The sequence below is a fragment of the Salmo salar genome, chromosome ssa20 (assembly GCF_905237065.1).
Source record: "Salmo salar chromosome ssa20, Ssal_v3.1, whole genome shotgun sequence".
In the NCBI taxonomy this organism is placed as follows: domain Eukaryota; kingdom Metazoa; phylum Chordata; class Actinopteri; order Salmoniformes; family Salmonidae; genus Salmo; species Salmo salar.
Window position 1 is genome coordinate 51982961 of NC_059461.1, and position 118144 is coordinate 52101104.

At 43.3% G+C, this 118144-nt stretch overlaps 6 protein-coding genes, 1 long non-coding RNA gene and 1 other non-coding gene across 11 annotated transcripts; 7 read left to right on the forward strand and 1 right to left on the reverse strand.

Annotated features, from left to right (window-relative positions):
• The first annotated feature begins 6300 nt into the window (after positions 1-6300).
• Positions 6301-11610, forward strand: LOC106580760 (calpain small subunit 1). Of its 2 annotated transcripts, none has more exons than XM_045703581.1 (11): positions 6301-6458; positions 6809-6893; positions 7098-7134; positions 7340-7432; positions 8569-8626; positions 8779-8843; positions 8950-9018; positions 9292-9370; positions 10726-10842; positions 10950-11008; positions 11153-11610. In XM_045703581.1, exons 2-11 carry the CDS (start codon positions 6847-6849, stop codon positions 11177-11179), a joined length of 651 nt encoding a protein of 216 aa, XP_045559537.1. In that variant the 5' UTR covers positions 6301-6458; positions 6809-6846; the 3' UTR covers positions 11180-11610. The 2 variants fall into 2 exon arrangements, with proteins under 2 accessions (XP_045559537.1, XP_045559538.1); XM_045703582.1 differs by lacking the exon at positions 6301-6458 and adding an exon at positions 6490-6627.
• A 328-nt stretch (positions 11611-11938) lies between these two features.
• Positions 11939-20884, forward strand: LOC106580895 (synaptosomal-associated protein 25). Of its 2 annotated transcripts, none has more exons than XM_045703583.1 (8): positions 11939-12143; positions 16634-16817; positions 17296-17337; positions 17575-17623; positions 18490-18601; positions 18912-19049; positions 19958-20102; positions 20198-20884. In XM_045703583.1, exons 2-8 carry the CDS (start codon positions 16734-16736, stop codon positions 20261-20263), a joined length of 636 nt encoding a protein of 211 aa, XP_045559539.1. In that variant the 5' UTR covers positions 11939-12143; positions 16634-16733; the 3' UTR covers positions 20264-20884. The 2 variants fall into 2 exon arrangements, with proteins under 2 accessions (XP_045559539.1, XP_014017902.1); XM_014162427.2 differs by having other exon boundaries at positions 11941-12154; positions 20198-20883.
• A 5146-nt stretch (positions 20885-26030) lies between these two features.
• On the reverse strand, positions 26031-29717 carry LOC123729269 (uncharacterized). Its single transcript, XR_006760964.1, has 2 exons — positions 29626-29717; positions 26031-29257 (listed from the first exon to the last, which is right to left on the reverse strand). It is a non-coding gene; the product is annotated as an uncharacterized lncRNA (long non-coding RNA).
• On the forward strand, positions 28724-28796 carry trnar-ucg (transfer RNA arginine (anticodon UCG)). Its single transcript has one exon. It is a non-coding gene; the product is annotated as a tRNA-Arg (tRNA).
• Positions 29038-32982, forward strand: LOC106580761 (uncharacterized). Its single transcript, XM_014162146.2, has 5 exons — positions 29038-29295; positions 30322-30553; positions 30767-31231; positions 31369-31422; positions 31539-32982. Exons 2-5 carry the CDS (start codon positions 30415-30417, stop codon positions 32015-32017), a joined length of 1137 nt encoding a protein of 378 aa, XP_014017621.1. The 5' UTR covers positions 29038-29295; positions 30322-30414; the 3' UTR covers positions 32018-32982.
• Positions 32983-33141: 159 nt separating this feature from the next.
• On the forward strand, positions 33142-35299 carry LOC106580762 (ras-related protein Rab-1A). The gene is made up of 6 exons (XM_014162147.2): positions 33142-33282; positions 33584-33656; positions 33867-33962; positions 34075-34170; positions 34281-34412; positions 34593-35299. Exons 1-6 carry the CDS (start codon positions 33269-33271, stop codon positions 34815-34817), a joined length of 636 nt encoding a protein of 211 aa, XP_014017622.1. The 5' UTR covers positions 33142-33268; the 3' UTR covers positions 34818-35299.
• Positions 35300-35971: 672 nt separating this feature from the next.
• LOC106580763 (mitochondrial import inner membrane translocase subunit TIM50) lies at positions 35972-66285 on the forward strand. Its single transcript, XM_014162148.2, has 11 exons — positions 35972-36265; positions 37431-37590; positions 38269-38300; positions 46892-46913; positions 55841-55899; positions 56786-56905; positions 57860-57964; positions 59078-59176; positions 64723-64879; positions 64962-65068; positions 65306-66285. Exons 1-11 carry the CDS (start codon positions 36026-36028, stop codon positions 65402-65404), a joined length of 1200 nt encoding a protein of 399 aa, XP_014017623.2. The 5' UTR covers positions 35972-36025; the 3' UTR covers positions 65405-66285.
• A 7229-nt stretch (positions 66286-73514) lies between these two features.
• LOC106580764 (delta-like protein C) lies at positions 73515-82731 on the forward strand. 2 transcript variants are annotated; one of them, XM_014162151.2, is made up of 10 exons: positions 73515-73826; positions 73923-74162; positions 74735-74795; positions 75026-75283; positions 75841-76202; positions 76378-76594; positions 77758-77802; positions 80209-80911; positions 81208-81328; positions 81440-82731. In XM_014162151.2, the coding sequence occupies exons 1-10, from the start codon at positions 73776-73778 to the stop codon at positions 81443-81445; spliced, it is 2064 nt and encodes a 687-aa protein (XP_014017626.1). In that variant the 5' UTR covers positions 73515-73775; the 3' UTR covers positions 81446-82731. The 2 variants fall into 2 exon arrangements, with proteins under 2 accessions (XP_014017626.1, XP_045559540.1); XM_045703584.1 differs by lacking the exon at positions 77758-77802.
• The last annotated feature ends 35413 nt before the right edge of the window (positions 82732-118144 follow it).

Sequence of the window (118144 nt, forward strand, 5' to 3'; positions counted from 1 at the left end):
GCTGTGTGCACTCAAATGGCAGGGTACTGATAAAACACATAGAACCCACTGCCTCCTTCCTGTTTCACAGCTGTCGTTCTGAAGTAGCTCCCTGCCTTCAGAGGCTGCAAATCAAACAGGTATGATTAAGTTAATAAGTATTTGCACAAACCACACTGTCTATACAGTCATAAAACATGAATCCTTATCGAGACCCTAAATCTTGCATTTCCTGTTGTTAAATTGAGAACAAGGAACAAGCTGAAAAAAGGAAAAGCTGGAGAGTTTATGGAATACAACAGCCTGAATGAGCCCAATCAGAGTGCAGTTAGTTTCTAAATGAGAGAGAGGAACTTACGTCGAGACCGAATACCTCATCAAAGCAGCGGGAGCTCCTTAGGTACGAGGAGATGTTGAGTTTTACCGGAGGTTCACAGTGTTCCGTCAACCCTGAAACAGCAGACATCTTATGAAAACAACTTAGTCATAGAGCTCTCTCCAGATCTGTTCCTGTCTGAGGGCCAGAGTCAGGGCTAGAGGCTACTACTTCCTCCCCCATTAACTTCCTCCCCATGCTCTTACTATATACATAATAAAGTAGCTTATTGTATACAGTAAATTATATCATTGCCACGTTGTCTAATGATTGGAGACAGGCGCAGGAATACGTAATAGTTTTTTTTATTTTCTACACCCAAACAAGAGAGCGAGGTGTAAACTTCTAAATAATACACGGGACAAGACCCATAAAACAAGTGCACAAATACACGTAGCATGGAAGCAACAGCACAGGTACTCACAGGACCAACGGACATGGTAACAATAACCGACAAGGACAATGGGGAACCAGAGGGCACATATATAACTTACTAATGAGGGGGAATCGGAACTAGGTGTGCATAATGAGACAAGACAGTCCGGGGTTGGTGGTATTGAGTCCAGTTCAGTGACGCCTAGAAGGCCGGTGACGTAGACCTCCGGAGCTAGTGAACGGAATGAGCAGCAGTACCGGGGGATCCGTGACAATCATATAAATATCCTGCATTGACAGTATACCATCCTACAATTCTAGTCGTAGGAAGGGGCAATCATGTTCTTGCTATATGATATTCTACAAGGTTCAGTAAATAACTGAGTTTTATCCTAACTTGCAGAAACATAAGAGAGGTTATAGCCTGCTGTCGTGGAATTATTCTAATCAAAAGGAGAGACTTTTAGATTTCTTCAAAACAATCAAACTTTATTATTTAATTACTGCAGTAATGGAGCTTGTCAATGACCCACCAATAGGTGATTTGTTGAGAGCCCAACGAGCGGATTTGAGCCACAGTATTTTATAGCAAAGTACATCCTCCTGAATGTTCATGACAAACAACAGATGTATGGAATGGGTCACAAGGTTAGGATTTGTATGAAATATACTAATAATTCACAGCAGACAGTATCTGCTGTTAAGACTGTTCTCATTGTGTAGAAACCAGGGTCTGGCCCCCAAAACAAAGTTCCTCTCATCATTATCCATACCAGAGCCATCTCCACCCTGCTACCTCCCGGGACACAAACACTAACTCATTCTATGGAATGCGGGCTCCGAGAGACAACAAGACGATCATAAATCAGTTGCTAGAGTTCAATCTCAGAAGCTCCTCTCAGTTCACACAGACACAATAGAGTTCTAAGAACCCTATATTGTTGCATAAAACAACCATTTGATTAAATAACAGTATTATTAACATAATCTTGTAATTTCTTCAAGATAGTAATTGCATTTCAGCTGAATGACATTATTGTTAATCATTGTCTTGGTGAAGAGGAAAAAGCTCTGCTTCTTCAAAGTTTCCTGTAACACAAGCGGTGACAAAATGTCAAAGGTGTTAGTACTACGCCAGATTTGGATAACATTTTGGTGGATTAAAATATTCTGGTTAAAAAAACCTGTTTCAAATGATCTGAACAAAATAGCTGAATAGCTAGTAAGGAATGTAGCTAGACGCGAGGGTGAGGGCGGGTAGTCTATGAATGAATGGATCAGATTATTTGTAGTGAGTAGTCTTGAAACACAACTCCATTTCCTAACCCTGATAGGGTATAAGAATAAGGATACTTTGGCAGGTCTAATGAAGACAGAATGATACAGTGTTACATTGTTTATAATATAGTGGAAGCTGTTTCAATGTTACATTGTTGTTGTTACATTGTAGCAGGATTTACAGTGCAACCTTCCCAGAAAGTAAAACTAAAGCAAGGCAAGTGTTGTCTCAAGGCCTCCTTCTGTAGATTGCGACTGTATATCAACTATTGAAATAGATTAATCTGGCTAAATAGAGAATGTTCTAAACAAGCTCCAAGTGTCTACCGATTATGTTTTGGTAGGACATGGTGCTGCGCACAAGAAGACAAGGCAACTACACTGTTGACATTTAAATCAAATCAAATAAAATGTTATTGGTGTAACGTTCGTCGTCGGGTGATGAGGAAGCGGACCAAAACGCAGCTGGGAGCGAACACATGTTTATTCTTTACACTGAACTAAACACAATCACAAAATCAAAAAAATGCTGATACGTTAACTGCTCTAAAACAAAGAGACAACACCCCACCAAAATACCCGAGTTCACCTGGTCAGGGCGTGACAGTACACCCCCCCCCCCCAACGGTGCGTACTCCCGGCGCACCAAACTTAAGTCTATTGGGGGGGGACCCGGGTGGGCGCCTCACCCTCGGTGGAGGCTCTGGCCCCGGGCGTGTTCTTTCCCCCGCCTCCACCTTAGCCCTACCCCTCTGGCCCGGACTGGACCACTGTGGAGCGGCATGCTCAGGCTCCGGAGCGGAGCCGTCGACCGGAACAGGATTGGGCAGGACACGGGCCGTGCCGGACTGGGAACACGCACCACTGGCTTGGTGCGGGCAGCAGGAACGGGCCGGGCCGGACTGGGAACACGCACCACTGGCTTGGTGCGGGGAGCAGGAACGGGCCGGGCCGGACTGGGAACACGCACCACTGGCTTGGTGCGGGGAGCAGGGACGGGCCGGGCCGGACTGGGAACACGCACCACTGGCTTGGTGCGGGGAGCAGGAACGGGCCGGGCCGGACTGGGGACACGCACCACTGACTTGGTGCGGGGAGCAGGGACGGGCCGGACAGGACTGTGGACACGCACCGTGGGCTTGGTGCGGGGAGCAGGGACGGGCCGGACAGGACTGTGGACACGCACTGTGGGCTTGGTGCGGGGAACAGGAACGGGCCGGACAGTACTGTGGACATGCACCGTGGGCTTGGTGCGGGGAACAGGAACGGGCCGGACAGGACTGGGGACACGCACCACTGACCTGGTGCGGGGAGCAGGGACGGGCCGGGCCGGACTGGGAACACGCACCACTGGCTTGGTGCGGGGAGCAGGAACGGGCCGGGCCGGACTGGGGACACGCACCACTGACTTGGTGCGGGGAGAAGGGACGGGCCGGACAGGACTGTGGACACGCACCGTGGGCTTGGTGCGGGGAGCAGGGACGGGCCGGACAAGACTGTGGACACGCACCGCGGGCTTGGTGCGGGGAACAGGAACGGGCCGGACAGTACTGTGGACATGCACCGTGGGCTTGGTGCAGGGAGCAGGGACGGGCCGGACAGGACTGTGGACACGCACCGTGGGCTTGGTGCGGGGAGCAGGGACGGGCCGGACAGGACTGTGGACACGCACCGCGGGCTTGGTGCGGGGAACAGGAACGGGCCAGACAGGACTGTGAACACGCACTGGTGAACTGAAGCGTGGAGCCGGTTTAGCCACTCGTCCTGGCTGGATGCCCATCCTAGCACGGCATGTGCTGGGCATGTCCACCGGACGCACCGGGCTGTGCGGGCACACTGGCGACACAGCGCGCAACTCCGCTTCCCATGGCTTGGTGCGGGGAGCAGGAACGGGCCGGACAGGGCTGTGGACACGCACCGTGGGGTTGGTGCGGGGAACAGGAACGGGCCGGACAGGGCTGTGGACACGCACCGCGGGCTTGGTGCGGGGAACAGGAACGGGCCAGACAGGACTGTGAACACACACTGGTGAACTGAAGCTTGGAGCCGGTTTAGCCACTCGTCCTGGCTGGATGCCCATCCTAGCACGGCATGTGCTGGGCATGTCCACCGGACGCACCAGGCTGTGCGGGCGCACTGGCGACACAGCGCGCAACTCCGCATCCCATGGCTCCTCCTCCAGATCTTCCCTCAGCAGGTCCTCAATCAACCGCCTCATCTCCGTCTCCTCCTCCGCCGTCATCCCCCATGAGAGCAGTGGTCTGGGCTCTTCCTCTGCCCTTCCGGACCACCCCATTAGCCCCCCCCAAGAAAATTCTTGGGGGTGTCTTCCGGGCCTCCTCGACCGCCGCCTGCGACTCTGTCCACCGGCTGGCATTACCTCCTCGACCTGGGAATCCTTTCGCCAGGGTCCTTTCCCCGACATGATCTCCTCCCAGGTCCAGAACTCCTTCCCCTCGCGAGCCCATCTCTCGCGCTACTTATCCTCCCGCTGCTTGGTCCTGGTTTGGTGGGGTGTTCTGTAACGTTCGTCGTCGGGTGTTGAGGAAGCGGACCAAAACGCAGCTGGGAGCGAACACATGTTTATTCTTTACACTGAACTAAACACATACACAAAATCAAAAAAATGCCGATACGTTAACTGCTCTAAAACAAAGAGACAACACCCCACCAAAATACCCGAGTTCACCTGGTCAGGGCGTGACAATTGGTCACATACACGTGTTTAGCAGATCTTATTGCGGGTGTAGTGAAATGCTTGTGTTTCTAGCTCTGACAGTGCAGTAATATCTAACAAGTAATATCTAACAATTTCACAACATATGCCCAATACACACAAATCTCTGTAAAGGAATGGAATTAAGAATATACAATATATGGACGAGTAATGTCAGAGCGGCATAGACTAAGACACAGTAGAATAGTATAGAATACAGTATATACTGTACTTAGGAGATGAGTAATGCAAAATATGTAAACATTATTCAAGTGACTAGTGTCCCATTTGTTAAAGTGGCCAGTGATTTCAAGTCTATGTATATAGGCAGCAGCCTCTATATGCTAGTGATGGCTATTTAACAGTCTGATGGCCTTGAGATACAAAAAAAACTGCATGAAATGGTATGAAATGTATGTATTCACTACTGTAAGTCGCTCTGGATAAGAGCGTCTGCTAAATGACTAAAATGTCAAATGTAAAATGTAGATAGAAGCTGTTTTTCAGTCTCTCGGTCCCAGCTTAAAATCCATTTACCCAGCCCTGACACTGCATTTACCCGGCCCGGACACTTTACACGGGCGTGTAAAGTGAATAAAAATGTATACAAATAACACTTCTGTCAAGTTCCCCGTCAATAACCCTGTTTTCATGGCGCTCGCCACTTGTACCAAGCGCTCCTGCTTGGTTGTCACTAGTTACCACAGACACAAAGTCAAAATTAGCTATATTATAAAAATGTATGAAAATAAAAATGTATGTTTTGTCTTAATGTAAGATTAGGGTTAGGCATAATGTTAGCAGTGTGGTTAAGGCTAAGGTTAGGTTTCAAATCAGATTAAGATAAATTGTAGTAATAGGCGGGGTTTAGCCATAATTATTACTTTGTGGATGTGGTAACTAGAGACTACCCTCCTGGTTGCGTCCTTGGCCTGACATCACCATCTCGGCGGTCTTCCGTGGACACCAAACGGTAGAAAATATTTTAACTGGCGAACGACAATGAACGTTCTTATTGTACAAATTCACGCAGTGTAGCTTCTTCTTTTTCGAACGTTTTCATCAGTTTCAGACATCAACATTCCATGCACTTTGTAGGTTAGGCAAATAGGTCTATATTCCAAATGAAAAAATGCCATTCTAACTAATATTTATTAGGGCATGAAATGGCATAATTTTTTTTTGTTAAACAGGATCAGTAAATCACTGAACATTAGGCCTGTCGTGTAGGTTACTTTATGAAGACACGGACTACTGTGCGTTTATACTGTTTAACATTAAGTTATAAAAAGGCTTTATTGAACACACGCTTGCTAAAACATTCCTGTAGACTTCCGCCTTCACCCCGTGACCTCCTTGCCCCTCACGTCACTGCTCAACATTAACATTACACCATAAGGTCGATGTACCCTCATTACGTTAAATCAATGTGAATCATTCATAATAAAAGTGTAGTAAATGTGTAATTAAAAGGTTTTTAAAAAGTCTCATCATCCGTAATATAATTATTAGGGAAATATCAGTCCTTCTGATCATAGCACTAGAGATTATAGGACCCAGAGTCATTGACAACCTGTCTTGGTGCTCCCTAGGCAGGGGTGTGAAGCGCTGATCACCGAGGTAGAACACGAACATCTCTGATGCGTTGAAAACTAACTTGTAAAGCTGGTTTTTGTACCTAGTAGGAGTGTCAGCACATCAGTCTTTGTCGACTTCAGCAACGCATTGGTCGCTGTAAGTATTTCCTTAACAAGTTTATCTGACTGTTTCACGTTTGTTTTGCCTTCTTCGTCACTTAAAATCTTTTAAAATCTGCTGCAGAGGTTACTATTTGTGCTGCTTACCAATACAGGCGAGGTTGCAGTTTTCTGAGGGAGCCCCACCAATAACACATTTATTACAGGTGGACAAATTGTATATATATTTTATTACAGGTGGACACAATGTATATATATTTTATTACAGGTGGACAAAAAGTATATATCTTGCTTTCTCTCTGTTGTCGCCTTTTTGTTTAAGGTGGACAAATAGATTTTCATCAGATGTTGAATGATCAAACTCTTATTCTCTTTTTTATCTCTAAGCTTATTTTGTAGATTTTCACCTGTAGTTCCTCTTCAAGATGTTTCTGGCCAAAAAACTAATTGGTGGCATCCTAGATGTTGTGAGGTAGGCCCGGCTCCTTTTGACAGACACACACACACACACACACACACACACACACACACACACACACACACACACACACACACACACACACACACACACACACACACACCCTGTCAGGTTACTGACTTAATTCATTCATGATGTTGCACACTCAGTAGTTATTATATAGTAATAGACAATGGTCCTTCTGGTTTTCTCCAACAGCAATGTTGACCCCGGTCAATTTGTGCCCTCAGAGCCTGTGAGTTAACCCTTTAACAACCTTTATAACATCTCAGAACACTAGTCTTATGAATACTGTGGATTGGAAAGTTTTAGAAGTAAACTCTACTCTTTTGAGCAAATGAGCCACAACTGTTGCTGTGTGTTGGCCTGCATGCCAGACTGCAGTGAAGAGGGCTGTAAGTGTTAGTGTTAACAGAACCTGGTCTGTGTTTGTGTCCTAGCCCCCACCACGCAGACCTCTGGCCTACGCTAATCCGAAGGAGAATGACGAGGAGACACAGTTCCGCAAGGTGTTCCAGCAACTCGCTGGGGATGTAAGTACTTATTGTTTTCAACTTATGCACTCCTACTACTCTCATATCTTATCCTATTCACCTCCATTACCCAACCGTTAGTGGTTTATTGTAATAGAGAGCAAACCAACGACCAGTGTTAATTAAGTTACAGTATTGTTTGTGGTGTATTGTCTTTTGAAGTAGGTGCAGCCAACTATCCATGGCATGGATGTTATTTCATTTTTGGGCTGATTTTACACTGGTACAATAAGTGAAGCCCTGTTGTCGCCTCTTGTATCCAAGTTAAGCCTAGTTTGGATTCTAAACCCCTCCCTCCACTCATTCACCCTGCTTCATCTGGAGCCAGACCTCAGAATGTGGTTCATCCAGCCACCCAAAGATGTTGGAAATGACGCTTCTAATGTGCTGTCTGTCATTCGCTGCTGCCAACCGATAGAAGCCTTTTAGTAGAGTATAGTAAAGACTTTCTGTTGGTTTAAATCATTGATTCCGCCCCCTTTGGTTCTGGCCATGTGTAGTAGCCCAGGGCTCCACAGATGTTTCCCTTCTCAACAGCTACTGTAGGCTCATATGACTGCTATTGGATCAGGCAGTGGTGGAGTAAGAAGCTCAGGGTGTGGTTGTTGACAACCCAAACCCCTGGTTTATTCCACAGACAGCAAGAAGAGAGACTGGTTCCTCCTCTCTCTCTATACCTACCATTGTCTGACTCCTGGCTGGTTAGTTTTGTGTGGGTGGGGGTGGAGGCTGTGTGAGTCATATACTGTTGCTGGGAGTGGATACATGTATTACATGTTTTTCTGGGCACTCGTCTGGCAGTGGTTGACTTTAAACTGATGACTGGACAGCCTTATTAAGGCCTTACTCATAAGTGGAGGGAACACAATATGCATATGGAATGAATCCTAAAGATATACCTGTTGCAAATGTACCTGCTTAAAGTTGTGAAGTTGTTACCATAATTTTGGTTATAATATGTCACGCACAAATACAGAGAGAACTATGTATTTGGTCCATGATTGTACTCCTAAAACATCTGTTCATTAAAGTAGTCTCAGTGTCCTTATCCTTTTGTGAGCTGAGTTGTCACCCAGATACATGTAGGCATTTACAGCGTATGAGGATTTACTTGTGTATCTATCTGTGTATTATAGGACATGGAGGTGAGCCCCACTGAACTGATGAACATCCTCAACAGGATCATTGGAAAACGTGAGTCCTATTCTTACACAAACACTATGCTTATGTCTATATTTGTCTTTGTACACTTCTTGCACACATAATGGAGTCTAAGCGCAAGACTGGTTCCATGGAATGGTTTTCTGTGTTGTAGTGAAGGAGTGGTCTGTCTGTGTTCATTTCAGGTAGTGACCTGAAGACTGATGGCTTTAGCATCGAGTCATGTAGGAGCATGGTGGCTGTCATGGATGTATCCTTCCACATCAGTGTCTGTATTAGGATGGAGGACTATACTATACTATTCTATACTATCAGAGTAGTTGATATTAAGTTTTACCTTAACCCTGAGCACACAGAGCGACAGCACAGGAAAGCTAGGTTTCCATGAGTTCAAGTTTTTATGGAACAACATCAAGAAATGGCAGGTGAGTTCAGTCCTCTTGTCACATTTTTGACAATCGGCACTGTATGAACAATTGTGTGAAATGATGGACATTTCCGTGAAACGTTTGCCTTGAGTTAGAAATGATTTACATGTATTTGCAAGAAATTCATATAACACCCCGTACAACTTCCAACTGTCCTCTTACTCCATTAATGTAAGAATGTTGTTTTATAAATGTTATGTTAATACACTCTTAATAAAAGGTGCTGTGAACTTTGACCTCTTGTGTAACCTTATTTCCGTTCTGATTCAGTGCATCTACATATCAAATGACGCAGACCGCTCAGGGCTCATCTCCTCACAAGAGCTTCCCGCTGCCTTCAAAGCTGCAGGTGAGCTCAGAGATCATGAGATCCGAAACATGGGAATGCATATTTCTTTGTCATCATAAGGCCTTTATAACAGTGTCATAACAGTGACAACAGACAGCCATGATAACTGATGAAAGCTAGCTTGTTCCTGCATATACATTACCGTTCAAAAGTTTCGAGTCACTTACAAATTTCCTTGTTTTTGAAAGAAAAGCAATCTTTTGGTTCATTAAAAAACATCAAATTGATTAGAAATACAGTGTAGACATTGTTCATGTTGTAAATGACTATTGTAGCTGGAAACAGCTGATTTCTAATGAAATATCTACATAGGTGTACAGAGGCCCTTTATCAGCAACCATTACTCCTGTGTTCCAATGGCACGTTGTGTTAGCTAATCCAAGTTTGTCATTTTAAAAGGCTAATTGATCATTAGAAAACCCTCTTGCAATTATGTTAGCACAGCTGAAAACTCTTGTTCTGATTAAAGAAGCAATAAAACTGGCCTTCTTTAGACTAGTTGAGGATCTGGAGCATCAGCATTTGTGGGTTGGATTACAGGCTCAAAATGGCCAGAAACAAAGCACTTTCTTCTGAAACTCGTCAGTCTATTCTTGTTCTGATACATGAAGGCTATTCCATGCGAGAAATTGCCAAGAAACTGAAGATCTCGTACAACGCTGTGTACTACTCCCTTCACAGAACAGCGCAAACTGGCTCTTACCAGAATATAAAGAGAAGTGGGAGGCCCCGGTGCACAACTGAGCAAGAGGACAAGTACCTTAGAGTGTCTAGTTTGAGAAACAGACGCCTCAGAAGTTCTCAACTGGCTGCTTCATTAAATAGTACCCGCAAAACACCAGTTTCAACGTCAACAGTGAAGAGGCGAGTCCGGGATGCTGGCCTTCTAGGCAGAGTTCCTCTGTTCAGTGTCTGTGTTCTTTTGCCCATCTTAATCTTTTATTTTATTGGCCAGTCTAAGATATGGCTTTTTCTTTGCAACTCTGCCGAGAAGGCCAGCATCCCGGAGTCGCCTCTTCACTGTTGACGTTGAGACTGGTGTTTTGCGGGTACTATTTAATGAAGCTGCCAGTTGAGAACTTCTGAGGCGTCTGTTTCTCAAACTAGACACTCTAAGGTACTTGTCCTCTTGCTCAGTTGTGCACCGGGGCCTCCCACTCCTCTTTATATTCTGGTTAGAGCCAGTTTACGCTGTTCTGTGAAGGGAGTAGTACACAGCGTATCTTTGTCATCATAAGGCCCTTGTAACAGTGACAACAAACAGTCATGACTGATGAACTGATGAAAGCCAGCTTGTTCCTGCATATATGTGTTTGGTCTCATTGGTGTCTCTCTCCTGTTCTGTCCGTGTGCAGGCTTCCCTCTCAACGACCAGCTCTTCCAGTTGATGGTCCGCAGGTACAGTGATGAACAGGGCAACATGGACTTTGACAACTACATTGGGTGCCTGGTCAGACTGGACGCCATGTGTCGTAAGTGACTGATCCTCAATGATCCCCTGCTCAGTCCGATTATGTTCTTGATTTCAGACTATTTCCTTTTCATTACCCTTCAGTAATAGTGTTTTGTGCATTTTCAGGAGCTTTCAAGACTCTGGACAAAGACGATGATGGAATCATCAAAGTCAACATCCAGGAGGTAAATTAGTTTTCACTATTTGCTCTTTGAATTTAAATGTTGTGTTTAGGGTTAGGGACTTTTTTAAAGATTAATGACTGGATATAGGAACTGAAATTAGACCTCAATAACCACACCTCTTATTGTGTTCTGCTTTCTCCGCAGTGGCTTCAGTTGACCATGTACTCATAAAACATCAAGGAAAGCCTACAAAAATTCTACATTAATCTCTTCATTTAGCTCTCTCTCTCTCTTATTTAAGATTTTTATTTCATATTACCATTGTTATTATTGTTTACAGACGTTCATACGTCATTTAGTCATGAATGTTCAGTCAATTCATCACTAGATGGCAGCATTGCAGCAACACCAGGAAAGCACAAATCCGCTTTCTGTCGAAAAAGGCCAAACTCAATTACCTTTCTATTTTCAAAATATTTTTAAGTTTTCTGTTTTCCTTTTTTCCAGCAACACACTTGGTCAAACATTCCATACTGCTATGTAATGTAATATATAAATTCTAGTGCTCAATAAAGGGGCAATATTAGCTAGTACTTGCAGCTATCTCATTTATTACAATTTCTAAATGTTCTGCTTTTGCTCATTAAAGAAATGTTCTCTCATGTGTTTGTAGATAACTTTAATATTTTTGTTTTATTGTCGTTTTTTTGACTGACTTTTACAAACCAAGTCAATAATAAAGTAGACTGTTATTCAGTTATTCATCACTCTTAACTTCCACCTCTGCCGACTAATAGCCGAATCTTTGCTGCCTATTCACTTTATTTACACACTGCATGGCAAAAGGAGAAGCACACAGAACAGCGGCTGATGACGTGCACAGGTACACGGGCCGTTTCCAGAGCAACGAGAGAGCGGCTGTTCAAGGGGGCGTGATCTCGGAGGATGGACTAGAGCCAATAAAATGAGAGACCACTCGTCAGGGCGTAAGATCGAAGTCAGCCACCAATTGGGTGAGCGGGTGGTAATCCGGGCGTGTCATCGGACTTACCTGGGGGCAGAGCGGTTCTGGAAGGATGGAACAAAAACCTTCGAGATGATGCTGAGGGACCGGGTAGATCAATGAACAAACAGGTGACGGATGTTCCAGTGGATTGTTGGGCAAAGTCGAGGCAAACACGACCACTCATATACAGTAAGTTAAAGGTAAGTTTAGAAGCGATTTAACTGTGTTTATCACTTTATAGACGTAAGTGCATTTTATATTATAATATAGGCTATGTGGAGGCTAAGCTTTACCCATCACATCAACACTGTTTATCTATTTATTTACGGCCTAAAAGAGTTACAACAAAGACTGGCTAAATCCACTGTTTGATACGTTTCTGAAAGTTATATACAAAATCAAAAATATAAGTATCTAGTCTTGATGTAAACAAACGTGCATGTTACTTGATACTATGTAAACATTGCAATAATAGGTCTCATGAAACACAATGTGCTGAATCCTCCCATTTCTTGTAGCAGCCCAGTCCTTGATGAGGTTATCAATGCTCTTCTTGAAAACATGTTTTTATAACATCATATTGTCTTATTAGTGTTTTAGTGTAGGGGGTAGATTAGTATTCTAATAGGGGTGTAGAATTAATGGTATTTACTCATCAGTGGTAATTACTGTGGTGGCAGTCCTCTTCAGTGGGTAGCCATGATCCATGATGTCAGAAAACATGTCAAGCTGTGGACACTCATCTCTGCCCTTTTCAGGGGCAATGCAGGTTGACATTTACAGCAGGTTAACATTAGACAAATATATAGCTCTGAGCGTGTTGGCAAACACACATGTTGTCAAACAAACACACACGTTGTGTTCAGAATCAGATACTGTATGATACTTTTACAAGTTTGTCATCTGTTGAATTTGAGGAAAATCAAATATTCAAATATGTCCCTTCAGATAGGTTAGGCATTGGTTATGTAATGTACATAGGCTATTCATCCATAGTGGTCAGTCAATTTATAGAGCATGGCCAGGGGTCTCCTTTAGTGTAGGTTACAGGGGGGTTGGTGGGTGGCATGACAGCTTGCACTTCATCAAGCAACTGCGGACTCATGGAAGATAATAATACACCCTAAAACACCACTTAATCAGCCTTTTAAAAGGCATCAAAAAACGCACCAAAAAGGTGCCAATTTTCCCCATGGCTAAGATATGAATCAGCATGCTTGTCTCATTTCAATGCTTCTGTTTTATTCATTCCTCAAACGTGTTATGAGAACACCCTAACCAACTACCTCTGCTTGTCCTATAACTGTGTTGATTGGGACTGTGACTTTCTTTTATATTTGTTCTGTTCTTCTATTTAAGCATACGAAATCAGGCACGTGTCGCACACAATACTTCACAGCTTTTTTTAATAGAGTAAGTTCTGCGTCTGAAAGATAGGCAACCCTGTTATATGTCTCCCTCATGAGTTGTCAAAATGGCTGTCATGACCATCAACGATGTGATGCGTAGGTGGGTCAGTGGGAGTGCAACAGGAAGCTTTTGGTTGAGATGTATTGTCTGTCTTATTCTGATCTGTCTATCTGGTACAGCAGATACAGTGCTCATTGAATCAAGAGCAGGAGACAGGAAATCTGCACTGGGATAAAACAGCTCTGGTTCAAAGTTCTCAAAGTCTCATTCCAGGTGTGACTCCACAGAAAACCAATTTTTCATGTGGGCATCCTTTTATTTATTTATAGTTTTTTAAATGTCATCTTTATTTAACCTGTCAAGGTATAGGGGGCAGTATTTTTGATTTCGGATGAAAAGCGTGCCCAGAGTAAACGGCCTAATACTCGGGCCCAGAGTCAAATATTTGCATATTATTAGTAGATTTGGATAAAAAACACTCTGAAGTTTCTAAAACTGTTTAAATGGTGTCTGTGAGTATAACAGAACTCATATGGCAGGCAAAAACCTGAGAAAATTGCAAGCAGGAAGTGGCCTGTCTGCGAATTTGAAGTTCTTCTTTTGGTTCTCTATCAAAACTACAGTATCCGTGGGGTTATGTTGCACTTTCTAAGGCTTCCATTGGCTCTCAGAAATCTGATTGAGGTGTCTCCTGTCTCTGGGCAGAGTATAGTAGCACAGTTTGTCAGTGGACTGCCTGGTGACAAAGAGATTGGAGATGCACGTTCACGAGACCAAATCGGACAATGTGGTTAGATTAACGAGAGTCTTATCTTTCAAATGGTGTAAAATAGTCATATGTTTGAACAATTGAAATTATTGCATTTTTGAGGTTTTGTATTTCGCGCCACGCGGTTCCACTGGCTGTTGAATAGAGTGGGACGGTGACGTCCCACCTAGCCCGTAGAGGTTAACCAGGTAGTTCAGTTGAGAACAAGTTTTCATTTACAACGACGACCTGGCCAAGATAAAGCAAAGCAGTGTGACACAAACAACACAGTTACACATGGGATAAACAAACGAACAGTCAATAACACAATAGAAACATCTATATACAGTGTGTGCAAATGTAGTAAGATTAGGGAGGTAAGGCAATAAATAGGCCATAGTGGCGAAATAATTACAATTTTACAATTAAACACTGGAGTGATAGATGTGCAGAAGATGAATGTGCAAGTAGAGATACTGGGGTGCAAAGGAGCAAAAAAAAAGTAACAATATGGGGATGAGGTAGTTGGGTGGGCTATTTACAGATGGGCTGTGTACAGGTGCAATAATCGGTAAACTGCTCTGACAGCTGATGCTTAAAGTTAGTGAGGGAGATATAAGACTCCGGCTTCAGTGATTTGTGCAATTTGTTCCAGTCATTGGCAGCAGAGAACTGGAAGGAAAGGCGGCCAAAGGAGGAGTTGGCTTTGGGGAATAACCAGTGAAATATACCTGCTGGAGCGCGTGCTATGGGTGGGTGCTGCTATGGTGACCAGTGAGCTGAGATAAGGCGGGGCTTTACCCAGCAAAGACTTATAGATGACCTGGAGCCAGTGGGTTTGGCAACGAATTTGAAGCGAGGGCCAGCCAACGAGAGCATACAGGTTGCAGTGGTGGGTACTATATGGGGCTTTGGTGACAAAACAGATGGCACTGTGATAGACTACATCCAATTTGCTGAGTAGAGTGTTGGAGGCTATTTTGTAAATGACATCGCCGAAGTCAAGGATTGGTAGGATAGTCCGTTTTACGAGGGTATGTTTGGCAGCATGAGTGAAGGATGCTTTGTTGCGAAATAGGAAGCCGATTCTAGATTTAATTTTGGATTGGAGATTCTTAATGTGAGTCTGGAAGGAGAGTTTAGTCTAACCAGACACCTAGGTATTTGTTGGTGTCCACATATTCTAAGTCAGAGCCGTCCAGAGTAGTGATGCTAGAAAGGCGGGCGGGTGCAGTCAGCGATCGGTTGAAGAGCATGCATTTAGTTTTACTTGTATTTAAGAGCAGTTGGAGGCCACGGAAGGAGTGTTGTACGGCATTGAAGCTCGTCTGGAGGTTTGATAACACAGTGTCCAAAGAAGGACCAGAAGTATACAGAATGGTGTTGTCTGCGTAGAGGTGTATCAGAGAATCACCAGCAGCAAGAGCCACATCATTGATGTATACAGAGAAAAGAGTCGGCCCGAGAATTGAACCCTGTGGCACCCCCATAGAGACTGCCAGAGGTCCGGACAACAGGCCCTCCGATTTGACACACTGAAATCTATCTGAGAAGTAGTTGGTGAACCAGGCGAGGCAGTCATTTGAGAAACCAAGGCTTTTGAGTCTGCCGATAAGAATGCGGTGATTGACAGAGTCGAAAGCCTTGGCCAGGTCGATGAAGACGGCTGCACAGTATTGTCTTTTATCGATGGCGGTTATGATATCGTTTAGAACCTTGAGCGTGGCTGAGGTGCACCCATCCTTACACAACAACTTCTAACCGTCATCATATATACAGTACGTGTCACAATCTTTGCAGCCCTTCATTCCCAGACAAAACATACTGTTGTTAGTTCTGGTTGTCTCTTTTCTTTCCTTCTGTCTTCCTCCCTCCTCCACCTCTCCCTCTTTTTCTCTCTCCATTTCTTTCTCTCCCTCTCCTCTTGTCTCTCAGCGTGTTGCCTGGGTGAGGCAGGTGGTGATTAATGGTAATTATAAGGATGCTGCTGCATGGTGCACTGTCACCTCGACTCCCTCACAACAGAATGGAAGGAGTGTAGGTGAGATGCATGTACTGTAGGTGTAAGAGTCTGAGGAACAAGAGAGGTTTTGTGAAATGGGCACTAATTATGTTAAGCAATGAATGGAATATGATCTGAAAGGATAGGCAGTAGAGGCACAGAGTCGAGTGGGGATGGAGAGGGGTGAGGATAAAACAAGCAGGGTATAAAATTCAGTAATCAAACTGACATGCCAATTGCAAATATTCAGGTTTTCAGAACTATGGGGCTGCAATGGCGCCTGAGAGAAAGGCTGTGTAGCCACAGAGTTCAACCACCAGATCATGTTGAAATCATGACTGATCCCATGTATCCTTAATAGTATTGTTCCATGTCCTCAAGCTCACTCAAAGTGCAATGGGTAATTAGAGGGGACATTTTCTGGGTGATATTGCCTAGATATTCTAATTACTGTACTCTGTACAAAAACTGCCCATAAAGAGCTCTGCACTGTTGCACTGTTTTCATTGTCTTTACCAGGACTGGTGTCAAAGCCACCTGATGCACTAGCCTTGCTTCTTGGGAAAGAGGCTCCTGAGCAAACCAGACAGACTGTGCTGTCCTTCCGCGGCTTCTGCAGATGTCAGGCAAGATGGCTGCCGACATGCCTGTGAGGACAGAGCAAGAGGAGCTGCAAAGGAGGGCCAACCAGGTGACAGATGAGGTAATGTCACATATCATCTCAAGAGCACTAACTTCTTTAACTTTGAAATATCAACAACAGAAGGTTCAGTTGCACTTTTTAAGATCAATACACAATTTCCCCATAGCCGTTGGCTGTTGACCATTGGCCCCCACGATAAAAGGTAAATCATGCCAGGAGCTATAGAAAAGGTTACCTGCCATACCCGGGCATTATTTTCAGAGTTGCAATATTGAGAGATTACACAGTGACATCACCCTAAGCCGCTCTCCCAGAGGGTTTTCCCCTTGGGTAAAGGTTACTTACTGCACATCACAGCCAATTCCCAGTCCAATTACTTCAGCATCAGGAAATTCCCTGGAGAAAGGCCCCAGCATTCTGTACAAACACATTCTTGGCACACAGACCACTGAAATGAGTCTGTTTATGTTTCTAGTACTGTATCTAAGGTAACTAAATCCTCTAATTGTGTCCTGTCTCTCTGACCTTCCTCATCCAGTCCCTGGAGAGTACCCGTCGTATGATGCAGCTAGTAGAGGAGGTATGGGAGACTCTGCACCTGTCACTCACTCTGCCTCTGTTGACCAAGCCCTAATAATGACACATCATCGTCATTATAATCACAGTATCTCTAGTTGATTTCTTTTGGCAGCCTACTGATAATGAACTTCATTCAGTCCTTCAACTGAAGATTCTTCATTTTATTCAATGCAAAAATCATGAACATTAAAGCAACATTATGGTGAATCTAATCTAATGCCATTTGTGATCTCAACAGAGCAAAGATTCAGGAATCCGGGCCCTGGTCATGCTGGACGAACAAGGAGGTAATGAAATGGACGTTATATAATCATTTTCTCCCATTGGAAGATGTGGACACATCAATGTCAATCTTACAACAGAAACCTTAGAGGGTCCTTGTTCTTGTATGTATATACATGAGTGGGTGCTCGTGTTTTTGTCAGTATACTAGATGTGTGTAGGCTATGTGTGTGTCTGCTTTTGTGTGTATGTACTGTATGTGTGTTTTCCCTCCTGTGTCTCTCCTATCCACCCTACTCATGCTCCCCACCTGCCCCATATGGGCAGAGCAACTGGACCGCATCGATGAGGGGATGGATCAAATCAACAAGGATATGAAAGAGGCTGAGAAAAACCTCACTGACATGGCCAAGTGTTGTGGCCTGTGCATCTGGCCCCGCATCAAGTAGGTCTGCCCTGCTCTGAGGACACCTGTCATCTGTGTGTCACCTGAGTGCCCGTCAGGCCAACCGGCAACCAGACAGTCTGTCTGTCTATCCATCCGGCCTCTGCTCCAGTCCATGATTCATTTTGTGTCTGTTTTTGTTTTGTTCCATTATGAGATTGGGTGACTAGAAGTCTGCAGCAAAGTTAACTACAAGAAAATGATGGTCATGTCCCAAAACATTTATATTTCTTCTACTCACACAATACCAGGCATTTTATGGACTTGTGTGTATCATTATTAAATCATTTGTGTCCTGTTCTCAGTTTTGGGGTTTGCACATACCATATTTGCGCAATTGCATTATGCTTGACCGCTGGCTTTCCTTTGTCAGTTGGGGGCTTTGGTGATAGAACAGTTTTGTGTTATATTACGTTCTCCCTCATTCTCCCCACTTTCCTCCACCTCTCCCATTCCTACCCTTCCCTCACGTTTTACGTTGTCCAGAGCAACTGGAGCGGATTGAGGAGGGCCTGGACCAGATCAACTCGGATATGAAGGAGGCTGAGAAGAACCTCACAGACCTGGGCAAATGCTGCGGTCTGTGTTCCTGTGATAAGTAGGTGGTGGGAGGGGACATGAGCGTCAGGAGCAGATGGGGAAAACATGGTTCCTTCCTCAAGTATTAATGTGCATGTCTGTGTGCCGGTCTTTACAGTTTGTTTGCCAGTTGCTGCGCATAAGACTCCTTCTTGCTTGGCTTGTCTCTTACTTCCTTCTTCAACATGTCAGGGCTTAGATCAGGAGTTTTGTTTATTTCATGCAGGTGACCCTTTGGTGTACTCTTGAGTTAACACAATGTACTGTGATATGAAAATTTGTGTGTATGGCTGTGTGATGTGCTCTGTCCTGTCTGTGCCTCTGCATAGGCTGAAGGACTTTGAGGAGAGTGGGGCCTATAAGAAGGTGTGGGGGAACAACCAGGATGGGGTGGTGTCCGGCCAGCCGTCCTCACGCGTGGTGGATGAGAGAGAGCAGATGATCATGAGTGGAGGCTACATAAGCAAGTAATAATGGTCAATGGCATGACAACCCCAATAGCAAGGCAACAAATCCCAATACTCAAAGACGTGCACATGCCCTCACTATTTCTAAGAGAACGATAGCTTATTATTGTTGTACACACATACAGTAGGCCTATATCACACTATTATGGATATGGGCTAATAATTAAAACAATTTCTCCATAGAAAAGTATTGGGCCACTAATTCCAAACAGTGTAAAAAAAAATCAAAATCAAAACAAATTTTTTATTAATTACTTTTAATAGACAAAAATGATGAATTCAGGAGTTTAGATTTCATTGTAATGTTTGAGCATAAGAACACACAAATTAGCTTTAAAACTGCTAAATGTTCAATCAGCTTCATAGCAGAATGTATAGAATTGCAGGAAATTATCTTTGAAACTGCAACATTTCTCTCAGGTCGATGGAAAAATGTGTAAAATTGCTAGAAATTGCCATTAAAACACAAAGATCCTTTCCGACACAACAACCACCTAAGCCTTTTTTTGATCCAGAAAAAGACCTTGAACTCTCTGATGCAGCCTGCACATATTTTTTGGTTTACAAGTATTTTCTGATGAATTTGGCCATTGCAAATACTTGCTCATTTATAGCTCCAAGGACTGTGTACCTAACAGAGGCTGTGTGTGGCAGCCGGGGATATTTACTCTTGTCTATAACACATTGACATATAGAACCAGTCACCTGTCATGTGTGGTAGGAGCACCTGGCCAAACAGAGGACATTTATACAAACCTATGCCCCTCCCTGCATGCAGAGAGAACACGCCTTCCAAAAACAATGATGTACTGAAACTTTTGTTAAATGTACAAACTGACATCTGCAAATTCTACATTCTGTCGGTGTGTTTTCTCTTTATCTGTATTTCTCTCTTGTCTTTCTGTCAGGGTGACAAATGATGCACGTGAAGATGAGATGGAGGAGAATCTGGGACATGTAGGCAGCATTATAGGCAACCTGAAGAGCATGGCACTGGACATGGGCAATGAGATCGACACGCAGAATGTCCAGATTGACCGCATTCAGGGCAAGGTCAGTCCTATAGTACCTGCCATACAGCTATTTATTCAATAACAATAGATGACCAATTCTGTATTGAACATTAATCTAATGTGTTGTTTCTACAGGCCATTCTCAATGTATCCCGCATCGATGCTGCCAATCAGAAAGCTAACAATCTAATGAAGAGATAAAGAGGAAGATTGTCCATTTCTTGCTGTGTGATCTAATCAACTCCCTGTCGTTCTGTGCCAATATGCGTTCAGTGACCGTTCACCCACATAGAAAATCTGCCAAATGATCGTGTATGCCTTATCCTAAAGCCTGAGCAGCAGGGTACACATCATTATTCATACCTGGCTATACATTAACCCTAGCCTGTTTACCAGTCTCTGTTCAGCTATTACATTCCACTCTTTGTACTCCATGTCATATGCCACATGACAAAAAAAGAGTACAAGTGGAACGCTACAGAGAGTGGTACCCAGATACCCAGCCTGTACCACACTACTGCCATCTGTTGGCTAGATTATTTTCTAGAAACTAGATACACATCCCCTTCGCTCTTTCACCATCCTCCCTCTGGTCCTCTTTCAATGCCCATCCTCTATGGAGCCAGATACCTGCCATAAGATTGAACGTACAGTACCAGTGAAAAGTTTGGACACACCTACTCATTCAAGGGCTTTTCTTTATTTTTACTATTTTCTACATTGTAGAATAATAGTGAAGACATCAATACTATTGGAATCATGTAGTAACCAGATATTCTTCAAAGTAGCCACCCTTTGCCGTGATGACAGCTTTGCACACTCTTGGCATTCTCTTAACCAGTTTCATGAGGAAAATGCTTTTCCAACAGTCTTGAAGGAGTTCCCACATATGCTGAGCACTTGTTGGCTGCTTTTCCTTCAGTCGGTCCAACTCATCCCAAACCATCTCAATTGGGTTGAGGTCAGGTGATTGTGGAGGCCAGATCATGTGATGTAGCACTCCATCACTCTCCTTCTTGGTCAAATAGCCCTTACACAGCCTGGAGGTGTGTTGGGTCATTGTCCTGTTGAAAAACAAATGATAGTCCCACGAAGCGCAAACCAGATGGGATGGCGTATAACTGCAGAATGCTGTGGTAGCCATGCTGGTTAACTGTGCCTAGAATTCTAAATAAATCACCTACAGTGTCACCAGCAAAGCACCATCACACCTCCTCCTCCATGCTTCATGGTGGGAACCACACATGTAGAGATCATCCGCTCACCTACTCCGCGTCTCACAAAGACACTGCGGTTGGAACCAAAAATCTCACATTTGGACTCATCAGACCAAAGAACAGATTTCCACCAGTCTAATGTCCATTGCTCGTGTTTCTTGGCCCAAGCAAGTCTCTTCTTCTTATTGGTGTAGTGGCTTTAGTAGTGGTTTCTTTGCAGCAATTTGACCATGAAGGCCTGATTCACAGTCTCCTCTGAACAGTTGATATGTTGATATGTGTCTGTTACTTGAACTCTGTGAAGCATTTATTTGGGCTGCAATTTCTGAGGCTGGTGACTCTAATGAACTTATTCTCTGCAGCAGAGGTAATTCTGGGTCTTCCTTTCCTGTGGCGGTCCTCATGAGAGCCAGTTTCGTCATAGCGCTTGATGTTTTTTGCAACCGCACTTGAAGAAACTTTCAAAGTTCTTGAAATGTTCTGTATTGACTGACTTTCATGTCTTAATTAAAGCAATGATGGACTGTTGTTTCTCTTTGCTTATTTGAGCCATCCTTGCCATAATATGGACTTGGTCTTTTACCAAATAGGGTTTTCTTCTGTATACCACCCCTACCTTGTCACAACACAACTGATTGCCTCAAACGCATTAAGGAAAGAAATTCCACAAATTGACTTTTAGCAAGGCACACTTATTCATTGAAATGCATTCCAGGTGACTACCTCATGAACTTGGTTGACAGAATGCCAAGAGTGTGCAAAGCTGTCATCAAGGCAAAGGATGGCTACTTTGAAGAATCCAAAATATATTTTGATTTGTTTAACACTTTTTTGGTTACTACATGATTCCATGTGTTATTTCATAGTTTTGATTTCTTCACTATTATTCTACAATGTATAAAATAGTACAAATATGAGTAGGTGTGTCTAAACTTTTGACTGGTACTGCACGTATCGTTACAATCGTAAGAAAAATCCATATGTAAATTGTTAGAAAAGCCATGCGTGAAACAAATGTTAACATGTTACGATTACGGGCTAACATTTTAGGCTTGAACAAATCTTGTGTTGCAATTCTGACATACAATAATACCTTTCAGAGTTTTGGCAGTTTCATCTCACCAACAAAAAAACGTACAGCAAACGTCCTGTGAGGAGTGTTACCCGAACAAGCACAACACAGTATAAAAAAAAACAGAAGTCAGGGAAACCGGAAAGGGGTATCCTGCACGTTTTCAATTTAAGTCTCCATTTTCTATTACTCCTCAGTTTAATTTACTTCACATTTAGGTAGCTAATGTAATGGATGTGTTTGCCAGTGCAAGTCTAGATAGCACTAGCTGAAATATGCCTACAACAGTGAAGTTTCAGCTCACTAGGTGCATCTCAACAGCATGGACATATCTCTGGGTGACGTGGACATCCCCATGCATTCAACTTATCAAAATATGACTAATTCAATAATGCACCATTCCATTCTCTGGGCTCTGTCTGCAATCATAATCAGTAATATATACCAGTGGTGTAAAGTACTTAAGTAAAAATACTTTAAGGTACTACTTAAGTAGTTTTGGGTGGTATCTGTACTTCACTTTATTATTTATATTTTTGAGAACTTTTACTTCACTACATTCCTAAAGAAAATTATGTACTTTTTACTCCATACATTTTCCCTGACAGCCAAAAGTACTCGTTACACTTATCAAGAGAACATCCCTGGTCACCTCTACTGCTTCTGATCTGGCGGACTCACTAAACACAAATGCTCTGTTTTTGAATGATGTCTGAGTGTTGGAGTGTGCCCCTGGCTATCCGTAAATTTAAAAAACACGAACAATTGTGCCATATGGTTTGCTTAATATAAGGAATGTGAAATTATGTATTATTTTACTTTTGATACATAAGTACATTTTTGCAATTACATTTACTTTTGACACTTAAGTGTATTTCAAACCAAATACTTTTAGACTTTTACTCAAGTTGTATTGTACTGGGTGACTCACTTTTACTTGAGTCATTTTCTATTCAGGTATCTTTACTTTTACTCAAGGATGACAATTGGGTACTTTTTCCACCACTGGTATCTACCAGGAATAAGGAAACATAGATTAATATTAGATGTTTGGTGAATCTATGAGTTATGTATGACCACTGGAGTCTTTTCCACTCAAAAAATGTTTTTATAGAATATTTAATCACTCAATATCTTGCCAAAGTATATTCTGTGGAATAACATGATTTATTTGAATCGGGTCATGAACATATGGACTTTGAAATGAACAAGTGAGAAGTTAAATGTAGGCTAAGTCTGGCATAAGCTTATTCCCACACTTTACAATAACTCTGTTGCAGTGGTCTTAGGTAGTCTCAGTTTTAAGCTATTCCCTCCATCGCGACACTGCTGCCCAGTTGAAGAGATTGTGATCTCCATGCAGCACTACAGCACCATGCGCCTTCGGTAAAGCACCCCTCAGCCTCAGAAGATGCCCTTCTAGAGGCATGCAACCATTGTCATTATACTCTAATGTAGGCCTTTTTGTCTACTAGCTAAATAGTGCAGAGCATGCATGATAGGTGCAACTCGTCATTCCAACATATTTGAACATTTAATTCATCCTTCTTTCAGTTCAGTCAGTCATTTGTCTGAGCTGCAATAGGAACTAAATCAAAGAGAATAGAACAGTCTTATCCATTTGTTTATTGAAATCCATGTGTATTCAAAATTATCCAATGTTCTTTAGCCTGTCACTATAATAATTATATGTTTAATTTAGGCCAATCCAAATAAAAAAATAGGCCTTCAACTTGTAGGCATTGCAATTTAGGCTATAATTTTGGGTACTGGTGCCTTGCAGAATAATTTTAAAGGGGGAGATCAAGCTGATCCTAACTGTTATAGGCCAATTTCTATTTGGCCCTGTTTATCAAGTGTTGGAAAAACTTGTCAATAATCAACTGATTGGCTTTCTTGATGTTTATAGTATTCTCTCAGGTATGCAATCTGGTTTCCACTCAGGCTATGGATGTGTCACTGCAACCTTAAAGGTCCTAAATTATGTCACCATTGCCCTTGATTCTAAGCAATGGTGTGCTGCTTTTTTTATTGACTTGGCAAAAAGCTTTTGATACGGTAGACCATTACATTCTTGTGGGCCGGCTAAGGAGTATTGGTGTCTCTGAGGGGTCTTTGGCCTGGTTTTCTAACAACCTCTCTCAAAGAGTGCAGTGTATAAAATCAGAACATCTGTTGTCTCAGCCACTGCCTGTCACCAAGGGAGTACCCCAAGGCTTGATCCTAGTCCCCACGCTCTTCTCAATTTACATCAACAACATTGCTTAGGCAGTAGGAAGCTCTCTCATCCATTTATATGCAGATGATACAGTCTTATACTTTGCTGCCCCCCGGATTTTGGGTTAAATGCTCTACAACAAAGCTATCTCAGTGTCCAACAAGCGTTCTCTACCCTTAACCTTGTTCTGAACAAAGGTAATGTGATTCAGAAAGAAGAATGCCCCTCTCCCCACAAGTGTGGTTACTACCTCTAAGGGTTTAGAGCTTGATGTAGTCACCTCATACAAGTACTTGGGAGTATGGCTAGACTGTACAGTGTCATTCTCTCAGCACATATCAAAGCTGCAGGCTAAGGTTAAATCTAGACTTGGTTACCAAACTAACTCTGATTCAGATGACCATCCTACCCATGCTAGATTATGGAGATGTCATTAATAGATAGGGTGCTCTCTAGCAGGCTAAATGTTCTTTATCAATAGGCCGTCAGATTTGCCACCAATGCTCCTTATAGGACACATCACTGCACTCTATACTCCTCTGTAAACTGGTCATCTCTGTATACTTGTCGCAAGACCCACTGGTTGATGCTTATTTATAAAACCCTCTCAGGCCTCACTCCCCCCTATCTGAGATACCTACTGCAGCCCTCATCCTCCACATACAACACCCGTTCTGCCAGTCACATTCTGGTAAAGGTCTCCAAAGCACACACATCCCTGGGTCGCTCCTATTTTCAGTTCGCTGCAGCTAGTGACCGGAACGAGCTGCAAAAATCATTCAAACTGGACAGTTTTATCTCAATCTCTTCATTCAAAGACTCAATCATGGACACTCTTACTGACAGTCGTGGCTGCTTCGCGTGATGTATTGTTGTCTACCTTCTTGCCCTTTGTGCTGTTGTTTTTGTCCAATAGTGTTAATACCATGTTTTGTGCTGCTACCATGTTTTGTGCTGCTGCCATGTTGTGTTGCTACCATGTTGTTGTCATGTTGTATTGCTACTATGCTGTGTTGTCATGTGTAGCTGCCATGCTATGTTGTCTTACTGTAGGTCTCTTTATGTAGTGTTGCTGTGTCTCTCTTGTCATGATGTGTGTTTTGTCCAAAATGTTTATTTAATAAAAAATTGTTTATCTCAGCCCCGCCTCTGCAGGAGGCCTTTTGGTAGGCCGTCATTGTAAATAAGAATTTGTTCTTAACTGACTTGCCTAGTTAAATAAAGATTAAATTCAATTAAAATAAAAACTTGCATTTTATAACTGTTTTTAGTATAGGGCTCCCCTTAATAAAAAGAAACCCTAGCTCGCAGGCCTCTAAATACATTTTAAAATAGTTGAAGGAGCACATGCAGTGGCTGATAGGGAAAACAGATCTGTCAATAAGAATAGGCTTTAGATAGTCTTGACCATTTGGGACCCCTTGGCTATTTCAATCAGGACAGGTTATAGCCAAGACTTAATCAATATTTCGTTTTCTCATTTATTGATATGGATATAGCCTCTGCGTGATGGGGTTGTGCAATGCAAATGGCTATAACAAGCCTAAATACAGAGTGAATTCACTAATACAACAGCCTAATATAAGACCTACAGTCAGTGCTCCCAAATACTGGAAAAAGTTTGATTCATTAGGTTACATGACCACCACAATAGCCCGACACAGCTATAAAAATAAATTATGCAATTATATGGCCATTAAATAACACACAACATGGCATATTTAGATAGCGGAATAGGCCTAAATCACATTTACTTTCTATTTTGCAGCTCAGGTGGTTATTCTAGACAAGGCTCTTCTGTGTCTATCATTCTCACACAAGTCATTTCCTGGAAGCCCAAGCCTATTCTACGTCATCTACTGGTATTGAATTTAATTTACTTTGGGTAACAGACATATACAACAAAATGTACGATGTGGACACAAAGGATATCACTTGAAAGTATGAATTAAAACACTTGTTTCCAAAGTGGTCCTCGATGGTAAAAACAATAGCACATATAATGATTAAAAGGCAAGACAAAATTACAAACAACCATAAATACATTCATTTATTTTGACATCCTAAAAAATGGCCCTATTCACTGCACTTTTCCCCTTACCTTAAAAATCAACCATATTTATTTTGCATTAAAACAATTTATCCATTGCACATCATACCGATCCTTCAAATCCATACACCTGACCAGCAGTAGGGGTCACAAGGGGAAGTGGAGTGGTTTCTTTTACTTAAGACAACCTTGAACAAATTAAAACCTTTGCCTGCTTTTTAAAGCAATTTCTACTTTTTCTTTGCTTGATCTCCAGGGGGAAGCTATTCCATAGACAAATGCCTGGATAGAAAAATTTGCTCCTCGCAGTACTGTTTACTCTTACGCAGTACTGATTTTACAAGACATAACATTAGCTCTAGTATTGTAACTGTGTTGGTTATAGACCATATCAATGTGGTTTTTCATATAACCTGGGGCACGATCATTTAAGATGTCAAACATATGATTAAGTTTAAGTTGGTCCACTCTGGACTCCAAAGGCAACGAGCCCACCTCCCGGAACTCCAGAAACCCCTATGTGGTCCTGGGGGGACATTCAGCATATACCTGATAACATTATTTTGCATGACCTGCATTCTCCTTTTCAGCTTTTTTGATAGCACACTATACCAAGCAAAGTAAACATAATCAAAATGACATGGAATCAAGGTTGAGACAAGCATTTTCTTCACTTTGATGTTAAAATATCTAGTGTTACGATATAAAAAATATACATTTGTTTGCCATTTTAGAAAGAATTTTGGCAGCAATCGGGTCTCCAGAAAGGGATTGATCTAGAGACACACCAAGATAAGTACACTTGTTTTAGATTCAATCTCCTTGCCTACACAGTTTACCTTTATCTTGATAGCCCTAAGCAATCTACAGAACAAGAATAGACTGACGAGTTTCAGAAGAAAGTCTTTGTTTCTGGACATTTTGAGCCTGTAATCCAACCCACAAATACTGATGCTCCAGATAATCAACTAGTCTAAAGGCAGACAGTTTTATTGCTTCTTTAATCAGAACAACAGTTTTCAGCTGTGCTAACATAATTGCAAAATAGTTTTCTAATGATCAATTAGCCTTTTAAGATGATAAACTTGGATTAGCTATCACAACGTGCCTTTGGAACACAGGAGTGATGGTTGCTGATAATGGGTCTCTGTACACCTATGTAGATATTCAACAAACCAAAAAATATTTTCAAATCAGCCGTTTCCAGCTACAATAGTCATTTACAACATTAACAATGTCTACACTGTATTTCTGATCAATTTGATGTTATTTTAAATGGACAAAAAATGTGCTTTTCTTTCAAAAACAAGGACATTTCTAAGTGACCCCAAACTTTCGAATGGTAGTGTACATTCAACCTTTTGGCAGGAATCTGGCTCCATAGTCCCCTTTCGATGCAGCAGGAAGCATCAGTGTAATTGGGTTCCTATGCTTGTTGAAATCAAATCAAATGTTATCTTCACATGCGCTGAATACAACAGGTGTAGACCATACCATGAAATGTTTACATATTTGTGGTCACCAGGCAGATTAAAGAAATTGGGAAGAAATCAACATTCTCTGTCTGCTTTGCTTTTAACACTTTAATGAAGTTTATCTGTCAATGATGACAATAGTTTTTTTTTTATGCACTTTATAGCTCAGTTTTCAGTTTTTATTTATTTAACTCAACAGTTGCTTAATAATGGCAGACTGCATTCTCCCATGTAGGTTGTGTTGATATTGTGAACTGGACTTACATCTAAATGTATCTAGCAATTGACATGTTTGAGTTTTCGTTAAGACTATACTAGCATTTCAATATAGCTGTTGTCAAACTTGGTTTCCATTACACAATTTCCTAATTGTCATAACATCTAGTAGGCTAGACCCACATCCTCCCCTTATTATATCCCTCTGATGTTGTGGTGTTAATTTGCAAACTTCAAACTGAATAATTAATATAATTTTGTATACAAGATACATATGGACAGATATTGTAATTCTGTATATAAATTATTAAATTAATGTCACATTTAAAATATGCATGATTCTTTATGCTAATATTGGTAGGTTTTGCTCCATAGCTAGCCTTAAATTGCAAGTGATTGTGGTCTTTTTCGTAGACCGCGTGGCCTAATGGATAAGGCGTCTGACTTCGAATCAGAAGATTGAGGGTTCGAGTCCCTTCGTGGTCGTTTAACTTACTTATTTATATATGTTGTCAATGTCACTACAAAAGTAACGTGGCATGTCTCTTGTAGCCAAGAAAAGGTAGGATTATTGACATTGAGCCTACTTTGTTTTAGATTGATTAGCGACCGATTTCTGCTCGTGTAAGCTATATTCTTACAATTCGGTAGCCTAGTATTTAAGGCCGTCATATGTTTTAGTAGCAACATGATTTGGTTGAGGAATGTCACCACAGGGTGTGTACTCGTTAAATCAATGACTGTACGTTATTATGTAACAATAGTAGCAGTGATTGATGCACGTTGAACTGTAATGTGGCCATTCCTGGCATCATACCAAATTCCTATTCTGGTAAGATTTCGTAATGTTGCGCTCGTGGCCGCCTGTAGGTCATGGAAAATGCGCGATCAGAGTCTGCGCAACTCAGCGTTCTTCTCGTCGTCTGTGCGAAGTTTATGAAGCTGCACTGCAAGAGGAGAAAAAAAAACATTCGTCACTCTATTGGTAATTCCTGCTATATCCAATGAATCACAACTTCACATTTGTTGTTGCTAACTCTTTTGTCAATGTGATTAATTACTAAGCTAGTTAAAGTTTCTATATCTATAAACAATCTGCAAAAAACGCGGACGACCTACGTTAGCTAGCTAGCGTTAGCTCGCTAGCGACCGACATTAGCTAACGTTCCTTCAAAATGGTAGCTAGCTAGGCAGAATGCGTAGGAAAAGCTCGCTATTGGCTTATCAATTTATCCACAACAAATTTGTAAAGAACTCTGTTCGTTTTCAAATTGGTATTTTGTCCCCTTCGTTGCATGGCAGGATGTGCGTTTACCGTGGTTGAAAACACTGGCCTTCGAAGTACCGCAAAATAGTGTAGTTGGCTACATTCAGCGTAGAGTACACAAGGGGGGCTCAACAAAGAACCAGGAAGCATAATGCTCATTGGCCTAGCAAGAGAGTGTAAGATTGAAGCTGCTAATTATACGAATGGTTAATTTAAAGACGTACCCACATTTAATTCCCATGCAGAGTTTTATTTTTTACAACTAACTATTATGTCAATTGTCAGGTATTATTGGCAATAGTAATGGTGTCCTGACTACTGGAATGTATGCCTAGCCTACAATTTTTTAATAAAGAAGTTGATGCATTACAGAAGTCATGTTTTAGGCACACTTAGGGATGGATGGATCCCTGGTCTACCCATTGATTACGGCATATTATTTTCCCACAGAACAAAATCTTACCCAAACATTTTATAAATTCAATGCACTCTTTTCTTTATTCTATAATATATGCATAATTATAAATAATATATGCCATTTAGCAGACGCTTTTATCCATAGCAACTTAGACGTGTGCATACATTTGTACGCAGGCATTTTCCCGGTAATCAAACCCACTACCCTGGCGTTGCAAGCACCATGCTCTACGAACTGAGCTACATAGTCTCTTATAACAATAATATATTTGTTTTACACAGGGATTCCTATCAGTGGTGTGTTTTACATTTTGTTCTCTCCTGCAGGCTGGCAGTGCCAGGGGTGGTGCCCTCTCAGGTATAGGTGGTTATCTCTTGGGTGTGTAAACAGGACAGGCCAAGGGCTGTTAGGAGTGCAACATGAATTTTAAATTCACCTATAGCGAAATAGAGGAACTTGGGGGCAACTTGCCCATGAAGAAAAGGAAGTCACGCTTCACCTTCGATGAAGTCCATCTGCTGCTGACTGAAGTCAAAAGAAACAGGCACATCCTCGTAAGTAAGTACCTCCACTCAGTCTGTACTGTGGGCACAAATGACATGAATTTGATACATTTACGAAGTTTATGCATGGTAATGTGTGAAGCCTTTGGTCATGATCAGCATGAAGCACTCAAAATAGACATATGTTTGCTTTGCATTTGTTTCTCTTGTTCTCTGCATGCCTTTTATTCCTTGGTGTGCTGTTATCTGCCTTTGTCACCCACCACAGGCAAGTTCAACCAAGGCGCCTCGTCAGACCTGAGGAAGCGAACATGGGCGGACATCGCGATTCGCATCAACAAAATTAGCGAGTGCCAACGGGAGGTCATGGAGATCGTCAAGAAGTGGGCGGACCTAAAGTGTGATGCCAAGCGTAGGATGGTGGCCATGCGAGGGCCTAACGGTGTCCGTATCTCCCAGAACCTGTCGCCGGTGGAGAAAATGGTGCACGAGATACTATCCATGTCCCCTCCGAACAAGGCCACCATGGGCAGTATGAATGATGAACCTGAGGAGAATGACTTTGGTGACATGTCAGAGATGTCGACTCGCTCCTCTGGCACCTCTAATGGTATGGCTGGTCTTCATCACATGGCTATGCCTGTCACCAGCCCTCACGTGATGGGCTCGTCTATGTCTCCTTTCTCAACTCCGGATAAAGATATTGGCATGTTCTCTCAGATGCCATTTGGCCGTGAGTCTTTCCTGTATTCAGAACAATGTTTCTCATGAGCTCTTTCTCCCCAACACTCATGCATTCAACACACTCTATTCACATGTTGTATTGATTATTATTATCTTCTTTCTCCAATTTTTTTATTGTCCTTTTAGGGGATCCTTCTCTGTCGTCTCATGATTTTTCATTCATGAAACCAGTCGATGAAGGTAACTCTTTCTCTCTCACTTTGTTGTTGGTAAAAGTTGTTGCACCTAGGTTTCCGTGTACTTGTGCATCTATGAATTGTGTGTGTATTCACATCGTGTTTGTGTATTGCCCATAGACGACAGTCTGGGATTTGAGGACCTAGAAGAGGAGCCGCGGCACATGGGCTCCTTCCGCCCCCCTGCTGAGCCTCGTCGCACCTACTCCAGATTCGCTGCCTCTTCCACCGCTGTGTCTTCCTCCATGGCTACCTCCTCGTCCTCCCACCCAGCTCCCTCCTCTTCCTTTCTCCCTGCTCCTCTCTCCTCTTCCACCTCTACAGGGTCAGTCATGGGGCAGGGGGCAATCCGGAAGCAGCTAGCCCACAGTGCCTCCCTCAGTCTCAAGGAGCAGCAGGCCACTACTGCCCTGCTAGGGGCCGTGTCGGGGTCTCTGGGGGCCCTGGCCCAGTCCGTGCAGCAGCTGGTGGAGTCGCAGCAGGAGTTTGTACGCGATTCCCTGCAGATGCAGCGAGAGACTGTTAGCGTCCTGCGAGACTTCTCCACCAATGCCCTGGCTCTCCTGCGGGACAAGGTCAACGGCCACCCACCGCCTTAACTCCCAGTTCACCTACAGAACACAACACACACACGGACCCTACCTGTGAAGTGCTTGCCCGTGGACTGAGATCATGTCATTAATACTATTTGCTGATTCACCTTGAGAATGAGTATGCTGCCACTAGTATAGAGAGTACTGAATAGCAGGAAGCCCAAATAAAATTATGAATATCTTTATATACTGGAGATGAGCTTTCTAACCAGTGACTGGTTTATTGTTACTTTTGATGATAAAGAGCAATGCATCCACGTGTCATGGTTCCAGAATTATGGTCAATCTTTTTTTTTTTTTTTTTTTTTTTACTGAATGAAACAAGACTGGACATTGCAAGTATGTTTGTCAGAGAAAAACTTGTGCAATACTCTAAAAACGCTTTTCGAGTGTACGCGAACCGTTGATCTGCTCCTATTTTGTTTTACATAGCCTCATTTGCAGGCTTCCTCTAACAAGTATGCAATGACCGGTCATCCACACACATTCCAAGCATAACCAGCCACATTTATAGATTAATTTGGGTCAAATTAATTAGATGACTAATAAAAAAAGCAGCACGTACATGTGGAAAGTATGAGTGAGTTTTGATCTGCCAACCTCTGTCATTACAATCCAAAAGTTAGGTGGTTTGGTTTTCAAACGGGCAATAAATCCCACTACTACTACAAGACGACTAAATAGAAACTGGCCATATTTGTAGCATTTGCACTTCAATTTAATGTATTTTCATTTTGTATTGAGTTTAAATTATGAGTGTCAAACTTTTTAGAAAAGTTTTGAGTTATATTTTGTCAATGCTGAAGAAATGTGTTTTTATGAAAAAGTAACCTTTTTCACTGAACTTCAATTAACTTTTGGTTTTTCCAGACTGAATGATTTTTAAAACATACTCGACTACTGTACTGTAACATGTAATGTGTGACTCCTTCAACCAAATCTTGAGAATAAAACAACCTGTTTTTAACTTATTTGTTCCTGGAGGTGGCACATGAATGTATGGTATCTGTTAGCAGTCATTTCTGAAGCTTAACCAGGCTACAGCTTTAAGACTCAGGTACTGACCACATTGAAACATGATCTTAGGCTTTAATAAATGATAGGACTCCCGGCTCATCATACAAGGTGCTGGTGCTGTTTGCCCTCTGAAGGACGGAAACACAATGCATCTGTGAAAAGCCAAAGATAACACACGTTCTGTTCACAGTTGTATTCCTTTTCTTTTACGTTCTGCCCTCTGGATCCAGATATCTGGCCATGAATCCTGAATAGTAAGTAGTTATGAGTTGTGAGTGACAATGGTATTTTAGCATTATTTGTACGGTTGTCGAAGCAGGATGTGGTGTCATGTTTAGGTAGGCTATTGTCTTGGATAACATTGTAGCTACAGTTAAAGGCCCCTTTACGTTTGTGGGAGAATAAAATGCTCTGAACTTGGGACACATTTTCCCAGTTTTAGGCCAATGGTTTTTCTTTTGTTGCTTTGTATGCAATAACCATAGTGCATGTTAGGTTTATCAATGGTGTGTTTATTTTTTTTAATCCTAAATAATAATGTAATGTCTTCCTCAGTGACTACCTATTCAAGCTGCTTCTTATAGGAGACTCTGGTGTCGGCAAGTCTTGCCTGCTCTTGCGGTTTGCGGTAGGCATTGTGTTAAAATAGAATACACACAATCTTTGGTGTTGTTCCATATAGCAATGAGTCTAGTGTAAACAGAAAGCGAAGGCCATTTCCTTTGTGGAAAGGACACTGCAAAATGTCATCCAACCCAGTAATTAACCACTGTTTGAAGGTTTATTCAGCCCATTCTCCCATTGTAAATAATACAACTGCTCGGTGGTCTCTACTCAGGATGACACCTACACAGAGAGCTACATCAGCACAATTGGGGTCGACTTTAAGATCAGAACCATTGAAATGGAACAGAAGACTGTCAAACTACAAATTGTAAGTACATATTTACAAGACAAACTCTCCATAGCCCCAGTTGTACATTTTGGTGATGGGGATGTGGTAAGGATTGTTTGTAAATTCAAACTGTTTGATCTATCTCTCCTAGTGGGACACAGCCGGACAAGAGAGGTTCCGGACCATCACATCCAGCTACTACAGAGGAGCACATGGGATCATCATTGTGTATGATGTCACTGATCAGGTAATACAATGTATTTGAACACTTTGTCGCTAGATTGACCATCTATTGCATCGCAATGTACCAGAGTTAGAGATAAAACTATATGTACAAGATTTCAACCATTTTGCCAGGAGTCCTTTAACAACGTGAAGCAGTGGTTGGAGGAGATTGACCGCTATGCGTGTGAAAATGTCTCCAAGTTGCTTGTGGGAAACAAGTGTGACTTGGTCTCTAAAAAGGTAGTGGACTCTGCCACTGGTCAAGTAAGTGTCTGTTCTCATTCATAAAATGCTTGTGTCACCAATGCAGAATAGATTCCTCATTAACTACAAATTACTGTCAATCATAGACATGCTAATCACACGGTATTGTGCTTTTGTTCCAGTGTGTTGTGATAAATGTCAAAATTCTGCGCTCTCTTTTTCTTGGTACGAATGCTTCAGGAATTTGCTTCATCCCTAAAGATTCCATTCCTGGAGACCAGTGCGAAGAATGCTGATAATGTAGAGAAATCATTTTTAACCATGGCCTCTGAAATACAGAAGCGTGTTGGAAGTGATGGTGTTCAGAGTGAGGCTGCTAAAGTGGGCAACAAGATAAACAGTGCACCCCTTTGGCCCGGGGGGAAAGATGAGGCTGCCGCCGAGGAGGGGAATTCTTGTTGCTAAAGCCATACACAAAATACAGAATAAGAGAATCAATGAGTTTGGACACTATCTTAATTTCCTTTTGTTTTGTTCAGAGATGGTAATTGATCCTTGTGAGAACAGCTATGCAATAGTTATGCGGTAGCCTGTTCCAACAGTGCATAGAATGTGGCCCGCTGAAAGGCACCCTTTGAATTAGTCTGGGTACCATTCTAATGTAATAGCTGAACACAGATAGCAACCGTGCTACCTTTGAATGGCCTGGGTATCGAACATGTGACAAAAACAACAGTTGATTTACCCATGTGGGGTAGGTGAATGTTTGCTTGATGCTTTGAACTTGCAAGGTGAATTTAGGGTGTCATTTTATCTGTAACATTTGTGAAGAACTGATTGTTTTGGTTACCACGGTTGGTCAACATGTAATTTTTTCTTGTGTTAAACACTTTTTGATTAACATTTGTTGTTTAATGAAGACAATAAATTATATATTTGTGGCTTAATTTGTTTTCTTCATTGTTTTTATGCATAATGCACTGTTAGTTGAAACTTGTTGATGTATAGGAACAATTTGATCAACTGATCCCTTAAAATAATGTCCACAAATAGAGTGGTGCACAGGTACAACAGTTGCAAATCATCCCTGGTCCGTCGGTGCAACCATAGAAATAGAAGCGTTCTATATCTGTGGGTGCAACACACATAACCTGAAGCAGATGCAACTGTGTTGTTATGGCTGCCCTCTAGTGGTCATGAATATTAGATATAGAAAAGCAAAATAGAAGCAACTTGAAAATAAGGAACTATGGCAATGATCGTTGCTATGCTCTACGAAAACACAATTTATAACAGGGGCCTAAAAGTTTAACATTTGAAAGACAAATCAGTGCAAACTAAGCCATGTCTTATAACTTACACTGGTCGAAGGGAATAAGAGTGGTACAGGCATATAAAATACACTGTTGTATTACAGTATATAAACTAGCGTTCTGTAAAAGCCTACAGGGCAGGGATGTATTTTTAACAGACTTTGGGCACTGCCATCAGTAATGATGGACATTTTGGGTTGTATTCGAAGGTCAACGAAATCTTTGTTTCGATTGGAGAAAAGGCTGTAAATACCGCCCTATTTTGTTCCACATGACCTTTAACGAGTTTTATTGCACTTTATGGCTGTCGCTCAGAGTAACATAAGCCAATCAGGCGCGTTTGTCCTTTTCACTCGCGCTATGTTCACCGGCTCTGTCCCATTCAAGATGTCGGCAACGTCGATGTTCCCCATGTGTGTCCGGGCGAGCAGGGGCCTCCTCAGGCTCAGGAACGGAGGGAGAGGGGGTTCCAACTCCACGGGGGTGGACTTGATTCGGGCACTTTCCACGGAGAAGCCGCCAACAGGAGATGGCAGTGCTACAGGTGGACTCGCTCAAGCAATCTTGCAAGAGAGGCTTCAGCAGCAACAGAAGAGTCAGGTGAGTCAAGCTAGCTAGCTGACATTCCTCCATGCTTGGTTCGGTAACGTTAGCTAGATATACATAATTTTAACAAGCAATGCTACAGAAAAGCCAAAGAGACACTTTATCAATTAGCTGGTTTAGTTTTCATGAGTTGTCATTTGCAGTTTGTTGAACCTCCGGGTCTCTCACAATAATTATTTTCCATTTACACCCCATTATTTGCTGAACCAATACATTCGCCGATTTAACATGTTGAGCTAGGCTATCCTGCCATCCATGTCATTCCAATTCGGGATCCTTGAGCCTAAAACCTAACCTTAACCCATACCCTAACACTTAGCGAAACCATTTACATTTCACCTTCAATGAGGTAGTGACGTCCCAAGGATCCCAGATAACACGGACCCTGTCATCCAACTGGCTGTATCCAGTCAGCTAGCTAGCCTACCAACATTGCCTTTGCTACTAGCTGTAATAATTAGCTAGCTAGTTAGCTAGCTACATATCTTTGTTTTCAATTGCCAGTGAGTTAGTGTTACCTAGCTAGTTAGTTAACGTTAGCTAATCACCAGCTTACTTTCACATGTCACACATCCAGGCATATTCCAGGAGATAAGCTAGCCTTATAGCATGATATTAGCCAGCTAGCTACCAAGTGGATTCATCACCTAGCCAAGTAACGTTAGCTAACTAGCTTTACCTAGATATCCAGCTAGCTATGCGGTTATACTCCCATGTTCAGCCACCATCTATTTATTTTTCTCACATCAAGGCTTCTGTACAAGTCTAACATTACATTAGATATATGGTATCTGCCAAGGTTTTTTGACTTTTTGATTTGATTTTTGAAGGTCAGGTATACCCTCCACGCCCCCAATGCATTTCCTGCACGCACGCCCCCAATGCATTTCCTGCACGCACACTGATTAATCTTATTGTCACAGTTTAATAACAGTGCAGGTTATTTTGCTTTAAATTGAATCTCTAAATCTTTCGAACCTATGACCAATGTCTTACGTCACTGAGTTAGTTTGATTCATAATCTCATTTCCCTTTAAATTAGAAAAGTTCCTTATTTTCCAAGCTATTCTGTATTGTAGCTATCTATTTCCGATATAATGTCTAGCTGGCTTGTGTTAGGAAATATAAAGGAATCTGACCTGGTTGTTTGCACTGACAGGGACAGCCCCCTCCAGAGGGGGATGGGGACTCGGAGCAGAAGCAGGACCAGGGAGAGGACAAGAAACAGAAGGAGAACACAGCCTATGCCAAGAAGATGGTGATGCGTTTAGCAGGCCTGATGGGGATAGGGGGTGCCGTCGGCATGGTGTACGTATTCGGTGAGTCCGCCTTTTCCCTCTTTGGTCCCCTCCACTCTGTCAGAGCAGCAGCATGTCAAGGGCTGACCCGTAACCAGCAGCACTAGTGAAGGTCATACTGAAGATAGTGGAGTGATTTGGGACACCCTCTCCTTGCTTTGTGGAATATTTCCTTTTAGGAGGGCATTCCTGATAACTTGTTTTGAGCTTTAGGTGAATGGGCATTTTGTATATTACTCGCCTTTCATCTCATCTAAATGGTGTAGAATTTTGATCAGCATTTTCTTTGCACTCGTCTTTCTCATGTGTTTTAAAAAAAAAATTTTTAAAGCATGTCTGACTTTTCTGATCAAGTTACTGTTCAATAGCTGTTTATGAATCAAAGATTTAAATTCCTTGGCATATTCCAGTGTTATTGTACTTTCTGTCATTACTGTCAGCCTAACAGGGCTGACAGTAATGGATGGGGGAATTGTAGAAGACATGACCATACTTGTCAAAAGCAATGGTTGAATGTTTCACGATGTCTGTCTCTTTTCTGAAACGCATGACACATTGTGCGGTGCCATATGCTTTTCAGAAGTAATTTGATTTGTGACACATGGCATCTGATGCATGCAATGCAATAAATACTCATGTTTCAAACACATAGATCTATAATACTATCATGAGTAATGTGTTTTTCCTCCCTATCTACAGGTAGCAATTCAGTGGATGAACAAGGAAACACGGTATGTTTTCATTAACATGTTTTAGATGCAGAACATATGGTTTATTGCCTTATAGGACCAATTGTTGAAAAGCAGAGGTAAAAGATTTCCAGACGAAGTTCTGTCAAACTTCAAGCAAACACTGGCTTGTGCCAGTGGGTTTTAAAGTGTGCATAATGGAAGGTGGTGACGTAAAATGACAGACTTATCACACTTCTCAGGTAGATCCCATGTAGCTCGTCAATTGGTTCAAGCTAGCGCTTGCGGTGTGTATGTGCCTTGTGGGAAACCATCAGGGACTAGCGGTGTGAGTCTGGGAAGGTGGCTACTTCAAAGAGCACACTTCTTTCACCTTTCAGGTGTGGTCCTGTTGTCCACTTTAAAGGGCACTGTTGTCAGTCTACTGTAAATAGTGTGTTAAAGGTGTGGGGTTAGGAAGGTGGGCATTTTGAAAAGCACACTTGTCAGGCTTCTGTGAGTGGAGTGTGCCGGGCCTCTTAGTGCCCGGATCCCATACTTGTCCCTGCAGACTGGAGGAGCTGTGTTTTTAATTTGAGGTCTTTGGGTGTCACTGTGAGAGAAGTCCAAGGATCCTGTTCTCATCCTCTATTGCTTCCTCTCTGGAACCAGAGGAGCCTAAAGTCTGCAACACCTTTCCAAGGCTCTGCTTTTATGATTTGAATTCTCGATCCCTGACTGAATTGATGTCCATTTACTCAACACTTTTTGAATGAAAACCTTATCATAGTACATGAGGTGACCAGCTACTTGCCTAATATTAAGGTTCCTTGTGCTAACAGCAATTTATCACCATTTTACTGTAAGGTACACACAATCAGAGGATAAAATATAAATCAAAAGCCACTGAAGGAGCATGCCTCAAGATGAACATGCTGTAGTTGGCGGAGATGACTCTTGTAATCACTAATGTTCATTTTTTTTTCAGAGGCATTAGCTTGGGCAGGATGTGTGGAATGAGAACAGGATGGTGGGCAACGTCCTCCACAGGGCACATGTCTCAGGTAACTGTGATATGTGCCAGGGATTAGAGCTGTGGGTTTGAACTTTGACATTTCTTAGGGCTCACTTCATCACCAAAGACCCTCATTTGGTGTTTTATAGTTAACCTGTGGCCACTTCAAAGGGCACATTTCTCAGGCTGCTGTGATTTGAGGGATGTGGGCCTTATGTGATGTGTCGCCTTCTGCCACGGGTTCGAGGTGTGGGATTGGGAAGGTGGGCACTTGAAAGAGCACACTTCTCTTACTTCAAAGGGCACACTTGTCAGGCTGTGAGTGGAGTGTACCAGACCTCTTGGTGCTGGATCCAACACTTGTCCCCTTAGACTGGAGGAGCTGTGTCAATTAGAACCCTTTGTGTCAGTGAGAGAAGGAGTTGGATCCTGTTGTCATCTCTTGATTCCTCTCCGGAACCAGAAGAGCCTAACGTGAACGCCTGGCCCACATGTCCAATGGAAGAGTACTAAAGTAGATTAATGCAGTTACATCCAAGGGCTGTCTTGTACAGCAGCATATTTGGGCTTTGCATTCATCAGTAGCCAGAGGTTTTAAGGCTGAACATGCTACTGAAAACACGACTAGTCATCTACACTTATGAGTTTCTGTGGGGATGAAATTAGGTGTTCATTCTTGTACTGAGGGACATCAGTAGCTCTAAAACCAAGTCTTAGGTTAAGTGGTCGATTTGGTCCTGTTTGGCACAAATGTTTGGTCTGATGAAATCCTGGTCTGCGGTTCTACACCTCTGGCACACTTCCTCATGACGTGTTGCCCATCATGTCCTGCCTTAAGTGAGACCAAGCCACCAAAGGGTACACTTCTCAGGAGATTGTGGCCTGTGTCAGTGGTAAAAGGTTTGGGGCACTTCAAAGAGCACACTTATTTCACCTCTCATGCCCTGTTGTTCACTTTACAGTTTAAGCTTGTTCCCACTTCAAAAGGCACACGTGTTAGGCTGCTGTGAATTGTGTCCCACTTCCAGGGGTTAGAGCTCTGGCTTTGGAACTTTGGGTAGGTGGGCACTTAAGAGTACGCTTTTCTCACCTATCACCCACGTCAAAGGGCTCTTGTGGGCACACTTGTCAGGCTGCTGTGAGTGAAGTGTGCCAGGCTTCTGGGTCCTGGATCCCACCCTTGTCCCCCTCAGACTGGAGGAGCTGTGTTGGATGTCTTTGTGTGTCACTGAGAAAAGGAGCTGGGTCCTGTTCTCATCTCTATGGCTTTCTCTGGAAGCAGAGGAGCCTAATGTCTTGTACACCTGTCTGATGGAAGAGTGCAAGGGTAGATTAATGCAGTAACATTTCAAGGTTAATCTTGGACAGCATATTTTTGGCTTTGCATTAATGCAGTTGCCTCAAGGTTCTAAGGCTGAACATGCCAGTGAAAGCATGACTAGTCATCTACACTGAGTCTCTGGGGGGATAAAATAAGGAGGCACTCAATTTTGTACTGAGTGACAACAGTAATTCTACAGCCTTATCATATGTCAAGTAGCCTTTGGATTGGGTTCTGTTTGGCTCCCATTTTCCCCTGTTTTGCAATCGATTAAAAGTATTATCTTGTAATATGAGAGAATTTTGTCGCTCTAGGGCAGTGGTCACCAACTGGTTGATTGCGATCGACTGGTCGATCATCAAGGCATTCCTAGTCGATCGCCAAACATTTCTGTAGAAAAGCTCACGAGAAAGGCTTGTGCTAATTTTTTTAAATGTATTATTCCTATTGCGCTGTTGGCGGTAGGTGCACTTGATTCAGAAGCCCTGTAGGCAAAGTGTTCCCATTTTGAACCAACAAATCGGATAGCTCAAATCACCGTTCCTACAGCTTCCTCGGCCACAGCATACTTGGCTAAGTGAGATTTCATAACTTTTAAAACCATGACCAGAGAGAGACTGTCAAAAACAGCAAAGAGTGAGTTCATGTCTTAAGTATCAACACTGTTTTTGTTAAACACTATTACAAAGCTTAAAAGCGCTTCTCCCAACTTCCATTTGCTTCTGCAGATACAATGAGTGAGTAGCCAAGTGTATCGATAGCCCTGCGTTTTTATTATTAGCAGCTCGTCGTGTCTATTTTAATATCGAGGAATATTTCACTTTCTCAGGTCATAGGAACAACATTAATTTGTGCATGAGGAAGATGCAGTGCGACTCGGAGTTTGGCCATCAGGTGGACGACTGTCCCCTCCATCTGGTCAGTCTCAAAGATGGAAGAAGAGAGCAGGGACTGTGACTGAACGTCACTGACATCATGATTTGACCTCGTTTTTTTGTCTTTCTCCAGAGTTCCCAGTTGTCTTGAAAGCACCTTGATCATCAGATGCAGGTACCATCAGTCCTGTAAAATGAAAAAACAACTTTTCAATGTATGCTCAGCTGTGCCTCGCAAGTGCCTCGCAACTGATCTATTTTGTTATCAAAGCTCGAGTTTTGAAATATGTGGTCTGAGAAGAACAATATTGGTAGGCCAGGCATATAGCCAATATGCTGTGAATAATATATTACGCCTACTGCACAAACCTCCATTCCTAAATAACTGTTTTTAGTAGGTTAATGTTCTTTTTAAGTTAAAACAAATTCTGAGTGATAGATCTCTGCTTGCTTTTTGACTACAAAAGTGATCTTGACTCGAAAGGTTGGTGACCCCTGCTCTAGGGGTTCTGCTGAATTTCCAAAACGGATGCATTTTTTCCCTGCATTGAGCAATTTTCAGGTCTGCTGAGTGCAAACTTGAATGTTGTGAAAATTCTGTGTGCAATGACGGCCTACCGGGGAACAGTGGGTTTAACTGCCTTGTTCAGGGGCAGAACGACAGATTTTTACCTTGTCAGGTTGGGGATTCTATCCAGCAACCTTTCGGTTACTGGCCCAACGCTCTAACCACTAGGCTACCTGCCACCCCTATTTGATCATAATGTAGGACTACCGGAGTGGCCTACCATTAAAAAAGAAAACTATGGGGAAAATGCATTCAATAACTTTTTAACATGGAAATAGCTGTTCTGTCATTCAGCCTACAGTAGCTGCAAATGAGTGGTGTTCAATGTAGGCCTATATTCCATGAGACTTTTGGGGGGGGAAAAACATGCAGGGCTTAACATTAACCCGTTTATCCACTTGTCCTTCATGTTGTTGTTTGATTCACGAAACCACAACAAAATAAAATGCATTATTATTCCTATACCATTTATTAGAGAATCCCAGAAATGATGCTACCTTATTCAAGCCTGTCTCAAAATACAATCTCTTTACCTGACTCCCTTTTCAAAGATCTCTAGAAATGCACAGGTTTTGCGCTCTTGTAGGAAGCTATCGCTTCCCCATTGCTGACTACCAATTATCTATAACTTGGCTATTAACTCACTAACTAGCAAACAATATGAACAAATGTGCGCACTTGACAAAATGCAGCTTTCGCTTTGATGTCAAAACAAGCGCATCTACTCACGACCGCTCATGCTGTAAACAAAGAGAATGGCACAGATCCATATATGACAATGAGTGAAGTTCAATCTCGTGCTTCTCTGCGCAGGCAGTCCTGGGGAGCTGCAACAGTTTAGAGGGAACATTGGTGACAACCAATTCTCATTCCTTTCACTAGCTCAAGCACCATCTCGTATAATGCTCCTTACCAGTTTGTTGCTGTGAGGATCGATGCTCTCATATATCCATATTGTACACTCTAGTAGTTTTTCTTGAACTGCATTGTTGCTTAAGGGCTTGTAAGGTCTTCACCTGTTGTATTCGGCGCATGTGACCAATAACATTTGATTTGAACTATTTTCATATCTGAGTAATAAGTGGCCACTTCCTGATGTTTGAGTTCCCATGGCCATCCTGTTGCTGTTTCGGGAACATGGCCTGCCCCTGGTCTCCCGGGCCTCTGGCCCAGTGTTGTAATGAGGTGTGAATTGCCCCTAAATGAGCACTCGCACACCTCGTACAATGTCAACCTCCTCTGAAAGTCTAATTTGGCAAACAAAAGTATTTTCTGAGTTAAATCACTGCTCTGTGCTAGAAGTGGTTCTTGAGAGATGCTTTAATGGGCCAGACATGCTCTAGTCAGAGCAGAGGCAAGGAATATTTATGTTCTAGCAACATTCTGCTTGTTTTTATAGTTCCATATTTACAGTTGAAGTTGGAAGTTTACATACTTAGGTTGGAGTCATTAAAACATGTTTTCCAACCACTCTACAAATTCCTTGTGAACAAGCTGTAGTTTTGGCAAGTCGGTTAGGACATCTACTTTGTGCATGACACAAGTACATTTTCCAACAATTGTTTAGACAGATTATTTCACTTAATTCCCTGTATCACAATTCCAGTGGGTCAAAAGTTTACGTACACTAAGTTGACTGCGTTTTTAAACAGCTTGGAAAATTCCAGAAAATGTCATGGCTTTAGAAGCTTTGAGTCATTTGGAGGTGTATCTGTGGATGTATTTCAAGGCCTACCTTCAAACTCAGTGCCTCGTTGCTTGACATCATGAGAAAATCAAAAGAAATCCGCTAAGGCCTCAGGAGAAAAAAATCGTAGACCTCCAAGTCTGGTTCATCCAATTTCCAAACGCCTGAAGGTACCGTGTTCATCTGTACAAACAATAGTACCCAAGTATAAACACCATGGGACCACGCAGCCGTCGTACCACTCAGGAAGGAGACCCGTTCTCTCTCCTAGAGATGAATGTACTTTGGTGCGAAAAGTGCAAATCAATCCCAGAACAACAGCAAAGGACCTTGTGAAGATGCTGGAGGAAACCGGTACAAAAGGATCTATATCCACAGTAAAACGAGTCCTTAATCGACATAGCCTGAAAGGCCGCTCAGCAAGCAAGAAACCACTGGTCCAAACCGCCATTTAAAAAAGCCAGACTACGGTTTGCAACTGCACATGGGGACAAAGATCGTCCTTTTTGGAGAAATGTCCTCTGGTCTGATGAAACATAATGACCATCGTTATGTTTGGAGGAAAAAGCGGGAGGCTTGCAAGCTGAAGAACACCATTCCAACCGTGAAGCATGGGGGTGGCAGCATCATGTTGTGGAGGTGCTTTGCACCAGTCCCTCCTGCAGCATGTCAAAAAATAGATGGCATCATGAGGAGGGAAATTATGTGGATATATTGAAGCAACATCTCAAGACATCAGTCAGGAAGATAAAGCTTGGTCGAAATGGGTCTTCCAAATGGACAATGACCCCAAGCATACTTCCAAAGTTGTGGCAAAATGGCTAAAGGACAACAAAGTCAAGGTATTGGAGTGGCCATCACAAAGCCCTGACCTCAATCCTATAGAAAGTTTGTGGGCAGAACTGAAAAAGTGTGTGCAAGCAAGGAGGCCTACAACCTGACTCAGTTACACCAGCTCTGTCAGGAGGAATGGGCCAAAAATCACCGAACTTACTGTGGAAGGCTACCCGACACGTTTGACCCAAATTAAACAATTTAAAGGCAATGCTACCAAATACTAATTGAGTGTATGTAAACTTCTGACCCATTGGGAATGTGATGAAAGAAATAAAAGCTGAAATAAATAATTCTCTCTACAATTATTCTGACATCTCACATTCTTAAAATAAAGTGGTGATCCTAACTGACCTAAAACAGGGAATTTTTACTGGGATTGAATGTCAGGAATTGTGAAACACCTTAGCCAAATACATTTAAACTCAGTTTATGTATACTTCTGACTTCAACTGGTAGCTTTTTGAGAGTGCATAATATTCATGGTTAGTTCCATTTAATTAGGCTAATTATAAAATCGGGGACAAAGCATGGCAATGAGATTCATTGATTAGTTGAAATTCATAAACAAATTATGTCCTGAACTGACTCCAACCCTGACTAGCTTTAGCGTATGTTACACTATTGGTTTTGGAAAGGAAGGTGGAGATGCTGGACACTATCTACTAGACATCACCGACATAGGAGTTGATACGACTCAGTCATTTGCCTGTCTTTCCTAAGCTTATCTCTGACTGAGATGTCTCGTCTGAGGGCTTTAAATTCCAAGGTTGGCTGCCAGCAAAGAATCTCTTGGGCTCTACACAAACAGAGCCAACAGAGGTTCGTTTGCATGGCTCTCTACATAGTTCTACGTACATTTTGTGCAGCTGAATTTTTGGAATGCAACACAAATGGACCTCTGTCGACACCGTTTGCGTAGACTGTGTTGACCTCTTTAGGGCAAGTGAAAAGGATGTTTTCCCAATCTCATTCTCCTTACACAGCCACAAGAGGGCACACTAGGCTGAGTCATCATGGCTGTGTTTACCTTTTTTCCCCATTGGCCCATCGCCGTACCTTGGCCCTAATATACAGGTTTACCTGGGACATTATAAAATGAATCGAATATAATTGGGGAATAAGTCACTATAGATAACTGCTTATCTAAATCATGTACAGTGTCAGTGATCAAATGATGTCTTATGTAATGGAAACTCCTTATAACCAGGCACAGGCAGCAGGGGGTGTAGTTGTGTCTTTCTCCAACTACTGCAACCCCCTCAGAGCAGCCTTGTTAAGGAGGAAGGGGTGTTGAGAAGGGGGATAAAACAGCTCCAGCCCGCAACCTCTGTTCCCATGTGGTGGCCCCAGCGTGCAGCATGTGGTGGCCCCCGGCTGGTTCTCGCTCGCCGGGCAGGCAGGCAGACCCCCAGGTGGCAGATGCAGCTGAATATTCATCAGCTGGGAGATTTAATTTGTCTGGTAATTGGTGGGCTTGAGTGGAGCGCTGCTGAAAGTGTCACCATGAGGGAGGGGCCAGGGGGAGGGCTACACATAGGCATGACTGCACAGAGACATGCAGCAGTACCCCGGTTCAATATACTGGATATTATTTCACACTACACACAGATGCTGGTCTGTCCAGGCGGAGAGTAGAGCGTGAGTGGTTTGGACGGTCTTGGTGTCTGTGCTCTCAATGAGAAAATGGCTGTCTCTTTTATTTATTTTTTATTTTGGTACCTTAGTCCCTGCCTAAGAACTGTTAAGAAGACTTTGTGAAGCATTGGTACAGATTTTCTGTTCAGTTTAGATCAGGGGTCTGCCCCTGGGCCAAAACCGGTCCACCAGTGATTTGGGGTCTGTCAAATCAGCAGGAATTCAACTAAAAACTAGTTTATTTTAGGAAAACTGTTCCCAAGTATCCCCACAAAAAAAAGAGGTGATCGTGTCTCAATGTAATCAAGGTATGAAATGATTGTTATTTACAAATACAAATCTCTCTTTTTGGGCTTGCAGTGTACAAATGTATTATTTTCTGACCCCCTGACCATTTTTGCTGGTTTAGATGCATAGTAGAGATTTAAATGCTAACTAGCCTGGATGGCTATCAACTTCAATAAAGGAATATTCACTAGTATTTGAGGTGTTGTGGCTGTTTGGACCCCGCTGAATTGGCTGACACTGACATTTGAACATCAACACAACCACAAAATGTTATGTTATTTACCTTGTGCATTTGCCATATATTGTAATTCATGTCGAGTTTTTCTGTCAACAGTACCATCTGATTGACACTGACCTGGCAATCACGCAAGTGTGTGTGTGTGAGAGAAGTGGACCGTTTCTCACTTTCCTCCTGTCTTCTCTTTCAGATTCCAGATCAGTTTGACAATGGTGAGTTGTTTCCCCAATGACTGACGCTACCTGTGGTATTCAGTCTAATCCACAAGGTGTTTTGAAGAGGTTTTCTTTTCTCAAAGTTGAGTTAGCTTTGAGATCAGTGTTTTTATTTTGGTGTCTGAGGCTTTTGGCACACCTGCGTTCCCCAACATCTGCTCCTGGGCTGTAAAAGGATCTCACATTACATCAGTTGTGTTTTATAGCTGAAGTAAAGGTAAAGGCTACATAAACATGGAATAACAAGGTTCAGACAGCTGTTGGTGGTTAACTTGAAGTCTTAACCCTGTTTACAGTTCCCTTAGATTTGTCAATACAAAATGAGCGAGCTTGTGGGCTGTGTTTGCTTGACCTCCACCAATCTAATCCCCATTCTTATCCATACCATGTTCACAACACCCTCCACCCATTCATTGACAGTGGTTCAGATGAGCCCCCCCCCCCCCAACTTGCATGTTCTGCTGTCAGCCTTGGATTGTGGGCAGGAAGGGGGTTGTATGATCGATCAACCCAGTGAGAAATGCCATGCCTTGCAGGGGTCCCACACCCAACACACAGGCAATGCCAACCATCCCCCTTTGTGTGTGACTACCACCATGTTACCCCCCCCCCAACAGGCTGACAACCTGGTGGAAAGGGCCTCATGATAAGACTGACACACTGGAAAGTGGAAATTACATTGTTTCTTTCCATTTTTACATTTTTAAGTGTTACAACTAGAGGTCGACCGATTTCAGATTTTTAACGCCGATACCGATTTATTGGAGGACCCAAAAAAGCCGATGCCGATTGTTTATTTAATATTTTTATTTTTTTATTTGTAATAATGACAAATACAAAACTGAATGAACACTTATTTTAACTTAATATAATACATCTATTTAGCCTCAAATAAATAATGAACATGTTCAATTTGGTTTAAATAATGCGAAAACAAAGTGTTGGAGAAGAAAGTAAAAGTGCAGTATGTGCCATGTAAAAAAGCTAACGTTTAAGTTCCTTGCTCAGAACATATGAAAGCTGGTGGTTCCTTTTAACATGAGTCTTCAATATTCCCAGGTAAGATGTTTTAGGTTGTAGTTATTATAGGACCATTTCTCTCTATACAATTTTGTATTTCATATACCTTTTGACTATTGGATGTTCTTATAGGCACTTTAGTATTGCCACTGTAACAGTATAGCTTCCGTCCCTCTCCTCGCTCCTACCTGGGCTCGAACCAGGAACACATCGACAACAGCCACCCTCGACGCAGCGTTACCCATGCAGAGCAAGGGAAACAACTACTCCAAGTCTCAGAGCGAGTGACGTTTGAAACGCTATTAGCGCGCACCCCGCTAACCTCTTGAGCATCTGATCCCGTTAGCGGGATCAAAATCCAGCGAAAAATCATATCGCCAATTAGCATTAAAAAATTAGCATAATTTTTTACAAAATTAAAAAATATTTTTTTTTTTTTTTTATAGATACACCTCTCCTGAATCGACCCACGTCGTCCGATTTCAAAAAGGTTTTACAGGAAAAGCAAATCATTAGATTATATTAGATGAGTCCATCGTAAAAAGCAGCTTCATAGCCATTTTCCGACCAACCACTTCCATCACATATTATCAATAAACAGCTAAATGTAGCACTAACCTTTTACAAACTTCATCAGATGGCACCCCTAGGACATCATGTTATACAATGCATGCATTCTTTTGTTCAATAAAGGTCATATTTATATATAAAAACAGCATTTTACATCTCTGTCTGACGTTGACTACCTAATTTCCCCTCAAAAGCGTCCCGGTAAACAATGCTACGTTTCAATAAATTGCTATACTATAACGATTTTTTAAATGTATATTGTCAATCTAACATTTATAGATGAATATCTCTTGAGAACACCCGTCATACCAGATTTTAAATTAACTTTACTGGGTAATCACACTTTGCGATAAAAGGAGATGCGATACTCAGAAAATCAGCTAATATACAGTGCTCGGCGCCATCTTGGATGCAACAGTATGAACCATCTCATCTTCAATAATATTGTCAATAATCGCCTACCTTTAGTTGTCTTCATCAGAAAGCATCCCAGGTCCACAACAGATGTATTTTCGGTCAAAAAGTCCATACTTCACGTTCCATTAGCCTGATGTTGGTAGCGCGTCCTATGGCTCTCTCCAAACGCAGCTCTGCACTTCATACTGAAAGCAATCCTCGCGCATGTAGGTTCGTTCAAACATGTCAAACGTTGTATAAAATAAATGTTCAGGGCCACTAACACCAAGAGAGCCAATAAGATTCGAGGGGGATGATTTCATTGCCTTTAAAACCGTTTCCAAAGGTGGGGGCAGACATGGCCGCCGGCGTCATAATGGTGATGGCCCATCCCCTGTGACCAATTTCAAACTCCTGTCATTCACTGAGTTTTGACTCTATAAGGCTCAAACCACTGTGAAAGGACTGGCGACATCTAGTGGAAGCAATAGGAAGTGCCAAAATATTCCTAAACCCCTGTGTTTTTCAATGGGATAGGTTAGAACTCAATACAACACATCAGGTATCCACTTCCTGTCAGAAAATGTCTCAGGGTTTTGCCTGCCAAATGAGTTCTGTTATACTCACAGACACCATTCAAACAGTTTTAGAAACTTTAGAGTGTTTTCTATCCATATATAATAAGTATATGCATGCCCTATCTTCTGAGTTTGATTAGTAGGCCGTTGAAAATGGGAACGATTTTTTTTCAAAATGCGCTGTGGCGCCCCCTATCCTAGGGTATCCTCAAGAGGCTAACTAGCTAGCCATTTCACATGGGTTACACCAGCCTAATCTCGGGAGTTGACAGGCTTGAAGTCATAAACAGCGCAATGCATGAAGCATTGCGAAGAGCTGCTGGCAAAACGCACTAAAGTGCTATTTTGAATGAATGCTTACGAGCCTGCTGCTGCCTACCACCGCTCAGTCAGACTGCTCTATCAAATCATAGACTTAATTATAATATAATAACACACAAATACAAGCCTTAGGTCATTAATATGGTGGAATCCGGAAACTATCATCTCGAAAACAAAACGTTATTCCTGTTACATTGCACAACCTTCAGTGTTATGTCATAATTACGTAAAATTCTGGCAAATTAGTTCGCAACGAGCCAGGCGGCCCAAACTGTTGCATATACCCTGACTGCGTGCAATGAATGCAAAATGACACAATTTCACCTGGTTAATATTGCCTACTAACCTGGATTTCTTTTAGCTAAATATGCAGGTTTAAAAATATATAGTTCTGTGTATTGATTTTAAAAAAGGCATTGATGTTTATGGTTAGGTACAGTCATGCAACGATTGTGCTTTTTTTCGCAAATGCGCTTTTGTTAAATCATCCCCGTTTTGGCGAAGTCGGCTGTCTTTGTTAGGAAGAAATAGTCTTCACAGTTCGCAACGAGCCAGGTGGCCCAAACTGCTGCATATACACTGACTCTGTTTGCAAGAGAAGTGACACCTTTTCCCTAGTTAAAATAAATTCATGTTAGCAGGCAATATTAACTAAATATGCAGGTTTAAAAATATATACTTGTGTATTGATTTTAAGAAAGGCATTGATGTTTATGGTTGGAGCAACGTGTACCTAAGCGATTATATGCAACGCGGGACAGGCTAGATAACTACACATGGTTGATGATATTACTAGTTTAACTAGTGATTATGATTGTTTTTTTTTTTTTATAATAATTGTTATGCTAGCTAGCAACTTACCTTAGCTTCTTACTGCATTCGCGTAACCTCGTGGAGTGCAATGTAAAGCAGGTGGTTAGAGCGCTGGACTAGTTAACCGTAAGGTTGCAAGATTGAATCCCTGAGCTGACAAGGTAAAAATCTGTCGTTCTGCCCCTGAACAAGGCAGTTAACCCACCGTTCCTAGGCCGTCATTGAAAATAAGAATGTGTTCTTAACTGACTTGCCTAGTTAAATAAAGGTCTAAAAAAAAAAAAAAACGGCCAAGTCGGCGTCCAAAAATAGCGATTTCCGATTGTTATGAAAACTTGAAATCGGCCCTAATTAATCGGCCATACCGATTAATCGGTCGACCTCTAGTTACAACCCATTGGTTTCCCCAATAGATTAATAGTCCTAGATGTCTGTTTCGTTGGTATTTTAATTGTCCCCCCCCCCCTCCTCTGAGTGCACTTTTGGTCAGTGTGGATATGAGGGACTGTATAGTGTTCTCCTAGGACTGGCTATGCTATTGAAATGACAGGAGGGCAGAGCAGGGGGACTGAGTCGCGAGGTGCCTCCCTCCCTGCTTCAAAACTATGCTAATGCCGGGGACAGCTGCGGCACTTTCTAAAAATGTTCTATCCGACAGAACATGGGGAAGTCTCCTCTTTAAACGCGTAACAATGTTATACAAATAATTAATTCCTCACGCTGTCACGCTCCCCAAAGTCCACTACGTCTGTCTCTATCTGGGAACGTTGCTGCGTCTCTTTATTACCTTAGTGCCCAGAGTGCTGCTACGGCTGCTGTTATTGGCCAGCCCAAATGCACCCACAGCGTTCAATACCCCTAATGAAGGCCTGAGGAGCCGCCCCCGGAGGAGTGTAGCGGGACCATTCCAGCCCACTGCCCATGCGCCCCTCCAACCCAAGTTGTAGAAGGCAAGTGAAGGGGATTGGGGGGGGGCAGCCTGGATGCCTCCACTGGATGGGAGGACCCGGGGCGTTGAGGTCTGGCCTGCAAACAGGCGTGCTTGCGAGACCCGTGTCGCCATGCCAAGTGATGGTATTCAGAGCACCGGCATTATGCTGAGGAGGAGCGTTAGAGGCTGTGACTGAGCTCCCCAAAAAGCACCCTGTTGAGGCCACACTGGTGTGTGACATGCAGGACTGCTTTCAAAATACTCACCGAGGTTGGAAGGTGTTGCTTTCTCCTAATGTGTACTGTGGCTCTAAGAAACAGTCTGGATGCAGTATGCAATCAATCGGTACCCACACCGGATGTTTAGGGGGAGGGGAAAAAATGTATTGCTTTAATCTTCAAGCACTATTGTTAGGCTTAAATCACTGACTTTTCAGAGTTATTTCATGACTTGGAAGACCTCATCTCTTCCGGTCCGTTTTATCAGATGGATTCACCCTCTGTGTCCCAGTTAGTATCCCACAGCTATGATCCTCAGAGCGTGTTTGGCTGTGAGTTGAGGGGCCGTTCTGTACGACCTCCGTGTTTGCTCGCTCTGACAGAGACGTAAAGCCCCTAGGAGGATAAAGACCACCAGGGCTCCTAACTAACCAACCCAGCCTGCCTCCTGTACCTACTGGCCCAACCAACAGCCTGTGTCCCTAAGCCGGGTATTCTAACAGAAGGGGCCCCTGCCCTCCCCCTTACCCCCACTGCAAAGAGCGAGGCCTGGACGACCGTTTGTCATGGCCCAAGAAAGAAGTGATTGACAGTGCGGGCCAAAAGAGAAAAGAAAAGCAAGAGCCCCCCCCCCTGCCCAAAAAAAGAAAATGGGGAGAAGAAAGGCAATTGAGTAATAATGGCCTTAAGCAAACTAGCGGAGCATATGCCACCCCGGTCGAGGATTAAAGGAGGCCTTTGTTGTGTCCGGAGGCCCGACCATCAATCTTCCTCCCTTGTTCCCTCCCTACTTCTCCCCTGTTTAAATTGACATCTCTCCCGAGAGCAACATAGCCTTTCCACTGGCCACTATGGCCTGCCTCTATTACACTGGCAAACAAGTTTAGGACGAGGCTGCCTGACCAGAGTGCTGCTGCTTGTTAAAGCCTACTTTTCTGGCCTTCCTGTCAGTCGGTCCCAACTGTGGGAACAGACTGCTTTGTTTTTGCTATAATGGGGGTTCTGCTTTTGATGAGACAGAATTTGATCAGTCATAATGACAGCCAATGGAGGAAATGGAATGCCTATGTCCCTGACTATATGGCCAGAAATTGAGGTAGCTTCCCCACCTCACTCATTATTGGAGGACTCACTGTGGCCTGGCTGACAAATATTAATCTCCTCACCATCCTTTTCCTGTCATCCTCCTTTCAATCTCATCCCTCCACTACTATCCCCCTTACCCATATTCCACATTTGCGCACACATACTCGCATGCATACACATGCCTCTGCAACCCCCGTCCCTCTGCGGGGGGGTATAACGATCCCCAGCCTGGCTTGGCTCTGCGCTCCCATGGGAGAGGTTTGTCAACGTGGTCGGTCACAGTCCCACGCTCTCTGGAAGAGTATGTACCTCCCAGGCCAGATAAAACAGGCATACGCAGACGGGTTAGGGGGGTGTTTAACCAGGTCACCCACTCCCAGGCCTGCTGTTACTGGGCTGGGGGACCCAGAGGGGCCTGCCTGGTTAAACACACTGTGGCTGCAAGCAGGCCGGACACTATAGGCCCATAGAGACCTACTCCGTCTCTCTCACTCCCCCTCGGTCCCAAATGACTTCACATACCAGAGTCACCTGGCTGCATGGTTTAGCTGAGTGGTAGCATTTGCCATGAATTTACTGAGATGTTATTTGTTGGGACCAATGCTGCAGTCCCCGATGCTGCGGTCTTAAAGCGGTAATCAGCCATAGAAACAATAAAGCTTTTTAACAAACCAGGGAGACTGCTAAGGGATGGGGCTGGAGAAATGTAAACACTCAAATTCAGCTATGGATGCAAGGACTAACCATTCATGCTATTCAAATGAGTATTAACCATGTTTTGAGGCCATGTAGTGTTTGACATTTTCTGATATGCCACAGCTGTCAGGTACATGGATTTACCTGACAGCTGTTTCTCTCTCTTGGCAGAAGAGAAATGCTGTTGACAGGGATGTAAACAAATTTGTGCACCATGTTTGAGAGAAATAAGATTTGAGCGTATGGAACATTTCTGGGATCTTTTAATATCAGCTCTTGAAACATGGAACCGACACTTTACATGTTGTGTTTTTATTTTTGTTCTGTGTATGTAGCAACTGCTGATTGCCCATTGCGTCATTTGTTAGGACCGCGGCTGTGTACATTCTACCACCACCAGAGTTGGCTTGAGATGCTCAATAACTCCTATGGTCAATATATATATGGACGCAATGGGCAATCAGCAGTTGCTACATACACAGAACAAAAATAAAAACACAACATGTAAAGTGTCGGTTCCATGTTCCAAGAGCTGATATTAAAAGATCCCAGAAATGTTCCATACGCTCAAATCTTATTTCTCTCAAACGTTGTGCACAAATTTGTTTACATCCCTGTCAACAGCATTTCTCTTCTGCCAAGAGAGAGAAACAGCTGTCAGGTAAATCCATGTACCTGACAGCTGTGGCATATCAGAAAATGTCAAACACTACATGGCCTCAAAACATGGTTAATACTCATACAGTACCAGTCAAGAGTTTGGACACGCCTACTGATTCCATTTTTTTTTTTTTTTTTTTTACTATATTCTACATTGTAGAAATAATAGTGAAGACATCAAAACTATGAAATAACACAGAATCATGTAGTAACCCAAAAAGTGTTAAACAAGTCAAAATATATTTGAGATTTTTCAAAGTAGCCACTCTTTGCCTTGACAGCTTTGCACACTCTTGGCATTCTCTCAACCAGCTTCATGAGGTAGTCACCTGGAATGCATTTCAATTAACAGGTGTGCCGCCTTAAGTTAATTTGTGGAATTTTCTTAATGCGTTTGAGCCAATCAGTTGTGTTGTTACAAGGTAGGAGTGGTATACATAAGATAGCCTTATTTGGTAAAAGACCAAGTCCATATTATGGCAAGAGCAGCTCAAATAACCAAGAGAAATTACAGTCCATTACTTTAAGACATGAAGGTCAGTCAATAAGGGAAATTTCAAGAACTTTGAAAGTTTCTTCAAGTGCAGTCGCAACGACCAAGTGCGATGATGAAACATCTGCCACAGGATAGGAAGACCCAGGGTTAGCTCTGCTGCAGCAGATAAGTTCATTAGAGTAACCAGCCTCAGAAATTGCAGCCCAAGTAAATGCTTTACATTGTTCAAGTAACAGACACATCTCAACATCAACTGTTCAGAGGAAACTATGAATCAGGCCTTCGTGGTTGAATTGCTGCAAAAAAAACACTACTAAAGGGCCCCAATAAGAAGAGACCTGCTTGGGCCAAGAAACACATGCAATGGACATTAGACTGGTGGAAATCTGTCCTTTTGGTCTGATGAGTCTAAATTTGAGATTTTTGGTTTGAACCGCTGTGTCTTTGTGAGATGCCGATTAGGTGAATGGATAATCTCCTTGTGTGGTTCCCACCGTGAAGCATGGAGGAGATGGTGTGGGGTGCTTTGCTTGTGACACTGTCAGTGATTTATTTAGAATTCAAGGTACACTTAACCGGCATGGCTACCACAGCATTCTGCACCAATACGCCATCCTATCAGGACAATGACCCAACACACCTCCAGGCTGTGTAAGGGCTATTTTACCAAGAAGGAGAGTGATGGAGCGCTGCATCAGATGACCTGGCCTCCACAATCACCTGACCTCAACCCAATTGAGATGGCTTGGGATGAGTTGGACCGCAGAGTGAAGGAAAAGCAGCCACAAGTGCTCAGCATATGTGGGAACTCCTTCAAGACTGTTGGAAAAGCATACCTCATGAAGCTGGTTGAGAAATGCCAAGCTGTCGTCAAGGCAAAGGGTGCCTGCTTTGAAGAATCTAAAAAATAAAATATCTTTTGATTTTGTTTTTAACACGTTTAAGGTTACTACATGATTCCATATGTTATTTCATAGTTTAGATGTCTTCACTATTATTCTACAATGTAGAAAATAGTCAAAATAATAGTGTACATGGACCTTGGGCTAAGTGTTCCGTATTGAGTATGGTGTGTTGAGAAATGATGCGCACTCCACAATGTTTATAGCTAACATTTCCTCTCGTTTTCTCTCTTACAGACGCCCCGGTTATCCAGCAGTTGAGAAGGACGTTCAAGTATTTCCAAGACTACAGACAGGTGGGTGACGATAAATAAACGCAAAACAGAAGAAACGGTTTCTGACACTCCCACTGTTCAATGTAGCCTGATCAATGGATTGTTCCACTCTAGTCAGCCTTTTCCTCCGAGGCCTGGGGTGTTTGGTTCAGGGAGGTAGAATAGGTCGTTGTCCACTAAACTCCTGGGATAACCTCTGGTTTGGGATATTTATACTTGGTGACACTGGGAGCCATGTTAGGCCTCTTATCTGTCTGTCTTTACTGAAGCAGAGGCAGGTGCAGCCACACCGCTTCGAGCAGGAAGGCGCCTCTGCATTAGCCTGCAGCTGCTGTTCCGTTAGACCCCCCCCCACACACACACATACACACAAATCCATCTCCCTCGTAGGTCTTTGATCTCTTCAATGGAGCGTGAACAGCCCCCTGTCTCCGTGTGTGTGTGTATGCACATGCGCGCACCCTTTCCTCCCTGCATCTCGACAACACACCTCCCCCTCTCGTCCTCCCTGGCCTCGGGTCTCCTGAACATATCAGTTCTCTCTTCCATGCGTCCCATTTCCCTCTTGCAGCTGGTTCTTACAGGATTATGGCTTTATGGGGTTTGCGGTGATGAGGCCAGCAAACAAACTAAGGAAGCTCTAATGCTCCTGCATTCCCACATAAGCAGCCAAATACAATCTCCTCCAATTTTACTACGGCGAGCCGGGAGAGGAAAAACATCTTAAGAATGATCTGAAGTGTTAAAGGGATAGGCCTCGTTCACCACAAAATACAAATTGCATACTTTTTTTTAAATGAAGCTTGGCTGATGTCAATTGACCCACATAGTTCTGATGTTTCACTTGCTCTTCCCACCGCAGCATTGTTATTGTATAGTTGTATGATGTCATGTCTGTGCCCCCCAGATGATCATTGAGCCCACGAGCCCCAAGCTGCTTCCTGACCCCCTGAGGGAGCCCTACTACCAGCCTCCCTACACCCTGGTCCTAGAGCTCACAGACGTCCTCCTGCACCCCGAGTGGTCGGTACGTACCACCCCTTTCCTCCCCAACACACCTCACCCACCACCTTACCTCCTGGCACCAGGCCCTGGCTGGGTGACCTGGATGCCTTCTCTCAGTACAGCCTTGAACGCAACAAGGAAAAAACATTTGATAGTTTCATGGCTGGGGTTGGAAGGTACATTGATAATTCATAAGTAGACTTGTTTTTATTTGTTTACTTAAGCTTTTACCTCAAGCCCCCCCCGATCCTCTGTGTGTGGCGGGTGGCCATCTGGCCTGTGGGTCGCTGGGGGCCCACCACCTGTCATCCTCCACTATCTGTAAAGACCCCCCTTCCTCTCACTCATTACCTGTGGCTTTCACCTGGCCCCCTCAGAGCCTGTCCCAGCCCTTACTCTAACACCACCTTCCACCTGGCCCTCTACCTGAGAACCTCCCTACTCCCCCTTACCTGAGTGGTCTCCATGCCCGCTCCGCCTACGAGTGCCAGACAGGTGGGGCGCGGCCGTAACCCGACACCTGCCCTCAGCAGACAGCCACTTCGTGGCCCTGCACGCAGAGCCTTTGATTTCTGACGAAAAGACAAGTGACTTTTTGTGGTAACACAGGCCTGCACCCAGGAGGTCGTCCAAAGGCTTCATCTGCCATAAACTGCTCCGTTTAGGCTGTCGAAAAAGCTAAATGTATGCCTGTAAATATACCACTTTATAACCTGACAGACTAATGAATCATTCACTGGTTGTGTGCATTTATGTGGATTGGATAGTGGCTGTCGGAAAAAAATACAAATGTTACCCTAAATATAACATTCTATAACATAAATAACTGATGATTTGAAATTGATTATTCACTGACTTTTTGTGGATAGCGTTCAGTGAGTGTTCTATCCATAATCTATCCCATTGCTGTTGGGAGTAGTTAGTATGTCTTTAAGCATGTGAGGTAAACTGGTTTGTTCTCCGGTCCTCCCCACAGCTGGCTACAGGCTGGCGCTTCAAGAAGAGGCCAGGCATCGACTACCTGTTCCAGCAGCTAGCCCCTCTCTACGAGATAGTGATCTTCACTGCTGAAACAGGCATGGTGAGTGACATGGCTGAATGCTGTTCTGGCGTGGGCCAATGACTTACAAGATCTTGTCACGCCATTATTGTACCGTGATGGTTTCAAGTACAACTTTGCCGTCCTATGTTTACGAATAGAATTTCCCATAAATCCACACCCATCTTTTTGTCCCTCTTGTGGCAATCAACATTGCAATTCTCTTCGTGTTGCAACATAACACATTAACTGCTGAAATAAGTCACATGCCACTTGAAGCATTTTGGATAGGTTAAGGCACAGACCTGCCTGCCTCACTTACTTAACAGTCACCTGCCTCTGCCACAGCCAATCAGGGCTGCTCTTACCGCCTGGTGTGGCTTAGCTCATTTGTGAGCGCATTCTGCTCCTGTCACCTCCTTGATTCCCCTGTAGACCTTTTTGTTCTAATGGACAATGACCCACCCCCGAAACACATTTTTGTTTTGTCACTCCAAACTAGCACTGTTGATGATTGATTCTTGATCTCAAACAACATCCCGAGTGTTGTTGCGTTTGACTGTTTTGGTACCAATATGCCTCACCCCTGTTTGTCCTAATTACCTACGTCTTGGCCAACAGGCGGGCTCAGAACGGTATGCCTTTTGGGCTGCAAATACCCCTTTTATTTATGCCAACATTTATATGCAAATGAGCCATGCTCCGCTCAGGGTCTAATTGGCTCCTTGTTTAGGGACTGTTTTGTTTTCTCTGGGTGAAGGTCAGCCTTAGTGTTGTGGTGACCTGCAGCAGTGACTGTGCCAAGTCAAACTGAAGCCTCGTCTGTACCTCCGCTAGCTGCAGATTTCCCTACGCAGTATGGATCATTGACCCATCAAGGTTTCCTGGGCTTCACATTACACCTGCCCACTGCGGTAGTGCTGACTAAGCCATGTAATTCTGAGAAGCTGTTACTTTAGATTTGAAATGCGTTTTTTTTTAATTTTTTTTATTATGAGCAGCAGCCAGGGAACTAGAACCTGACGACACAATCCTAGGTCTGTCCCTATCCTCAGCCCAACTCTAGCCATGTAACCGATGGCCGTCATGCATATATGCATCTAGCATGTCAATGCTGTGTAACGTTGTGATGTAATGCGGGTTCTCTCTCACCAGACGGCGTACCCTCTGATTGACAGCATCGACCCCCAGGGCTTTGTCATGTACCGCCTCTTCAGGGACGCCACGCGTTACATGGAAGGACATCACGTCAAGGTAACAAGTCGTCAGGCTGACCTTCCGCCACCGTGTGTGTACTGTTGTTTTATGTACACTGCGTAAGCCTCCAATAACACAGTATTCCACCCATGTTGGTGTATAAAAGCCATCAAATTGTTCAGACAAATGCCCTGTTTGTTAATGTTGTATTTGGTTTGCTTTATTTTGGATATACCTGTGTGTATGCTCTCTCTGTCTCTGTTGTTTTCTAAGACATGAGTTGAGTTTAAGACTCTGAGATATTAGTGTGCTCTTTTTCAACCCCGCTCCTCCTGGGCCAAGCCCCCTAGCCCAGAACCCCCGGTGCACCCCTCTCCACTGTGCCGTACCCCAAACCCCCCCCACCCATGTCTCCGCTCCATAGCCGCCTTCTGCTCCGCATTGATTTTCCTATGCTCCAACTACATCTCTCTTTCTTTCATCCTCTGCCCCTGACAATAGGGGGGGGGTTCTCCTCCCCCCCCCTTTCTGGGCCTCATTAACCTTATGCCCCCCTCTCTCCAACAGCCGGAGTCCGTCTCCATGCATGGCTGAAGTACAATAGTGTTAACTTTGCTAAACTAACTTGTCACCCGAGAGAACCTCTAAGGTAATACTGTATAAGGTGGCTACTGTTGCTTTAATCATGTCGCCTGGCATCTTAAATGGCTGTGTATTACGAGCTGTATCAGAGCTGACTGTAATTAACATGCCTAGCCTACATCACCATGTTTCAATGGGGTGCTTTTGTAATGCATGGGAAACTAAATTGGCCTAGTAGTAAATGTGTGGTTCTGGTCCCTACATAGCGGTGTATAGGTATACCTTCTCTGTGAAGATGCATGGCCGTGTATTGTTCATGGAGGTCAGTTCTTTCCATGTTAATCACTCACTACGAAAACTCATATTCATCGGGAAACATGAATAGTTGATAAGGGTAACCTGCTACCCCCTGCTATACAGAACTTGAATGTGTTTATTTGGTGATCAGTCTAACGTTACATACAGGATCTTCCTCTCCTTCTGTGTACTCGCCTGAATTCACGTGTCTCCTGTCCTCCTCCCCTACCGTTGGTGACTTTCTGCCCATCTCTGTCTCTCTCTCTTCACCCCCCCTCCCCTCTGTCTCCCTCGCCTTCCATCTGGCCCTCTGAAAAGCAACCAGGAGGCAGAGAGAGAGAGAGGTCTGAATAGAGAGCCGAGTCCACAGAGACCTCAGGCGTCTGTCCAATGGTGAATTTCGATGGTGTTCTTTCCCCCAAAAAAGTTTTTAAACAATGTGGAGCCACAGATGCGAGGTGTCAATAAAATCAGCGGGCCTGTCTGACGACGACACGTTATCGTCTGGTCCGTCTAATTAACTGTGATTAGAACCAGGCTGTGGTAGAATCAGCCATTGATGTTGATGACAAGTCCAACTTTTGAGGGGTGAGATGTGGCCTAGCTTAGACCCCCCCCCCCAGAGACATAGGGCAGTTAGTGGAGTGCACGACCTTCTGCCACAGGTGGACCGACTGGATGGAGTTGAACAAGACTGTTGAGTGCTCGACTGCCCCACCAAATTTGCGTTTCAGAGATCAGTTTTATTTTTGTTTCTTTTCAGTTGAAGTTGTTTCATTCTCCATGGGAGTGTCAGATTTAAGTAGTCATACTAGTACACTGTTTGTTTACCTGCTCACCAAACTTGTGTGTAACCCTATGAGAGGGTGTGTGTGGGTTGGACACATTCCTACTCCGGCTCACAGCCTGTTGCTTTGTTAGGAGCACTGCTGCCTGTGAAACCAGAGCCCTACAGTGCCTTTACAAAGTGTTCATACCCCTTATTCCAAATGTTGTTTTACAGCCTGAATTCAAAATGAGTTCTACACCACAATACCCCATAATGACAAAGTGAAAACATGTTTTTAGATATTTATTGAAAATGGAATACAGATATCTAATTTACATAAGTATTCATTAGTGACGCCTGGCACGACGTTTCCTTTCATTTGTTAAATCCTTTTGTTGTAGTAATGACATTTTAAATAACTTAGTAAATACACTGACACTGTGAAGAAGCATCATCGCCATCATAATCATTTAAGCCAGATAGGCCTATCACGTACATGCCCTTATTAGTCAAAAAGATGGTGTCTTGTCCTGCTCCTGAAATCTGCTCCGGCATTCTTCCCAGTCATCAGCAACAGAGCATTTGGGTAGGTGCATGTCTGACATCAGTTAATTAATGGCTGATTTATAACACCTACATAAGTTTCCAGCTATAAAATAATGCAATATGTCACAACAGGTCTAAATATGTGTGATGACCGTGTTATGTCAGCTATTATGACCTATTATAAACTGGGGGGTTTGAGCCCAGAATGCTGATTGGCTGACAGCCGTGGTATATCAGACCGTATACCACGTGTATGACACATTTTATTTGTACTGCTTTAATTATGTTGGTAAACAGTTTATAATAGCAATAAGGCACCTTGGGGGTTGGTGGTATATGGCCAATATACCACAGCTAAGGGCTGTATCCAGGCACGTTGCGTCGTGCATAAGAACAGCTCTTAGCTGTGGTATATTGACCATATACCACACCCCCTCTAGCCTTATTGCTTAATTATGACATGGCTATGACCGTGTCATAACATGTTATGACATTTTAGGTTTTAAGTGTTACCAAATATTCACAACCCTGAGTCAATAATTTGAAGAAGCACTTATCGACAGTGATCACAGCTTTCAGTCGTCTTGGGTATGTCTATCAGCTTTGTACATCTGGATTTGGGAATTTTCTCAAGCTCTGTTAACCTCTATGGGCTAGGTGGGACGCTTGCTAGGTGGGACGCCTACGTAACAGCCACTGCCAGCCTGTGGCGCGATTTTCAAAACCTTAAAAATCCTATTACTTCAATTTCTCAAACATATGACTATTTTACAGCCATTTAAAGATAAGACTCTCGTTAATCTAACCACACTGTCCGATTTCAAAAAGGCTTTACAACGAAAGCAAAACATTAGATTATGTCAGCAGAGTACCAAGCCAGAAATAATCAGACACCCATTTTTCAAGCCAGCATATGTCACCAAAACCCAGAAGACAGCTAAATGCAGCACTCACCTTTGATCTTCATCAGATGACAACCCTAGGACATTATGTTATACAATACATGCATGTTTTGTTCAATCAAGTTCATATTTATATCAAAAACCAGCTTTTTACATTAGCATGTGACGTTCAGAACTAGCATACCCCCCGCAAACTTCCGGGGAATTCGCTAACATTTTACTAAATTACTCACGATAAACGTTCACAAAAAGCATAACAATTATTTTAAGAATTATAGATACAGACCTCCTCTATGCACTCGATATGTCCGATTTTAAAATAGCTTTTTGGTGAAAGCACATTTTGCAATATTCTAAGTACATAGCCCAGGCATCACGGGCTCGCTATTTAGACACCCGGCAAGTTTAGCACTCACCATAATCATATTTACTATTATAAAAGTTTGATTACCTTTTGTTGTCTTCGTCAGAATGCACACCCAGGACTGCTACTTCAATAACAAATGTTGGTTTGGTCCAAAATAATCCATCGTTATATCCGAATAGCGGCGTTTTGTTCGATGCGTTCCAGACACTATCCGAAATAGTAAAGAAGTGTCGCGCACATGGCGCAATTCGTGACAATAAAATTCTAAATATTCCATTACCGTACTTTCGAAGCATGTCAACCGCTGTTTAAAATCAATTTTTACGACATTTTTCTCGTAGAAAGCGATAATATTCCGACAGGGGAGTCTCCTTTTCGGCAAACAGAGGAAAAAATCCCAAAGGCGGGGCGGTCGGGGTCACGCGCATAAGCCCAGTGTCCCTTGATCGGCCACTTGAGAAAGGCGATAATGTGTTTCAGCCTGGGGCTGGGATGACGACATTCTGTTTTTTCCCGGGCTCTGAGCGCCTATGGACGACGTGGGAAGTGTCACGTTAGAGCAGAGATCCTTAGTAAATGATAGAGATGGAAAAGAAGTTCAAGAAATGGTCAGACAGGCCACTTCCTGTAAAGGAATCTCTCAGGTTTTGACCTGCCATTTGAGTTCTGTTATACTCACAGACACCATTCAAACAGTTTTAGAAAATTTAGGGTGTTTTCTATCCATATGTAATAAGTATATGCATATTCTAGTTACTGGGTAGGAGTGGTAACCAGATTAAATCGGGTATGTTTTTTATCCAGCCGTGTCAATACTGCCCCCTAGCCCTAACAGGTTTTAAGGTAGATGGGGAATGGCTGTGAACATCAATCTTCAATTCTTTCCACAGATTTTCAATGGGATTCAAGTCTGGGCCACTTGAGGACTCCCACGTTCTCGTTTTAAAGCCATTCCAGCGTTACTTTGGCTGTGTGCCTGGAGTCATTGTCCTGTTGGAACAAATCTTCACCCCTGTCTAAGGTTGCACTCTGAACCAGGTCCTCATCAAGAATTTGCCTGTATTTGTCGCTGTTCATTGTTTCCGCTATCCTTACCAGTCTCCCAGTACCTGCTGCTGAAAAGAATCCCCATAGCAGGATGCTGCCACCACCATGCTTCACAGTAGGGATGGTGTTAGTTGGGTGATGGATGAGCTGTGCATTTTTGTCTCATCAGACCATAGTCTTTTGCCTTATGATCTTTTCTTTCACATTCCTTTTTGCAAACTCCAGATGTGTTGTGTGCCTTTTTTCTCAAGGGTGACTTCCGTCTAGTCACTCTCCCAGATTGGTGAAGAGACTTGTCCATCTGACAGGTTCTCACATCTTAGCCAATGGACTCTAGTTCTGTCAGAGTAGTCATTGGGTTCTTGGTCACCTCCCTGACGAAGGTCCTTCTTGCCCGGTTGCTCAGTTTGGTCAGACGGCCAGCTCTAGGCAGAGGTCTGGGTAGATCCATTTTTTTTATTTCCCAATGATGGAGACCACTGTGCTCTTGGAAACTGTCGACACTCTAGAACTTGTTTTATACCCTTCCCCAGATGTATGCCTCATCACAATTCTCTCTCTGAGATCTACAGACATTTCCTTGGACTTCATGGTATAGTTTCTGCTCTGACATGCACTGTCAACTGTGGGACTTTATATAGACCGGTGTGTTTCATTCTAAATCATGTACAAACATTAGCATTTTTGTTGTTGTTGCTCAATTTGGAGTATCGTAGCAAAGGGGTGTGAACACTTCTGTAAATTACATTTCTGTATTTCATTTGAGGCATTTGTCCAGATGACAGTGATAAGGAGAACTCGGAGTCCCTCTCCATCTGCTCCCCAGGCCCACCACTGAGACGCAATACACAGGGCAGGCCAGGGGAAAGTGTGTGTTCTCCCCTCTACGTGTGTGTGTGTGTATATATATAATATATATATATGCAAACATTACATTTATTGATGATCGTAAGGCATTTTGTGTATTTCTTGGATTTGTCACAAGTACCTTTTAAACAATGAAAGGGATAGATTTAATTTAACTCAACTTTCTTTAGATGAATTCCTCTTCAGAGAGTCTTGTAACTCAACTCTTTTCCACCCTCCCCTTTAGGACGTGTCGTGTCTGAACCGGGATACCTCCAAGGTGATAGTGGTGGACTGTAAGAGGGAAGCCTTCAGCCTGCAGCCTTTCAACGGTATGGCTCTGACAAAGTGGGACGGCAACTCAGAAGACCGAACACTCTACGACCTAGCTCATTTCCTCAAGAGTAAGTGTGTGTGCAATGGCGTGAGTGTCGACAAGCCTGTTCCTTCCCAGACACGCTATTCACTCATGTTTTTCTCCGGCAGCCATTGCGCTCAGTGGAGTGGATGACGTGCGTTCTGTGCTGGAGAACTACGCACTGGAAGATGACCCCATAGAGGCCTTCAAACGCAGACAAGCACAGCTAGCACAGGTACAGTCCAAACAAACCCAATGTTCAGGAGCAATGGATGTCAACTAACAAATACACTAACATTACCAACCAAGAGAAGTGTCCCCATTCTCAAGAAACATTACATTTTCTGTAGGAACAACATTTTCACGCTTGATGCCCTTTATCCATCTGTTTTGTGAGAGCTTTAGAGCTATAGTTCATTAGATATTGATGTAACTGTAGATACTGGTGTGTGTGTGTGTGGGGGGGGGACAGGAGGAGGAGCAGAGGTTGGCTGAGCTGGCCCAGCCGAAGAAGCAGGGCATCTCCTTGGGCTCCATCGCCGGACGGTTCTGGCGCTCCAAACAACAGTGAGTGGCCCTCTCTTTCGCACCCACCAATCGCAGCCCACCCCTCCACAGTGTCTGGCCAAAAGGATGGCGGGCTGCAGTCACTTGGCGGGGTGGGTGGCGGGCGTCTCTCGACGCGTGGGGGAGGAGACAAGGAGAAACCATCCAATCAGCTGAACTTTTGACTGTCACAAGCATGTATTGGGGGGGGGGGGGCGAGCTGGAAAGAAGCAAGGGTCCAAAAGAAGATTCTGGTACCTCTGTCATCAGCAAAGTCACTTCCTGGATCTCGGATGTAGGCGGCGGATGCCCCCCCCATCTGCTTCCGTTGGTCCTCTGTTGGCACTGACTTATACAAAATGGTGCTGTGTGGTTACAGACATTATTGATTAAACCGTTTCAGTCCACATTAGTTCGTCTACTGCCCACCGGCCGGTCATACGGGGAACTGACCAGAGAACAGTGCTCTTATCTGCAACTCCATGCACTGGGATCTGGTGCTCCGGAATGAAGTTTGATCAGCTTTGTGAAACAGTTTCCTTGTTTTTTTTTAATGTATATCTAAGACTAAGCTGGTCAGGGTTTAGGATATGAATATTATTAAACCTGTTGCACTCTGAGACTCTAAGCTTATCTCCACCATCAAGAAGTCCTTGCTTGGACCGGTGCTGTTGACGCCAACGAGACTGTGTGCAACAGAGGCTGGAGCTTGCGCTGTAGGAATGAGTGGGAGAGACATTTTCAGCAAATCAAGCCAAGCCATGTGAAATTGGGCTGGTGGCACGCATACCAAGTGAAAAGTGGATCCTGATGTCTTAACATGTGCTTGTTGAATGTTCTGTGAGATTCAGTTTGTGAACCATTCACAAAGTCCCAAATAAATAAAATAAAAAACTCTTAAATCTAGCATCTTGTGTGATTTGGCACAACCAAACATGTAATGTGAACTAGCATCAATCAGGTGTTTTCATGGCAACATGTTGAATCTCTAAATACCCAGGCATCTACACTGAACAAAACTATAAATGCAACATGTAAAGTGTTGGTTTCATGAGCTGAAATAAAAGATTGGTGAAATGTTGTCAGCCATCCAAGAGCTAACTTTTTGTATGGTGCAATCGGTTTACATGTTATCAAGGAGGGACGTCACGTGTGTTTCGAACCAGAGGATCACTGTTTGGGGCAGTTGGACAGTGGAGGAAGCTCAACTGTTAGCAGCCTGTTACATTGGCAGATATAATCTAAATCTGAGATTTAATACATTAACAACTGGTAGAAGACATTTCCAATCTGACTTTTTTTTGTGGAAGAGGTCATCATGGAAATGTTTGCAGCACATTTCAATACAGCTATATGGCTCTGGTAAATTGGTAGGATACTCCTCCACAACATAACTGTTTTACAGCCATAGGCCTGACTGTGCCTCCACCAACTCCTATTTACAGTTTTGGTTTAGACAATGGGCTGGAGGTAGTCAATGGCCATGTGCCAGAGCATCAAGTAGGACTTTAGTAAATGACAAATAAGATTGTAATGAAGTATTGTGACGATTTAATACCTGACAAACACTGAGCCTCTTCAGTATTTGGCACTAGGGAATTTGTAGTTTATCTCCAGCACAAATATTAGCAATACCAGATTAGGGTAGATCAATGCCTCACCCCCGGAGGGATATTTGTTAAGTTTTAAGGTGTCTAAAATCCTTTAATTCTCAATTAGATAATGATTATATTTTAAATCCTTGCTTTAACAATTATATTTGTTTTAGGGATTGGACATAATTTGTGAAGTCACTAAGCCTGAAGTCCCTGTTTTTGATTTTGCACAAACTAGGAGAAAATGGGTTCATTTGACCAAGTGTATTGTATTATCAATGCATCTTTAGTCTATTATTGTAAAATAGTATTGCACATGGAGTGGGCCATTAATTGCAAATTCATCGAGAGGAAATCCCTCAGCGGTCGCAATAATTACTTTGAATAGACTTTCTTTACAGAAACGCGTGACTTTGTGTAACGCCAATTGGAATACAACTAGATAATTCCACTGTTTGAGAGTAAGGTGTGAAGGGAGCATGTGATGGCTCAATTCACAAATGCATGCAAGTTGTGGGGTGTCGAGGCTTTTTGGTTTACCTAGCCAGATGTACACGTGCCAAAATACAAATGGCCACAGGCTTTCTTGGGGAAATGAGTGTGAGTTAATCTTTCTTTTAATACCATGGTTATTTAGTTTATTTTAACGAATTATTGATTTGATCTGCATATCTTAATAATTAGTGCAATTATCAGCAGTAGGCCTACTGGGTTGGAAGAAAGCGAAAATCGATTGTCATATTTTTTAATTGAATGACCTTTTCCTATTGGTTATAGTTAAAGTTGTACTACTACTCAAGTGACTATAGTGGCATATGTTTCTGTTTACGGAGCACGTGACAAATACTATTTTATTTGAAGTGACAATGATGCACTGGTCCAGGTAATTTACAGAGATCTGGACCAGAGTTAGGTTCTTTTTTTTCTGTCTGCTTTAATGAGGTAATTTTCATTACCAGCATAGTTTGAGTAGGCTAGGACAAGTTGGGGTCAGAAATGAGTAGGCCTACCCATGTGGCCTGCAATGTGCCATTTCATTTGAACCAAGCACAATCTGCTCGTGGAAAGGTGCGACCTAACTCAACCGACATTATGTCACCTTAAACTGCTATAAATGAACATGCACGCGACAGAAAGCCTGGGCATCACCCTGTCTCAGACTCATGGTGTTGCACTTGACACCTCTACAGAATGAGCAAATTCACATTTATAGGCGCCCTATGCCTTCTGCCACCGAGTAACACCTCTCCAAATGTTCTAGCAGTGCGTCTTTCCGCTCCTCCTGGTTGTTCCCTCTCTTTCTCCTCCCAGTTTAAGCACCACTGGTGAGACACACGCCACACCACGGCAAAAGCGATGATTCCTACACCATTTGGACATTGGGCACGTGTGGAGATTTCAGTGGCAAGTCCTAGAACATTTGCCCAAAGCTGTTGCGTAAGGGTTGAAGAAATGGCACGACCTTTTAGATGCAAATCGACCAAATATTTTTCATTTAAAAACATATCACAATTCTGACGAGCTATTTCCATGGACATTACGCATGCTAAATACTTGTTAAACGCCTGCTGTGTCATGTCCTGTCGAATATCTGCCTCTGCAAACACAGGCATATTACAATTTTGCACGTATTCGATCGTGTCATCGACTTGTTTTAGCATTCTTTTCCCTAAGGCCTAACAATTGTCTCTGATGTTAATTTGCATAATACTAGTGCTTGACTTGGGATGGAAGAAGTGCAGGGTCTATCCTTTTCTAAGTCGGTCCATTTTGTTCACCGAAATTCACAAATTACGTTACGCTATAGAGACCTCCTGATTTATTCTTTTGTTAACGATTTATACACATTTTCCAGGACTTCTCCATGGCTTTTTAAACAAATTTCCATTACTTATTATAGCGTACATGGAAAAAGTAAGCATTATTGACACTGGAAAGCTGCTGTCTCTGATCCCATGTAGACCTACCACCTGCCGTTGTGCCCTTGATCAAGGCACTTAGCCCCCCACATAGAAATGCACTGTTATAGTCACATGTGGCCAACCCTCCATCTGCAGAGCTTCTGGATGTGCAGGCTTGGCATTTTCAACATTACAACCAAATACTTTTGTCTTTATAAAATCATTCAATAACTCGGATCAAATGGGTAAGGTAGGCTACTTCAGAGGAAGGTCTCACTTGACATGTTTAAGGCTCAAATACTCATGTTTCGTGGAAGATCTATGCACAGCAAGTTATTTGTCAATTAGGCTATTAGAATACGTTTAACGTTGTCGCAGTTACATAGCTACTGTTTTAATATGGGGATTCCCAACGATGCAGATGTATTTAGGCTCTACAGTGCCGGTGGAAAGGCCACAACGAAAGCAATGTTTAATTAGCTATCGTTAACTAGCGAGAACTTGTAGCAGTTATGTTTTGAATTGGTGATCTAGTTCGTCTGGCCGTCATTATTTTATACCTGCTGCTGAAATGTGCTATCTCTCTTCGGGCAACCGCCCACTCGCACACGTAGCATCACAGACATGCACTGAATAAGGTTTTATTTGATTTTGAAGGGTCATTTTGATAATGGCGGATTATGTCGGTTTTTAATTGAAATATGACCAATCAATTATGAATTTCATGAATTACTAACAACAATTATGAAACTTATTTCCATGACTATTCATGACCTTACAAACCCTCATTTGAGGGCAGGTAGCCTGTCGTTCTGCACCTGAACAAGGCAGTTAACCCACTGTTCCTAGGCCATCATTGTAAATAAGAGTTTGTTCTTAACTGACTTACCTAGTTAAATAAAGGTAAAATGAATAAGTAAAATAATTTGACAACTTGGAACAGCGCATCATGCCGTTCAGACTGACACATTTTCAATATGTCGAACAGCCTATAGTCAGTCAGTCACAGATTCAAAGACTAGCGGCAAATAAACTTGAACAAAGCTGAATCAGGATATGAATGTCCACCCCCTCCATTGCTATTCAATGAAGATCCCGCCTTCATTCCGATTTGATCAACCTCTTTTTGCCTCTGTGTGTGAATCTAGGTCACCGATAGGCTACTTTGTTTTTATAGAAGAGCCAGTACTCAATAACTCCTAAAATTAGAAGTGCCTTTACGGCGTTCCGGACAGCTCCGGCCCAAATCAAGCACGACATAATACCATGCTTCCACGCACACACACCGCATGCTCTGCAACAAAATCAATGAGAGTCAAGAATGTTTAGAAATGTTTCCGACTTTAAATACGCAAAACAAAATGTTCATAGGATGTTACATATTTTGTCATTGTTTCAGGCAATTATCTGCTTTCACTGACTTCAATGTGGTATTGGATAGAAGGCTTAGTACCGTGGACCTAATTAAAAAGGTAATTGTTGCCATTCATATCCTATCAAAAGTGTCATACCACAACATGCTGTCGTATTAAAACCACACAACTTGCGTTGTTGTTTTGGTTAAATCAATCCCATACAAAGGATGCGTTCCGTCCGGTTGTGGATACGCATGATGGCAACTTTTATTGGTTACAGAGAACAGTTCATATTTATTTATCCAGTCTTTTGTCCCGCGTTGGAACTCAAACCGCGAAAGCACCCGGTCCGGATAATTATCCAACAAAATAATGGTAGCGGTTCATCTGTACCCTGTTTTTTTTGTGACGCACTTCAGCCGAAGCGTGCCAGGGGTAGTCAGGGCCAGCGGAGGCACGCGCTGCCCTCATTAGAATTACAATAGATGAGCAACAGTTTGCAAATCTGCCCACTGTCCCTGTAGATCACCGCAACAGCAAGCACACCCAGTCTACTGACACACGCGCCCCATTAAAACATTAGATTGTGGGCTACAGATAATGTCGCTGTTGTATGGAATTTATGGTTCTTGTTCTTCCTTTACGTTTTTATTTGCGCATTTAAATGATCATTGTAATACTGCATGAATAAGGAAATGTTCTACGCTAATGTTATTAAACTACACTCCCCTCGTCTGATTTATTTAGTTATTCCATTGCATTAGCCTGCATTCAGAGGTTTGGATAGAACGACCTACTGGGGAACTGTTCATGTTATCACAGAGAGCATACGGCGGACACACTCCACTTGACTGGAAGCCACTCCAGGGCCATCGGCACCATTACAGATACATAAACATATAGGGGCAGGGGGTAGCCTAGTGGTTAGAGCGTTGGACTACAGCGTTGCAAGATCGAATCCCCGAGTTGTAAAAGGTAAAAATCTCTCGTTCTGCCCCTGCACAAGGCAGTGTTCCTAGGACGTCATTGAAAACAATAATTTGTTCTTAACTGACTTTCATAGTTTAAAAAAATATACCTACCAAAAACGGTATAACACAGATTCTATAGGCCTACCTGCTATGTGGAGTTGAAAGCAAACCACATTTTATTGGTCGCATACACATGCAATATATATGTACAGTGCATTAGGAAAGTATTCAGACCCTTTGACTTTTTCCACATTTAAGTTACAGCCTTATTCTAAAATTGATTGAGTACATTTTATCCCTCATCAATCTACACACAATAGCCCATAATAACAAAGCAAAAACTGTTTTTTAGAAAATGTGGCACATAAATTAAAACAGAAATACCTTATTTTCAGACCCTTTGCTATGAGAATTGAAATTGAGCTTAGATGCATCCTGTTTCCATTGATCATCCTTGATGTTTCTACAACTCGATTGGAGTCCACCTGTGGTACATTCAATTGATTGGAAATGATTTGGAAAGACACAAACCTGTCTATATGAGGTCCCACAGTTGACAGTGCATGTCAGAACAAAAACCAAGCCATGAGGTTGAAGGAATTCTCCGTAGAGCTCCGAGACAGGATTGTGTCGAGTCACAGATCTGGGGAAGGGTACCAAAACATTTCTGCAGCATTGAAGGTCACCGGGAAAACAGTAGCCTCCATCATTCTTAAATGGAAGAAGTTTAGAACCACCAAGACTCTTCCTAGAGCTGGCCGCCTAGCCAAACTGAGCAATCGGGGGAGAAGAGCCTTGGTCAGGGAGGTGACCAAGAATCCGATGGTCACTCTAACAGAGCTCCAGAGTTCCTCTGGAGATGGGAGAATCTTCCAGCAAGACAACAATCTGCAGATAAGAATGGGAGCAACTTCCACTATGGGGTGTTGTGTGTAGATTGAGGGAGCAATTTTAAAAATCTATTTTAGAATAGGGCTGTAATGTAATTTTTGGGGGGATAAGTCAAGGGGTCTGAATATTTCCGGATGCACTGTATGTGTATATATGTGGGGGGTGTATGGACAGTATATGGATAGAATATGTAGTACATATACAGGAATAGCGTAAGCACAGCAATAGTTCAATATGATAGGCCTTGACTAGAATACAGTATATACATATGAAGTGGGAAAAACAGTATGTAAACATTATTTAAAGGGACCAGTGTTCCATGTCTATGTACATAGGGTAGTAGCCTCTAAGGTGCAAGGTCGAGTAACCGGGGGATAGCCGTCTAGTGACACTGACTACATTTCAGGACGGGGTACTGCGCAGGGGCCGGCTATTGTTGACTATGTAACTGTCTGATGGCCTTGAGATAGACTGAAAAACAGCTTCTGTCGGTCCCAGCTTTGCTGCACCTGTACTGACCTAATGAGGGACAGGGTTCATTCATATTAGTTGATATCATGCTCATCGCCTGCATGCATGCGCGTAGGCCTAATTGTATCCGAATGTATAGGCCTACATTGTAATTAAACAAAAGTGGAATGGATTGGTCCACCTTTCATGATTGTAAGCTACTTACTCTGCCTGGACCCGAGCAGCATGATATGGCTGATTTGCATGGGTCCTTTCATTAGCTGTGCTGTTGTGTAGGATAGGCTACCTCATATGTCCAGTCAAAAACATTGCTATTTACACAGTGAAAGTGCCTACCTATGGAAATGATTAACTTTGTCCTTCTGACATTGGGTGCTCATTACCTGATTATTATGCATCGAAGACGTAGTGTAGCCAGCCTATGGAAGGAGAAGGTGGGTTGCATAGCCAGCTGTAGTCATGACCCCCCCTCCAGTGCTACACCTCCGAATCTTTCGATTGCACAATAAAATATCTCCCTCCAAAGTTTGTCGGCATGAGGACACGCGACATTTCCCCATCGGTAAAGTGTATTCAACATTGCATGTATCCAGTCCTTTAAATTTACTACATATTGAAATCAATGTCTGATCAAACGGTCTGTTTTTTTTTTTTCAATCACACGAGTTTAGGTTCGCTGTCTTCGCAATCAAGGTGCGCAGTTCTTTCACCGGGGATAGGCCTATAGCCTATTTCTTCACATTTTCATTCAGCTTTGTGGTTCAAGCATCCATAGAGCCTTACATTTAAATGGGTTTGCAGTGCGTTATATTACCCTATCCAATTTGGTGACAAAGCACATCGTAAACAGTCCCCAAATTGCAGCCAAGTCTGCACAGCCTTTGACACACTCCCCCTCCTGCGCGCCCGCACCCTCCCCACTCTGATACTGGAAGGCGGTATAAAATCCCTGGCACACGCTCCTACACGCAACTAAAGGTAGAAAGAAGTCCAGAGTGCAACTGCTCCGCGGAGCAAAATGATTTTATTTTCGTTGTGAGCTCAATTTCTATTAAGTATTGTCTGAATACCAAACATCTCACAAGAAGTGCGCTCTATTTCGCACGTGATTTTTTTTTTCTTCTTGTTTTGGGATACAAGACATTTTTCCTCTATTGGATATCTGGCGCTGTCTGCTATACTTTCATAGCAGAAGAAGAAACACTTCCCGCAATGGCTCATTTGTTATTCACGTGTTTTTTGGCGTTGATATCAACGCAACTGGTGAGTACACATGCAGTATTCATAGTTATGTTACGTGTTGGTAACCTGTGCAATTGCGCTTTTTACCCACTAATATGTACTTAATCTTTCTTGTAGGTCGAGTCGTCCGGTGTGTTTGAGTTGAAAGTACACTCCTTCAGTAGTACCCGAAATGTCTGCAAACGGTCTAGGGACTGCCAGATATTCTTCCGAGTCTGTCTTAAACATTCCCAAGATGTCATCTCTTCTGAGCCCCCCTGCACATATGGCATGGGACTGACCGAAATCTTCAGTGCTGACCAGAGCGCCATCTCCAGTAGCGCACCCATCAGAGTGCCTTTCCATTTCAAGTGGCCGGTGAGTAGCCTACTAGTACACATACTCAATATACCATAGAGCTGATGGGAAATTAAAGGTCCAATGCAGCCGTTTTTCTCACTATCAAACTATTTCCTGGTAACAATTAAGTACCTTACTGTGATTGTTTTCAAATAAATTGTCAAAAAGAAATAAAACTAGCTTCTTAGTATAAAGAGCAATTTCGCAAGTGATAATTGTGCTAGGACTGACTGGGAGTAGGGAACACTCTCTTATTTGTCTATTAACTAATTGACCACCTGGTGATGTCACCAGGCAGGCCAAAACTCAATCTCACCAAAACAGGCTGATATTTCAGGCAGTCTTTACCTCTTACCCTAAAAGGGCATTATCGTAATTTTCATAATTTCACTGTATTATTCCAACATGGTATGGAAATATATTTAAAACACAGGAAATCACTGCTCTGGGCCTTTAATGGTTAATGCCAGGTGGTACATTTCATAGATTGGGTAATGTCATGAAGCTTTTCATGAAGAGTTTTCACTTTATATAATCTCGCCTCTTACAGCTTTTTGACAAAGTATATATTTTTCCTGTGTGGATTGAAGGGTACATTCTCGCTTATTGTTGAAGCCTGGAACGCAGAGTCCTCGGACGGCCAGTCCACAGGTAGGTAGCCTTCAGTGCCCACTCCCTCGAGGCCGTGGAAAGTGACTTTAATATTCCTCTAATAGTGATTCCCAGCACAAGCGTTTGAGTTATAAAACACGTTTTACATATTTATAAAAATGCGGTAACATTTAATTAGATATATATTTTTAAAGCTATTACCTCACAAGATTGGATTTTAGGAATGCATTTTATTTTTAATCTGCTTAGTGTCTCTCTCTCTTTAATAGAAAACCAGAATAACTTGATCAGCCGCTTGGCCACCCGTAGAAGACTAGACATTGGCGAGGATTGGTCACAGGATGTGCATTTTGAAGAGCAAAGTGAACTTCGTTATTCTTACCACGTTGTCTGCGATGAACACTACCACGGTGACAGCTGCTCAGACTACTGCCGTCCCCGTGACGACCCATTCGGACACTACACTTGTGATGCCGCGGGCGCCAGAATGTGCCTGTCGGGTTGGAAAGGAGAATATTGCTCAGAATGTAAGTGTACAGAAGGACTACAACGTTTTTTAAATGATGAGGGCAATTCTTATTGTATTTTTTTTACCGGCTGTTATTCAGATTAATATACGTGTGTATATATATATATATATATATATATATATATATATATATATATATATAGCCATAAAATGCTTGTATTTTTCATCTCAGAAATGACTGTTTTGCGCCACTGATTTGTGCTGGATGTGCACAGCGCGTGTAATTTCAATTCTTGAAATAGTTAATTCCGACATTTCAACGACATCTTCTGGTGAGAGAAAAAAAAGCTTCTGTCGAATAAACTCAAATATAGAGTTTGTCTGTGTCTTTTGTTCGGGCCAACAATGAAGCTGAGTTTATGGTTTAGGGACACGCGTCGGAATTAATGTGCGCTCCCTTGCATGAAAAAATATGGCATGTGTTCCTTTTGTGTGTGTACCAGCTGCGTAGTTTAGTACTTAACAAATACTTGATGTGTCTGAGCCCAGTGAAGGGGGATTGTTTTGTGATCCGAAAGGGGCACACTCATTCTAATTTTCTCTCTATCTCTAAAGCCATCTGCTCGTCTGGCTGCAATGAGAAGCACGGTTATTGTGAGGCCCCAGGCGAGTGCAAGTGCCGCCTCGGGTGGCAGGGACCCCTCTGTGACGAGTGCGTCCGCTATCCTGGCTGCTTGCATGGCACCTGCGGCCAGCCGTGGCAGTGCGACTGTAAAGAGGGCTGGGGAGGACTGTTCTGTAACCAGGACCTCAACTACTGCACCAACCACAAGCCCTGCACGAACGATGCTCCCTGCACCAACACAGGCCAGGGCAGCTACACCTGTACCTGCAGGCCGGGCTTCAGTGGCAACAATTGTGAGATCGAAACCAACGAGTGTGACAGCAACCCCTGCAAGAATGGAGGCAGCTGCGATGTAAGTTCTGCCATAACTGCTGCATTCAATTTATCTCTCAGGATTAAAAGCTACTCCTCAGTCAGTCTTTAATTGTCCTCTATGAAACGCTAAAAAAAAAAAAAAATATATATATATATATATATATATATATATATATATATATATATATATATAATTTTATTTATATTTCCAGGATCTTGAGAATGACTACACCTGCACCTGCCCCCAAGGCTTCTACGGGAAGAACTGTGAGATCAGTGCGATGACCTGTGCCGATGGGCCCTGCTTCAACGGTGGCACCTGCATGCAGCAGGTGACCGGTGGTTACTCCTGCCGCTGTCCTGCCGGCTACATGGGCTCCAACTGCGAGAAGAAGATTGACCGCTGCAGCAATGGCCCCTGTGCTAACGGTAAGAATTCCCCCAACAGCACAACCACTGACTGGGTGAGGGAAACCTACCAGGACTTCTGATTGTTATGATGGAGCACTGGCGACCCGTCATTCAGGGCAGGTGGTGCTCTTTTGAGCCCCACATTTTTAGCAAAAAAAATAGCTTTCCTATTTTGCATGTTATTTTGGCATTAATACGTGTCACATACCAGTTTGCAAACAATGTAAGAAATATATATATCATAGCGTTAATAAAGCCGCATTTCAAACATGGTCTCTTTTTTTGTTTTCTTGAATAAGGCAGCTACATAATGCTGGTGTTTCAGCCTAGCTCAGTGCTTTCTGTGGTGGGGCAAGCCAGCAGAAAATACGGAGCGTTGCGCCGTGATTGGCTCAGTTTTCTGTCACTCATTTGGGACACTATGTCACCGCCAACTCTGAGTGAGCTAGAAAATTCAAGCCCCTTGGGTGCTGTTATAGAGTTATATTAGAAGTGACCATCCAAGAAGGCTCATGGTAATTTTCCAAATATAAAATGACCTCAAATCACATATCTACAGTAGCTTTGATTGGACTGATCATGTCAACATCATACTTTCAAAATTTTAGCTAGCACTCAGCATCATGAATGAAGTTGACAATCTACTGGCAAATCCTTTTTAGTCCTTGTCATATGAAGATAAATAATTAAGAGAATTGACCATTGGACATAAATATTACACAACAAGTTGGAAATCGCACCTTCAACAATGAGTGGTTTGGAAGGAGTCAGTGGCTAACCGCAAGCATTGCAAAGCAATCATTAGCCTGCTATTTAGTGGAGTGGCTGTGTGGTCCCAAGTCTAAGATTAAGGGTCTCTTTTTGTAGTTTAAAATGATAAACATTCAACATTGGCCATGCTGTCAATGAAGCATGATTTCTGCCACGCTCAAAATAACTGTTAACTCAGAACGGCAAAATCTGACTTTAGTGAGTTCAAGACAACTGCGAACTCGGGGGGAGGGGGGAGGAAGCTACGACTGGGAAAATCAGTTTTTAACTTTCATCCAACTCGGAATTGTAAATTTGGATCACTGACATCATCATGATTCAACCCCCCCCCCCCCCGAGTTCCCAGTTGTCTTGAAAGCACCATAAATTCAGAGAATGCCAGACTTTGATTACAAAATTTGCCCACAAAGGACCGCCGCGCCATCTTCCTGTTCAAGAGAGCACAGCACAACAAGGTGAGTCAAAAAATGTCTTGTATGCTGCTGCATAAATTATGTGATATGTATACTGTAGCTAAGAAAGTAATATTTAGAGTATGTTGTGTAGTAAGATGTCAGTATCCCACGTGCCTCACCCTAATAATTTGGTCTATATTCAGCTTAATTTCACCAACTGTTCTGACTTGGTGGTGCACATCTAGCCTATAACCTGTTTTTGAGAAACGTAATCATCGAATATTGTAAGAGCTTTCATTCTGTTTATTATGCCCCCTTTATTTATCCTACGGTTCTGACTTGGTGTACAGGGAGAACACTGTAAGAATTGCCCATGTTCTGAATTCTGTCGCTGTACATTTCAAAAGTACTGAACAAATAGTTATATTGACTACGTCCATCCTTGCTGGGTCAGTTAATGTCTTAATCGATAAGATTGCCTCTACATCGCTCGTGGACCCCTTATGCCATAGTTTGTAGATCTCAGTTGTCAGTAGAAACCCCATTTTGTTTAAGCAAGTCTGACCTATCAGCTATGTTTTTTAAAAGGCAGTAAATTAGGCTGAATGAATTGTTTTGCTGCCGGACAAGGCTCCGCTGATAGCCAGATGTAGCAGTGGTAAGGTGTTGGGGACAGATTTATGTAGGCTCTAACAGTTTGTGAAAACCGTTTGTCACTGTTATAGTGCAATTAATGTATTGTTTAGTGTTGTGTTGGCTTTGCTGGCATGCATCCCACAAGTTTTTATTTTTATTTTTTCCTCAACCAAGATTTACATGCTAAAATCGGCACTGTGATGGAGCCGCTCACAAACTCTCATCTGTCCGTCTAACAACAAAACTCTACCGACCGTGTTGCAGACACATTCTTTGGCAGTGAACCTTTACAAAAAACAATGATGTTTTCCTCTTTGCCCATAAACTCAGTTTTGTTTTGACATGCATCCGGTCCACGCCTAAAATATAAAAAATGCAGGACAGTCATGGTACAAAAGACGATTGGCTCAGACTGATATAAGGGGTGAGATAAAGCTGTCATTATGAGGTGGAGAAAAACTAGTCTTAGAATGTTGTGGGGTATTATGTCCCCCCCCTGGGTCCTCATTAGCTACACTGTAGCTGTACTTAATGTGCGAATGAGCACAAGCTTATCTGTAATCGGCTAAATTCCTGTTGGTATGGGAAACAAATATTCACAGTTCTATTCCAGTCAAAAGTTTGGACACAGCTACTCATTCTAGGATTTTTATTTATTTTTACAATTTTCTACATTGTTGAATAATAGTGAAGACATTAAAACTATGAAATGACATATGGAATTAGTCACCAAAAAAGTGTTTAAACAAATCAAAATATATTTGAGATTATTCAAATAGTTACCCTTTGCCTTGATGACAGCTTTGCACACTCTTGGCATTCTCTCAACCAGCTTCACCTGGAATGCTTTTCCAACAGTCTTGAAGGAGTTCCCACATATGCTGAGCACTTGTTGGCTGCTTTTCCTTCACTCTGCGGTCCAACTCATACCAAACCATCTCAATTGGGTTGAGGTCGGGTGATTTGTGGAGGCCAGGTAATCTGTTGCAGCACTCATCACTCTACTTCTTGGTAAAATAGCCCTTACACAGCCTGGAGGTGTGTTGGGTCATTGTCCTGTTGATAACAAATAATAGTCCCACTAAGTGCAAACCAGATGGGATGGCGTATCACTGCAGAATGCTGTGGTAGCCATGCTGGTTAAGTGTGCCTTGAATTCTAAATAAATCAGTGTCACCAGCGAAGCATCATCATACCTCCTCCTCCTCCATGATGGCTTTTGCGATTGCACTTGAAGAAACTTTCTAAGTTCTTGAAATGTTCCAGATTGACTGACCTTAATGTCTTAAAGTAATGATGGACTGTTCTTTGTATTTGAGCTGTTCTTGCCATAATATGGACTTGGTCTTTAACCAAATAGGGATATCTTCTGTATACTACCCATACCTTGTTTCAGCACAACTGATTGGCTCAAACGCATTAAGAAGGAAATAAATTCCACAAATGAAGGCACACCTGTTAATTGAAATGCATTCCAGGTGACTACCTCATGAAGCTGGTTGAGAGAATGCCAAGAGTGTGCAAAGCTGTCAAGGCAAAGGGTGGCTACTTTCAAGAATCTAAAATATATTTTGATTAGTTTAACACTTTTTTTTGGTTACTACTTGATTCCATATGTGTTATTTTGTAGTTTTGATGTCTTCACTATTATTCTACAATATAGTAAAAATAAAGAAATCCTTGAATGAGTAAGTGTGTCTAAACTTTTGACTGTTATTGTATGTTTGCCTTCCACAAGAAGCTTTGACACTCATACCTGCACTTCAAGTTTTGATAAACATGTTGAGTGTGCAGTGATTTGAACCCCTCGTCTGTCCATCTTTCTAACAGGTGGCCAGTGCCTGGATCTGGGCCACAGTCTGATGTGCCGTTGTCGTCCTGGCTTCACTGGGCCGCGCTGCAAGATCAACAACGATGACTGTGCCCACAACCCATGCCGCAACGCCGGTACCTGCGTGGATGGCATCAACGACTTTACCTGCACCTGCACCCTGGGCTTCACCAGCAAGGACTGCAGCATCCGTGCCGATGCATGCTCCGTCTTCCCCTGCCAGAATGGAGGCACCTGCTACACCCACTTCACCGGACCCGTGTGCCAGTGCCCGGCCGGCTTCATGGGATCCCGTTGCGAGTTCAGCCTCAAACCCACTGCCAAGCCCAAGGCAGATGGTTTGCCTGCAGCCTTGGTTGTCTCCTTCGCCCTGGGCCTGGTCACCCTCACCCTGGTGGTGTGTGCTGTCATCGTGGTCCTAAGCCAGATGAGGCATGGGCGGAAGGCCACGGCGTCTTCTGTTCGTAACGACCTGGAGACTTTCAACAACCAGCCCATAGGTGGTCCCAACCCCCCGTCCAGCCTCCGAGAGAAGGAAGCCTTCCTCATTCCTGGCGGCCATTACAAGGTGTCCAATAAGGATAAAGCGCTGACCTCGGCCCCCGCAGACAAACATGGAGACAAGGCGGCTTACAAGCAGAAGATGGTTGACTACAACATGGCCAAGGAGGAAGACTGTCATGCGAAGAACAAATTTGACCGGTAGGTATGCCTCGCCAAACTCAAATGGTATTGTGCCAATGAAGCAGTGTGTGTGTGTGATCACCAGTGCCCTCGAGTTGGATGGAATGCTTGTATTTCCTAGTGGACCCTAGCACCAGGGCTTTCTACTAGAAGGCATGTTACAACTTGATCTCTCACTATGCAGTGCTCAGGCTTTATCAGATTTTCTTTAACCCTCAACTTTGTATTGGAGATCACAGTTTCTGTTGTATGATTCCATTGCGCCTGTGGAACCAAACATGACCTATTTTCCCTCCCTCTATCTCTTTCAACAGGAAAAAATCAGAAGGCAGCATAATGGTTCCACCAATGAGCTTCCCTAAAGAAGGCTTGTACCACCCAGTCTTCATCATCCAGACTGAACAGCAAGCTGAACAGTGTGTCTTTGCTACTGAGGTAAGCAGCTCCACCCATTCAAACTGGTTATCATTAAGAGTTTATGAAGGAAGTTATTGTCAAATCACTAAGATTTGATTGGTAACTCTCTCCATCATTTTCCCACCTTAGGTTTAACAACAGTATTCTGACACCAGGAGTACCTTGACCAACAAGGGCTTTGCCTGAACATGTTTACAGTCTTTCAAAGACAATTCAAAAGAATTGAAGAGGATATATTAAATCAACATGTATTATTTAATATTTATTCATGCTGCTCATTAAAAATGAACTTTTTCACAACATTGACAATGTTTGGATACAATACGTGAAAAGTGGGGGCTGGAGAGTAGAATGTATGTTCCGGCATCATTTGCACTACATTTTTAAATATAATTTGCTTTCCATTAAAAATGAACAAAAATAAAACTTTCCTCGGAAGAGGGCCAAGGATTCACCAATTACAGAGAAGCAGGACTTTTTACTCTCCTGATGCCTTATCGAAAAGAAAACGACATCTCAAATAATCTAGAGGGACCTTTTTACAATCCATGAATAAGATGCCACTACAATCCACTTGAGAATCGAAAGTAACAGCAAGGACATTTCCGTGGCCTCTTCATTTTTTTTTCTGTCAAAGCGGGAAACAATGTTCTAGCTGTCAAAGAACTGAAGATGAATGTTTACTGAAAGCTTAGATGGACAGTTGGCTATAGATATTGTAGTCTGGAGTGGCCGGGTGTCATATCTAGGCCTTCTGGTCCCTAAACTGGACTCCCTTTCCGTTTGGAAATGAATCACCAATGTGCCCAATCTTTCAGAGCATTACATATATACTTAGGGAACTCAATCTTATCAAGTGCCTGATCTTTAAATAATGCTTTGACTTAAGGAAAAATGGTACTGATCTTACACACTGGCGTTTTTTGTTTGATACTCTCTTTTTTTACAAACACGCTAGAAAGTCTTATTTGAACTGGTTGAAAGTCGTAGTACATGTAAATTGAACAGTTTTATTTTCTCAATGCCTTTCAATATACAATTTCCATGTTGTCAAACACCCAGTGCTTTATGACATTCCCTTGACCTGAATGAAGTGTATTGTGCATAAAGACTGCTTCCCCGATGACAAAATATCATATCGTTTTAACCGACAGTGCTGGATCTTTTTTGCAGAATGAAGGACTCCAAAGAGGGGTTGTTCTTTTTCATTTGAAACCAAATAGTTATATTTTTTAATATTTGTATTATTGTCCTCTTTAATTTAACAATGCAATGTGTACATAACCATGAAATATTATTTGTATTTAATTTGTTTGTACATCATTTGTATTTATGAAGAGAATTGTATATATGTCTATGTTATGTGCTTATTGTCACAAAATCTAAAAAATATATTTTTTAATAATAAATCAGAAAAAACATTCATGTGTTGTCTTCCACTGGGGGTTGAGGGCTTTGGGCTGCTAGCTTGATGTTTATGGTAAGTCGATGGGACATGAGGCTCAAGTCGATGGGGCCCATTTACTTTTGTTGCTGGGCCCGCTGAACCCGCCTAGATAGCAAGGATGTTGGCCTCCCATAGAAAGGGAATCACGTGGATGGCACTAGCTAGCAGATTGTTGCCTAGGAGGCGGCTGCGGTGCTGTTTGGAGATGCATCATCCAGGGATTAATGTGCCATCTAGAAAAGGGAGAGAGATCTTACAGGAGCGATTTCTCTAAAGCCTTTGGCATAGTTCCCACAGCATACATTATCTGGCTCTAAAGACCAGCTCTAATCCATCTCCCTGATGCCTGTATACATATGCTAATTATCTATCACTCCCCCCCCTTTTGGATGAGACCCTGTATTGTGCAAAATAGATTAAAGGTAGAAGCGTATGTAAACAAATCAGCATCCTCTGCACCACTGCTCCTAGCGTCGTGTGCACACATCTGCTGACCGCTCATGGGATCAAATTTTATTTATCTGTACTTTACTCAAGCAATAAGCATCATGAGAAGCTGAAATTGAGTGTTCCAGAGTTGGAGGAAGATCCGTTGAGAATAACCTGCCTCTCAAAGACCCCCTCCCCCTAAACTGTATAATGGGGGGAGGGGAGCACTTATGCTGAGAGCTGGGAGGGACTAAATCAAATGAGACTTTCAAGTGCATTTAAAGTTTGATTAGCTAAAGACCCTTGAATTAAACACCTCCCTCTGCAACTGTATCCTGGATTTCCTGACAGGCCACCCCTATGAGTTGAGGGTAGGCAACAACACATTTGCTACGCTGACCAACACGGGGACCGCTCAGGGGTGCGTGCTTAGTCCCCTCCTGTACTCCCTGTTCACTCAAGACTGCTTGGCCATGCACAACTCCAACCCCATCATTAAATTTGCAGACGACGAGATGGTGGTAGGCCTGATCACCGACGATGAGAGGTCAGAGACCTAGCAGTGTTCCAGAACACCCTCTCCCTCAACAAGACAAAAGAGCAGATCGTGGGCTACAGGAAACGAAGGGCCGAGCACGCTTCATTCCCATCAACGGGGCTGTATTGGAGCAGGTCAAGAGCTTCAAGATCCTTCGGTGTCCCCATCACTAAGGAATTATCATGGTCCACACACCCCAACACAGTTGTGAAAAAGACACGACAACGCCTCTTCCCCCTCAGGAGGCTGAAAAGATTCGGCATGGGCCCTTAGATCCTCAAAAGGATCTAAAGCTGCACCATTGAGAGCATCTTGACTGGCTGCATCACCGCTTGGTATGACATCTGCTTTGCATCCGACCGCAAGGGGCTACAGAGGGTAGTGCGTACTGCCCATTACATCACTGGGGCCGAGCTCCCTGCCATCCAGAACCTTTATACCAGGCAGAGTCAGAGGAAGGCCCTAAAAATTGCAGAGATTCCAGCCACCCAAGTCATAGACTGTTCTCTTTGCTAATGCATGGCAAGCAGTACCGATGCACCAAGTCTGGAAACAACAGAACCCTGAACAGCTTCTACCTTCAAGTCAAAAGACTGCTAAATAGTTAATCCAGGTAGCTATTGGATAACTATTTCACTATCTGCATTAACCCCTTTTTGCATGAACTATTTTGATTAAGCATAGCCTTCGGAAAGTATTCAGACCCCTTGACTTTTTCCAAACATTTTTACGTTACAGCCTTATTCTAAAATTGATTAAATATGTTTTTTCCCCGTCTACAGTTGAAGTCGGTAGTTTTCATACACCTTAGCCAAGTATATTTAAACTCAGGTTTTCACAATTCCTGACATTTAATCCTAGTAAAAATTCCCTGTCTTAGGTCAGTTAGGATCACCACTTTGTTTTAAGAATGTGAAGTGTCAGAATAATAGTAGAGAGAATGAATTATTTCAGCTTTAATTATTTTCCTCACATTCCCAGTGGGTCAGAAGTTTACATATACTCAATTAGTATTTGGTAGCATTGCCTTTAAATTGTTTAACTTGGGTCAAATATTTCAGGTAGCCTTCCACAAGCTTCCCACAGTAAGTTGGGTGAATTTTGGCCCATTCCTCCTGACAGAGCTGATGTAACTGATTCAGCTGTCCAGACTGAGTAAAATCTTAACAAATCCTCTTGTCCATTGGTGCTAAAAGAGGGGGGGTTAAGATGAGCAAGCTTTACATGGTGTCGGCCACAATAGGAACTGTAAGTGTGTGTTGTGAGAGAAGGGGCATTGCAGAGGGCCCTGTGGCTCCTTTCATCGCACTCTGCACATGGAACCAAAACAGAAGCAAGCTGACTGTGTATCAAAAAGATAGGGAGTCTGTCATGCCACTAAACTGCTTGTGTAAAGATGAAACCACTGCCAAGATGTCATAGTACTGTATATGACTTTTGTTTATAGTGAAAGGGGGCATGCACAGAGCAGTTAGGCTGTGAGCGTGCACAGAGCTAACTGTCAAGTGGCTTTGAGTTACCCTCCTCTTGTTCCCTGTCCAACTGAGTGTTTGTTTTCCCGCATATCAAACAAGGGCAACCGAACCATCGTTATAGTTAATCAGTTCCAAGTGCCACGTGTTCAGACCTTGTTAGAAGACAGCAGGGGAGTGGAGAGACTTCAGACCTCAGGCCTACCTGCTGTTCACCTGGCTTTATCTAAAAAAACTTCCCGCCACTATGCAACACACTATGTACTCTTTGAAAACACAATTGCGCAAAAGATGGAACTTTGGACATTTCTCATGTCACCTGGTGTCATCTGTAGAGCGAGGAGGACCAACCTACTCTTTCCCATTTATTTTATTTTTTATTTTATTTAACCTTTTATTTAACTAGGCAAGTCAGTTAAGAACAAATTCCTATTTCCAATGACGGCCTACCAAAAGGCAAAAGGCCTCCTGCGGGGGCTGGGATTAAAAATATAGGACAAAACACACATGACAAGAGAGACAACACAACACTACATAAAGACAGACCTAAGACAACAACATAGCATGGCAGCAACACATGACAACACATCATGGTAGCAACACAACATGACAACAACATGGTAGCAATACAACATGGCAGCAGCACATAACATGGTACAAACATTTTTGGCCACAGACAACAGCACAAAGAGCAAGAAGGTAGAGACAACAATACATCACGCAAAGCAGCCACAACTGTCAGTAAGAGTATCCATGATTGAGTCTTTGAATTAAGAGATTGAGATAAAACTGTCCAGTTTGAATGTTTGTTGCTCTTCCATTCCAGGGGCAGGCGAGGGTTTGAATGAGTGGTGGCCGTCGGAAGATGGCTGCTCTGGATTGGCCAGAGTTCTGGGTCAAAACAGGATGTGGTTATATACACAGGTCTGGGAGTGGCTGAGACGCTTAGCTAGAGTCACAGAGTAACTCTGCGTCCTGTTTACGCCGCCGAGCAGAGGCTGCAGAGATGGGGCCTGCCTGCGCCCCTCAAAAGTGGCCTTCCCTAGTTTCCTGTGGCTGATTGCGCCCTGTGCCAACTGATTGTGGTGCTACTTGTCAAAAGCCATCCCCTCAGAAAACAGAGCCCATTGCGTGTGATTCCCTACTGTTCAGCTTGGGACATAAATAAAATTCAGAAGTTGTCCATGCAGGTACTAAGTTAATCAGTGATTCTTATCAACATACTAAAAGCTCTTTCACTTTCACTCTGTGGTCTTTAGCCGTCTTTGTTCAATTTTATTTCAAAGGGTTAGTCACTCGCAACATAATAGCTTGGTTTCGAAAGAAAGACCGCTCGCTAGTCATTTCCTCAGAAGGCGGTTGAAATCTGGTTGGGGAAATGGTATTCAGGGAGGTCTCGGTTCAATACAAATGATAAATAAAACTCATGAATGAGTGAGTTTATTTTCGACTTCCCCTTTCCACTTGGTCAATAGCGGGGGGTGAGTCAGCTAAACATTGGTGAAAACTCCAGCCATCTCTCTGTGCTCCTGTCTTTGAGTGACACCAGGCACCAGGGCAGGAACTCTATTGTTGCCACTGTTGTCTTTTCCCTGTATCCTCTTCCACGTCAAAGGAGGAGGAAGAGGGAGTTACACCCCATCCTCATTGGTTCCTGTTGTATTACTGCCGTGGTGTGGAGTGGCCTTTAGCTCAGCAGGCTAAGGCGTGGAGTGGTCAGGGCTGCAATATAAAATGATTGTCCAGTCAGAGGAATACCTTTCTAGGTATGTTGTTTAATGTCTCACAAGAATACCCGAAGATAACTCCCATACTGCTTTACAGCATGCCGTGACACTGTCGTGCATACTATGACATCTCCTATTTTAACTTGAACACATTTCCTTTGAACACTTTCTACAAATGAGTGTGACCATAACGAAAACAACCGTACTTCACAATAGCGATCTTTCAGAAACAATGCTACTGTAGAGGTTATTGGGGACAAAAAGACCAATAACGTAATGCAAGTTTTCACATGTACATTTTCTTTTTACCACGGTTTCTCCCGGCAGTAGCAACTGTAAAGGTTTCGCCTTGGGATGTTAGTTGTAGTAGAAGGCTTGTTTCCTCTTTTCTGACGCATCCTTCAGCTTGATGTGTTTTTTTTGTTGGGCCTCTTAGGTTGCAGGTTTCTCTCTGAGGTTGCGAGTGTCGTTCTGTTGTTGTGCATGGGATTGACCTGTAGCACAGGAGAGCAACCAGCAGGTCTTTAGAATTCTCTTCATGGTCTGCACTGCCCTTTCTGCACGGCCGTTACCCTGAGGGTTGTGCGGGCTGGAAGTAATGTGCTTAAAATCAAGCTGCTTTGCCATTTCTTGGAACTCGGAACTCGAGAATTTGGGCCAATTGTCCGTAATGACTCATCTGCAATGTCATACCTTGTGAAGGTTCGTTTCAGCTTCATGGTGGCCTGTGTGCTTGTGGTTGTAGGTACAGTGGGGGAAAAAAGTATTTGATCCCCTGCTGATTTTGTACGTTTGCCCACTTACAAAGAAATGATCAGCCTATAATTTTAGTGGTAGGTTTATTTGAATAGTAAGAGACAGAATAAAAACAACAAAAAATCCTGAAAAACGCATGTCAAAAATGTTATTTACATTTACATTTTAGCCATTTAGCAGACGCTCTTATCCAGAGCGACTTACAAATTGGTGCATTCACCTATAATATCCAGTGGAACAACCACTTTACAATAGTGCATCTAAATCTTTTAAGGGGGGGGTTAGAAGGATTACCTTATCCTAACCCAGGTATTCCTTGAAGAGGTGGGGTTTCAGGTGTCTCCGGAAGGTGGTGATTGACTCCGCTGTCCTGGCGTCGTGAGGGAGCTTGTTCCACCATTGGGGTGCCAGAGCAGCGAACAGTTTTGACTGGGCTGAGCGGGAACTGTGCTTCCTCAGAGGTAGGGAGGCGAGCAGGCCAGAGGTGGATGAACGGAGTGCCCTTGTTTGGGTGTAGGGCCTGATCAGAGCCTGAAGGTACGGAGGTGCCGTTCCCCTAACAGCTCCGTAGGCAAGCACCATGGTCTTGTAGCGGATGCGAGCTTCGACTGGAAGCCAGTGGAGAGAGCGGAGGAGCGGGGTGGCGTGAGAGAACTTGGGAAGGTTGAACACCAGACGGGCTGCGGCGTTCTGGATGAGTTGTAGGGGTTTAATGGCACAGGCAGGGAGCCCAGCCAACAGCGAGTTGCAGTAATCCAAATGATTTGCATTTTAATGTGGGAAATAAGTATTTGACCCCTCTGCAAAACATGACTTAGTACTTGGTGGCAAAACCCTTGTTGGCAATCACAGAGGTCAGACGTTCCTTGTAGTTGGCCACCAGGTTTGCACACATCTCAAGAGGGATTTTGTCCCACTCCTCTTTGCAGATCTTCTCCAAGTCATTAAGGTTTCGAGGCTGACGTTTGGCAACTCGAACCTTCAGCTCCCTCCACAGATTTTCTATGGGATTAAGGTCTGGAGACTGGCTAGGCCACTCCAGGACCTTAATGTGCTTCTTCTTGAGCCACTCCTTTGTTGCCTTGGCCGTGTGTTTTGGGTCATTGTCATGCTGGAATACCCATCCATGACCCATTTTCAATGCCCTGGCTGAGGGAAGGATGTTCTCACCCAAGATTTGACGGTACATGGCCCCGTCCATCGTCCCTTTGATGCGGTGAAGTTGTCCTGTCCCCTTAGCAGAAAAACACCCCCAAAGCATAATGTTTCCACCTCCATGTTTGACGGTGGAGATGGTGTTCTTGGAGCATTCCTCCTCCTCTAAACACGGCGAGTTGAGTTGATGCCAAAGAGCTCCATTTTGGTCTCATCTGACCACAACACTTTCACCAGTTGTCCTCTGAATCATTCAGATATTCATTGGCAAACTTCAGACGGGCATGTATATGTGCTTTCTTGAACAGGGGGACCTTGCGGGCGCTGCAGGATTTCAGTCCTTCACGGCGTAGTGTGTTACCAATTGTTTTCTTGGTGACTATGGTCCCAGCTGCCTTGAGATCATTGCCAAGATCCTCCCGTGTAGTTCTGGGCTGATTCCTCACCGTTCTCATGATCATTGCAACCCCACGAGGTGAGATCTTGCATGGAGCCCCAGGCCGAGGGACATTGACAGTTCTTTTGTGTTTCTTCCATTTGCAAATAATCGCACCAAATGTTGTCACCTTCTCACCAAGCTGCTTGGCGTCGTCTTGTAGCCCATTCCAGCCTTGTGTAGGTCTAGAATCTTGTCCCTGACATCCTTGGAGAGCTCTTTGGTCTTGGCCATGGTGGAGAGTTTGGAATCTGATTGATTGATTGCTTCTGTGGACAGGTGTCTTTTTTATAGGTAACAAGCTGTGGTTAGGAGCACTCCCTTTAAGAGTGTGTTACCTGTATAAAAGACACGTGGGAGGCAGAAATCTTTCTGATTGCGAGGGGGTCAAATACTTATTTTCCTCATTAAAATACAAATCAATTTATAACATTTTTGACATGTGTTTTTCTGGAATTTTGTTGTTGTTATTCTGTCTCTCACTGTTCAAATAAACCTACCATTAAAATGATAGACTGATCATTTCTTTGTCAGCAGGGCAAATGTACAAAATCAGCAGGGGATCAAATACTTTTTTCCCTCACTGTATGTGTTATCTCAATTAACCTTGAGTTGTAGTCTGACATGATCAGATAGTTTTGTTTGTCATACTCACATAGATCCCGAGCAATTCCTTTCCATGGCCTGTTGGGGAGTGGCATAGAGATTAGTGGCTCATTTTGCTGTACCTTTCTAAGCTCACAACAAGGCTGACATGACAGGACCTTTTTTTTACCACTGATGAGATCCCCGGCCACCATCCAGAGGCGTTGGCCCACTCTCTGCATTTAGTCAGACCCAGTGGTGTAAAGTACTTAAGTAGCTCTTTAAAGTATTTTAATTAAGTCGTTTTTGGGGGTATCTGTACTTTACTACTTATATGCTTGACAACTTTTACTTCACTACATTCCTAAAGAAAATAATGTACTTTTTACGCCATGCATTTTCCCGGACACCCAAAAGTACTCGTTATATTTTGAATGCTTAGCAGAACAGGTAAATGGCCCAATTTACGCACTTATCAAGAGAACATCCCATGTCATCCCCAATGCCTCTGATCTGGCGGACTCGCTAAATGCTTCATTTGTAAATGATGTCTGAGTGTTGGAGTGTGCCCCTGGCTATCTGTAAATTAAAAAAAAAGCATAAATAAGGAATTAGAAATGATTTTTACTTTTGATACTTAAGTATATTTTAGAAATTACATTTACTTTTGATACTTAAGTATATTGAAAACAAAATTATTTAAAACTTTTTCTCAAGTAGTATTTTACTGGATGACTTTCACTTTTACTTGAGTCATTTCCTATTAAGGTATCTTTACTTTTACTCAAGTATGAGTGTTGGGTACTTTTTCCACCACTGGTCAAACCTTTATGTTCATTGTGTATTCTATCAAAAATGTTTGGCCTCTGTGTCTGTGGTACTACTAGTTCCCACAAAAGGTTGGTGGCACCTTCACTGGGCAGAACGGGGTGATGGTAATAGCTGGAGCGGAATTTGTGAAATGCTATCAAATACATCAAACACATGGTTTCCATTTTGTTTGATGCCATTCCATTTGCTCCGCTCCGACAATTATTATGAGCAGCCTCCTGTGGCGGTTCCCCTTTGTGACTTTAACATTGTACTCTGACACTTCCCTTTTCACTGGAAAAAAAACTCTACTGTGACTGGGGTTTTATCCACGTGTTCAGGACAACCTGACATGATGTGACTGATCATCTGCTGCGGGGGCAACTCTGATGCTCTCCATTTCTGTCTGTGTAGCAGGTATGTTGTTGATGACGGCTGCGATGTTACACTCCACGGTGTGTGTGTGTGTGTGTGTGTGTGTGTGTCTCTGTCTCCTTTTCTCCGCGTGTCAATGGACTCCTTGACAGTGTCCCCCACGACCAAGGTTTTTCCTGGTGCGTACTCCACTGTGGGTTTGAACGTCATAAGCCGCGTGAATAGTCTCTGGCACCATAAAGCCACATTATCCAAGACTTTGCTGTTCATTAGTGGGACCAAGGTCTTGTGGTCTGTCACTAACTTCAAGTCCCCCAGGCCGTACAGGTATTTCTCAAACTTCTCACAGGCCCAAACACTCACCAGACACTACTTTTCGATCTGAACATATCTGGTTTCTGCCTCTGTGAGCCACCTAGAACAGTACGCCATTGACTTCCCTTCTTCTCCATGGAGCTGTAGTAGTACCCGCCAAGCCCATAGCTGCTTGCGTCTGCGGAGACTGTGGTGGTTCTGTTGCTGTCGTAGGACGTCAGGACTGGGGAAGTCATCAGAAGCTCTCAGAGGCACTGGAACGCCGCCTGCTGTGTGTGATCCCATGTCCACGCCGTCTTTGACTTCAGGAGCTCTTGTAGTGGTTGGCCCAGTGTGGAAAGGTTGGGAATATACTTCCCTAGGTATTTAACCATCCCAAGAACTCTCTTCAGCTCCTGCATGTTCTCTGGTGGGGATAGATGGCCTCCACTTCCTCTGGATTAGGCTGACTCCTGATGGGTCGATGAGGTGTCTCAGGAAGCGTAGCTGTGTATGCCTGAGGACACACTTTCTCTGTTCAACTTTAGTCCGGTTGACTATCTTCTGCAGGACACTCTTTAGTCCCTCGTCGTGCTCCTCCATGGTATTTGCATATACCAAAATGTCATCCATAAAAATGGCGACTCCCTCTAGGCCTTGCAATGTCGCCATCATTTTCCTCTTGGAGATTTCGGGAGCACTCGAGATCCCAAATGGCAGGCGGTGGAAACAGTACCTGCCAAAAAGTGTAATGAAGGTTGTCAACTTTCTGCTGTCACCATGTAGGGTATTTGCCAGAACTTACCTGCCGCATCCAATGACAAGAATACTTTGGCTCTGCTCAGCTTTGCAAGTATCTCTTCCAAGGTGGGTAGGATTAATCGTTCTCTTTTCACCGCTTCATTAAACTTTTTCAAACCCACACATACACACTTTCCTATTTTTCTTCAGGACAGGCACCATGGGTGCACACCAATCTTTTGGCTGCATCACCTTCTCCACAATGTCATTCTCCTCCATCCTCTTTCACCTTCTGCATCAGTGGTATTGGGATTCTACTCGCTGTGTGCTCTGCATATGGCTGTGTTCTCTTTCAGTTGTATTTTCACTAGTTCTGTGTTAAGCAAGCCCTGCACCCCAAATGCTTCATGAACCTTTTCGATGCGTTTCACCAGGCCCATCTCAGCAGGAGTTGACCGGCTGAGTAAGTTGTTCACACTCTGTCCCTAAACGACATATACTGGGAAGAAGTGGTGCTTTACTTTGTATGTGGTGCTCGCTTTAAATTGCTGTGAACAATTCCACTGGCCCCAAGGACGGCACAGAGTAATGGTAGACGGCTGTAATGTTCTCTCTGGAATGAGGCTATCAAATGTCTCTTCACACATTACACTAGCGTCTGCTCCAGTGTCCATTTTGAATTTCACTGGTGTTGCGCCAATGAGAAATAGCACTGTCCATTGGTCATCACTCTGATCAGCATTGGTAACGGATCCCAAGAAATATGACGTCTGGTCAACATTTTCTGTACCTTCCCTAACTGTTTTTGTGTGACACATTTTTCCCCTAATGTCCTGTTCTCTGACATTTGTTGCATGTCGACTTGAAAGCTGGACATCTTTCCAGTTCTTTTTTTTAAATGTAGCATTTATCCACAACGGTTGCATTTTCCTTCTTCACGCTCCGTGTCCCTTGAATCTCTGTTCTCATTGCGTTTTGTGCGCCATTTTGCATTCTTCTTGTGCCCCCGTGCAATCTCCTGCACAGCGTACGCAGCTTCTCCCTGTTTGGCCTACTTGGAAGCTAGCTTCCTCTGACTAACGGACTGTCTGAATGTTAGTTGCTAACGTGAGAGACTCAACTGCAGTTTGAGAGACATCCCTTTATCCAGTATGCAAACGACAATTCGGTCCCCGTATATGCTCATCTCTATTTGCACCAAAGTCAAAATGCTCTGCAAGCTCGTCAAGGCCTCGGACAAATGCCTCTGCCTTTCCCCAGGTGCTGCACTTTAATAAAAAACAGGCACGTACGTGAACAACATTCCGTTTGGGGGGGAAAAAATTATAATTATATTTGTACATGACATGACAAAGTCCACTTGTTCATCCTCTGATGCAAAGGTGAACCGCCTCGCTGCCCATGGGGACTGACTTGCAACATCGCCATCTTCCTGACCCAATTTGGTCGCGGTTGTTTCCAATCCGTCAATTCAGTCAGTTTCTCAAAGCTAAAGTTTTGTGTGTCAAACTTTGCCATTGTCCACTTTTTTTTGTAGGACGGGAGCCTCTCTCCCGCTACTGACACCATGTAATATAAAGTGAATGTCTAGTCAGAGGAGTAACTTTCTAGGTATGTTGTTTTAACGTACGAACGTCTCACAAGAATACCCGAAGATAACTCCCGTACTGCCTTACATACTGCTTTACAACATGCCGTAACACGGTTGTGCATACTATGACAAGGGCCAGGAGTTCAGCACTCTGGATCGTCATCGCCCACTCATATCCAGACGGTTACATTGTAATAGAGCATACACTGTAATATACAGTACTTGTTATAGAGTATACACATTTTACCACAAAGTAATAGTATCCTATCTCGCCAGCTTGAACATGTTTTTCGAAATACAATGTTTTGTGCAATGTCTTGTTTGAGTGGATGATATCAGAACATTTGACATTTTGGTTGGTAGAGAGCAGAGGCAGAACAGGAGGGAGAGAGAAGGAAACGAGAAACATGGGACCGTGCATTGAGAGGGGAGGAGGAACAAGGAGAGAGGGAGAGTGAAGAACACACACAGATGAAAGACACCTGCCATCACTACATCATTACTTGCCTGACTCCTCTTCCTCTCGCCACCTATTTTGGCTACACCCCGTCTGGCTACAGTCCTGTGTGACAGAGAAAGGGAAGCGGAACAGGAAGGCTAAAAGACATGAATCAAGACCTCCATGTTGTATACACACTTACCTTCTCAGCTCCAAATGAGATTTCCATCATGCATTGACATGATATGCTCCGTTCCAGACTGACACCATTATATGGGATGGTTCTGAGGTGCTCAGGGACTCTCATCTCACCTTCTACACTAAGACATGTTTGCAGCATACAGTTAACAGGTATCTCTCCCTAAAAGTTTTAGGGACAGTTTCCCGGACACAGACTAAGCCAAATCATGGACTAAAAATCATGATCACGTTTTAAGTTTCAAGTTTTAATGTCACATGCACAATTACAGTGAAATGCCTTTCCTGCAAGCTCTAACCCCAACAATGCAATAATCAATAACAATGTAAAACTAAAAATATCAAGGTAGAACAAAAACACACGAGAACTTCAGAGATCTTCATTGTAAAGGGTTTAACCTCTTACATCTAGACGTTCCGCTAGCGGAACACCTGCTCCAATATCCAATGATAGGCGTGGCGCGAATTACAAATTCCTCAAAAATACAAAAACTTCCATTTTTCAAACATATGACTATTTTACAGCATTTTAAAGACAAGACTCTCCTTTATCTAACCACACTGTCCGATTTCAAAAAGGCTTTACAGCGAAAGCAAAACATTAGATTATGTCAGCAGAGTACCCAGCCAGAAATAATCAGACACCCATTTTTCAAGCTAGCATATAATGTCACAAAAAACAAAACCACAGCTAAATGCAGCACTAACCTTTGATGATCTTCATCAGATGACACACCTATGACATTATGTTATACAATACATGCATGTTTTGTTCAATAAAGTTCATATTTATATCAAAAACCAGCTTTTTACATTAGCATGTGACGTTCAGAACTAGCATACCCCCCGCAAACCTCCGGTGAATTTACTAAATTACTCACGATAAACGTTCACAAAAAACATAACAATTATTTTAAGAATTATAGATACAGAACTCCTTTGTGCAATCGAGGTGTCCGATTTTAAAATAGCTTTTCGGTGAAAGCACATTTTGCAATATTCTGAGTAGATAGCCCAGCCATCACGGCTAGCTATTTAGACACCCACCAAGTTTAGCCCTGACCAAACTCCGATTTACTATTAGAAAAGTTTGATTACCTTTGGTGTTCTTCGTCAGAATGCACTCCCAGTACTGCTACTTCAATAACAAATGTTGGTTTGGTTCAAAATAATCCATAGTTATATCCATATAGCGGCGTTTTGTTCTTGCGTTCAAGACATTATCCGAAGTGTAAATAAGGGTCACGCGCACGACGCATTTCGTGACAAAAAAATTCTAAATATTCCATTACCGTACTTCGAAGCATGTCAACCGCTGTTTAAAATCAATTTTTATGCCATTTTTCTCGTAAAAAAGCGATAATATTCCAACCGGGAAAGCGTGTTTACGTACAAAAGAGAGAGAAAATAAAAGCATGGGATCCCCTCGTGCACGAGCCTGAGTTTCATAGTACTGTGACTGGCAACTATCCAAACGCGCTAATGTTTTTCAACCAGGGGCTGCCTCGATATCATTCAGCTTTTTGCCGCCTTCTGAGAGCCCATGGGAGCCGTAGGAAGTGTCACGGAACAGCAGAGATCCCCTGTATTGGATAGAGATAATCAAGAAGGCCAAGAAATGGTCAGACAGGGTACTTCCTGTTCAGAATCTTCTCAGGTTTTGGCCTGCCAAATGAGTTCTGTTATACTCACAGACACCATTCAAACAGTTTTATAAACTTTGGAGTGTTTTCTATCCAAAGCTAATAATTATATGCATATTCTAGTTTCTGGGCAGGAGTAATAATCAGATTAAATTGGGTACGTTTTTTATCCGGCCGTGAAAATACTGCCCCCTAGTCATAACAGGTTAAAGACTGTTTATGGCATGAGGACTGCAGATGTGGCCAGGGCAATAAATTGCAATGTCTGTACTGTGAGACACCTAAGACAGCACTACAGGGAGACAGGACGGATAGCTGATCGTCCTCGCAGTGGCAGACCACGTGTAACAACACCTGCACAGAATCGGAACATCTGAACAACAACTGCCAGAGTTACACCAGGAACGCACAATCGCTCCATCAGTGCTCAGACTGTCCGCAATAGGCTGAGAGAGGCTGGACTGAGGGCTTGTAGGTCTGTTGTAAGGCAGGTCCTCACCAGACATCACCGGCAACAATGTCACCTATGGGCACAAAACCCACCGTCGCTGGACCAGACAGTACTGGCAAAAAGTGCTCTTCACTGACGAGTCGCGGTTTTGTCTCACCAGGGGTGATGGTCGGATTCGCGTTTATCGTCGAAGGAATGAGCGTTACACCGAGGCCTGTACTCTGGAGCGGGATCGAGGTGGAGGGTCCATCATGGTCTGGGGCAGTGTGTCGCAGCATCATCGGACTGAGCTAGTTGTCATTGCAGGCAATCTCAACGCTGTGCGTTACAGGGAAGACATCCTCCTCCCTCATGTGGTACCCTTCCTGCAGGCTCATCCTGCCATGACTCTCCAGCATGACAATGCCACCAGCCATACTGCTCGTTCTGTGCATGATTTCCTGCAAGACAGGAATGTCAGCTGCCATGGTCAGCGAAGAGCCCGGATCTCAATCCCATTGAGCATGTCTGGGACCTGTTGGATCGGAGGGTGTGGGCTACGGCCATTCCCCCCAGAAATGTCCGGGAACTTGCAGGTGCCTTGGTGGAAGAGTGGGGTAACATCTCACAGCAAGAACTGGCAAATCTGGTGCAGTCCATGAGGAGGAGATGCGCCACAGTACTTAATGCAGCTGGTTGCCACACCAGATACTGACTGTTACTTTTGATTTTGACCCCCCCTTTGTTCAGGGACACATTATTCAATTTCTGTTCATCCTGTCTGTGGAACTTGTTCAGTTTATGTCTCAGTTGTTGAATCTTGTTATGTTCATACAAATATTTACAAATGTTAAGTTTGCTGAAAATAAACACAGTTGACAGTGAGAGGACGTTTCTTTTTTTGCTGAGTTTATTATAAAGGGTCAGTTCCAGTACCATATTTACAATGTGCATGGATACTGGAGTGATGGAGGTAGATATGTATAGGGGTAAGGTGACTAGGCATCAGGATATGATAAATAGAGTAGCAGCAGCGTATATAATGTTTCTATGTGGATGTGTGTAGAGTCACTATAAATGTATGTGCATACTATGTGTTTGTGTGTGTGTTGGGGTATTATTGTGCATAGTGTGTAGAGCCCTGTGCATAGAGACAATAAGAATAAATACAAAGGTCAACTCAGATAGTCCATATAGCCATTTTGTTAGCTAGTTATTAGTTATTTAGCAGTCTTATGGCATGGGGATAGAAGCTGTTCAGAAGCCTGTTGGGGTCAGACTTTATTAACCTGTATCGCTTGCCGTGCAGAAGTAGAGAGAACAGTCTATGGCTTGGGTGGTTGGAGTCTTTAGCGATTTTTCTGGCCTTCCTTTCACTGGAGAATCCTCATTTTATTCCTGGATTAATCTTAGTCTGTGTTTGGGGAACTGGCCCATGGTGTTTCAACAGATAGGGCTAGGTTTCGATGTTCCTTATTAAGTTAAGCCATGACACATCTTCTAAATGTGAGACACATGACCAGGGCTCTGCCGTGCGACCAGTTTAGCGGCATATGCAAAATATTTTGCTATGCGACCTGGAGTTTTATTTTGGGAGAACCAGTGCGACTAAAACAAAATCCCCCAAAACATACATTCAAATGTGATTTTTAGTAGTAACATTTATTAGCATCCCCAATTAGCTGCTGCAGAGGCAGCGACTACTCTTCCTGGGATCCAAACAGAAATCAAAACGCAACCAATACATAGAATTCACAACATGACCAAAAGTATGTGGACACCTGCTCGTCAAACATCTCATAACAAAATCAGGAGCATTAATATGGAGTTGGTCCCCCCCTTTGCTGTTACAACAGCCTCCACTCTTCTGGGAAGGCTTTCCCCTAGATGTTGGAACATTGCCACGGGGACTTGCTTCCATTCAGCCACGAGCATTATTGAGGTCGTGCACTGATGTTGGGCGATTAGGCCTGGCTCGCAGTCGGCTTTCCAATTCATCCCAAATGTGTTCAATGGGATTGAGGTCAGGACTCTGTGCAGGCTATTCAAGTTCTTCCACACTGATCTCAACAAACCATTTCTGTATGGACCTCGCTTTGTGCATGGGGGCAATGTCATGTTGAAACAGGAAAAGGGCGTTCCCCAAGCTGTTGCCACAAAGTTGGAAGCACAGAATCGTCTAGAATGTCATTGTATGCTGTAGCTTTAAGATTTTCCTTCGCTGGATCTAAGGGGCCAAGCCCAAACTATAAAAAAACAGCCCTAGACCATTCTTCCTCCTCCACCAAACTTTACAGTTGGCACTATGCATTGGGTCAGGTAGCGTTCTCCTGACAACCGCCAAACCCGGATTTGTCCATCGGACTGCCAGATTTTGAAGCGTGATTCATCACTCCAGAGAACACGTTTTCACTGCTCCAGAATCCATTGGCGGGGAGCTTTACACCACTCCAGCCTACGCTTGGCATTGCGCATGGTGATCTTACAGGCTGACTACACCGCTCGTGTTGCAAAATACATTTAGATTATTGCACCCACACTGCTCACGCCCGCCAACGAGCGTCTGCGTTGCCAAGGGCTAAAATAGAAGTCAGTTCTATTTGTGACGCAGATCGTGCTGCAAGTCCTGCCTTTCCCATCTCCTCATTGGTTTATAGAAGCAGGTACCCACGTGCTATCTTCTCATTGGTTATACCAACGTGGGTGACTAAAAGACGAACGAGGTCCGTGGCAGTAATGCACCTAATTTATGAAAGTTGCCAATTGCAATATAAAGTCAAGAGAAGAAAAAGACAGGAAGGAGGTGAGATTACTTATAAACGATTCGGTTGACCGTTTATGTGTGGACAAATTGGCGGAGTAGAGGACCTTGTGCATTTCAGGTAAAATAACAACTCAGTGTTTATATCCCAGGACAAATTAGCTAGCAACAGCAAGCTACCTAAATAGGACAAATTAGCTAGCAAGTTCAAGCTAGCTAGCTAAATTGCCATAAATGTTTAATGCTTTTCGACCTGTCCCCAAATTAATAGAATTGGTTCAGAGTTTGTTTTGATATTTTAACCCGCGTGTCGTTATCGTGTTTGGTGTAGGGGGACAAATTACATTTATGCACGATGGCGCACGCGCACAGCCGGTTTGGGTTCCGTGTTAGGCTTGTGTGCTGCTGCTCAGCCATGGACACCCATTTCATGAAGCTCCCAACGAACAGTTATTGTGCTACTGTTTCTTCCAGAGGCAGTTTGGAACTTGGTAGTGAGTGTTGCAACACTCGGCAGTCCTGTTCTGTGAGCTTGTGTGGCCTACCAATTTGAGGCTGAGCCGTTGTTGCTTCTAGACATTTTCCCTTCACGATATCAACACTTATGGTTGACCGTGGCAGCTCTAGCAGGGCAGACATTTTACAAACTGACTTACTGACTTGTTGGAAAGTCACTGAGCTCTTCAGTATGGTAGGAATTGGTAGGAATGTCCCGAGTGGCGCAATTCCTACCGGGCTTTTTAATTTGTTGTCATGCCAAATAGCAACCATAAAATTATAATAATCATTCTATTTCTATGATTAAACAGTTCACCCAAGTGTTTTGATCTATATCACAAGTCAAGTCGCAATATTTGGTTTAAAAATAGCAATACATTTTTTTGCAGCCCTACTAACAACCTGTAACTTTACTAGTACATGCAAACATTTTGGTGGCACAGACATGTGCTTAAAAAGTAAGTAGGCTATATCTCAATCATTTAAAAAATATATATTTCTGGTGCTCCTAATTTTTTGGTGCTACAAACGATTATTTATTTATTTATTTATTTATTTAGAGACCTGCACATAACACTGGGGAAGTAGCTTCATCTTTTGACACACTCTCACAAAATTACTCTAAGTACCTCCGTCGCCATGCTTGTGCACTGCGAGCCCCCTGGCGGGGCATTGGCTTTACTTTGGACTAAAAGACAAGTGGGATGAGACATGGTAGGAATGAAAGTCTACCTGCTCCTCTGGTCCTAGACCTGATGTGTATCTGACACGCACAGCTCTCCTATGCAGATATCAGACCAGTTTACGTTCATGTTAGATACTATCTTACAATGAGAGCCTTGCTATCTTATAATGAGAAAACATTTTTGCCACTGAAATGGCACATATGTTTTTGCCTGTTTCAGTTTGTTGGTGGTTGGCTCGTCGGGTTAGGAGCCTGCGTGCGTATGTTATTGTTTAATAGGGGTTTAGAGAGTCTGTGTATTTGTATGATGTGAGTGTTAGGTCTTAGTGTTGAGGTAAAGGTATCTAGGATTTAAGTTTGCCCACTATTTCATCCCTGTTAGCTTCCTGTTTTCCATGTATTTATAGGCCATGACATGGGAAGGGAAGTGAACCCTATTCTGGCGCACACATCACTCCTCAGCCCCTATTCTTTATTTTTAAGACAAAAGGAAATGGAACATCTTCCTGGCCACACACACAAACACAGAACGTTTTGCTTGACAAAAAGACACGTGTGTGTGTGTGTGTGTGTGTGTGTGTGTGTGTGTGTGTGTGTGTGTGTGTGTGTGTGTGTGTGTGTGTGTGTGTGTGCATCTGTTTGTGTATGTCTGTGTGTGTAGCCATGCAGGAAGATGTTTCATTTCCTTTTGACTTGAAATAAAAAATGGAGGCTAAGGGCTTACCAATGGTATGTAATATACAGTTCATACTGTATGTGCTGAAATTCCTTTATACAGCATCATCACTGTGATAAAGCAAAACGTCATAAAAAACAGCATGTTTCCAAGGGTGTTTATTGAGGTGAGATTCTGTTCTGTTCCTGTAGTCTGGGTGGTAGGGTAGTGGGGCGATGCATAGAGCCGGGGCCCTACCAACCCACACTCCCACCCTCCCTCCTTCCAAGCTATTTGAGAGGTCAGGCCCTGACTCCATCCTGTGCCCCTCAGCTGCTGAGGCCCGGTAGGTCATAGGTCAAGACAAATAGGAAGTGACCAACACAGATATAGGTCTAACAGACAGGGCTGATTGTCAATGTGCATGTAGCTGGGGGGAGTTTTTCAAGCGAAGGCTTTGAAGGAGACAAGGCAGTTGCAACAACAAAACAGTAAAAAAAAAAATCAATTAGAGGGAAAACAAGCTAATCGGAGCACCCCCCCCCCCCTTCTAAGTGCATTCTTTGTACGGACCTGAGATCCCTGGGCTTTCCAGACTGTTTGTCTCATGTGAAATCTACAGAAACAATTCAAACGAAACAGCCTGTAGACTGGTATTGTTTCGACGGCTGAGCGTTTGTCTCTGTGCTCTGTGTGTGTGTGTGTGTGTGTGTGTGTGTGTGTGTACGTGGGTGTGGTATGTAGCTTCTACATTTACATGCTTTTGCTTTTGCTTTTGATGAGAGTATGTGCATCTACATGTGATTTTGTTTATTTTGTGTGTGGTTATGGATCCCAAGACTAGAGTACCTGCATCTAACAGATATTGTTACGTTTGTAGGAGATGTATCAAAGCCTGGTGGTTTATGCCACATGACAGACCACACATAAAGGGAATAGACCTAAGAACATTCATTCAGGGGTTGAAGAATAATTCCAATCTACCTAGGGGCATTTGCCAAGTGGTTTGCATATGTGAAGAAAAACAAACAGTGGTGGCTGCATCGCTAGTTTGTAACCTGTTTGTTCACCCCGTTGAGTCGCTACTAAGTGCCAAGTAGGATGCATTGATGAATCACCTAACCATAGAGGCATGATCATAGGCCTCAGCCTATTGTTGGGGCTGTAGGGAAAATAATCTCTCAGCATTTCCATCAATCAAAGAGGACATGAGAGGTTTGTGTTTGGACTAATGGGGGTTTCTCAAGTCACGTAGCTAGAAAATAAACACTTCTCCTCCTTCCCCTGTGGAACAGATGGGACATTCTTCTCTCCTGGGCTCTCCTCCTTCGCCCTCCCTTAGAAAACAGTAGCAGCATGAACTCCTCATACACATAAAACAAAACAACAACAGCAGGACAACACCGAAGCAGCCTCCCTTCAACCCAGCCCTAACCTTAGAGACTCACTTTCACTGCGAAAGAAAGGGGCATACATTGTTATGTGCCACTAAACAGTTACTGCTGAGCTAAGGCCAAGGCAGCGCAACAACAACGGCAGCGAGATCTGCTCTCTGAAGGTTTTGAGATACGATCTGTCTGTTTCAACCCCACCAAACACACCCACAACAGACTATGTATAATATTCTCACTGGTTTCTGAAACAGGAAGCAAATATTAGTGAAATACATTTGGAGACATGAAACATCCGTCAGCGATGATCTAAGTCAGGGTACTGGCGACCCGTGGTTTTATTTGGTCCCCCGAGTTTTCTGTGCAAAACAAAAACATATATAAAACAATTTTGTGGAAATCTTATTGTTGGATGTAAACGGCTGTAAAAACAACAGGAAATCAGCTTCAAGTGATTAACATTTTGGAAATCTGTTTCCAAGTATTCCCACACGTAATAAAGAGACGCGTGATCGTATACAAACGTCAGCAAGGTTTGAAATTATTACCTTTTAGTCAAATATTATATCTGTTTGGGCTTCTTGCGGTCAATTTGAAGTCTACAAATGATTTTGTTACTATGTTCCGGCTCCCTAACCATCCGCTCAAGAAAAAATTGGCCCGCGGCTCAATCTAGTTGATGATCCCTGGTCTAAGTGGACAGACATGTAGTGGTTCATGTGGTGGTGGCTCAGAAAGCTCACTATACGGAGGTGAGTATGACTGTTGAGGCCAGTGTCTGGTGTTTTGGGGCTTTAGACTGGGAACTCCACATCCGGCTAAGCACTCCCCTTTGACCCTATGCAGCGTGGGAAAGGGAGCGAGGAGAGAACTGGCGTGACCATTGGGCATTAGTGCAGATGACTCTAGCAGACCTGCCCCACACCTGTCCCCGCAACCTGCTCTAACAGGACTCTTCTCGCTGAGGCTTCCCAAGGAGGGGGAGAGCGGGCAGGGCAGAGGATGGGCTGCTGTTGGGGTAAAGACCCACACAGTCCCCGTTACCTCCTGTCTCCCACCCATCTCTCTTACAGAAGCTGCACGGGTGAAACCCGACACCCCTGACAGGAGCAGGAGATGACAAGGTGGATTTGTGTTGGGTAATCAATCACATGCCCTGGGAAATGGTGAGTGCCCGTTTTAACTGGTCACAGTGGTGCAGAGATGTGCAGACAAGGCTCAGGACAAGCCTGGACAAGCAAGAAATCACAAAGGAGTACTGGGTAATATCGCTTCAGTTTAGGACGTTTATAGAGAGCATGCATCCGCAGCTGATTAGACTACCAGACATTGTTACTGTACTTGACATGACATCAGATATTGTATACTGTTATGAGACTTATTCGCTTGGAAAATGACTACCAACAGACAGAATTGATTCTCAAGCAATTCCTCCATTTTGAGCCATTATGAATTTCAACATTTATTTCCGTCAGGGTGTTGAAGACTTTATGTAAAAGTGCTAGGGGAATGCTGCTTGTGGTGGTAATGGAATAGCATGCTGCAGTGTGTCCTGCTGCTTTATGTAAACCGTGTGACACTCAACAACAGAGGATGCCACACACAACAGACTTACTGTTCCAATATTTAATTGCCAGTTTTTGTACCAGCTTTTTGAAACCAGCTCTGGAGTTTGTCATGTAAATAATTGTATTGCACTCCCATGTGACAACCACATGCGCCAGCCAGGCTGCCCCAGTCAGAGATGGCGTTTGTGAGTCTGACCCTCTCCACATCGACCACTGCTGACTGTATCCTGCTGGTAGAGCAGACTAGCGGACTGACCACCTGACCTTTGATAACTGTTGTCGACGGTCGGTAGGTTCGATGATGGACAGCTCTGTTTCGCAGCACAATAGGAGTCAAAGTGTGGGAAAGGAGGAAGAGGAAGTAAGCTGGTTTCATTCGTGCTGGGAGAGGGTGGTGATAAAGATCTGCAGAAAAGAGCGGGAGGCTTTTCCCAGGGGGGAAACACACGGTGGGACAGGGAGGACTGACCTCCCTCACATCACACCAGACCAGGGCTCCGGAACCAGGAACCAACCCAGGCATTCTTAACTGGGTGCCTCATAGCCAGCCCCCTCATGAGCCCACTCTAACACAGTTAAGGTGCTAACGACCTTGTCGTTTCCCGGAAAAAAAAGTTGTCTTTATTTGTTCAGTTTGATTGGACTTTTACAATGTTTTTTGTTTCTATTAAGTCTACATCTAAACAAAGTATATTAACAAGCCATTAACAAATGTGTAACATCATGTTGAGTAGTCAATATTCAGTAGATCTGGTGGTTATTGTTCCAGAAACATCTTCTTTTGTATTTATTTTTTATTTCAGTTCGAGACTTTGGCCTCTCCTCTCTTTGTTTTGGGTCACATGGGATTCAGTGAATCGGTGGTGACATCTGTTGAAACAGCCTCATTTGACAATCCCAGGTCAGATTGTGGGAGAGTCGGTTGTTTCACATGGGCAGGTAATAGGAGATTGCTATGTGATTATGGCAGGCTGACTTATCTCTATTGAGTTTGACCAATTGGAAAAACTACAACTTTCAACAGAAATAGCCAAAGTAATTTTGCATTAGTTTGAATGATGTCATTTCTTATGCAATTGGACCAATAAGGAAAAAGGCATACAGTATCGTGACACTGATTGGACAGTGCATCTGTAAACATCAGGGGCCATACTGTAGATTTGGGCTGTAAAGAGAGCAATGAACCCCACTTCCTCTGCTATGGCAGAGGGGTAGATTTTACTCTATGTAAATGAAGGTGACAGCAGCCCACCACTCGTAGACATTTTGTCCAGAAGGCGGGTTACAGTCAGACGGGAGTGTTTTCCCGTGGCTGTATAGGAGCCTGATGGGGAATGGTGGAGAAGTTCCCACAGTGGCCGACCCTTGTTCTTCCTCTGTCTGTCTGTCCCCAGTCCCACACTCACGCCTCACAGAGGAGGTAGGCTACCTCTTGGCCCTGGGCCTGAGGAGGGAGATAATTTGAGCAACGTGTGCCGCCACCACTCCTCCTCTCCTCCTCTCTGAGCCTTCAAAGGGCCCCGCCACAGCGTCTGGGGGCCTCCTGCATTCCACAGCCAGCCAATCAACAGTGCTGTGTGAAAGTGTGCCAGTCTGTCTCTGCCACTCCTTCTGAAGGCCAGCCAGACGATGCCACCCAAACAGGACGGCCTCTCGTGAGAGTACAAATGTCACCTTCTTCATTTACTTATTTGAGTGTTGTGAGTTTGTCCCATAAATCAGCTGACTTTTCAACAAAGAATATCCTGCCAGTTGTGGTTAACAGGAAACAAACTGTGGTTATTTATTGACCAGAATCAACACAGTGTGTGCTGGTAAGAGTACACTACACATTTTCAGTGACATGCTTCCTTCTATTTTGGGACAATACAGTAATTTGTGGTTTTACTTGCAAACAACAAAGGGGTTACCAGAAGGCCAAAATGAGGCTGTAAATTAATTTCCCCTTTCCAGTACAGGAAATGTGATTTGAACTGGGCTTCTGAGTAGAAACTACATTTCCCCAAACAAAGTGACCAAGAGTATTTACAGTCTATTTAACCGAGAATGACAAATTAACACATTTGCAACATACATTCTGTGAAATCACATCACTCTGAAGATTTCAAAAGAATACATTTGAGAAACTGCAGCATATGCTCTGGGTAATAATGTGTGTGTGTGTGTGTGTGTGTTTGGTTTTAATATCCTTTTGGGGACCAGAAGTAAGGGTTAAGTTTAGGGTTAGGTTAAGGGTTAGGTTAAGGATTAGGGTTAGGGGAAATAGGATTTGAGTGGGAATCAATTGTTTGGTCTCCACAAGGATAGAAAAACAAGTGTGTGTGTGTGTGTGTGTGAGAGAGAGAGAGAGATAGAAAGAGAGAGAGAAAGTCTTTACTGACAGGCACGAAAAAAGGTGAAAAAGATACCATATGCACTCAAAACAGTCCCATGCCCTGTAAAACATCCAGACAGTATGGAGTGTGTCCAGCAAAACAGAATGAATCTCAGGGAAGGAGCAAAAACGAGAAGTGTGAGGAAGTGTGCCTGCTGTCAACACACTCCTGCCAACTCTCTCATGCTGAGCTCTCCTGAGACAGGCCCCAAAAGCCTCGGTCCTAAGGTGAGGACTGAGGAGCTCCTTTTATGTAACAGGGGCATGGAGGTAGGGGAGACGGGGGTAAAAGGGAGTAGGAGGGGGGTCAGGGATTCTCAGAGATGATGGGGAAAGGGGGAGAGAATCACCTCTTGTCCACATCAAAGGGCTCGATCTAGTATTCTGTTTTCGCCACAACTGGTTTCCCAGGCCACAGACCACAGGATTCGATTTCTGTGGTCTGTGGTCTAGGCGGTAAAGCCATGCTTCAGAATTCTTATTCTCATCCCCGCCCCACAGTTTGGGAACCACTGATTTAGAAGATGCTCTTATCCAGAGCGACTTACAGGAGCAATTAGGGTTAAGTGCCTTGCTCAAGGGCACATCGACAGATTTTTCACCTAGTCGACTCAGGGATTCAAACCAGCTACCTGCTCTTAACTGCTAGGCTACCTGCCACCTAGACCACAACAATCGAATTCTGTGGTCTCTAACCAATAAAAGGTAAGTTATCCTTTGTATTTAGGGCTTGTAGGAAACGGAAAGGCTCCTATTTCCCCAGTCTCTGTCCAAGCCATTAGAGGGGTGCAGACACTGACCAGGTGGAGTGGAGCCTCCTCCCATGATCCATTCCTCTGAACCCTTCCTGTACCTCACAGGAGGCAGTGAAGAGATCATCTCCTCCAGCAGCAGTATGATGAGATGTTTGGTAGAGTGTCTGGTTCAAATCCCAGGGGGGTTCAGTCTCTTGCTGCTTGTAAATCTGGAAAAGGAAATCACATGGACAACTATTTGATATCATGCAAATTACCCAAGAAGATGTTAAAGTAATTCAATATGAAATACAATGTTCACTCCATTTTCAACATTACAGTGAGAGGGGATGAGATGTCAGTCATAACACTTGATTTTCTGTATGGCCATGTCTTTAGGAACAGCACATGGCCAGATCATTGTTTACAGTCTATGATACTCAGGACATGGCTAAGTTATGATGAGTCAGGCCGGTTGGCTGGCTCATAGTGTTAGTGCAGCAACAGAGTTTAGATAGGCGATGACCTCTCTCTCTCTCCAGTGCAGAACCAGGCAGTCTCTTCTCTGTGAGATTAATAACAGGAAAAGCAAGGGTCAGTTCCACCACTGCTGGGGGGTCCAGGCCCGAAACAATCCGGGAGTCCTGACGGGAGTCCTGACAGCTGCTTCTCACTCCCTGCGCTGTGATTGGCCTGTCCAGGGCCATACAGAGAGCCCTGTGACCTCTGACCTCTCTCCAGGGTGCTAAGCTGCCAACTGTCATCAAGAGTCAGAGGAAGCAATTTATCCTCCCGGGGTTGAGGATCCTGCACACACAGCAACTAGAAAGAGAAATGAGAGTAAAGTGTCCAGAGTAAAGCCAGTATTCTTTATACTCAATACGAAACTAACATGATGAAACAATTAACTTATTTAAAAAGGAAGTCAACAGGGAATGGCCATACAAGCACATTATAAGCATCAATGTCAAAATAAAGTGAGTTTGTGATCAACAGGTTTGAAGTGAATGGGTGTAGGTGTAAGAAGGTAACTTTAGGAGGTCTCATGAGGGTTGAACTGGGAATTCAGTTTCCATACGGTTGGGTTTATGTGGTGACACATGGAAGGAACCACACCTGCCCTTTACCTCCATTAGAATTGAAATGGCATTTAGATATATTTCCTACAGTAACTTTGCCTGGTTTTGATTATGACCTCTTTAAACTGGTTTGGCTGCTGGCAATCCCCCTCCTCTTTGGCAGGTGTATGGCCATCGGAACACAGGAAACCATTGTTCGTCACGTCTGATTTGACTGTCACACATTTTACTTAAAATATGCATATACAATTCCACCGGCTTGCAGAGATGGCAACTCTGATTAAAATCCTCTCCAAGTGCGTTTCTCAGCCTGTCCAGAGCATGCACAGAAACATACAATACGTGCGTGCACGAACGCACCGCACGTGCACACACACCGCCACTACTGTCCCAGCGTCTTAGTGATCTTAGACAAAACATCCTGTTTATCTCAAGAGCCTCTCCACAGTGGCAACACGTATTTCTCTTTGAAAATAAATTATAAGTGGAGATCTGCCAGCAATCAGAGTTTCACTGCTTGAGAAATACGTGTTAGGAAAGCAGACAATGAGTTCTCCAAGTTTTGGATATTTTTGCCACTTATGGTGCCAGTTTACCTTGAATTCACAGAATGTATGACAGTCAAATGACCTAGTGGCCTCATGGGGGGGAATGTTATTAATATTTATCATTAAAAATACAGTGTTTCCATATCAAACAGTTTTGTTATATTTCAGACTTCTGTGATGTATATAAAATATTATATTGGGATGCAAATTCCAAATGTAATACATTTCTACTATATATCTGACATGGTACAGGTGTCTTCTTTTTTTAAGCCCATAACCGTATGTGTGAGGTGAATACTTTTATTTCAAAGTAGATTTGCTTAAAACTACTAAGAAACACTATGTGAACATGATTTTTCCCACTGCAGTGAAAGGTTAAGTAGCCTTCCTCTTCCAAAACGTATAAGGTAGGATACACTGCATAGTATTATTGATAGCCGTGTCACGCCCTGATCTGTTTCACCTGTCTTTGTGATTGTCTCCCCCCGTTTCCCCATTAGTCCCTGGGTGTTTATTCTGGTGTTCCCTGTTTGTCTGTTGCCAGTTCGTCTTGTCTTGTCAACCAGCGTCTCTTTTGCTAGTTCTCCCGGCTTTGACCCTTGCCTGCCTTGACTCTGAACCTGCCTGCCTGACTATACTGCCTGCCCTGACCTCGGGCCTGCCTGCCACTCTGTACCTCCTGGACTCTGACCTTGTTTATGATCTTTTGACTGTCTGTGACCATTCTCTTGCCTGCCCCTTGGATTATAATAAATATCAGAGACTCAAACCATCTGCCTCCCTCTGTCTGCATCTGGGTCTCGCCCTGTGCCCTTATAAGCCGACTATTATGAAGCTGTTGAAGCCTCCCAATCATCATCATCATCATGCTATTGTTACAGTAATGGTCCCTGTCCCCTCCTGTACTGTAGCAGCAGCCCCACTTGGCCTTGACCTTCAGTAATTTCAGCACAAATAAGGCAGGAATTCAGAGAATGTGCTCCTGGAGCAAAGGCCCCGGTGGCTGCTGTGTTGGCCACTGGCCATCTCCCCCAGACGCGACTGAAGACCACAAGCAACAGAGGATAAAGTAACTTTCAGTGAGCCAAGATCCCCAATCCTACCGCTCCATGCACGAATGTGTATAGCATTGGTGCACACAGGCAAAACAGGATGCATATTGAAAAATATCAAGAGGCAGTGGAGACTGGTGGACAGAATATGTGGGAAGTGGTCCGTACTAACAGAGAGGAGTTAATGATGCTGTTGTTGAGTGGGTTTCCATAGAAATAGAATCACTAGAACCATGGTAATTTGACTACATCGTCATGGGTACACTCAATACGGCCGCCAGCCCACCCAACATGGAACGTTGACTTGAAAGTGGATTTCCATTAGAGTAATACTATTTCTATGATTTCAGCTCCTTGGTTGGGATGCGCTGAGATGGTATGCCATGGGAAGGAGGTATCCTACACTACATTTGATGCAATTCCATCACTGAGCAAGGATATTGAATCCGTTTGACTTCCTTTGCTTTCATCATTCCAAATATTCTCCCAGATTAATCTCTCACACTGATCTTTACGTGGGACGAGTTACTACATTTCCAATAGCCATTTTCATGCTGTATTTTGGAAAGTAAAATACAATAGTGTATACCACATTAATGCCACATTCAAGGGTGTAGACAGGGGACCAAGTAGGCGTTTGTTCTCTGATCCACTGAGATACTTTGCTGCTGTTCCAGACGTAAGGTGCGTACATATCTGAGAGATTTATAAGCATATCCATTCAGTTTTGAGAAGTCTCAACTATGACGTTTTTTATGCTATTGTGGCCGTAATTAAATATGGCTATGCAGCTCAATGCAATAACTTGCTTTACTATATCTCCATGGCACAACACAGAGGAATGCGACACTCTTTGTTTTCACTCCCGTGCCAAGAGGAAGTGCTATTTTCCTTGTCCCCCCATCTCCTCTCGCCATTTTCTCCTCCATCAAAGGCAATTTTAAGATAAAACAAACATCAACAAAAGGAAACTCGCAAATGACTTTAGGTTCACTTTGTTTACCATCTCTGCTGAAACAACCCGCTAACAGTCAGAAAAAGGAAGCAGGAGATTCTCGCTCTCTCGCTATGTCTCTTGCTCTGTCTCGCTCTGTCTCTCGCGCTCTGTCTCTCGCTCTCTGTCTCTCGCTCTCTGTCTCGCTCTGTCTCTCACGCTCTCTCTCACGCTCTCTCTCTCGCTCTGTCTCTCATGCTCTGTCTCTCGCTCTCTGTCTCGCTCTGTCTCTCACGCTCTGTCTCTCGCTCTCTGTCTCGCTCTGTCTCTCACTCTCTGTCTCTCGCTCTCTGTCTCGCTCTGTCTCTCACACTCTGTCTCTCGCTCTCTGTCTCGCTCTCTCTAGGAGGGGGACTACTGGAAAGAGGGTCAACAGAGTTTGTACCTGTCTCTATCCTGTCACTGCAGAAGGGGCCTAAAATAGGACTGGAAGACAAACTGGGAAGCAATGTCTTCCTGTTGACTCATTTCCTGTCAGCGTTGCCCTCACATCCTATTATCTGTGAGGGGAAACTCTGTACCCTACACCAGCCTACCTATCTGCCTGCTCTGGCCTTATAGACCCACAGACATGGCAGATGATCCTGGAGGATCCTGTGAACTAGTACTCCGAGTTGGGCATCTCCGGCGCGGCCCACGCTTGGATTGCGTCCTACCTGACAGGTCGCTCCTACCAGGTGGCGTGGCGAGAATCTGTCTCCGCACCATGCGCTCTCACCACTGGTGTCCCCCAGGGCTCTGTTCTAGGCCCTCTCCTATTCTCGCTATACACCAAGTCACTTGGCTCTGTCATATCCTCACATGGTCTCTCCTATCATTGCTATGCAGACGACACACAATTAATCTTCTCCTTTCCCCCTTCTGATAACCAGGCGGCGAATCGCATCTCTGCATGTCTGTCAGACATATCAGTGTGGATGACGGATCACCAGCTCAAGCTGAACCTCGGCAAGACGGAGCTGCTCTTCCTCCCGGGGAAGGACTGCCCCTTCCATGATCTCGCCATCACGGTTGACAACTCCCTTGTGTCCTCCTCCCAGAGTGCTAAGAACCTTGGCGTGATCCTGGACAACACCCTGTCGTTCTCCACTAACATCAAGGCGGTGACCCGATCCTGTAGGTTCATGCTCTACAACATTCGCAGAGTACGACCCTGCCTCACACAGGAAGCGGCGCAGGTCCTAATCCAGGCACTTGTCATCTCCCGTCTGGATTACTGCAACTCGCTGTTGGCTGGGCTCCCTGCCTGTGCCATTAAACCCCTACAACTCATCCAGAACGCCGCAGCCCGTCTGGTGTTCAACCTTCCCAAGTTCTCTCACGTCACCCCGCTCCTCCGCTCTCTCCACTGGCTTCCAGTTGAAGCTCGCATCCGCTACAAGACCATGGTGATTGCCTACGGAGCTGTGAAGGGAACGGCACCTCCATACCTTCAGGCTCTGATCAGGCCCTACACCCAAACAAGGGCACTGCGTTCATCCACCACTGGCCTGCTGGCCCCCCTACCTCTGAGGAAGCACAGTTCCCGCTCAGCCCAGTCAAAACTGTTCGCTGCTCTGGCACCCCAATGGTGGAACAAGCTCCCTCACGACGCCAGGACAGCGGAGTCAATCACCACCTTCCGGAGACACCTGAAACCCCACCTTTTTAAGGAATACCTAGGATAGGATAAAGTAATCCTTCTAACCCCCCCCCTTAAAAGATTTAGATGCACTATTGTAAAGTGGTTGTTCCACTGGATATCATAAGGTGAATGCACCATTTTGTAAGTCGCTCTGGATAAGAGCGTTTGCTAAATGACTTAAATGTAATTAAATGTAGTACAACATCCTATGACATCAGTATTGGGCCTATGACATCACAATACATCCCTATATCCCCCATGTCCTCTTTTGTGGGGTCATCTTATGACATGGACGGTATGTCCTGTTACATCATGTGTCACCCAGTTGTGTTGGAAATCGAAGGACATCAAGGATCAGTCTGTGACAAGTTATTTAAGTGGAATTATTATGCATTGCAATAATACAGATAGCTATGCCGAAAATCCTAGCATTGCATATTTCCGTTGTACTTTGTCACCATGTCCTTGCTAACAGTCCTAATGAGTAAAGTGTCAAAGTGAAAGTGGTTCTTCTGAATAAGGTCATGCACTACCAAAATATATATATTTTTTAACGTGTCAACGTGTTGTTGCTCCCAGCTTCCATCTGTTAACAATAAATTGACCATACAGCTAATTTAGAGAACAAAGTAAATCACAAGCAGGTATAGTAACCGCTATGTACAGTAAATCATTCCCTCGCAGCTTGGCACCAATGTAACATCTCCATATTTCTAAACCTGGGAAGCAGTGAACAGAATGAGTGACAGTGAACGGAGGGAGAACTCCCACTCTCGCCCCAGGGTCCCTAATCTGATTGTGCTAATTGAACACAAGGGATTTGTGACAGTGGCCATGTGTCCAGGGCTTTACTAGGATTCCTCTTATCAACTCAGCTAAGGATAACCTCCATTCTCACAGGGGTCAGAGTCTGTAGAGCCCCTTACTGATGTTGGTCTTGCAGTGGGTACAGTATGTAGACAATGATATACAACACTAGGTGATCATCTCCAGGTATCACTCATTGATGCAAGTCCTGTCGGGACCTGGCTTTCAGGGCTGAGCCATTGGAACAGGGACTGATTATACTGCGATGTGTACAAAACATTAAGAACAGCTGCTCTTTCCATGACATGGTGAATCCAGGTGAAAGCTATGATCTCTTATTGATGTCACTTGTTAAATCCACTTCAATCATGGTAGATGAAGGAGAGGAGACATGTTAAAGAAGGATTTTTAGGCCTTGAGAAAATTGAGACATGGATTGTGTATGTGTACCATTGAGAAGGTGAGTGGGCAGGACAAAATATGTAAGTGCCTTTAGTAAGTGCCAGGCAGGAATTATAATTATTATATTCAGCCCAAGGGCACAACGGCCACTGGCCGCAAAAGGCATGTTATTTTAGGGGGCATTATGGCCTCACAAAGGGGATGCAGCTGGGAAATTCGAGGCATTATCAAGTGCTTGTCAAATTGTGAAAGAGAGACTGATGAAGTGTGTACAGCCTGAGCAAAAAAAACATAGAGCTCATGCCTTTCATGCAACTGTTTTCAAATCACCATTAGTTGCATCATGCAGCCTTAAAATGTTTTACAAATCTAAACATATAGCCCAACATTTGAATCACAATTAAAGTTACATAAATAACCCTAAATTAAGCATATAGGAAAACCTATTTCTTTGTTAACCGCTCACCACAAAGTAGCCGCATGTGCACACTCCCTCAAATCGTTTGGAGAAAATATCCTTTCTATTTTATTCAGCTATGTTCAATTGTATTCTTCATACCATAAAACAATATAAAATAATGCCACGAAATTCTAAGAACATCTTGTCTGCTAAATGAACTAGTGTAGCCCACTGCCATATGGCATAGCCAGATCAGGGCCTAACATAAAGACAACTCAGAGTAGGCTATTCTGTTCTTCTTAAATAGACTACATTTTCTTCATATCATGTTTCTTTAGACCTGTCTAAAATAAATAATGGATTTTTGTGAAGGTGTAGGCTATATTACATGGATTTATTAGACTTTTTAAAATGTTCGAAAGGTCTGCATCAGTGGCTTGTGTGGAAGCCAGGAGATGCTAATGTCTTCATGTTAATTAAAGGTCAATTCCCGTGAGACCAGCAGTTATTTGCTTGACAATCACCGGCTGAAAAAATGTCATGACCGCCACAGCTCTACACATGGTCACATTTTATTTGGATAGTCTGAATAGTCCATCTGTAGATGGACTACCCGGATGGTGCATCCATTATTTAAAGGGGGAGATCAAGCAGATCCTAACTGTTACAGGCCAATTTCTATCTTGCCCTGTTTATCAAAAGTGTTGGAAAAACTTATCAATAATCAATTTAATGGCTTTCTTGATGTCTATAGTAATCTCTGGTATGCAATCTGGTTTCTGCTCAGGTTATGGATGTGTCACTGCAATCTTAAAGGTCCTAAATGATGTCACAATTGCCTTTGCTTACAATCAATGTTGTGCTGCTATTTTTATCAACTTGGCCAGAGCATTCCATTGTTGTTGATGAGCTAAGGAGTATTGGTGTCTCTGAGAGGTCTTTGGCATGGTTTGCTAACTAACTCTCCCAAAGAGTGCAGCGTGTAAAGTCAGAACATCTGCTGTCTCAGCCACTGCATGTCACCAAAGGAGTACCCTAAGGCTCGATCCTAGGCCCCACGCTCTTCTCAATTTACATCAACAACAAGCTCTCTCATCCATGTATATGCAGATGATACAGTCTTATACTCAGCTGGCCCTTCCCCAGATGTTGTGTTAAACGGTCTACAAAAAAGCTTTTTTAGTCTCCAACAAGCTTTCTCTGCCCTTATCTTTGTTCTGAACACCTCCAAATCAAAGGTCATGTGGTTCAGTAAGAAGAATGCTGATGGGTGATATTTTGGCGGTGTCGGACGTGTAACTGCGTTGGAACTGCCCAGGCGTATTTATCACTTCTGTTGAAGGATATCTTCATACCGCACGTGCCAGAGGTGAGTCACATAAACAAGGAAGATAGAACATGTCAAAAATCATTGTAAACATATGACTTGACAAATAGTAGGGAAGTATATTTCAAAAAATTTCCATTTTCTAGATCTTGGGACTGGATTTTCCCATGGCCTTGGTCTCAAAAGTTCTTTATGGCATAACAATGGCCGTCTACTTGGGCATATAACCTACTCTGCCAATTAGGCCTAAACTATGCAAGCAGTGAAGAAACAACTGTTGACTTAATAAAAACGGTATAAATTAGATATTGAAGATTGATCTAACATAAACCAGATAATTCCTAAAAGTAGCCTAATGCAATGAAATGTTCTTGAGCTTTTGCATATAGGGCATTACAAGCATTTAAAAACTAACTAAATACCTAATCTCCATGCGGATCAGGAATCTCAGGACAAAATTACTAAATATAATTGAACCAGTATAGTATAACACTGACTCTGTGGGAAACATCTAAATTCCACTGTTTTTGCAATTAGTGACTCTTATCAAAACAACGACAACATATATTCAGATAAGACTAAATAGGCTACAGTCCAATGTGATGCGATACGCTGTTTGGTTCACCCTTTGGTCCTTGAGAACAGTGAAGCACTAAGAGTTGATATCAAGCAGCGTTAAGTTCCTTGTAATTACCCTGATTTTTCTACACCTCTCCTCTTCTTTCAAAATCCAGAAATTCCAGATTGGCTTCAAAACTGAAGGCCATATCAAACCAAACCACATACAGTGGGGCAAAACAGTATTTAATCAGCCACCAATTGTGCAAGTTCTCCCACTTAAAAAGATGAGAGAGGCCTGTAATTTTCATCATAGGTACACGTCAACTATGACAGACAAAATGAGAAAAAGAAATCCAGAAAATCACATTGTAGGATATTTAATGAATTTATTTGCAAATTATGGTGGAAAATAAGTATTTGGTCACCTACAAACAAGCAAGATTTCTGGCTCTCACAGACCTGTAAGTTCTTCTTTAAGAGGCTCCTCTGTCCTCCCCTCGTTACCTGTATTAATGGCACCTGTTTGAATTTATCAGTATAAATGACACCTGTCCACAACCTCAAACAGTCACACTCCAAACTCCACTATGGCCAAGACCAAAGAGCTGTCAAAGGACACCAGAAACAAAATTGTAGACCTGCACCAGGCTGGGAAGACTGAATCTGCAATAGGTTAGCAGCTTGGTTTGAAGAAATCAACTGTGGGAGCAATTATTAGGAAATGGAAGACATACAAGACCACTGATAATCTCCCTCGATCTGGGGCTCCACGAAAAATCTCACCCCGTGGGGTCAAAATGATCACAAGAACGGTGAGCAAAAATCCCAGAAGCACACGGGGGGACCTAGTGAATGACCTGCAGAGAGCTGGGACCAAAGTAACAAAGCCTACCATCAGTAACACACTACGCCGCCAGGGACTCAAATCCTGCAGTGCCAGACGTGTCACCCTGCTTAAGCCAGTACATGTCCAGGCCCGTCTGAAGTTTGCTAGAGAGCATTTGGATGATCCAGAAGAGGATTGGGAGAATGTCATATGGTCAGATGAAACCAAAATATAACTTTTTGGTAAAAACTCAACTCATCGTGTTTGGAGGACAAAGAATGCTGAGTTGCATCCAAAGAACACCATACCTACTGTGAAGCATGGGGGTGGAAACATCATGCTTTGGGGCTGTTTTTCTGCAAAGGGACCAGGACGACTGATCAGTGTAAAGGAAAGAATGAATGGGGCCATGTATCGTGAGATTTTGAGTTAAAACCTCCTTCCATCAGCAAGGGCATTGAAGATGAAATGTGGCTGGGTCTTTCAGCATGACAATGATCCCAAACACACCGCCCGGGCAACGAAGGAGTGGCTTTGTAAGAAGCATTTCAAGGTCCTGGAGTGGCCTAGCCAGTCTCCAGATCTCAACCCCATAGAAAATCTTTGGAGGGAGTTGAAAGTCCGTGTTGCCCAGCGACAGCCCCAAAACATCACTGCTCTAGAGGAGATCTGCATGGAGGAATGGGCCAAAATACCAGCAACAGTGTGTGAAAACCTTGTGAAGACTTACAGAAAACGTTTGACCTGTGTCATTGCCAACAAAGGGTGTATAACAAAGTATTGAGATAAACTTTTGTTATTGACCAAATACTTATTTTCCACCATAATTTGCAAATAAATTCATTAAAATTGCTACAATGTGATTTTCTGGATTTGTTTTTCTCATTTTGTCTGTCATAGTTGAAGTGTACCTATGATGAAAATTACAGGCCTCTCTTAACTTTTTAAGTGGGAGAACTTGCACAATTGGTGGTTACAGTGCATCCATCATTGAGATTGTTCCTTGGGAAGACATCGCCCATAGGCGAAGTGTTGTCACGAGCTCCTTGAGATCTCAGTTCTCTCTCTGACTGTACTACTAACTTTCCCCTATTCTGTCTTTACCATGCAGGTCACAGTGAAGAAATCACACCAGCGTTCTGCTGCCCTTTTCTCTGCAGGTAGATACTAAGATATGAATAACGGCATGCACACGCAAGCATTTGTGCAGACCCACATTTATTTTCTGTGTTGGGAAAGGTTGATTTATATCTAGTGTCAATAAACTGCATAAAGGTAGAGAAAACAGGTTTTTAATGTGTATTAATGCTTAAACATCATTAATAGATGTGTAATAGGTGATTACATATTGTAATATTCCTCAAATATCTGGTTCACCACATAGCTTTAATAGTGTTGAAATGACAGTGACACTGACTTTGTGGTTGGAAAATCCAATACTTGTAAAGGTCTTCCCAGAAAAGGGAAGGGGGGATCTTATCA

Bases quoted from the DNA above. Each gene is read 5' to 3' on its own strand.
- LOC106580762 (XM_014162147.2), top strand. The intron at 33,657-33,866 runs GTAGGCATTGTG...GTCTCTACTCAG, and splicing joins GCCTGCTCTTGCGGTTTGCG to GATGACACCTACACAGAGAG. The intron at 33,963-34,074 runs GTAAGTACATAT...TATCTCTCCTAG, and splicing joins AGACTGTCAAACTACAAATT to TGGGACACAGCCGGACAAGA.
- LOC106580764 (XM_014162151.2), top strand. From the start codon at position 73,776: ATGGCTCATTTGTTATTCACGTGTTTTTTGGCGTTGATATCAACGCAA. The intron at 73,827-73,922 runs GTGAGTACACAT...TCTTTCTTGTAG, and splicing joins CGTTGATATCAACGCAACTG to GTCGAGTCGTCCGGTGTGTT. The intron at 75,284-75,840 runs GTAAGTGTACAG...CTATCTCTAAAG, and splicing joins AGGAGAATATTGCTCAGAAT to CCATCTGCTCGTCTGGCTGC.
- LOC106580763 (XM_014162148.2), top strand. From the start codon at position 36,026: ATGTTCACCGGCTCTGTCCCATTCAAGATGTCGGCAACGTCGATGTTC. The intron at 46,914-55,840 runs GTGAGTTGTTTC...TCTCTCTTACAG, and splicing joins TCCAGATCAGTTTGACAATG to ACGCCCCGGTTATCCAGCAG. The intron at 64,880-64,961 runs GTAAGTGTGTGT...TTTCTCCGGCAG, and splicing joins CCTAGCTCATTTCCTCAAGA to CCATTGCGCTCAGTGGAGTG.
- LOC106580760 (XM_045703581.1), top strand. From the start codon at position 6,847: ATGTTTCTGGCCAAAAAACTAATTGGTGGCATCCTAGATGTTGTGAG. The intron at 9,371-10,725 runs GTGAGCTCAGAG...GTCCGTGTGCAG, and splicing joins CGCTGCCTTCAAAGCTGCAG to GCTTCCCTCTCAACGACCAG. The intron at 10,843-10,949 runs GTAAGTGACTGA...GTGCATTTTCAG, and splicing joins CAGACTGGACGCCATGTGTC to GAGCTTTCAAGACTCTGGAC.
- LOC106580761 (XM_014162146.2), top strand. From the start codon at position 30,415: ATGAATTTTAAATTCACCTATAGCGAAATAGAGGAACTTGGGGGCAAC. The intron at 31,232-31,368 runs GTGAGTCTTTCC...TTGTCCTTTTAG, and splicing joins CTCTCAGATGCCATTTGGCC to GGGATCCTTCTCTGTCGTCT. The intron at 31,423-31,538 runs GTAACTCTTTCT...TATTGCCCATAG, and splicing joins CATGAAACCAGTCGATGAAG to ACGACAGTCTGGGATTTGAG.
- LOC106580895 (XM_045703583.1), top strand. From the start codon at position 16,734: ATGTCAGGCAAGATGGCTGCCGACATGCCTGTGAGGACAGAGCAAGAG. The intron at 16,818-17,295 runs GTAATGTCACAT...TTCCTCATCCAG, and splicing joins CCAACCAGGTGACAGATGAG to TCCCTGGAGAGTACCCGTCG. The intron at 17,624-18,489 runs GTAATGAAATGG...TACGTTGTCCAG, and splicing joins CATGCTGGACGAACAAGGAG to AGCAACTGGAGCGGATTGAG.